At 38.7% G+C, this 122,733-nt stretch overlaps 1 protein-coding gene and 1 pseudogene across 1 annotated transcript; one reads left to right on the top strand and one right to left on the bottom strand.

Moving 5' to 3' along the window:
- The first annotated feature begins 66,926 nt into the window (after window positions 1-66,926).
- Window positions 66,927-69,238, top strand: LOC139743485 (uncharacterized). Its single transcript, XM_071653969.1, has 2 exons — window positions 66,927-67,288; window positions 68,572-69,238. The coding sequence occupies exons 1-2, from the start codon at window positions 67,002-67,004 to the stop codon at window positions 69,236-69,238; spliced, it is 954 nt and encodes a 317-aa protein (XP_071510070.1). The 5' UTR covers window positions 66,927-67,001.
- Window positions 69,239-77,379: 8,141 nt separating this feature from the next.
- Window positions 77,380-120,749, bottom strand: LOC139743486 (structural maintenance of chromosomes flexible hinge domain-containing protein 1-like; annotated as a pseudogene).
- Between the last annotated feature and the right edge of the window lie 1,984 nt (window positions 120,750-122,733).

Genomic DNA, 122,733 nt, shown 5'->3' on the forward strand with positions numbered 1-122,733 from the left:
TAAAGAGAATTGCTGCAGTCTGTAGGCCTATCGTTGTATTTTTATACTATGTGAAAATTATTTACCATAATACACGCATTTTCTTTTAATATTACAATGTTATTATATATAAGATCAACAGATTTATCATTATTTATTATAAGGCTTGTTTCTTATACTACTTACCTTTCCACATCAAACAAGATACATTGTTTAGCACTGTCAGAATTGTGATTGAAAAAAAAATTATGTGGTGTGGTTTACGTAGGTACATGTATACAAGTATTTATTATATATACATATATATATATATGTATATATATATATATATATATATATATATAAAGTAAAAGAATTAGTAGAAGAAAAACGCTGTGAAAAGATAAATCATAGATCTTGAAGATCTTAAAAACGGAGCATAGCTCTCAAATACTGAAAGGCAAGGTCACACTCTTCATCAGTTCAAGAGTGTGACCTTGCCTTTCAGTATTTGAGAGCTATGCTCCGTTTTTAATATCTTCAAGATCTATGATTTATTTTTTTACGGCGTTCTTCTTCTACTAATTCTTTTACTTATTATCATCAAGATGCCGAGCAGACAAATTTTCTTATTACATTTCTGTATATATATATATATATATATATATATATACATATATATATATATATATATATGTGTGTGTATATATATTGGCCTCTTGTTATTACTATTTCTATTTCTGTTCAAATGCATGCAAATTGGTTGCTATTTTGCTTTTATGTTTATGTCTCATCAAGCCCTTAAAAAGGCTGGTGAAACAGCCGAAAGCTTGGGGAATAAAGGCAAGACTGAACATCACTGCAACGTCTATACTGCAAGTTTTCCTTCCGTCACACACACACACACACACACATATGTATATATATATGTATATATATATATTATATATGTACGTAAAACTGTCTCGAAATTTCTCAAGTTTCCAGTTCTATTCTGAAGAATGGGAAAAGACACGCGAATACAAGCGGTGTTCAAAATTTACAACAAATACACATGTACACACATCTCTGTATGAACACTGTCAAACACTGTACAGTTTGTGATATGATGGTCACTGCATGTTATAGATTTTGCTTATGGGGATAGATTGACAAGAGTTTTCTCTTGACGGCATCGTCTTCCATACGGTTACAGCTCGTTATTCCGAAGGTTCGTTATTCCGAAGGCTCGTTATTCCGAAGGCTCTTCAGTCCGATGTTTCGTTATTCCGAAGGTTCGTTATTCCGAATTTCATTTTCGGATTAACAAAATCTTCGGAATAGCGAACCTTCTGAATAACGCTACAAAAATGTTCGGATTAACGAACCCTTTTTCATTTTCAGATTAACCAACCTCTAGGTATAGGGAATTTGTGTGTTTCGGATTAAGGAACCTTCGGAATAACGAACCTTCGGAATAAAGAACCTTCGGAATAATGAACAGCACCCTTCCATGTACAGCCAAGATTTCAACCTGCAGATGAGCCAAGACACCTTGTGTCATACGTGAGTATATAGCCTATAGGTAACATAAAAAGCTGTCATTTATTTGAAATTGTAACAGGACATTTCCATATAGAATAATGTAAACCTAAATATAGAATCATATAAAATGTCTTTCAGGGTGTCTTACTAAAAATTGTTTAAAACATTGTTGATTTCTCCGTACCGAAACTTTTATGGATCATCACATCGCCTCCAAGGTATACGTTGTTTATAACAAACGCTCAGTAAGATTTGTGTAATATGAACCATGACTCCATTCTGTCAATATATTTCGAGTTTTGCAGTCGAATTTCACTGTGGGGTGTTTGAGAGATGTACATCATGATAACTGCTAGGGAGTTGAATGTTCCAGCACGATCCTGTCGAATTTACTTGTATTATAGGTATACATCGGAGCTCTATTGTAGCTCGATCCACTAAACATGGGCAAGTCAGTTTGCATGCTATGCACAATGAAATCAGTGAAATTTCGGCCACTATAATTATACTGAACAAAACATACGATCCCATCGCTGACAAAAACCTGACAATTGATTATATAGCATTTTAACTAGAAGTTTCCATGAAGTATAATACAACATAAATATGTAATCAAGTCACTGCCAGGGGTTCTTACCAAAAACAATTCTGAGTAAAATATTTTTGATTCAATGATTCATCACATCGCGTTCGGTACGTGTTTACTTATTTTGTTTACACGCGCTAAGCAGAATAAAGCAGAATGAACCATTTTTTTTTTTTTGTCAAGCAGGTAAGTCATATTATTCATGGCGTGATTGACAGACTTTGCCACAATAGTTCCGTAACGGTGAATTAACACAAAATCTATAATCATCGTTTGATGATAAGAAACCAAGTGTTATCTTTATTATATTCCATGAATACTTCACGTATAAAACGTTGTGATACTATACGTACGATACCTGCCCGTAACATGGATCATTCACGTAAACAAATCCCCGCTCTTATTTTTTTTTTTCGGCAGTTGTAACGGGGAAGTGACTGTATGTGTATCAGACACAGCTATTTAAAAAAAAAAAGGTGATTTCATTCATGCAAACGTGTATTATTACTATTTTGTCGCATGATTTCGGACATGAATTTCATACAGTTCAGAAGCAGCAGTGAGATTGAAATATTAACATACCTATAGAGATGACCCTTGGTTGCTAAACATACCGATTTGGCAGTCCAAATCAAGGAACCAGCCAATAAATGGTATATATTTTCCTTCTCTACTTCAATTCAATGTATTAATTTCTTTATTTCCATCTTTGAAAAGATATGATTAAGAAAAAACTTTGAATTTCGGAAGCTCAAGTCCTACAGACCTACCGGTAATTGCAGTGTCGTTGATTTTCAATTGACAATTACAAATGTATGTCGCATAACTCACATTATTATCAAACATAACTCTCTAAAAAACAAAGATCGAGTGAAAATATTCACTCTCGAAGGAGTGAATACAAAAAAAAGAGTGAATTTAGAGTGAAATTGGAGTGAATTTCGAGTGAACATGTTCATTTTCACTCATTTTGGAGTGACCGCAGGGATCACTCGAAGATTTTGGACTTTGCCACAATAGTTCCGTAACAGTAAATTAACACAAAATCTATAATCATCGTTTGATGATAAGAAACCAAGTGTTGTCTTTATCATATTCTATAAATACTTCACGTATACGTTGTGATACCAAGGAGGTACTACGTACGATACCTGCCCGTAATATGGGTCATTCACGTAAACAAATATCTCGGCCTCGAATTATACGATTGGTAACAAAATCTATCATTGATTTGAAATTGTAACACGACATTTCCATAAAGAATAATTAATAAACCTAAATAAAATGTCTTTCAGGGGGTCTTACTAAAAATTATTTGATTAAAACATTGTTGATTCCTCCGTACCGAAACGTGTGTATGGTTCTATCACATCGCCTCCAACGTATACATTGTTTATTATACAAATGATGCACAGGATAGAGTGCGTTAGTGTAGGCGTAGTGCACTCGAGGGTATTTACAATTGTGAAACATGCACGAGGCGAAGCCGAGTGCATGTTGCACTACATTGTAAATACCCGAGAGTGAGCTACGCCTACACTAACGCCACGAAATAATCCTGTGCATCATTTGTTTTATAAAATGGGTCGAAAATTCGAAAACTAACATCATTTTTCAGTGTTTTTCACGTACCTTTGTGGGTCAAGACGTCCGAAGATGTTCGTCCCAAACTTTTACGCACGTCGCACTCGCGGAAGTCCCGCATATACAGTACAGTGTGTATAAGTATAATGGGGGGTTGGGTTTCCGGACACCCGCATGAAAACTTACTTATTTTACATAGAATATGCACCCTTTACCTTAAAGACTTGATATAGACTCCTCATATAGGCCTACTAGACAACATACTCTGAAAACGGCGTGAGAATTAACCTGCTAAATCGTTGGATTTGCTCTTCAAAGTGACTCCATGTACGCGTCCGGTCCCATAACGCTTGGTCTACTGTACTGTACAAAGTGTACGTATAGTACAGTATACGTACGTACGCCACATAATTATGTTATGCACAAGGGAAGACAGGCCGGCCGGCCGGCAGCCCGAACTAGAAGTTGTTTACAGGATTGACAGCGCGTACGCGTATGCATGCAATTCATCAAAGGAGCCGCCGCGCGCACAGACGATCGGCAATCTACCATAGGATTACAGGCAGTGCAGTTGTACTGAAGTAAAGGAAGGAGGTGTGTCTCATTTCAGCGCTTCCTATTGGCTACATTCTTGAACCCATTTTATAAAACAATATAACGCTCAGTAAGACTCAATAGGCGCTTTCACATCAGCCCGATGTTTCGAAATAGCGCGCTATTTTCTGACTTGGGAAATTAAAAAAATATCTCGAGCTTGGATTTTATCGGGCTGATGTGAAAACGCCTATTGTGAACCATATAACTCCATTCTGTCAATATCACCGGGGGAGCTCTATTGTAGCTCTATCCATGGCATGGGCAAGTCAGTTTGTATGCTATGCACAGTGAAATCAGTGAAATCTCGACCACTATAATTATACTGAACAAAACATACGATCCCATCGGTGACAAAAACCCGACAATTGATAGTATATATAGCATTCTAACTAGAAGTTTCCATGAAGTATATACAACATAAATATGTAATCAAGTCACTGCCAGGGGGTCTTACTTAAAATAATTCTGATTAAAATATTTTTGATTCAAATGATTCATCACATCGCGTTCGGTACGTGTTTACTTATTTTGTTTACACGCGCTAAGCAGAATAAAGCAGAATGAACCATTTGTCAAGCAGGTAAAAGTCATATTATTCATGACGCGATTGACAATACAGACTTTGCCACAATAGTTCCGTAACAGTAAATTAACACAACTATAATCATCGTTTGATGATAAGAAACCAAGTATTGTCTCTATTATATTCTATAAATACTTCACGTACAAAACGTTGTGATACCAAGGAAGTACTCCGTGATACCTGCCCGTAATATGGGTCATTCACGTAAACAAATCTCTGCTCGTTAGCTTTTTTTCGGCAGTTGTAACGGGAAGTGACTGTATGCGGTAAATTTTGATTAAAAAAACGATAATAAATGACCGGACGATAGATTGCCTGAATTTCACCCCAGCATTTTTTTTTTTTTGGGGGGGGGGGGGGGGGGGCAGTTACTTCACAATTAATTTCTATAAAAATGTAGAGTCTATACTAATGTATTTTGGCTCATTTGGAGGTTGAAATCTTGATGTAAACTTCTTTCGTTTCATGTGTGTGAAGCTGCAGCCTGCAATATAGGTGTAGCGTTTCAAATATTGGCGTCGTCTATCTGTTTGGATACTTTCTGTAATGTCTTGACAAAAAAAAAAAAAAAAAAAAAATCGGAAGTTACCAATCGAGTTTTTTTCCTACTTTTGGGAATTGTGAGGGTGGCTAGTCGCGATTATTCAATAGTGCCTCACATGCGCTGATCAAGCCTGTGTCAAGACAGTCATAAACATATCTCTGAGCTGGCGGTTTGAACATCAAAAATTCAATCGAAATCCATCTAGGATCTTTTTTCTGTGTGTGTGTAGTAGCTAGTACACGTGTGTCTGGTCTTCATGTTCGAATAGATGATAAAATCGTTGATGCCGGTGGTTCTCAAGTACAGACATACGTGAAATATCTACAGTCGGTGCCATAATCATTCAATTACATGTACTTTCTTCGGACTCACAAAGTTTAGTACCCAATGGCACAACCTTGGATACATAGCATTCAATGGATGGAGCTGTACATTACTAGACATTCGGATCATTTCCATAACCAGGTAGGTAGGGATACTGGTATCGGCGACCCAACACGTTCAATGGGGTTACGATACCCCGGTGTGTGTTCCACCGTACACCAAATGAAGCAAGTGGCTGGGCATTGGGTATTGTGTGTGTCTCTCTGGTGTGTGTAGGCCTGTACGGCGAGAGTTGGGAGAAGGGGAGAGAGATTCTGCCGAGAGTCCTTGGGGAGCTCGCAGAGTGATAGGGAAAGCCTAAAAATAGATGTGTTTCGGTCAAGGGGTCAGGAGGGCCTGTCGCTTGGTGGAATGGAAGGCGTGGAAGGTGGCTGGAGTTTGGCTCGCAAAACGCAGAGACAGTATCGTATTGCAATGGAAACGGCAGGTGGCGCTCTGTATGTAACGGTCATCCTGATAGATGTTGGAAAGATTTTGCCTTCTTGCAGCAAATTACTATGTACTAAATTCGTAATTTTCTCATCTATCTTACCCCGTAATGTGAAACGAACCATCGTGGATGTTGATACTATCCTTCCTCAACACAATTTCATCAAGTATTCTGCAAATACTAGCAAATAACATTCTGATACGCCACATAAACAGGAACAGGACCATTCCTTTAATGTACGAACAAGTAGAAGAAGAACCAAAACGATAACACCGATGATGAATCGGAGGAGAGCAACCCACTTTTTCTCCCCAAAACTGAATAACAGATGATGCTTCAATCCCAAAGGTAAATCTGTATCAGCCTTGATGAAGGTGTCCTCTGGTTGAGTAGTCCCACGATACATGGGTTCATTCCTTACAAAAATGAATAGTAGACGGAATGGAATCACCAAAGCCAAAAGGGTACTAAATATATTGATTACAACCTCGTAAAGTTTATATAATTCAAAATAAGTAGTATAGTGCATGGTGATGTTCAGGTTTACTGTCCAACAGCTGTAAAATGTATCACTCATTAAAACACTACTCGCACCATCAGAAAAACTTCCTGTCACATCTTTTACTCTCCCAACGCAAATATAGGACTCTTTCTTCGCGTAGAGATCATTATTTTCCTGCAGTGACTCGTTGGCAGATCGAGCTACAGGTCCAACATAACTGACGAGTGTCTGTAGACGCTGTTCATCTGAGGCATTGTAGTAACAGTGATTAACGGGAAGATCAACGTCAAGTTTCAGGTAACCAACGCTGTGACTCAGAGTCCACAAAAGGGCTTTTTACACTTGTGTTTCTTAACCCCGGACTTTCTCTGACACAGGACTATCGTTAGTCCCGTACCAATTTTTTTCAGCTTTTTACACTCGCCAATTAGTCCCGTACTATCTCTTGTCCGGGGCTAAGGAGAAAACTGACCTTTTTACACTCGTATTTCTTAGCCCCGGACTTTCCAAACCACATGAATATTCATAATTACGCTGTGTACTGTACACGTACACGCACGCACCGGCAGCACTTGATTACCTCGTTTCTGATTGGTCAGTGAGGGTCGGACTTCGTCTCCGTCGCTTAGCCCAGGATTATTTTTTCGTTCTGTTTACACTCACTTGCTTGGCACCGCAATTGCGGTGCTATTGCGGTGCTAACCCCTGCTATTTTGCAGGGCCAGATAGTACCGTACTATCGGTGGGGCTAGCCCACTTTGGCAAAAACGAGTGTAAACAGAAAGTGGGCTAAGGATAGTCCCGTACCAACGGTGGGGCTAAGGCCCCCCCCCCCCCCCCCCCCCCCCCCCTTAGCCCCACCGTTGGTCCGGGGCTAAGCAAAAATTTACAAGTGTAAAAAGCCCTAAAGAGAGTTGTACATAATCCAGTGGAAGAGATAACAGGCGTCGGCCCTTACCCTTCAAGGCCCAGACAAAGGTGCCTGGATCGTACTTGTCACCAGAATCTTGAAATAAGTTGGTCATGTTTTTCACGAAAATGCGAGCGTAAACGATGTCTACTCCCGACGCCATCGCCATCTGGAACTTACTTACGGCCTCTGGGGTGGCGCCTGTTTCACAATTTGTTGCCGTTGAGACATTGATTGGTCGTGACATAAAACTAATTCCAAGGCCTAGTAGGTTCTTTGAGGAGACGGATAGCGAAGAGGTGGTGTGCTGACTTGATTCTGCCACCTCGATTAGCAAAACAAGGACGATCCCCAATATGACTGCAGTGCGAAGACAGTTGTCTTCGGATTCATGACTTCGTTTTGAAGACATGTTTTATTAGTTACATGCACAGGATCTAATATCGGACGCTTTCACGAACTCTTTAGTCAAAAGATCTGCGGTCTAATGACTCCAGGTTACAACAAGGCAATCGATTGAAGAGCTGCTTTGATTGAGTTTATCCGTGGCACCAGCAACGCAGCAGTATACAAACCTACTGTGAAATGCAATGTAATGGGCATCGGACCAAATCAATGAATACTGCATGGGAGGTACCGTGATAGAGGTGATTAGAATACAGACAACACCCTCCGTTATCATGGCATATTTTTCCCTTTTGTTTGTGAGATCACGTGGTAACCTCGCTTTGTCCCGATTTTCAAAGAGCAGAAAACTATTGAAAAAGAAATAATCCTATCCACAACGCCGCACATACTCAAAAGAAATGTTGGAGATGTGAGTAAAAAATGATTCCATAACAATTGCAGGGAAAAGCGACAATAGAATCATGAACATGATATGGAAAAGGCACAAAGAGAGAAAAAAATGGCTGGCGGTTCCCACAATTATACATGTACAAGGCAATGCCTCATAGTCAACAAGCAGTATCTTTCATAACGTTTTACTGTGCTTTTCTCTTCCACAATCAGTACTGTTTTTTCTAAATAAAGTCTGAAATTATTTAAGTGCATCTTTCATCTGGCTAATTGAATGAAGAGTTTGAATTTAATTTGTTTTCTTGTAGTGACTGAGTATGAGTTTGTTGGTGCAGCACCAACGATATGTTATCAACAACAAAAACAAAAGAAAACAAAACACTGCTGCTTGAGTACTTTTTCATTTGATGACGGTGTTTCCGTCAGCTCCAAGACACTTTGACAAACTATCATGAGTGTAGACAATAGTCTTTCGAGAACGTCACACAGTGTTTATATCGTTTCATTAACGATTAACTTCATTCTTTCCGGTTATTAACATGAATAAGGACTGTTTCAGTTCGTCTTTTTGGAATTTATTGCTTTAGATATTGTCGAACACATTATAAGTCGACTGACATAATAGATTTACGCCTTTCTGTGGGGGCGCTGTGGCATAGTGGAAAAGACTCCCGACTCCAGATCGGAGGACCCGAGTTCGAATCCAGCCCAGTTTTACGTCCTTGGACAAGATGCTTTTACCCGCCATTTCCCTCTCGACCCAGGTGTGTAAATGGGTACCTGGCAACGATAGGGTAATAGTATAATGGCAGGGTCCTCTGGTAGACCAGTGATAACACTGAAGAGGCTACCCTGGGTAAATAAGACCTTATCATTATTATGTTGTTATTGTCAGGAACTTTGGACAATGTGTATACCGCTGTAGGGATTACTGTACCAACCGGCAATCAAAGCACACAAAAGGTTAATGTCCATCCTCTTGATCAGGGTTCTCCCTCCACATTTCCCTCATCCCACTGCACAATGCCATATCTAGGGTTAGGACACCATTAATCTAATTCTGCGCAAGGTATCGTTTGAATTGCAATGGCAAGTCAGCCGTACTCCTTAATATTGTAGTTCTTTTCTTTTTTTCTTTTTGTTTGCCTTATCTGAGCGTTTGTTTAGGATTTCATTCAAAATGCACAATAGGAATCATATAATCATAGCGATATCACATAGCATGAGAGCGATACAAACACTATCGTGCATTAGAAGTTCAACAATTCGTTTGATAATATTTGTTAATTTGTTTTTCTCACGTTCTTCTACATTTTATATGATATTGTATTTCTATTCTCATTCTAATGTCTCTCATTAACACATGATTTGAAGAGCTGCTCCTTTTATCATAAATGCATGGCCTCATTTCGTTTTGAAATAAGCTTATATTATTCTTTATTTATAGCTTATCATTTTCAACAAATGTAGAACGTTAATATATATTTGCTATTATACAACACCTCAGAATGATGTCGAATTGTGATTGGACAAGAACATGTCACATCACATTCAATAGAAAATACCTATCAAACTCATTGAGAGTGACAGCCATACAATAGGCCCCTGGCATGGGCCTATTGCACGGCTCGAAGGCACTATAGCACGGCTTCGCGGGGGGTTACTATTGCATGGCCGCTCACAGAGTTCTGTGGCCGGCTCACAGCAGCAAAGCGCCAGTAAACTACATTGTACGTGCTGGCCGGCTGCGCTGCGCTGCCGGTAAGTCTCACAGACCAGGCGCGGCGGAGTACTGCAACGTTAACGTGTACGCGCAGCTAATAGCTAGTTGCATGTATATGCTGTGTTTTTACTTTTGACTCTGATCTGCTACGTGGACCACAGTGATCCCAAAATCAAGCTTCATTTCAAGTTGAGAAAGCGTAATTTGATTATTTTTCTGTGTTTTTATACAAAATCATTTTCGGAAATAGACAAAGTCTAGACCTACTATACTACTAGATCTACCGACATTTCAGATCGGCCTAAACTCGATCTAACGTTAGCGTAGAATGGGTATAGACCCTGCGGAGTTTGTGATTCCTGTGACTGTGTGGTCGAATCATGACGAGTGTTTGAAAGCAGTACACAGGGTGGTTTACAATTCTCGGCCTAATTGTTACATTTATTTTTGGGCCTTCCTGAGTTGGCGGTCACTAATTTAGTACTGTGATTGTGGACAAGGTGTTGTATAAAACGAATAATTTATGATTTTGTTCGTGCATTGGGGCACGTAATATAGCACTCGGCGCGAGATTCGCCACTGGTCTATTCAACGCGGATAGACCAGCGGCTTATCTCGCGCCTCGTGCGATATTCGTGCCCTATGCACTCACAACTCATAAATTATTCGTATACTAGTGCATGGTATGTATGTTGTAACAGATTCCTTGCCTATATTATGTATATATATATATATATATATATATATACTGAAAGAAATTAGACTGAGGCGGACGTTGCTCTCGATCTTGAGTCTCCCTTTTATATGTCAAGCTTTCGGCCAGTCATCAGGCCTTCCTCAGGATCTACCAACAGAATAGTTATTATATGAATAACCTGATGTGTCATATTATATATAATGCAATTTCATATATTACCGATCTTCTTAATCATTTCCTTAATATACACAAATCAATCATTCAATTCTATTGAATGAATATTCAACTATTCTGTTGGTAGATCCTGAGGAAGGCCTGATGACTTGCCGAAAGCTTGACAAATAAAAGGGAGACTCAAGATCGAGAGCAAGGTCCGCCTCAGTCTAATTTCTTTCAGTATATGCAACCAACAATGAGGCACCGCGCACGTTTGGGACCCAGGGAACTATCTTTCGAACTATATATATACATATATGTAGTTATCTATTTTTTTATGTCCCTATACGTGCACTGGACTTATCGGGGACAGTCGCTGCCTGGTATTTTGTATATATTTTATCTCCTATGGCGACCAGGGATGACATGTCATAGCGCTTTGTGTCCTGTGGAAAAGGCGCTCTTTAAATATCTACTACAATATTGTATATATATATATATATATATATATATATATTAATGCTTGTTAAGTTTGCTTCAATCAAGGCATTAACAATGTCCCCTTTAACGTTGCAATTCGGGCACATATCATCATAACTTAAATTAACCCCATTTGAAATATTTGCTTCTTACTGGCAATACAACATACAGCAATATTAAATGGGTTTGTCAAATACCGGTAAGTGATTGACTAATCACAGTCACGTGATGGAGGCACATTGGTTCTTTTCGCCAATAGGCAGAACATTTTTGTAATGTTCTACCATGGGAAAACATTTTCACGTAACAAATGACAAGCGATTGAACGATCATATATTTCACGCAATCGATACGATAAATTCGCCTATTCCGTGCAATGTGAAAAAGCAGATTTGACCAACCCATATAACATAATAGATGATGACTTTTGTTATCAGGAACATGTACCAAACGTTCCAACCTCAGGGTGTGAAATGCTATTTCAGGAGGCTATAAGTCTCTCGACTCCGTCGCGGGACTTATAACCTCCCTGAATAGCATTTCAAACCCTTCTGGTGGAACATTCAGTATGTTCCTTCCTCCGCCAGTCATCATCTATATAATGTTAAATTAAATTCGCGTAATTTGTTTTCTTTCATGTACTAAAAATATTGTATCTGAATACACTTGCCAAATCACCTTGAAAATGAAACTTGTTCTCCCAATAAAAAGAATATGTAGTGGTTGACAAATTTTTCGAAAGTATCAAATTATACAACGCCCTGCTGCTTAAATCCATGATACATTTTTTTTTTTTTTTTTTTTGGGGGGGGGGCAACAATTTAGTTTGGAATACACAATTTATCTCAGCTTATATCACCTGGCCACGTACTCTCAACGACTCTTGGTGTTTTCAGTCTTGTGGGTTTGTCTTATTGCCCTTACCATCCACGATAGAATCTTTCTCTACCAAATTTAGGTTCAAGGGTCCGATTTAACGCAGAGTCAGAAACGTTTAAACTTTCCATCACAACCCAAAATAAAATCTCTGTTTTCTATCAATGCTGAGTTTCTCTGAGAACGCCAGGACAATAATAACTTCTTTTTTTTCAAAACTTGTAATAGATATGATCGTACGTACAGTGCCGATAACTCTCATCAAACATTGAATATTACATTCGGTTCTTTCTGATTTTGTATTCAAGTATGTCATAATATATGTGTCTTTCTGTATTTACCCATGCCACATAGCGATATAGGGATATAAACTGCTTTCAGGACATCGTTATTCGCAAAGGATCTCAACTCCATGATAGGATCCGGGCCCATGAGCTTGTGGTCTGGTTTCCAGACCCTTCACCAACTGTACTCCGTGGCGACGAAGTCGCCGTGTTTGCCGAAGGCAAAGGCAGGACAAAACTTCATTTAACTATACTAGTTTTCGACGTTGAGGGCGTCAATAACCTGAATAGCAAAATAGTACGGGCAGAGGGTCTGGAAGTCAGACTAATGAGCTTGCTTCCAGGGTCATCTGGTCATAGCGTGGAGTAGAGATCCCTCGGCAAAATAAGATCAATTCAAATCAATATCAATCCAATATGAACAGGGCCCCAAAGTAGAAAACTCCAAGTCTACTTTTATTCCTAGTAATATCAAATGACATTTTACTAGTTTTAGGCCAATTTACACAATACTGTCGTCAAATTTTGTCTGCGCTGCGATAGACGTTTGCAGACGTTCTCAGTGGTCTCAGCTCACGCTATGGAAGCGTTTATAAGTACTGATAATCGTACATTCGCGGACGAAAAGAGTATGACTTTAAGTACTATGACGCAAATCACTTTAACAAAGGTTTGTTTCTATCTGTAAGCTTCTAATTCACGGCACAATTTCGTCATTCAATTTTCGACGGTCCAGTTTATTAGGACTACATGATAGCGTTACAGAGCAAGTTTTGATTTCGTTTAAAGAATAGAAGTTCACATTTCCAATAATCATTTTTTGTACTTCTTTGTTTCTTCTCAGTTCAATTTTGTTAAAGTAGTAATGCAAACTCGTACAAAAGATTCAGTGGTTAATACTTTGAAATCATAGGATGGGTGGTAGATACCCAGTATTAATATGTGCATCTTCTTCAACATATTTTCTCTCCACCCGAGTGTAGTCATCCATCAATTGGACAGCTAGATTTTGGGCAGATTTATATCTGGGAGGGGTTGAACAACTGGCTGTACTTTGCTGGTGGAAAAGATTTGTTGAAAACATTTTTTTTTTTGATCAATAAAGTATTCAAATGATGGAATGCTTGCGACCAAGAACATAAAGCAGCTGTAGGGAAATTTGGAATTACACCACTTTCACGATTTTTTATTTGAATCCTCCTATTATTTTGCAGTTTCGGCGAAAAGAGAAGACAACAGTAAAATTGCATGGCCATTGCTTTACATAGATGAATTGTCGCTGATAATCATGGGAAAACCTACACTATAATCACACATACTTATTCACTCGCTCGCGCGAGCTCACACACACAACACACACACACAAACACCGACATGAAAGGTGTATGAATTATTTTATATAATATCATACACATATATGTAAACGTATATCTAAAAGTTATGTAGGCCTATACACACATATATACGTGTACATAAAGGCCTACATAATTCAAGCCGGTATAGATAGGAAGGTAATAGAATAATATAATGATTTATATATTTGCACTTTTAACACTCTTTAGAGTGGATTTAGCGCAATATAAACCCATATCATCATTGTCATAATTGTCATCATTATCATTATAATGTACATGTAGGGAATAAAGATGAAATCTGAGGCGAAATGATAAGTCTATAATTACGCTGGCAATTTTAATACTATATAACATCACGTTTATTGATGAAACTCTCCACGTGAGGAAGGATAAGAAAGACACGTCAATTTTATGTGGGTAAATAAGCAATAAAATAGGGTACTCATGACCCTTTGTCACAGAAAAGTATTAACTACATGTATAGGCGTAGGTATATCGGGCTGTAAGGAAAGTTACGATAAAGTTTAGCACTATCGTATTTCACTACGTTAATACAAAGATGTACTTAGGTAAACATGACACTCTTTTTTAGTTTCTTCAAAAATAGGATTTAAACAAAAGAGGACAGGAAAGTAAATGAAATCTTGACGCAACCATTTGTCACCAAAATGATGAGCAACATTATCTACATAATCATCACACCGTCACAGCAAGGAATGCTAAAATAGTGTTCAGCCAAACACGTCACATGATTTTATACAATCACCTATACAAAATATTCTTGGGCTGTCGCGTTAAACTTTTTTCACAGTTTTTTTACTGTGTTAAAGTCAATGGCAGCATCATAATAACCTTAATTTTCAGTTCCAGAGTTGTTCACTCTGGTAAAGGTATATGCTGTGAAACAGGTCCCGTGTCTCACAATTTAGGTAAATACATGGACTAATTATGATGTGAATAGTACGCGTTCAATTTCTAATAATTTCCAATTATCCTTCCAAACAGAATCGCTAAATGTAATATGTGCAATACCACAGATCCTGCAATTTAGTACACTAAACACTAAACATGGAAGTACCATGATAAAACTACCATTTAAGTAGTATATTGTATAAAACACATTCATACAAATATCCAAAAACTATTTAACTACATACATGGAAATGATTTTGATATTACCGCCAGTCACACAAAACGATTGTAATCAGACGCTATTTGAAGATGATGTATTAAGCTACATCTCAAACCTTGAATTTTTGCTTCCTATTCTGTACAAAGGATTAAAATCATGTGTATCTGAATTATGTATTCTGTATACACACTGATGTAAACGAGGATATGAGCCCCTTTTCAACTCGATCGTGAAATTGATCAAAAGACTGAATTTATATGTAAGGTATCACTGGCTGCTTATCTTGCCAAAAAAAAAAAAGAGAAAAAAAACTTGTACTGTAACTACAAAATCCAAACTGCAGTTCCAAAGTCTATGTATATACGGTTACACCGTTCAGAAAATTTCGTTTTCTATTCTATTTTAAAAAAAAAAAAACAGGATTATGTAAGATTAAAAAAAAAAACCATTTCTATATAGTACAGCACACAAAAAACAGCACGAACAAAATATTTCGCTTTTCCAAGCTAGTGAGTGCCACTTGATGCACTGTAACTAAACATTAAAACTGCAGATCTATGGTCTTTGTACATAGTGTTACGATGTTCAGAAATTAGCGTTTTCTATTCTATTTGAATACAGTAGAGGATTATATAAGATAAACAAAACAAAAACATTTCTATACGAGCACAGCACATTTCTGCAATTCATTTCAAGGAAAAAATCTTCTCAAACATCATGATATTATGTTTATCTGCTTCGTACAAGCACAGAAAGATCCAAGTTTCATCACCTATTATTTACAAATCTTAACGTAAATGAAACAGCAACTGCAAACCATATTTATATCTCATAAAGGCGTATGTGAGAATATGATGTTTTTCATTGTTCCTATGTCTAGACTATACTACTTTTAGTTGTGCTTGTACATACGATATCAAACACTCTTTGGGCCTACCCCTGATGACAGTTCTGAAACGCTGCAAAGTGTCGAAATTCAAGAGAAACTTCGTTGTACCTCTATTCTATCCCGATACTATAACACAGAATGGAATCTCTTGTGTTTACAAGAGCAATGACGTTTTGTTTGTTTGTTTCCTTCTGTTGCACTCCTTGTGTTGTCCTTACTGGAATGCATAGAAATAAACAATACACACAAAGTTCGTCCAAACTTGTCTGACATACAAATGGTACAGGATACATTATCGTATTGCAGAGCACACCATTCGAGTCAAAACAATAATTACATTTGTCTCTGTTTTTATACCACGGCGTACGAATTCATAGTTGTTTCACAGCGCTTTACATCACTCGTCTATATAGCGCTGCTTTATACTGCTATAACTACACGTATACGCATCCACGCTATATCTGTGTAGCTTCTCTTAAATTGTATACACACAAAAAATACAAATCTAAAACCAAAGACAACTTATCAAAATTAATACACCGTCAGATAAGCACGTATAGAATCCACCAAAGAGATAAAGGAAACAGGAAAAACACCTACCAGCACCCGTACCGCTGTGCGGGGATACTCGATCTGCTCCGTCGACATGGGGAGCTCAATGTATTCAGTGCCCCGAGTCAACGCCAGTGATGTCACAACTGCTGTACAGTCATTTCTTCTGTTACATATCACATTATTAATGGCAGTTATACATTCATTATATACACCGAAAAGTATAATATTCCCCTTTCTAGGATGATACAGAAAGAAAACAAAGAGTAAGACAACGATCGAAATGAATGTGCGTCCCCTCACAAAATGATAATGATTATTTCGCAGTTACAAAGGCTACATGCGAAACGAGTGAAACAACCATGACAAGGCAGCTTTTTTTTTTTAAGTGCAGTAATGGAAATAGGCATACATATAACCTGAAATTGAATGACATTTCATAATTTACTAAGATAAGCAGCAGTTATATATTTTTCGAGAAGATTGACTATGAGCACGAAACGTATCCTTCCCCTATAATTCCAGTCACGGCTCCCGGAAAAATTCCGAGAAAACGAAATTGTACAATAGATATTAGTTTGATGTGTTACGTAATAATGACAATGCTATCGACACAACTTAATAATATGAACACCTGTAATGCGCCGGTATCCATCATGAACAGATGCAGTCAGTCCGCAGCACGTATGCTAATGAGCCGATCCGGCAAGATTTATTCAGCACTCTCGTTGACGATCTTTGATTTCGAAAGGTGTCTCGTACGTGCGAGATTTTGCGAGACTTTGATAGGGCTATGGTTTTCACAGTGTAGCGACTTGTACATACATTTGTCAGGGCTACAAGTCACGGTAAATTGTTCTCCAGACTTTGATCTTTATTTTGATACTAGATTTGCGTACAACATCGGATCTTATCATGACTATATTATCAGTTGAATTTGCGTAAATTTTACCTGCTTTTCACGGAAGATTTTGTCGTCTAAAGTTCTTTTTTGGTTCCTGACCGGATCAAGAAACTGTTGTTTCTGATTTTGGCTTTTTCGTAGAGAGGAAACTTAGATGCTCATCATATATTGGAGTCAAGGAGACGCAAGCATGATTTATACTACTTTTTTCCGTTTTGAAATGTCTGTAAAATTCACTCTTAAGCCGGAAGTATGCTCCACACAAAGTGTACTGTGGCGCGAAAGCGCTCTCTCATTGGACAGTGCTTGCATTCAGCACTTGAACTACACGTGTGCCAAGAAACCGCAAGTGGCATGAAACCGTTAGTAGCAGCGTAATGACGTAATTTCCAAGCGCTGTATGCAAGCGCTGTCCAATGAGAGAGCTTACTCTTGAGATTACACGGTTTCAAGCTGATCAGCACTCTCCTCGATGTATATTTTACTGGTTCCTGACCGGATTAAGCAAGAAATTGTCAAGATATTTACATGGATACAAAGATTAGGAGATGGACTACCAAATAAAGCATTTTCATTGAGACGCAAGGTGAATTTGATATTTTTTTGACGTCTTGAACGTGTCCTGCACGAATTACTTTTTTCATCATTTTTCAAGCTCAAATTACGCGATGATATTTTTCATTTACAATAATTTGAGTAACATGTGACGATAGTTTACATATTTTCCTTGAATTTGATACCAAATTTGTGAACATAAGGTGTATTTTTGTTGCCGAAAGCCCAAGGACAAAATCCCCTTACGCAGCTCATTACGTATGTAAGCCTAGAGCGGGCTTGCATAGGAGTTGAATAAATACGAGCGAATTATCGGGTGCTGCGGACTGACTGGATGCTCATGGCGCAAGAGAGGCAGAAAGAAAATACCAGTGAAAAGAGGTATGAGAAAAGGAATAAGGAAATGTTTACAAAAAAGCTTGTCTAAATAACCAGGTCTTAAGTGAGCTCTTAAACTCACTTAGAGAGGACAGATTACGAATGTTTTGTGGGAGTCTGTTCCATAGGAATGGGCCAGCATACAGAGAAATGATCGATCACCCCAAGAATTATGAGTTTGTGGTACAGCAAGTAGAGATGAGTTTGAAGACCTAAGGCGCCTAGAAGGATTATAAGGGGTTATCAAGCTACAGTTGTAGTGAGGAGCAGTTCCATGCAGTGAATGAAAAACAAATAGCACTAACTTGAACATGATTCGATAATGAATGGGCAGCCAGTGTAGAGAGATAAGTAAGGGTGTTACATGTTCTCTCGTAGGTGACAATAAAACTAAACGGGCAGCATTATTTTGAAGCTTTTGAAGACGGTCTAGTTCTGAATTTGATGTGTTATACAGATAGAGCATTACAGAAATCCCTACTTGTCTGCAACTCATAGAAAATCATTATCAAAATGATATTGAAATTGTGATACTGTAAATGCAAGGGACACAAACTAATTTGAAATGGACCGTATCACGACAATACCCCCGCGGGCAATTCCCCCCCCCCCCCCCGCTAAATACTGGTCAGTGATAATGTTACAATAAAGATTAGGTTTATGTTTAGGGTTCGGAGTTTGGGTTAGGGTTAGATTCAGGATTAGGGTACGGTAAGGGTCAGGGGAGGGTTCGGGGTAATTGCCCAGGAGGTAATTGCCCTAGACCCGAAATGGACAACTAGTTTTCTACTTAAATATGATTTTTATGTGCGTTTTACATGAATTGAGACTGATCGTGTAATACTACAAGGGCATAGGGGTATCTGCATCATTAATCTAAATATTGCCAAAAAAAAAACATCTTTCATAATTCAAAAGACAAAGTTGACACAAAATGTGCTCAGATATGAACGTAAGGAATGATTAGAAGAAAGTAAATGTTCGAAGCTAAATAGCAATATCACAACAATCGAGAACTTTAATATTTCTATACGAAACATTTTGAATTCGCCTTTGTTCAATCTAGAAATATCCCTGCTCGTTTTCAATAGCAAACTTTTTTACATGCACCTGGTATTGTGATTGTACATTCCGCTCAACGACAGGATTTGACTTCGATATCGTTATTAATCGAGGAATGTCTCATGCCAACGGATAGGCTGTTCCCAGAGCGTTTGTTCAATGAACTGCCCGGCATCTATTTTTAATGCCTCGTGCGTATTCTGCCAGGTTTTGGGTCAAATAAAATTGCCAAAGGGATTGGTTGTTTCATGATTACAGTAACTGTTTGAATGCTTGATTGATTTACAACTCTAGCTGACTTTTGTTGTTGTTGTTGTGTTTTAAAGAAAGAAGAGAGAGAAAAAATGGTGCCTATACGACTAATAATTTAGCTGACTTTTGATATTTTCGAAAAAGTTTCAACGATTGAGAGAGAGAGAGAAAAAACCCCAGTAACACGGAAATATAAGGGCGTAACTACATTGTACATATCAATGGCATATTGATTCTTGGACTACAACAAACAGCTATCGGGAGCTTTACTTGTAATCGGATTGGCCATTGTCGGGCATCTTTCTTGACAAAGAAATGGTGTCTGCGCAGAACCCGATTCAGGCGTCTCCTCCTCCATCGCGGTTGGTTCAGTACCACTACGAGTAGGCCTACTATCGGCTTCCCGCAATTCCTTTGGCTTTAGTTTCTTCTCCAGAGATGCGACCTTTCTTTTCTCCATCGCCTTCTGCTTACACTTTTAATTCCCTTATGTATCCAAGTGCACGTGACAATTGTGCACCTATCTGCTCTACTACTGTGGGTTCTTGCAATTCAAGTTTCTTCCTCAGAGATGCAACCATTCTTTTCTCCATCGCCATCTCCTGACAATCTTGTTTCTTTTTTGACATTACGATAGATTGTACAAGCGGAGAAAGTCGGTTTATGACATAGACTATGACGAAGAATAATAAATCAGGAAAATGAATGATACCCTCAATCCGGTGCCAGGTCCAAATAGCATATGCCAGTAGCACGATCATACACATGAACTGCACTAAGGCTCGGAGTACTTCTCTATATGTTGGCCTGTATTCCTTCATTATTTCCTCGAAAAAAACTAATCTTACCCGGAGTTCACCATTTTCTTCTTTGAACTGGTCGCTTTTTTTAACATCTTCGCCACATTTTTCTGCAGCCTTGAACAAGTACAGTAGAAGGTCACGATATCTGTCACATAAGCTGCTATTAATATTGGCAGCGTAAAGTACGAACATACACACGGCGATAAACGGGTTACCGAGCTCATCATAATTGAGGAAGAGACCAAGAGCAATGTAAGCCAGCATTTGCAAGATGTTCACAGATATTACATACGCAAAGAATACAACAGTTTCTATCAGGACCCCAACAAATAGGAAGAAAATAAACTTTTTGGCTACTTTTTTCAAACTCCAACCACTCTCTTCGTCTTCTCTCTCTCCCTTTTCAGGGAATATATGTACACATATTCCCAGAGGAAGGACGACTGCAAGATACAATAAAGGGATTGTATAAAATGGAACAATCACTAACAGGTAAAGATACACGAAAAGTTTTATAGCCAATGAACGTTTTCCAAAAACTTCAGGTAGCTTATTGAGAGGGAGATATTCTTCTCCTACTCCCTTTACTTTTTTAACAGCACCTTGGACTTCCTTCGATGAACTAGTAACTATCGTGATACCCATCTTGTTGGTTTTCCAGCAATTGAAATCGAAAAAGCGCAAACAGTAGAACCGTATTTTCATTAGAAAATCAAAAAAAGCCCGTCCAGTATGATCTGGGAGGTAGCCATCTGCTTCGGTGATAACTATCGGTCCATAGCGTACTACACCACATGGCATGTCTTCTTCGCGTACCTGAAGTAATGACTCCACAGTTTTTCTTGCTTGTGAAGGCTTACTTGCACAGTAGCAGAGTAGCAGGACTGTTGATGAAGCAAGGAGTAAACCACTGAAGACCACTGGAATCCATGGGAAGTTAGAAGTCAGCTGCCAAACGCCACCAGTCATGGATACTGTATATACATACTTGTTATCGATTCCTCTAGTGTTGGTGAAAAGGAAGAGTAATGTTCGAAACCACAATACGAGTAAAAAGACGACGATACAGAGGATGCTTCGTAGGACAGAAGCCCATTTCTTCTCAGAATTACTGAAAAGCAGTATATACGTTAAACTCACAGGCACTTCTGAATCAACTGCGAGAAAGGGATCTGATGAGTTATAATCCCCACTCGACTGTCCAAAATGGCTCTTCTGGTGAAAGAAGAATAGCAGAGCTCGTGGAAAAAAGAGAGCGACGATGCAACTTATAGTGCTGATTATGAGCTCATAGCGTCCTCGTGTAATTACAAAAAGAGGACTAGGTGTGACACCAGTATTGTTCTGCTTTACTGTTAAGCAGCTGTAGAACGTATCTCTCCCTCCAAAATTTAGAAAGTCACGAAAGATATTTTTTCCGACATCCTCGCCGACTCTCCCGACACAAATATAGGAGTCTTTTTTCGAGTAGATTTTGGTAGATTTCTGCAATGATTCGTTGGCAGAACGAGCTACAGATTCAACATATCTGACGAGTATCTGCAGACGCTGTTCATCTGAAGTATTGTAGTAACAGTGCTCAAAGGGAAGATCAACGTCGAGATCCACAGGTTTATAGTCACCTCGTCTACAGCCACTTTGTCTATTTTCCAATTGGTCTACTGGCATATCGTCTATTACCGATTAGTCTAATACCCATTTGGTCTACAACTCGTTTTGTCCAGTACCCATATTGTCTAATAGTCACTTTGCCCACTACCCGTATTGTCTAATACCCAACTCGTCTAAGGAGCATTTCGTCTACAAAACAATTGATCTACTAGTCAAATCGTCTACACTCACAATGTCTATTTGCCATGTCGTCTAATATCTATTTTGTCTACTACTAGTTAGTCTACTCCCACCTCGTCTACAAGTCGTTTAGTCTACATTCACTTTGTCTAGTTATCATATCGTCCAACCCTTAGTTTGTCCATACCCAATATGGTCTATACCCATCTGGTCTACTCCCGACTCGTCTACTCCCAATTGGTCTACTCCCAACTGGTCTACTGCCAACTGGTCTACTCCCAATTGGTCTACTGCCAACTGGTCTACTCCTAATTGGTCTACTCCCAATTGGTCTACTCCCAACTGGTCTACTCCCAACTGGTCTACTAATAGGTCTACTCCCAATTGGTCTACTCCCAACTTGTCTACTCCCAATTGGTCTATACTCGTCTATACCCAATTGGTGTACTCCCAACTGATATAGTTTTACTCTCAACATTTACCCAAACTGATCATTTCCATCTGGTCATGCTAATAATGAATATACCACTTTGTCTAGTGTCCAGTCCGTCTCACTGTCATGAACTATTCATATTAAACCCTGCCCTTGATTAGCACAAAAATCAATATTAGACTATTCTAGTTGTTAATTATTCCGCACATGCTGAATATAAAGACATACTAATCAATATATAGTGAGACATGACTATCCAGTCTACATTCTGGCCGTAAAATAACTAAATAATGATAAACTAGCTCAGTTACAATCCTCCATCACAAACGAATTGTCAGTCATACGAAACAGAATTACATTTCGACCGACCACCCAGACCACCCGTACCTCCGTGCGCATGCATGCCAGTTTGCAGGCACAAACCCTTGTTGGTCGTAAAGGAGTCTGCGCCAAGACTACTATATGCACCACTTCAGCACTGTCCCATAGGCCCTGTGTTGTAGCTTCTCCCAACAAGGGTTTGTACAACCTTTGGGTCCTCATGTTTATAAGGCGGAGCTTCATTCTGAGAGGATTGTCATGGTAACCGTGATTGACATGTCCTATGGGGGCCTGTCTGCCTGACCCCCACTGAGATAAAGGTCAACCTGAGTAGAAAGCCAGATGGTGGTTTGAACTGTTATGTAACACCTCGGAATGTACTTTCTAGAGCAAGAAATGCTCCCTTCTGTTCTGTCTGCAATGAGTGACCACCTCCTTGCATGAGGAACCAAGGAACATATCCCTGCCATTCCCTTTCTGTTTATTCGTTTTCTTCTTTTCTCTCTTTTCAAGCTCTCACTAGATCTTTTTTCTTTCTGTCCGTCTGTCTACTCTTCATAATTACTGAATCATGTCAAGACCAATATGATTTTTCCCTCTATTTTCACCTTTCTCTCAATAAATCTCTTTATGAAAGAAATACTAAAACAGGCCTAAATCATTCTCTGTTTTTGTACATTGAAAATGCACTCCCCATTTGCATTAAAAGCTCAACAAGTTTGTAGGTGTTTTTTTTTCTATATCAGTCTACCTTACATGTATAGTTTTCTTGGCCTCTGGCGTACCACTTATACAATGTGTCATATAACTCCTTCTTTCATATTTCTATAATATTTCATGAAGGGCTATACATGCCTAAGTCTTAATCAACATTGTACCAAACTATAACGAGCCTAAACTTTATCTGTTTAAAGGGACTGTACAGTACTGGTTGAGGTAGGGATTCATGTTTTGAACATTCCTAAGTGAGATAATGAAAAGCCTCTTATGAAATATGAAAGAGCATGTAATTTTAAGAAGGATTCAACATTTATTTGATTAAAATTGGTTTTCAAATGGCTGAGATATCCCAAAAATTGCTAATAATAAAAGGCGACATGCCCCAACTTTATTAGTATCTCTTTGTTTCACCTTGTTTTTGGATATCTCAGCCATTTGAAAACCGATTTTCACCGAATAAACTTTTGATACCCCTTAGAACCGCATGCTCTTTGACATCTCATAGAGTGGTTTCTGAATATCTCACAAAACATTAAAAGCTAAATCTTCACCTCGACCAGAACTGTACACACCCTTTAAGAAAAAAGATAATAGCTATAAATAAGCTTTTACATTGTATGTGACATTTAATTGTGAATGCGAGTTTACTTATGCATGGTGCCTGCTTATCACGCATTTCATCAAATTTGCCTTCTTGGAAGTTTGATGATAAATCTACTAAGGCTTATTCATCTACAGTAATAAATTACTATACTTTATGATTGGTGACTTTTCCCTTCAGGCCTACGTAATTTCTTGCTCGTGCTATTGCTAATGTGTTGTACATGTACCAAAACAAAATCTCAACGAAATACTTGCCAATAGGCCCATAACGAGCTGAGATAAAAGATTAGCTAACCTGGATCAATCCATTCAAGTAAAAATCTGACACCAATGTCAAATTTATAATTGTCATGCATTCAAACTGTTTAGCTGAATTAATCAATAAATATAGGCGTTCATGTATCTTACAAATATTGTGGATAATATTATAGAGCTTAATAACAAAGTTATGAATTTTTGAAGTTTAAACTTGCTCTTTATCTAACTTTCCTCAAACGGTCACTGATATGTTTATTGTTCTAATAATGTTGCTGAATTCTCTCAATCCACATGTATTTCATTGTGAACTTGACTTTTACGATTTCATCAAAATATTTCTTGCGATTGTTTGATATTTCAATTAAACAGTGTTATAAAGCCATGACCACATAACTGTAGTATGTTGTAATTTTTTTAAGAGTAACAGAAAAGAGATTAGATATGTTTTGATGATATCATAAAAGTAATATGTACTGCGCAAGTTCACGTTGAAATCATGTGGACTGAGAGAATTCAGCAACATTATTAGAACATATCAGTGACAGTTTGAGCAAAATTAGAAAAAGAAAAAGTTATGAATTTTTGAAGTTTCTATAGCCAGGTCAAAATATCAAGGTCCCACACATACTGTAATGTGGGCTACATTGCCAAGGAATATACGCCTTTTTTTTAATTTTTTTTTTTTTTTTTACAGAGAATATTACAGTTTAAAGAACAATAGACTACCTACATTTCTTTCAAAAACAACAACAGAAGTTCATTGAAATGTAAACAAACAAGCAAAAACGTGTTGCTCAGAAAATAATGAGAATGTACCACAGAGGACTGGCAGCAACAATACATGCAATACAGATTAGAACTATCACTAAATGTGATTAATACCCCATGGACCTCAACCTGAGGGAGTTAGCTCAATACACAATGTTTTTGTATGCTTTTTATCAGAAATAAAAAGTTGCTACCATGGCAATGCATTATTTAACATTGACAAAGATGTGTTTTTCAATATGCATATCTGAAATCTATAATGGTTCCCCAAAATGTGCCAAATCTAAAGCTATAACAACATTCTCAAAACTGAGGAAAATAGCATAAGCAATAATGTTTTTGTATGATTGATTTTTATTCAAAAAGTTAATGATTTCTGTGGCAAATACTGTCTGTCCCTGACGAAAGAAGTGAATATTTTTTTTTAATGAAAAATGCCGTTACAATGGCAACACGGATTTGCCATACTCCAAAGAAAGAATTTAAGTATCAACATGCTATATAGTGGTCACATGTACCAAATATCAAGTCAAATGTTCAAAGACTGAGGGAGTAAGCTCTATTAATATATATATATCATACACAATATTTGTTTGCACCTTTTATAGAAAAAAGATGTTGCCATGGGAACGCATTGTTTAATATTGACGAAAGAAATACTTTGAGCAATTGAATTTGTATTGGTATTATGTGTCAAATCTCAAGTCAAATCCTACAAACTGCTGGGTTTAGCTAAATCAACTACCAATTTGTATGATGTTTAATTACACAAATGCTGCTTTCACGTCAATACATTGACCAGCAATGACAAGATATGAAGTTTGCATGTCTTCACTTTACAGTAGCAGCCAAATATGCGAAATTTCAATTCTAATGCTCAATAACTGAGGGAGTTAGATCAATCCATCACATAATTCTGTAATTGTAAGAAAATACTCATGTCATGGTAACAGACAGACTGAAAGCCACACACACACACACACACACACACACACAAATGTCTTGCTAAAATGACATAGTAGGCCCTATTAACATGTAAGTAAGAGTGATCATTATAGTCTCTCAAATTGCAAATCAAATGTTCAAAATATGGGCAGTTTGTTCAACAAAGTTTTGTATGTTTTTTTTTTTAAAATGAAAATGCTGCTACCATGGCAAACACTGTTAACAATGACAAAAGCTAAAATTCTACAATGGCGGCCACAATGTCATGTGCCAAATTTCAAGTCTTTTCTATCGAGGGAGATAGATCAGTTCATGTGATTTTGTATTTATCCATAAAAATATTGTTTAATGGAAAGAGGCATATTGAAAATTCTGTAGGTATCATATCTAAGTGTTGTGAAAAATAACATTACTATAGAGTGGTCATAATTCCCAAATTGCAACTAAAATGCTAAAATAAAACTGAGCAAAAAGTTTGATCCACAAAATTGTAAATGAGTCAAAAAATATGAATGATGTTGTAAATCATGGCAAAACATTGAACGACAGTGCCAAATATTACGTTGTTGCCAACATACTGCAGGCTCATTTCCAAAAAGCACTTAATTAGATTATTACATCTACGGCACAGTAGATTCAACTCATTTTGAGTGAACACATAACAACTAAGTATTAGCTCTTTCAGTGTTTTGCAATCAATAAAGATGGAAAACAATTGATCGCAACCGGCCTTTTTTACGATCAGTGGTGTAACTTTTGTACTCGGGGGGTCAAAATTTCAAACAAAATATTTTTTCATTATTCTGTTTGATTCCTGTTTGAAAGTATTCAAATTTTTGAAAAAATAACATTTCAGACCTTAAAGCTGAAGGGTTATTGGTGTAATTTAAGGAAAACCCTGGCACCTGAAGTAAATTTAAGCAAAACTTTGCTTTCATGAATTGCACCATATTGACAAAACTCTGAAGTCAAACTTCACCATGCAAAGTTTATATGGTTAACAACAATATATAGTTTGTGAATCAAAACTATTTGGGGGTTGAATATAAAGTGAATTTTTAAAAAAATACATGAGATTTATAAATTTTTGCTAAAAATACCAATTGACATGTAATTTCTAAGATTTTAACTATTTATTGGAGGGCAGGCCAGGTCAAACTCTTACTATAACAAGTCTTTAAGTAGGGCTACCTTCCTATGTAGGTTAAATGAAATTCCAATAATTTCTTAAAAACTTGGATTTTTCACACATGGATGTTTCGGAGGTGACAGTTAACATATTAGAATGTTTCGGAGGTGACATTAATATTAACACCCACTTTTTTTGAGAATAAGTGACAATAACACAAAGAAAAAGAAACATGGCATTCCATTTTCTACCTTAAATTGAAATGAGGGTGTAAGATCATTTTAGTAATGTTTCTTTGCTCTCAGAACATTTTATTCCACAACACCAGGGAAGAATAACTTTGTTTCGGAGGTGACATTCAATGTTAACATTGTGTTCAAGTATTCATATAGTATGTCCCCCCCCCCCCCCAAAAAAAAAAAAAAAAAAATTGCAATTAGACTTTTGCATTGATAGCACCCAATTAAATCAGCTAAATTCTACTTTATTTTAATTATAACATCTTAGCTCTATTTTGCAGAGAGCCCCAGTCAATTTGGTTAAGTGGTCTCAAAGAAATGTGGATTGTTATAAAGGATGTCAGGAGTCTGATTCTTCCAAGTTCAGCACTTGGATGCTCTTGGAACTGCATATTAATGTGTAAACACAATATACAGAACTTGGAGGGAAGGGATTCCTCACATGCTCTACAAAAATCCTCAATTCTCTTTGACCTCTGAAGCAAATTGAATGGGGTTTTCTGTAAGGTGTGGGCAATGAGTTATAGTTTCAATCCCTCAAATTGTATTTTAGAATGATTCACTATCTTTAAAGTTATCGTTGCGGAGGGTACCACTGTGATTATTTGGTGGGGACATACGGTATGAATAGGAAAAGCAAAAATTTGACTTTTGTACGTTTTTGTTTGCAAATAGTTTTATAACCTAGATTAATTCAAGGATGTTCATGAATTCTTCATCATCCTTGACAGCCACCATACAAATGTCATAATACTGGTGAAAGGTGTTTGGTTCATCTGGGATAAATTTTCTATTTACACCAGATTCATTTAAACTGTTGACATTAGTAAAATATATTTTACGTATCTTTCTGAATTGCTTGAAAATTACCTGCAAATCATGCATATTAATCACTTTTGAGAGTAAAAAGTATAAGATAAGTAAAACCATTTTATTGTTTTTGAGGTGACACAACACAGAGACAACCCAACTTCTCAGGTGTTAACTATTTAGTGAACATTCATGTCTTTCCACATGGCTTTAATTTTCAAATATAAGCTCTTTCTTTCAGTTCTTACTTGTTATTTTGTTTAATTATTCTCTTTCATTATAATGGATACCAGCTCATATTTTGTTTGAGATTGTAATTCATACTAATCTTTAACAGGTTTTTACAGTTTGGTTAAGACAACAGTTTGTGTTTCCCAGCTGAAGAGAGCAGCATAATGCTTTTCTGTGAACTTGAGGGGAAAATTTGTTTTTGTTCAGTAATTTCCTCCATCAACTTCACGGAAGGTCCCGGACACAAACTGGTCTCAAATAAACCTATAAGGGACCGAAACTGGAAAAGGACAAGTTCACCTCAATAGACATGAGGGCTGAGTAAATACAGCAATATTAGTAAAACACATCAGTGAGAGTTTGAGGAAAGTAAGGCAATCCGTTCCAGAGTTATGGATTTTTGAAGTTTCTGCTCAGTCAATGCTGAATGAGAAGACTTCTATACATGTAGCTTGTGATGTCACATGTGTACGAGGATATAGAGAAAGTATCAAGAAAATTCAACATACTGTATTTTCACTTTTCTTGCATAACAAAAGAACACATGACTTCTCTCTTTTAGAAGGCAGGATGAATAATATTGCCCTAAAATACATCAGTAGCAAGTTGAAGAAATGTGCACTTTTTTCAAAAAGTAAAATTTTGTGAAATTCATTATATTTTCCTTATATCGTTGTACACATGTGACATCATACACTGTCATAGTCGTCTCATCCAGCAGTGATTGCGAAGATACGTAAAAAACCCATAACTTTTGAATGGATTGTCCAATTTCCCCAAAACTTTCAATAATGTGTTCTACTAATGTTGTTGCATTCACTCAATCCACATGTATATGAAGGTGGACTTGTCCTTTAAGAAACCATTTTCTTTTCCTTGAAATTCCAGTACTTAAAGCCAAATTCTAAGATAAAACATAATAACAAAACAAGGTAAACACCTCATCAAAATTATATTGAGATAGAACTACAAATCTTGTTTTTGGATCTTTCCCTTTCCAGTCCTGGGGACTTGTTCCTCTGTTCACTTTAGTTGTCACATAACTTCAATAATCGTAAAAAAATACAACATTTGTCATAAACAGTTGGTTCAACTTGGAAAATGTAATAATTATTGTCATATTAAAAAAAAAATCACATAATTTTGTTTATGACTATACCACGTTGTACATGGAAAAACAACAACTAAGAATTCAAGAACAAGTTGTGCACCAGCTATAGGCATGTGGCCTTTTTGTGGAGTGTGATTATTTGATAATTTTTTTTTTTACATTTTTTTTTTTTGAGATTGTGGACTAGGGCATGCATGAACTGCCACATGTATCACTTTGGTATCGAGGGAATTCTGGTGAGCTATGTATACAAAAGTCACTTCTGTTGTGATGATTTTGTAGATATTAAATGTATTAGAAAATATTGATAGATAGTGAAAAGGAACTGAAGTCTTGCCTTTCACTATCATATAACAATATGGTGTTAACAAACAATGTCACCTCCGAAACACAAGAAATAGTAACCTACATGGAAAGCTGTGATTGGTAAATCTTCACAAATAATTTGCTTGTTGGAAATCAAGCTTCTAAGATGAAAGCATCTATATGTTTACTTAACTAAAGCAGGAGAATTGATATTGATTACAATGTTATATATACAACAGATGGGTGTATTTTGTGCATTCTCATTGTTAAAAAGAGTGAAAAAATGTAAATTTGCCCTAAAACGTGCTGTCTAGTAATACAAAAAAGAGTGAGAGTGTGTTAGTTGATTTCTCCACTTTGAGACTTATGTTACTAAAATAAATGAAACCATTGGTGTACATGATATGGTTTCTCTTCAACAGAAATGAGCAAAAAATCTTGTTAACAGTGTTTTGTCACCTCCGAAACAGTAATTCTTAGTTTTTATTAGATCTTTTATTAATCTCTAGAAAATTCTCACTTCCTGTTGCCATATTACTATTTTCATCCAAAAGAGATTCCTGTCAATTGGACAGAATCAAACAAAATTGCTTTGTCTTCGAGAAATTATCAAATATAATATGCTTGTTGTTTCGGAGGTGACAATTGTTTCGGAGGTGACAAGTGTTAACGGAAAATTGTAAATTGCTCCGAAATGAAAACAACAGGCTATATTTCTACTACCTTCCTTCAGAGATAATGTGAGGGGATATGTTACATTTTTGCAAATGTAATGTATAACTGATGTCAAGAATAAAAAAATCAAATACATAAATCTGTTGTCTCGGAGGTGACAGAAATGTTAACGGAAAAGTTACATAAATTTATAAATGCTCACCAAAAAATGATAAACTATTTGAATTAAATAATCTTTGGATCAAAGTTAAGTCAGATTGATTACTATTCTGTTTTGATGGAAATTAGCAAAGTTGAATTTCATAATTGTGAACAAGAGCTAACTCAAAAGAGGGGTTAATTGTTAACGGAAAATGTCACCTCCGAAACATAAAGTTTGGACAATTTCAGTCTTTAAAGAAGACAAAGCAGAACCTGGTAAACATAAAAGTTCTTAATGTTGGATACCTGTCTATCACAACAACAACAAAAATAATGAAAAGGAATAAACAATTTAATATGCTAGCTCTGACAAAAATACTATGTCAGAGTGAGTACACCAAAAGTGTTGGATTTCAAGCATGTAAGTGCCTGCCACATCTGAAAGAAAAAGAGAGGAAAGTTCACTTTAAGGTACCCAAGGTAGACACTATGGGTGGTAAGTTTATGAGAAAAAATAATGCATATCTGTCAGTGCCTAAGAAAGTTATACACCAATTAGTGCAAACACTGTGTTTTACACCACTGATTGTAAAAATGGCCAACCAGCAAATGATTTTAACTAGTATAGAATAGAGAATTGCAATCAATTGCAAGTTATGATCAACTGCAGCATCCAGGAGATTTTACATTGATATCTATCAGTATCACAAGTTTTAAAAGATGTATGGATACATTCACTTTGGAAATGTATTGTTTTATCAGACCAATAAATAGGGAGGAATTTACCAAGAGTGAATTTGAAACACTGTCGGAACTTACATAAGGAGAGAGATCAAACTAGGGAGAGAAGTTATACAGAAGACCATCTCTGACTCCACTTATTAAAAATTCCTCATAGAAGTAGAAAACCTCTTAGAAGTAAAATGTGTTTCTGGGACTGGTTCCTGCATAGGCACAAGAACTGTTCTTTGCTTTTCGGCATTGATTTTTCCAAAATTAAGGTTTCATTCAGAACCTACACATAATGATATTAAAGGGTATTAGTTTTAGATTGTCATATAGGCCTAGGTTGGTACATTTACAATGAACCTAGGTTTGTGTTTATTTAAGGGCCCATGAGTACACAGTATACCAGCGAGAAAAAGAAAAAATGTAGGTGTTAAAGGATGGTAGTTTTGGTTGAGATGGTGATTCAGCTTTTGACTTTTTGCAAGATAGAAACTACTCGACATACTATTATCAAACAGGAGTTAAAATTCTATTTGATGAAAGTCAGATTTGGAAATATCCAAAAACAAAGTAAAGCAAAATGGTCCATATACAAGAAAATTCCCACATTTCATTAGGACCACTTTGTTTTGGGATATCTCAACCATCTCAAATTTGATTTTCGTCAAACAAAATTTAATTCCTCTTAATAGAATAGTATGTAGGCCTATGCTTTTGATAGTCATATAAGGGGAATCTCATTAATTGTTACAAAAAGTTGAAACATGCCTTGAAATCTTGTTCAGAAAATAAATAATGCCCCCAAATATCTCATTACATTTTAGTCATTTCATGGTTTACACGTGAATGAATCCACATTATTATGTCTGCATATGTTACTCCATGGTTTACAGAAGAGCCAGATACTGTATAAGGGGGAAAGATGATTGTACTGACTACTGTACTGACTACTGTCACCTAATACACCCCTTGGAATTTGGTGCACTGGTATCCATGGAGGAAGGGTTGTCTGACCAGTGTTGTTTTTATTTCACCCATGGACTGGTGATATCTGCCTAATCTGTTTCCCTAATTATCCAGTTATTGGGTGTTGCCAGGCAAGTCCCAATAGATGGTGATGGACATTGGAAAGCAACTAATCACATGGGTAGAGGGTGGAGTTTGATTTTCACCGTGAGAAACTGTTTTTAGAAGTCTGTAGAAACCTTTGTTGGGAGAGGCTGCAGTGCAGTGGTGCGTGTATTAGTCTTAGCAAATGCAGACTCCTAATACGACCAACAAGGGTTTGTGCCTGCAAACTACATGCATGCAGCGATCTTGGCGGGATCCCGAATGAGGAATTATCGAGTAATTTGATTTTCATTGCGTTTGGTACACTAGTGAAGGTACTAACGATCCGCGCGATGTGGGCGTGTAGTTGGATGGATTGACACCGGATGCTCGCGTGTACTAGTAATGTGTTCTGTTTGTGTGTGTGTGTGTGTGTGTGTGTGTGTGTGTGCGTGTGTGTGTGTGTGCGTGTGTGTGTGTGTGTGTGTTTACGTTTACATGTATGTAGTGCTGGGATGTGGTTAAAGTAACTGTGAGAGAGATGCAGTAGGTTGTTTTCTATTTCACTGGGAAAAAAGAAACTGGATGAAGTAGACTTAAATAACAAAAAAAAAATATATAATAACTAGTAGTAGACCAGTTGGGAGTATAGTCTAGTTGGCAGTAGACTAGTTGGCAGTAGATGAGTTGGCAGTAGACGAGTTGGGTGTAGACCAGTTGGGTGTAGACTAGTTGGGAGTAGACGAGTTGGGAGTAGACCACTTGGGTGTAGACGAATTGGGAGTAGACCAATTGGGAGTAGACGAGTTGGGAGTAGACCAATTGGGTGTAGACCAGTTGGGAGTAGACCAGTTGGCAGTAGACCAGTTGGGAGTAGACTGACTGGTTATTAGACTAATTGACTATTAGACAATGAGTTGTAGACCAATTGGCTATTAGACAAAATGAGCTGTAGACTATTTTATTCATAGACCTTATGATTAATAGACGAAATGGTCAATAGACATAACGGGTCTTAGACGAAATGTGACTTAGACAAATTGGACATTAGATAAAATGGCTAGTAGACGAAATGACAATTAGACTAATTGGCATATAGACAAAATGGTTGATAGACGAGTTGGTAGTAGACGAAGTGGGTTTAGACAAGATGGCATTAGACTAGGTGGACAGTGGACAGGGTGGGTGTAGACGAGGTGCCAATTTACCGATCCACATGAGCAACGCCCCCACTCAGAGTCCATAAAGATTGCTGTACATAGTCTAGCGCCAAAGATAATAATAATTCGCCCTTACCCTCCAACGCCCAGACAAAGCTACCTGGATCGAACATGTCACCGGAATCTTCAAATATGTTTGGCATGTCTTCTCTTACGAAAAAGTCCTGTGGTACTCCTGTGGTAATTACCACAGGACGGTACCACAGGACAGTACCACAGGAAAGTACCACAGGACAGTACCACAGGACAGTACCACAGGAATTGTCCTGTGGTATTTTGGGACATACCACAGGATAGTACCACAGGAATTCCTGTGGTATTTTGGGACGTACCACAGGGCAGTACCACAGGGAAGTACCACAGGACCGGTACCACAGAACAGTACCACAGGACAGTACCACAGGAATTCCTGTGGTATTTTGGGACGTACCACAGGGCAGTACCACAGGAATTCCTGTGGTATTTTGGGACGTACCACAGGGCAGTACCACAGGACTAGTACCACAGAACAGTACCACAGGAACTGTCCTGTGGTATTTTGGGACAGTACCACAGGACAGTACCACAGGTCGATCATTACCACACAGCATTACCACGGGGCAGTACCACACAGCATTTCCATGGTACCACAGGAGAGTACCACACAGGACAGATCGAAAAAAAAAATCTGGTAGATTTTTAGCCACATTTCACGGAATATTCCTGATAGGTGAGTGATGGATTTCAGGACAAACATGGCCCTACTTAATAACCTGTCCTACTCCTAACATAATTATAACCACAAACGAGAGTCTAATGGCCAAGTGCCAATCTAGTCCTATAATAGATCTATATAGTCATATTCTATTCCTAGGTAGCCATCGACCCTATCAGTACATATATATATGGCCGTCTATCCGTAAAGCATTAAGGCATGGTTACTAACTCGATTATACTTTATTATCAAGATATGAAATTACACTTTCATAACAATATCTATGATATTGGGAATAACATAACATAATTAGACAATCTTTCATAAAGTTCAAAGTAACTTCCATCATTAATACTTTGATTTTTTAAGACATATATGTATTTTCTAAAATCTAGAGTGCTTTTTATGAATATTCATGAGCTATGTAAAAATTTGTACCACAGGAGTACCACAGGAGTACCACAGGAGTACCACAGAAGTCCTTATGAAATTTCTCATGCTTTACATCAGCACTTTCACTAAATAGGTAATACTGTAGGAGTATAGGACAGGATAAGTAATGGCAAATCAATTGTTATAATTCACAGCATAACTCATCTATCAATTAATTGAGGAATATTAATATGTGCTTTTTTGTTTGTATTTTTGTTATAAATTTCAGTTGATTCTGCCTTACAATTTTCCTGTGTGGTACTCCTGTGTGGTACTGCTGTTTGATATTCTCCTGATGTGATAGTCCTCTGGTATAAAATGTTAAGAAAAAAAAAAGAATATGCTGTAGCATTTTTCTGTGGTACTTACGAATTTAATTTGCTGTGTGGTACTTCTGTGTGGAATAGCACCATATTATGATTTTCCTGTGGGATTTTGGACAGTTCCTGTGGTACTCTCCTGTGGTATACATCGAAAATTACCACAGGAATTCCTGTCGTACTGTCCTGTGGTACGTTCCAAAATTCCACAGGACAATTCGTGTGGTACTGTCCTGTGGTACGTCCTAAAATACCACAGGACAAGTCATGTGGTACTGTCCTGTGGTACTATCCTGTGGTACTTTCCTGTGGTATTGTCCTGTGGTACTGCCCTGTGGTACTGTCCTGTGGTACGTCCCAAAATACCACAGGACAAGTCGTGTGGTACTGTCCTGTGGTACTATTCTGTGGTACTGTCCTGTGGTACGTCCCAAAATACCACAGGACAAGTCGTGTGGTACTGTCCTGTGGTACTATCCTGTGGTACTGTCCTGTGGTACTGCCCTGTAGTACGTCCCAAAATACCACAGGACAAGTCGTGTGGTACTGTCCTGTGGTACTGCCCTGTGGTACTGTCCTGTGGTACGTCCCAAAATACCACAGGACAAGTCGTGAGGTACTGTCCTGTGGTAATATCCTGTGGTACTGTCCTGTGGTACTGTCCTGTGGTATGTCCCAAAATACCACAGGACAATTCCTGTGGTACTGTCCTGTGGTATGTCCCAAAATACCACAGGACAATTCCTGTGGTACTGTCCTGTGGTATGTCCCAAAATACCACAGGACAAGTCGTGTGGTACTGTCCTGTGGTACTTTCCTGTGGTACTGCCCTGTGGTACTGTCCTGTGGTACGTCCCAAAATACCACAGGACAAGTCGTGAGGCACTGTCCTGTGGTAATATCATGTGGTACTGTCCTGTGGTACTGTCCTGTGGTATGTCCCAAAATACCACAGGACAGTTCCTGTGGTACTGTCCTGTGGTATGTCCCAAAATATCACAGGACAAGTCGTGTGGTACTGTCCTGTGGTACTTTCCTGTAGTACTGCCCTGTGGTGCTGTCCTGTGGTACGTCCCAAAATACCACAGGACGAGTCGTGTGGTACTCTCCTGTGGTACTATCCTTTGGTACTTTCCTGTGGTACTGTCCTGTGGTACTGCCCTGTGGTACTGTCCTGTGGTACGTCCCAAAATACCACAGGACAAGTCGTGTGGTACTGTCCTGTGGTACTATCCTGTGGTACTTTTCTGTGGTACTGTCCTGTGGTACTGTCCTGTGGTACTGCCCTGTGGTACTGTCCTGTGGTACATCCCAAAATACCACAGGACAAGTCGTGAGGTACTGTCCTGTGGTACTATCCTGTGGTACTGTCCTGTGGTACATCCCAAAATACCACAGGACAATTCCTGTGGTACTGTCCTGTGGTACTTTCCTGTGGTACTGTCCTGTGGTACTTTCCTGTGGTACTGTCCTGTGGAACTGCCCTGTGGTACTGTCCTGTGGTACGTCCTAAAATACCACAAAACAAGTCGTGTGGTACTGTCCTGTGGTACTATCCTGTGGAATTCCTGTTGTACTCTCCTGTGGTACGTCCCAAATGACAATTCATGTGGTACTGTCCTGTGGTACTGTTGTGTGGTATACGTCCCAAAATACCACAGGACAATTTGTGTGTATACTGTCTTGTGGTACTGTCCTGTGGAACTTTCCTGTGGTAATGTCCTGTGGTACTGCCCTGTGGTACATCCCAGAGTACCACACGAGCCTGTGACACAGTACCACACAGTTCCTGTGTTAACATATATTTGTGTGGTACATTGTGTGGTACCAACCAGTACCACAGGGAGTACCACATGAGCCTGTAAAACAGTACCACACAGTTCCTGTGGTAACATTTATTTATGTGGTACATTGTGTGGTACTGACAAGTACTACAGGGAGTACCCTACAAGCCTGTGGTACAGTACCACACAATTCCTGTGGTAACATTACAAGTGTGTGGTACATTGTGTGGTACCGACAAGTACCACAGGGAGTACCACAGGACTTTTTTGTTAGGGTTTGATGGAAATGTGAGTGTAGACGGTCGCTACTCCAGACTCAAGCACCATCTGGAACTTATTTACGGCCTTGGGGGTGGTGTCTATTTCGCAATTTGTTGCCGTTGAATCATTGTTCGGTGGTATGATGGAACCATTTCCAAGGCCTTGTGGGTTCTGTGAGTAGGAAGGTGGCGCAGAGGTGGTTGTGATGGAACTATTTCCAAGGCCTTGTGGGTTCTTCGAGTAGGAAGGTGGCGCAGAGGTAGTTGTAATTGAATTATTTCCATGGCCTTGTGGGTTCTCAGCGTGGATGGGTGGCGCGGAGGAGTTTGTGATGGGCAAGTGCAGCGATTCTCCCGTCTGTACGAGAAAAACCAGGACGATCCCCAAACTGGCTGCAGTGCGAAGACAGTAGTCTCGTTTGGAAAACATGGTGGATGTAGGCCCTATGCATACAGGACTGGCTTTGGATATTTTCTTGATTGTTCTTTGAAGTCAAAAGGTCGGAGGTCTTAAAATGTCAGTGTATCAAAAGAGGCAATTGACTGAAGAGCTGCGTTGACCGATGGAGTGTCCGTTTTTTTTCCGTAGTCGAATACAATTAGTAGGCCTATTGCAGTCCACTCAGTGGCTTGTGACTTCCAACAGTCAATTTTAAGCGTTCCTGCGCACCTTTTTATAGGTTTGTGAAACGCGCGAGCACACACACACACATGAGAAAGGTCCACCTCCTAGCACACACTGTACGCACTTTCTCTCTACGTAGATAATTCGATTCTCATTATCAGTCTCCCAGCAATGTTGGAGGGGTGAATAGGGAAAATCCCCTATTGGATTTCTTTGAAATGCAAAGTACATTTTTCCTTGTCTTTTTCTTTGAGCACGTTCTTCTTTAGTACCGCTAAGCCATTTCCTTTATCTTGATGCGTACACTCCAGTTCCATATCCTGTCAGAACCAATTGTCAAAATTTGCAAGAACTTCGATCAATTGACTTACCACGAATTCGTACTCTTGCCCATTACATAACCTCACGAAATCACATTCTCTTTCAATAAAATTGACAGAGGAGGAGAAGGTAGGTGGATAGGGAAAATCCCAAATTGGATTTCTTTGATTTCCTCTGCTGTGTATAACGTATATAAATGATATGAAAAATGTTTCTAATGTTTTATCATTTTTGTTGATTGCAGATGAGTCAAACGCATTTTTTTTTTGACAGTCAGATCTCCACATTTTGGTGTACACCATAAATTTAGAACTTCAAAAGCTGCCTTATTGGATAAGATCAAACAAATTGTCTTTCAACCTTCTCAAATCTAAGTGTGATTTTTAGTAATTATTCTTTGACTAGTCTTCCTAATGTATTTTAGTATTAGATGATACCGTTATAGGTGTATAGTTTCATCAACGAAGTTCTTAGGATTAACATTATTGATAAAAAACTGAAAGATTTTAAAGGTGCCTGATATGTATTATTATCATCTTAGTCAATTCATGTACAAAGTCAGCAACAATTTATTACCTCCGTCTTTTACTGGCAGGTTTGTGAAAAGCAACTCCTTCCACAGATATTCAACTCCTCATTTCAACGAATTCCATTTGCCTTTAACTAGGACTACTCAATCCACATTACTTATGTTGTATATACCAAAATCTTGGAATAGTCTTCCAGTAATAACTTAAAAGCGGGCTCTGGTTTGAATCGTTCTAAAATCAAGTTGAAGTTCCTAATCAGTTTCTTTTAAGACTGAGTGCAAACAGAGCAAAAGAAGAGTGTATTTTTACCATCTGTTTGGTTTTTTTTTTAATGCAGGTGTCCCTTAATTCGACTTGAGATTGTATTTTCCTCTCATCTCCCTAATATTACTGATTGTGAGAGTACGATAATGTGAGGACTGTGCTGAAGAAGTGCGTGCTATGCGTGTCAGCTCTGTTGTTGAATGTGGTTTACTGACAATATTTAGATTCTGTTATAAGAAATAATGAATCTCCAGGTACTTCTCAGAACTGGGGCCTGTCTTATAAAGACTTGTGATAGAAATCAATCACAAGTTTTGTGTGTGCTGCAATGCAAGTTGCGATTGATTTTGGGACTTGTGATCGATTTGAAGGCTTTATAAGACGGGGCCCAGTTATGGTATTTAAATTTGCAACATAAATCAAAATCTACCAAGAATAAGATATTTGCAATAATACATGAAAAGAAATGTTACTATTGCCATAACATATCTATGTAAAGAACGTGGCATACAAAATGACCAGGAGGGACTGCACATATTTTTTGAAATATGGTTCAATTCTAGGTTTCCCCGCCCAATTTCATCAGATTTGCATTCGAATTAATGAAAAGGAATGATACAGTTATAGTAATGTTCCCTATTCTGTAATTTACATCATTGTGTGTGCGTTTTATTTAGATACTGTATGTTATTTTGGTTGGGTTGACCTCTGATATTAGTAAGTGTGTGCGTGATTGGAGATGGATATGTGTGTAAGTGTATGTACAAATGGGTGAGTTAATGTGTGGTACACGCGTGCGTGTATTGTATAGTAATTTGAGGTATTTATAAATATCATATGAGCTCCCTTGTGGAGACCTAATTAGCTCCTTTGTGGAGACAATATGAGCTCCCCCGTGGAGACTTAATGAGCTCCTTTGTGGAGACGAACTATGAGCTCCCTCGTGGAGACGATATGAGATCCCTCGTGGAGACTTGGTACATACATACATACATATATATATTTAATAATATTGTTTATATTTCTCAAAGATTTATAATGTCTGTTTTATGTTAAGTGCTGTTTGGGGCAAATTATTTGTATAGGGCCCCATTTTTTTCTCTCTCTTCTTTCTTTCTATAAAACAACATCAACAAAGGAATTCAAAATCATGCCATTTCGGCCACTGCTCTGCTCCCACGATTCATTTTAATTCTTTGAGCATTCAATTTGGTTTCATGTCGTTCTTTTAAGATCTGATTTCATTCAATTTTAGAGAGAAATTAATTCAATTTAACCATTCAAAGTTGGAATCCAATTTCGCGCCAGCTATATAGACGTTCAATTTTGTCCCAGATACCAGTTTCAATTTCATTCATAGGAATACAACTTCTCACTTTGAAATACAAAATTCAATCTTTAATTTTTTTTTCTCTGTCATATATTGGATTACTGTATGCAATTACATTTTAATTTCAATGTTTCATCAATTCAGTTTAGTTTATAGATTTTATTGTCTGTATAATCTTGTCTTCCACCTTCAAATTACCCACTATGTAACATTAATGGACATGGCTATTTGTTACAAAATTTTGTCTACATTCAAATTTACATTTCGATTCCGTTCATACCTTCTCCGTGTCCATATCATAAGTTGCCACAATCGGCTCCGCTTTTGACATGTTTCACTCAAAGGTTTCGCCGGAGATATAGTCTTGCTATATGTTGTCAAAAGCTTCGTCCACAAATTCTGTCCGTATTCAAGATATTTATGTGTACTCTTCTCTAGCAGCGTCAAAGTAGTGTATGAATATAATGTATATGTATGTCTTTCAAAGAGGAGTTATACAAGCTTTGATATGCCCTATCCCAGCTAATTAAAAGGCAAAAGTCCTATTTCAAGATACATGAAGTTTGCATATAGGTAAATAACAACAAAGAATGTAAGAAACAACGAAAAGCACTGCCCATATGTCATAAAATGTTTGCCTTTCTAATAGCGACTATCGTGAATTTAAATTCCTTAATTTTCAAGGCGATGCTGATGGGAATTAGAATGCAATGCTCGTGCATTTTTAAATTTGAACGCCCTTTTTACATAAAGAATGTCATGAAATCGCATGCTGATGAAATCAAATTGAATGAAATAGTTACTTTTTTAATGTTGATCACGATGATCATTCGAATTCACTCGAACTTGAATGATCGCATTGCTGAATCGTATGCGAATCTGATGATATTGGGCGGGAAAGCCGATACAGATGTATTATAAAAAAGCACAATATTTCAGTCGAGGGAATATGTACCTTTCAATAAAGAATGTGAAGTTTGGCGAATTCTCTTTGTTTTATTTATATCGTAAACCTACAATTATGACATCAAAGACCGTATAGTAGTCGTCTTATCTATTCCGATGGCTACCCAGAATTTTGAACGGAATATCCGATTTTCCTCAAACTTTCATTGATGTGATCTACTAGTTTTGCTGCATCCACGCAATCAATTCAAATTCAAATTTAATTGTAATTTTATTTCACTTTTCGGAAAGACATAGGTATTTCAATTTCCTTGGAAATTGAGAAAAAGGTTGCATAAGCAAAAAAAGCAAAGGAAACTGAGAATAATATAATTGTGGAACCTTGCAGGAATAATACGTTGTCATGAGAACTGAAGTGATTAAGACGAAATCCACGAAGTGCACATTTCCTCGACTTGTCACTGACGTATGTTGAGGGTAATATTGTTCCCCCTGCCTTTTGAAGAAGGCAAGCAAGTGTTCTTCTACTATTTGAGAAAGTGAAAATATGTTGAATTTTCTTTATATTTTCTTTATATCGTCAGATCGTTGTTCACACGGCATGTGACAATTCAAGCTATAGTAGTCTTCTCATCAAGCATGACTATGCAGAAAATCTTAATGAAGAATTCATAGAGTTTGAACAGATTGTTCGATTTTCCTCAAACTCTCACTAATGTGTTTTACCAATCTTGCTATATTCACTTAATCCACATGTCTATGAAGGTGGACTTGTCCTCTAGCTAACACGTTTGAAGTTACAGGTTGCAATTTAGACCCTGAATACAAAGCCTACTATCAGCTATCTTTCAGAAGGTAAGTCACAGGCATGAATAATATCTAATGATAGCATGATCATGTAGTTGAAGGAAGTTTGGTAACAATCTAACATTATGAACGGGAAGTAACGATTGCTTTTCCTATTTATCAGGGATACAATCTACTCCGATATTCTATACAAAGGTATAGTTTGGTTTGAAAAGGGATTCAGATTTTCGCTTTTTGCGAGATAATTACAAATCACTTTTACGATATTAACAATCATAATTAATTAAACGTTTATTTGATTAAAATCGATTTTGACATTGCCACCTGTAATGAGGTTTGTTTCACTTTGATTTTGGATATATTGGCTATTTCAAAACAAATTTGATCAAATTTCATGAAATAAACTTTTAATTGTTTATAGAACTGTATGCTCTTTAATTTCTTATATAAGCGGTTTCTAATTATTTCACACACAAAAAAGTTAAAACCTGAATCTCCATTTCAACCAAAACTATTATACTATCCCTTTAATTCTCTTGCCGACTCGCAGAACAATTATTCTAAGAGCTTATGACAATTCATTGGCACTGGACAAAACAGAAACAATGTGACCCTGACTTAATCAGAGTCCTCTTGCATGAACGTTGATATTGAAATTAAAAGTCAGAAAATCAAACACATATACCACTAGGTATTCAATTCTGATTGGCTGATACGTGACTTTTCTTTGGTTATTTGACTTTTTGATTACATCTTTTTAAGCAACTGGGGCCAGGCCTGATAAGGTCAAGGAGTAAGTGTTGTTGGATGGGCAATGCAAAACCTAGCTCTTCGCAGTAAATATAGGTTACATACAACCTTCGGTTTACCATTCTCAATTTATTCATTCTACGTCAAGTTCATATTTGTTGCTCTGGGCACTTTTGTTTATCTTGCTGCGGGAACTCTAGGTTCTGATTATCTCCTTCATTGTACCAAGTCAGGACTGCTTGTCAAAACTGGCAAGCCACAGAACTTGCAACAAATTGGTACTCTTGCCATTACATAATCTTACGTAATCGTACCCCCTTTCACTATTCTAAAATTCGATAGAGAAGGAGGAGGAGGGGTGGGTCCAGCATTGAATGGGGGAGAATCCCAAACTGGGTTTTCTAGAAAAGCGGACGATTTTCATTTTTTTTTAAACGAGTACTGTCTTCCCTTGATGCTTGAATCGGGCGTTTTCGTTGTTGTTGTTATTTTTTTTTCTTCTGGTGAATGAGCTAAGAACGCAAAGTAGCAGCCTTTGCTAAAATAGATAATAACTTTGAACCGGCTAACAGGACTGCAGTTGTTTCCTATGACTTAATCGCAAATGTCTGTACCTCGTAAGTGTATTGCCTTCAATTAATTGTAACCATTCGTTTCGTTATGCCAATACGTCATCAAACGCATTAAGGACAAGTTCAAATTAATATATGATGTGGATTGGGTGAATGCAGCAATGTTAGTAGAACACATCAGTAAAAGTTTGAGGAAACTTGAGCAATCCTTTCAAAAGTTATTAATTTTTAAGTTTCCTTGCCGGCATCGCTGGATGAGAAGACCATTACAACTTGTGATGTCACATGCGTAGAACGATATAAAGAAAACACAGAAAATCAACTAATTTTTACTTCTCTTGCATAATATAAGAACATTTACCATTCTTTTTTTTTTTTAGAAGGCAGGGGAAATAACATCATATTGGTGGCAAGTTGGCGAACTGTGTACTTTTTTTTTTTAAAGGAGGAAAGATTGCTGAAATTTTCTTTATGTTTTCCTCATAATTATTGTACTAAGCATGCATGTGAGATCACAAACTATAGTATTCTTCTTATCCAGCAGTGACTGCGCAGAAATCATGAAAATTCATAGGTTTTTAACAGACTGTCCGATTTTCCTTAAACTTTCACTAATGTGTTCTGCTAATATTGTTGCATTCAATAAATCCACATTGTGCAGTTGACTCCTGTTATAACCACGCCCACGCGCATGACGGGACCGGCAGTTTTCTTTCGTTATATCGAAAGTTTAGCTAATAATTCTGGGGGTTAAGTTTTCAATTCTTTGGAAATGGAATGTCGTTATGTAACTCACGGTGTTTGCCATAACGCGAGTGCACTGTATATTAAGGTTAAATTTTCCTTTTACCAGATGCCTGTGTCACCGATCGAAGCTGTTGCGTGGATTATGTAACAAGAGAATATCAAACGCTTGCGTCATAGAGGCTGTATGCTTATATCATGACAATAATTTTGTAGCATAGTGTTGTGTTCGTTCATGCCGCGTCCCATACAAACGTGGGTGGTTGTCAGGGGCGGATCCAGGAATTCCACCCGGTGCACCCCCATATTTTTTTTTACTTTTCTTGTAAAGAAAAAAGAAAGAAAACAAGTTTGTTTGTTTGTTTGTTCATTTCAATCTGAGAAGATGGCTGGATAGCCCATAAAGCTAGTCTTCCATGGGGTCCAGTTGGATGTGAGGTGGGACCACTTCACCGGGTTAAAGATAGCCGACTGCCTTCCCTAATGTAGTCTAGCTTCTGGACTCTTTTTACTCGTAGCCGTGATTGTACGCGACAAGCCGTATGAGGGCGTGACACCCGAGGATTGCGATACCCGAGAAACAGGCGCGCAGTCTCTCGATTATCGCAATAAGAAAATTTGTGCCCTCTCTTGGTCGCACCAAGGAAAAGGGGACGGAGCCCAGACTATCCCTAATGGTACGTAAACTCCGAACGACCGAAGTTTGTGCATGCAATTGCGCAATGCCAGTCTCGGTGCTATCCATAAACGTGTGGGACAATGCTGCCACTGAGACACGTGTGTGTGTGTGTGCGTGTGTGCGTGTGTGTACGCATCATACACAAACATTGTCACCGCGAGCTGCGGTGATTGGAGGAGAGAGGCCAGAAGACGCGTGTGTGTGTGTGTGTGTGTACGCATCATACACAAATATTGTCACCGCGAGCTGCGGTGATTGGAGTAGAGGGAAGCCAGAAGCCGCGTGGCTGGCTCTTTTGGCCTCTCTTCATGCGCATGCGCACTGAGAGTGTGCGTCCATTCGGAAGCCTCCCGTGGCTCGCGCGGACAGCCATTTTGGGTTAGCACAGAGAGCTCTCTTGTATCCCACAGAACTTTCGCTGACCCATTGAGCCAGCGCTATTCTCATTCGGGGTCAATACATTTGATACAGAATGGGGGGGGGGGGGGGGGCAGCGTGTTGCGTTCGTCTCCGTGCCTCACAAACCACTCGCCACGACTGAGTGCCTTTAAACACCCTGCTCTTTGCGATGAATGAATGAAGCGGAATCTTCTACGTGCATGAGTTGTGACTCTGTCGTACACGGGACCTCCATTTTATGTCAAATCCAAAGGGCGAGCTCGTTCGATTGGCCACTGCTATCCAGATGGCTTATAAGAAGAAGTACTACAATACATGATGTAAATGGCACACGTCTTCTCAAATCCATTTATATTGAGAGCTTATCTTTCCTGACGATGTGATGATGGCGTATCATTACAGCTGCTTCCAAGAGTAATGATTATCATAAAAGAGACCACTCGGGCTCTGACACGTCGGAGGAAAGTTCATCGATTGCCTTGTATGACCTAAATTGTTTCACATTGCTCGGGTTTGTTGATAAAATTTCTGGACCATATATTTTCAGTCTTTTCCGATCCTCCCGGCGTGACAAAATTAATAACATTGATAACAACACAATGCCCGCCAAAAAGGGACCTAATATTGATAGCAATTCCATGCAGTCAAGCCATCAATCACTTGAAAATGATACACGTATAGTTGAAAAATAGAGGGGACCGCCATCATAAGCAGCTGATTGCTTTTGACAACATACCGGGAAAAGCAATGTATTGATGCTAAATATTCAGAATTTGCTCACGCTGTCCTGTTGCACTCACAAGAAGTGCTAAAGTGGATAAAGATTCATCTTTCAACGATTACTATAACGGAAATACGTTATTTACCATGTGTTGTATATAGTAGCAGGATAAAGTTGGAGTATAGAGATATCCCCTGAACAGGTACAACAACTTTACTATTATGTTTAAGTAAGTATTGGACAGGGCTCAGCTTTGTATGGCATACGGCTAAAATTTCCAAAGTAGCAGCCTTTGCTAAAAAAATAGATAATAACTTTGAACCGGATAACAGGAGTGCAGTTGTTTCCTATGACTTAATCGCAAATGTCTGTACCTCGTAAGTGTATTGCCTTCAATAAATTGTAACCATTCGTTTCGTTATACCAATACGTCATCAAAAGCATAAAGGACAAGTTCAAATTAATATATGATGTGGATTGAGTGAATGCAGCAATGTTAGCAGAACACATCAGTAAAAGTTTGAGGAAAGTTAAGCAATCCTTTCAAAAGTTATGAATTTTTAAGTTTCCTTGCCGGCATCGCTGGATGAGAAAACCATTACAACGATGTCACATGCGTAGGACGATATAAAGAAAACACATAAAATTAACTAATTTTTACTTCTCTTGCATGATATAAGAACATTTACCATTCTTTCTTTTTTTTAGAAGGCAGGGGAAATAACATCATATTGGTGGCAAGTTGGCGAACTGTGTACTTTTTTCTTCAAAAAAAAAGGAGGAAAGATTGGTGAAATTCTCTTTATGTTTTCCTCATAAAATTATTGTACTAAACATGTGAGATCACAAACTGTAGTATTCTTCTTATCCAGCAGTGACTGCGCAGAAATCATGAAAATTCATAGGTTTTTAACAGACTGTCCGATTTTCCTTAAACTTTCACTAATGTGTTCTGCTAAGGCCAAGTAAAAAAAGAAACCAGTTTCTCGTCCTCGCGCGCATCGATTTTGGCCGCCGCATCGATTTTTTTACTATTTACTATTTTCAAAATGGCGCTGAAAATACCAAGAAATTCATAATTCTCGTCCCAGCCCGCTCCCCGCCCGCATCGATTTTCAGTTGCCGCATCGACTTTTTTGATATTTACTATTTTTTCGGCCGCCGAAAAAAAAAATCGACAATTCACCTACCAATCGTGATGTCTCATTTCTAATTACGCCTTGCGTCCTCTACTTAGCTGTAGTACAGCTGTAGCTTCTGGTATGTATATAAACGCATGCATTTCACTGCGAGCTCGGCAAGAAGGAATGACCCACAAAGCAGTCGAACTGTAGTTGGATGGGCGCGGGCGCGGTCCTGGGCTAGCTGTGATGTACAGCGCACTCGGTACGTCGTGAGCGCGATAGCGGCAACATTTTTTGCGATCAATCGCTGATATTCCACGCATATTTCGCGCATTGTTCGTATTTTTCCCCGTTTCTCATATTTCAAGCGGATGAATTGCACTGTACAAATGCTTGTAAGGATTGTATCGAGTTTGTATACATTTTCATGTCATTGTGACTACAATTGTATGTGCATGTGTGTGCAGTGTCGGAAGGTACGGTGCCGGTGCAGTGGCCTTGCCGCACCGTATTGGCAAAGTGTGCGTGTCTGTAGCTGTCCAGGGTCGCCATCCCCTGGTCTGTCAGCTGTCTGCACGCACGCATGAACACATTCGAATGTGTAGAGGCCCGTACACTCTGCTCTGTAACGTTGCATCGCTGACGGCGATTTATTGTTCTATTTTGAAGAGAAAATGAATGCGCTTTTCCAGCAAATGTAGAATTATCGAATGGGTGTATCTACAAAATAAATAACTTTTCCACGGATTCTGGTTTGTCTCGTATTTCTGCGGGATACTTTTCTTTACGATGTAAATTCACGGACACGGCCGTGAGTCGTATCATCTGTAGTGTGGTATACAATCATTCGTCATCCAAATGATGAGTGATTTTCAAATGTCTTTTTAGAACATGAAGAAACATCTTTAAATGTTTAATACTATAATGACATATGAGTATCATTTTGACATCCATCTGCAATATTGTACAACAGTTTCCAGTTAAATGTGCTACAATTGTACTGTGAAGAAATGCAGATACATACCAGCTGTGTGGACACAAAAAGTCACAAACACCAATGATGAATAAAGCAGTTTTTTGAATATCATGGAATTTATTTCAGTCGTACATTCTTTGTTGAAAGACATGTTTTATACCTGTTTCTAAATAGCGCAATACATCAGAATTGCAAGTACACTGGTATCAGAAATGCCATAAACACTAAATACCAGTATTAAGATGGTCATTTTTCCTTGACATCTGTAGTGGAAAGAAAAAGCAAATGTATTTCTGCATGCATGAAGTTTCATTTCAAGTATGGTACATAATCTATTTGTTTGAAAATGCACAGAGTGCAGGCAAAACATACACTTGGGACCTGGGGGGCATTTCATGAAGGAACTTGTCGGATAAAATATCTGACAAGTCAATTATATCCGACAAGTTTTGAGAAATTCTTTAGTCTGATTGGCTGATTTCTCTGAACTTGTCGGATATAATTGACATGTCGGACATTTTATCCGACAAGTTCCTTCATGAAATGCCCCCCTGGGGGGCATTTCATGAAGCATTTTGTCTGACAAGTTGTCGGACAAATTGGGCTCTCAGCCAATCAGATGCAAGGATTTCAATATATAGCTTGTAACAGTTTGTCAGAAAAATATCCAACCAAAATGCTTCATGAAATGCCCCCCAGGGGGCGTTTCAAGAAGGAACCTGTCGGATAAAATGTCCGACAAGTCAATTATATCCGACAAGTTCAGAGAAATCAGCCAATCAGACTAAAGAATTTCTCAAAACTTGTCGGATAAAAGTGACTTGTCAGATATTTTATCCGACAAGGTCCTTCATGAAATGCCCCCCAGGGGGGCATTTCATGAAGCATTTTTGTCCGACAACTTGTCTGACAAATTTGCTCCCAGCCAATCAGATGCAAGGATTTCAGTAGCTTTTAACATTTTGTCAGATGAAATATCTGAAAAAACGCTTCATGAAATGCCCCCAGGTCTCTCATAACACAGCTACCAGAGTGATATTTCATTTCATAAATTGGATATAGAAAATAGTAAAGCCCTCTCTCGTTAGGTACCTTTCTCAGAATTACCGGTCGAGAAACACACTTTCATTTTGACAATCCTCGAAAAAATAGTAAGATATCAAATAGTAAGGACCTCCCTCATCGCCTTGCTAAAAAAACCCGGACGAGAAACTACTATCTTTTTTTACTTGGCCTAATATTGTTGCATTCAATAAATCCACATTGTGCAGTTGACTCCTGTTATAACCACGCCCACGCGCATGACGGGACCGGCAGTTTTCTTTCGTTATATCGAAAGTTTAGCTAATAATTCTGGGGGTTAAGTTTTCAATTCTTTGGAATGTCGTTATGTAACTGTGTTTGCCATAACGCGAGTGCACTGTACATTAAGGTGAACCTTTCCTTTCACCAGATGCCTCTGTCACCGATCGAAGCTGTTGCGTGGATTATTTAACAAGAGAATATGGGTCAGAATTTTGAACGATGTACAATTGAGCCAAAACAAGGCAAAATTTAAAAAGTAGGAAATCCTCCAAATCCTTCATTTCACCTGAAAGAGTATAACTCAAGCTTTAAAATGAACCCAATTATACTAGGATTTTCCCAGAGGAACAAGTTTTTATTCACCGCTGAAGTTTACCATTTCCAGAGCAGCGAACGTCCGTGAGAAATAGTACTGCACATACATTTGAATACCATTTAACATAGTTTCCAAAGATCTGATTCAGTTCAAAATCCTAACGAAATATCTTAAGGGACATGTGTACGTGATTGCAGAATATTAAGCTTGTACTTTCAACCTGTACGTAATGGTAGACAACTGATGATTTAACTAAATTCGTCATTTCTGTGGAAATATTGCTCTTCCGCTAAACACTTTCTTAACTTTACGCGCATTTTACAGAAACTCAGTATTTTGACCTCTTATTTCACTATCCCATACTTTAATCCTCACTCCCAAATAATAATATGCCTTTTTAAGATGTATCTCATCTGGGCAGTCTCTATAACCCAACAAACATAGCATAGTTTTCATCACGGAGGTTCGCATGTAGCTCACGGACGTTCGGAACAAACAAGATATTGAACAATGCAGCTCTCTTGAGTTGGAAACGCATTCTACTCACAACAAACAGCAATTTCATGTCGAGAAAAAACTCCTCTGCAAAATCCTGACTAGATATTACCAATTCTCAATTATATAAGCTTGTTTATCTTCTCATACTGAGGAATCAAAGAAAACAATTTTTCCATCTCTCGTAAATGAACGTACAAACGTACATGTAATCTCAGTGACGTAGTCCACCCTTGAGAACGAATATGTTTATCAAAATTTCATTATCATGAAGTAAATATTCAGGTCCTAATTTTGTTATATAAAGCCTACAATGCAAAATTTGCTTTTTATATAACGAACATGGTCACAGCTAAAATTATGACAAAGAATTAATATAGAAAAACAACAGAAATGTGCTCCGTAGAGAAATACGAAGTTTAGCTGGGGAGGGCAAACGAATACGTTAGGAAGAAATCCCTCTGTGTTTGCTCCTTGTGTTACACACTGTTACCGAGGAGAATTTGTGTTATTATATTACTCAGAAATGATAATAGGTTCGATACTGCGAAGTTTCGTCATAACAACACACAATAAGTCCATATAACTTGGATGGATGTTTGTGACTTCGATATTATACAATATGGTTTGTTATAACAAACCTTTTGTAGCGCGTCATTTCGGAGGCTCGTTATTCATACAGTTTGTCAGTACGAAAATTGATAGAGTTTGTATAATTATGAAGCTTTTTTATTCGATAAATGATAGGAATCTCCGAAGGTTAACCGAAAGGCTTTTTAATTGGAACATGAAAAATCATGTTCGCTTATCCAAATGTGGAGAAACAAGTTAACAACTAAAATCCTCCAATTTCAAAATTTCATAATAACCGTTTTCACCTAAACGAATATCAGGCCCATTCCACTTTTAGAAGAACGGACCTAAAAATAATGATCCTTAATATCTATTTTTCGAAGAACGTTTCTAATAACAAACCTCCTGAATTAACTACAAATTTTTGTTTTCATTTTGGAATAACAAACCTTTGGACATCGGAGTAACGAATCTTTGGAAGAGCGAACGTATCAAAGTGCAACCTTAAACCTATTCTTAATCATTACTTTTTTAACATGTGTTTTCAAAGTAAGCACAAAAGCACAAACAAATTGACAATCTCTCTGTCTCTTAAAAGTAAATTGAAAAAAAAATCGTGGAAAAAATTACAAATGAATATTGCTTTTCATTGATGAGTATAAAACAACACCATGTGATGATAAGCGGAGGATTTGTGTGTTTTCATCAGACAATAATTGTATACTGCATGGTTTTTGTTCGCTTGTGACGGCATTTCGATGAATAAAAAACATAAACAAACAAACAAAAACTTCTCCAGAGGAATTGGTATAACGGGAGTGCACTGGCAATTCTTTTCTCTGTGTGTTGGACCTCGATCCCTTCTCTGTTTCTCAGTCATTTTCATTCAACTACTTCCACGTCCTTTTGAAACTTTTCCGTTTCTTATTCAACACATGCTCATTACAGACTTCTTCCGTCATTATCCTGAATGTGATTGCGTAGCACTTTTCGGATTTGTTTTGGTTTGTTTTGTTTTGTTTTTGTTTTCTGTTTGGTCGCAGCATGTTCAGGCTATTGAGGGAATGAGAGAAAAATCGTCATAAAGAGAAAAATAAGAATGAATTAAGGCATTTAATATCATGACAATTACAGCGAACATCCGTTATGGAGACCAAAACTGGATGTGTTCTGTTTGAGACGGCAGCTACCATACTCAAAAGATAAACACTTAGAGCACCTGTCACTAAAAAGTGGCACTGATCCTCTTTCTCCTACTATGTAATCCATTGACTTATTCAACCAACGAACATCCGTGAAAAAAGACGTTTTCCGTTTGTTATTACAGGTAAATTGAGTGCTGAACGCTATTCACTTTCGGGTATGAGCGGCTCGGTGATTTGGTAATATTTTCAACTAACATTAATCTTATGTGCAGTGATATATTTGTAATTGTCAGAAATTTCCTTTCTCGGACAGAACGTCCGTGAGCGAAACTTTCAGAACCTGTAACAGTACAAATTGTCTCCAGAACTTCATTAGAAAGATATTTAAACGCACAGAAATTACAGATTACGCAAAATTCCACTTTCCTATAACTTTGTTTTAAGTGTTTAGCTGTTTTTGTATAATTAGAGGGAAAACAAGCGTAGAATTGTGAGTACATTTTCAATTGTTTGTTCATCATGATCACATAACGCCTTAAAAATTCTAAAACTACTGCTCTAAACTCATTGTTTACTTTGTAAAACTTTATTTGTCGCTATTCGAGCCAAAAGTTTTAAAGAATACAGGACACTTTCGGGACAAGTTATCCCTATTGAAGGGATTGCATACGTCACGGACGTTCTCTGGAATTATCACGGACGTTCGTTCTACTACTAGGGTCATGTTCCAGGACGGATAACTAATCGGCAGAGAGTACCTAGCCTTCCTAACTCTTTCAAAAATTTGAAAAGGTATTGTCAATGCAAATTATAAGAAATTTGACATCCTTACAACATATGTATTACTCAGAGGGGGATCAGGAGGTGAATTTTCAGAGAAAATATTAATTATTTGCTTGGTTTTTGGTGAATTGCATGGTCCAAAAACTGCGGACGAACCTCAGTCCGCTCCAAAAATGGCATGCAGCTCCTCGGCTAGAGAGCCAAATGTAAAATGAACCTTCGCCATCAAAGCAAGATGGTGTCCCACTCGAAAACGTTTAAATCATCACGGACGTTCTTTTTTTCTTGGAGGTTCGTCTAAAAATATAATTTCGGTTCCTATTTGACAAAGGATGGACAGAAACTCAAAACAAACATATTATCGTGTTGCTAGATCTTAGTTGATTACGACTCAGAACAATATTGCCAATAACGTTTCATGGGTTACGATCTTTATTAGAAAATAGCGGAAGCACGTCCGTGACGAAAACTGAGTATAATTTTGTATAAAAGAATATTACGTCCCATGTACAGCCAGCAGACGTAAAATTTTTGCAGGATATGTTCATTAGGGGGAACACCAAATTCTCGTATACATTACAGTTGGGACAACAAAGTAGAATTTGCAGCAGCGATAGAAATAAAAGCATCACGGACGTTTGTCTGTTCAGGACTTTGATATTTCAATTGTTCTCTGTAATTTTATACGTGCTCATAAAGTTTTTATAATTTTGTGGTACATACCCATGATATGTCAGATCCAGAACATGGTCAGATATTAGATGCCACGTACCATTAAAAATGCACATCATTAGTTTGAAAAACAAAAATTATTGTGAAAATAGCGTTTTTACCGTATTTTTACGCTTTAAATCCTTGTGAAATGAAAAATATCAGGCAAAAGTCAACCAAACCATATATTTCCTGAAAGGAAATTTACCAATCTTTGAGATGACATGAAAAAATCTGGTTTCTTAGATCATCCTTGCGTGTTCTAAGGGAAAGAATGTCATAAGGTACGAAAATTGGCAATTGTACATCGTTCAAAATTCTCACCCATATGCATGAGCGCTTGCGTCATAGAGGCTGTATGTTTATATCATAACAATAATTTTGTACAGCTTAGTGTTGTGTAAGTTCATGCCGCGTTCCATACAAACGTGGGTGGTTGTCAGGGTCGGATCCAGGAATTCCACCAGGTGCACCCCCATATTTTTTTCTACTTTTCTTGTACAGAAAAAAGAAAGAAAACAAGTTTGTTTGTTTGTTTGTTTGTTTGTTTGTTTGTTTGTTTGTTTGTTCATTTCAATCTGAGAAGATGGCTGGATAGCCCATAAAGCTGGTCTTCCATGGGGTCCACGTTGGATGTGAGGTGGGACCACTTCACCGGGTTAAACACCCTGCTCTTTGCGATGAATGAATGAAGCGGGATCTTCTACGTGCATGAGTTGTGACTCTCTTATACACGGGACCTCCATTTTATGTCCTATCCAAGGAGATAGCTCGTTCTATTGGCCACTGCTATCCAGATGGCATATAAGAAGAAGTACTACAATACATGATGTAAATGGCACACGTCTTCTCAAATCCATTTATATTGAGAGCTTATCTTTCCTGACAATGTGATGATGGCGTATCATTACAGCTGCTTCCAAGAGTAATGATTATCCATAAAAGAGACGACTCGGGCTCTGACACGTCGGAGGAAAGTTCACCGCTGATTGCATTGTACATGTAATAATGACCTAAATTGTTTCACATTGCCCGGGTTTGTTTATAAAATTTGACCACAGTTATATTTTCAATCTTCTCCGATCCTCCCGGCGTGACAAAATTAATAACACTGATAACAGCACAATGCCCGCCAAAAAGGGACCTAATATTGATAGCAATTCCATGCAGTCAAGCCATTAATCTCTTGAAAATGATACACGTATAGTTGAAAAATACAGGGGACCGCCATCATGAGCAGCTGCACTGCAAAAAGTCCGGCGCTAAATATGAAACACCGAGCTGGTGTTCAATTTCCGGTGCTCATTCATGGTGTTAGATTAACACCTCCGGGTGTCATTTCAAAACATAAAATTGTTTTTTTTTTAAAATACAGTGTATTAGTAGTTTCTTAGGGACTGAATTTCTTGTTATTTCTGAACAAGACGATGAAGAATTTTACGATAAAGTACTTGATTTTTGAAAAAAAAAAGTGTAAACACATTTACACCACAGTAAAACCAGTTGGTCTGGTCTCCTATTGAAGCTAGACGGGTGTTATACCATTGAAATTAACACCACCAACATCAAATCAACACCATGCGGTGTCATTAATGAATTAACTCTAGCGCAGTGTCAAAAATATCACCAGCCACAGTGTCAAATTAACACCACGAAGTGCCAGGTGAACACTTTTTAACACCGTCACAATACATTTTCTACACCTGTGGGTGTGGTCCTTTATTGAAGCTTGATCGGTGTTAGATTTAACACCCATGGTGTTTAATCTAACACCGATGTTTTTACAGTGTGATTGCTTTTGACAACAGACCGGGAAAAGTAATGTATCGATGCTAAGATATTCAGAATTTGCTCACGCTGTCCTGTTGCACTCACAAGAAGTGCTAAAGTGGATAAAGATTTATCTTTCAACGATTACTATAACGGAAATACGTTATTTACCATGTGTTGTATATACACACAGAGAAATTAGGGTTCTATTAGGGTTCTTATTTTCACCCTACGAGCAAATCTAACTACGTGGCACCTTATAGGGTTCGGGATGGATGTAGGGGTGCAAATCCGAACCCTAAAGGGAGCCAAGTCTTAAGGGTTCGAATTTGGAACCATTCCATAGTCTTTCCCGAAAGCTGACATGTGGGTGTTGAATGGTGTTTGCTTAAAATGCCACACTATTTTTGGATATTATCGTATATTTTTATTTGAAAATATAACTACACGTTGTTAAAGAGTAACAGTGTCATCAGTAATACTGTACTCAAAAAATTACTACTTGAATGAAACATTTGTTTTTTCTTCTCGCACCGGGATCAAGAATATCATTTCAATGACGTTATCATAGAGAGAAAGCAAACGAGTACAAGTACACGTATTATGCGTGCACGCGTGGACCGTTGAGCACTTGGTCAATGGCAAAGCTAAAATTGCATGCGCACGCCACGCCGTAGGTCGCGCGGTATACGTACGTGCATACTACTGAAGTTCCTCGTTTCGAATGGACAGACGACCGTGAGGTTGGGGTGATGAATTAATCTTTTTGATGAGCCAAACGTTGTGAGTAGATAATTGTACTGTAATTCCGTTGAAAATATTTCACAGTAATCGATGATGATATGTGTGAATTATGCTCATAGAGTGCTGAGTGGTGAAAACTGATGCGAAAGAGTTGTATCGAGGTACATGTGTACTAACATGTCAGAAGTGCGATCATACAACATGTACCTACAGTAAAGCATAGCGAATAAGTCAATGAAAGTGCACGGTAATACGGAAAGCCTCAACCAAGGTACTAACTACGACCAACAGCCCCATGATACGCATAGCGTAATTACGCTATGCGTATGGGGCTGCTGGACGCAGTTACCAAGGTATGTACGTAAATAGGTGACCGGATATAGTCGCATCATTTTCGTTAATGGGAATTATTACGTTTGAGCCGAGTTGAGGCTCAGTTGGATATTGGTTTCTGTGAAGTTGACAGAAAGAACGATGTATGCATGTATGATGTGCCTAATGAAGAAAAATAGTGTTCCTGGTTCATTTAGGAGAATTTAAGACATGTATGAAGATTGAAGTCAGAAAATTTAGGTTGGCCTTAACTCCTTGTTGTCTATCAATGAAACTAGAATGTGTGTTATAAATTAGCAATGCCATAGTCACAGAGCATAAGGAAATGATACACGATATGTGAATTTAGATAATATCCACTGGAGAAGTTGCATGTGCTAGACATGACGTAAAATAAGTCACACAAACAAGGTATGAAATGTAAACGGTAAATCACTTCAGAAGTACAACCACTTGATCCCATACTTTAGCAGGTAGATACATGTAGGCCTATTCCAATATTGATTGTATGTTGAACTTTTTTTTATTCAATTACAGGTTGAACCTTGCTGATCCATGCTGATGCATGGTGTTAGCTTGGTCTCATACTGGGCCAAAGGGACCTGTGTTTGATTGATTATTTATCATCGAGTTCACTATGCATCAAGTTCAATAATGGTCTTCAGGATGAGTGATGCAGGTCAACCTCGAGAGACTGGTGAGCCATATAGGATGCCAGAGCTGGAGATGGAAGATGTTCAGGATGTCAATCCTGGTTCCTCGTTGAGTCAGTGTGGAAGCCATGCCAGTTCTTCTGAGAGTGATGGCCTGAAGGGCATACTATTTGGCAGCTGAAGTAGCTGCTATAGAAACGCATCAAAAACTAGAGCTCGAGGAGTTTCGACTTATGCAGCGTAAGATGAGATTAGCTATGAGACCAAGCTGCAGGTTGCTGAAGCAGAGGAGCAGATATACCTTGACTACGAGAACAAGAAGTTGGGAGTCGGCTTTCCTGTGAAAGCAGAGGATGAAACCTTGCTGTACCCAACTGAATGCGCCAACCAACCAGTACACACGAGTACACCGATTTCCCTGACTAGAGAAGTAGCAAAAAAGTTATTTTCAAATTTTCTTTGACTTTTAGCAGATATAGTCCAAAAGCCAGTAAGATCATCAGCATCATGTAGTATCCCTGAACCAGGTTTGATGAAAGCCCATCAATTTTTCCGTAGATACATCCGTACAGACCGGGAGACAGACAGGCAACCTGAAAACATATGCCTCCGGCACCATTCAGGGTGGAGGCATAATAATGAGACTCCTATAATATGTCATGTATGTTTAAACCATATAAAATTTGAGACGGGTCACATTGAATCTCCCCCCTCCCCCCCCCCCCCCATTAGAATTGCTAAACACAACGGCTCTAGAAACATCTTTCCATTTTAATCCAGAAAGTAATCAACTCCCTGTTTTTAGCCGAGGGTGAGCATGAAGCCACTCCATGAAATGAAGATTAGCATTTTTTCTTTTGCAAAACATATGTGAAAATGTTTAATTTCATAGATAATGATAACTATTTATTCTGTCTTTTAAACTGTTGTCAGGTTATTCCCTTTCTTAGAATGCACTGGCCTTGAATATTTACAAGAATACTCTAAAGAAGTATATAATAGAAAAATACAAGAGAACGAACTTAAGAGAACTTGACTTCTATTCACTTTTATCTTCTTTTTTTTTGGGGGGGGGGGGGAGGGTGGATTATGGATGAAAATATGAATCTGCTAATGGATATAAAATACTCAAAGTATGCTTTCCATTATATTTCATACTATACAACATGGGGTTAGTTTGTATTCATATTTTAGATATTTCTTCACCATCGATAGCCTCAGTGCTTCAACAACACCTGCACACTTTGAATTGATTGTTTAAGTAGAGAACAAAAAAAAAAGTCGCCTGATGTTTTTTGTAGTAGACAGCCACACAATGTATGTCAATTTTGGGCAATCTCTGGCAATGCAATGTCATAAGTGGAGTAGCTTTGTGACACTTGACAAAAGCATGATTTTCTCACAAACCCTTTATGTATAATATAAGGATTGAAAAATAGAGTTTGTTCCAAAACCTGAGAAAACTCAACACATCATATCTACTTTTTTGCATATAAAAGAACACTGGACTTCACTCTTTAAGAAGGCAGAAACTATTATCATTGCCCTTACGTCAGTGACTTGTCGAGGAAATGTGCATGTTTTTCCTAAGAGAAAAGAAATGTGAAATTCTCTTAAGGTTTTCCTTGAATTGTTCTACGCATGCGACTGCACAAATGATTTAAAGATTATTAACTTTTGAATTGAATGTCCGCTTTTCATTTTTTTTACTGATGTGTTCTTATCGTATAAGCCAGTTCGGGGTACCAGTTTGAGCATGTGCGAAAAAAAGGTTATTTGTACCGAGAGACAGGTTGTTTTTCTAATTTCACTGAGATAAGCATCTGTAATGCTAGGATTATTCATGGAATCCTTATAAATGGTGCCTGCCAGTACATCCACTTGACAGCAAGCCTGGCATTTGGCAATGTTAACACACAAAAAAAGTTTGTTAACATATTCAAAACAGCACTTGATAAAATAGATGATTCCCTAAGTGTTGATTGACGAACCATACTAGTCACTTCATCTGCACTGGTTAGGTTCATTCTTTCTTTGAATATGAGTTCCATAAATGGCTATGGTGGGCAAGCTGCTGCATTATGTCACTTTGAGTTGAGTGAAGTGCCTAACCAACTGAGAAAAATGAAAAGTCATTTGTACCTTTGTGCACATGAGCTATCTCCGGACTGGCTTATTGCAGCGCATTCACTCAATCAACATGTAGGTCTATATGAAGGTGGACTTGCCCTCTAACTCTGATTATAATTTTAAGCTTTCTTTAAGTAGGTTGTATAAAGTGCTGATATATTTGTGTAAGGTTTGGTGAAAATTAAGTGTTAAAATGATTGGAAGAGTTGTGAGACTGTATACATCAACACTTGAGGTACAGTGGAAACTCGATATAACGAGATGGTCGGGACCGAGTCATTTTCCTCGTTATAGCCGATATCTCGTTATATCAGTAGGCATAAAAGAAGGCATAACATAAAGACATTAATTTGCACATGTGGGACTACCCATCATATTGCAATCAATACTGATAACTTGATATTGTGTGTGAGGGAATTACTCACCTTTATGGGTAAGAAGATGTTTTTCGCCCAGGAAATCCAATATCAAGAATGTGTTTCTTATTAATTGTAGACGTTTGAATTTGTAAATTTATATAGCTTGCGATTGTATCAAGAACGTCTGTGGATTGGTATGTGGTTATCGTATGGGTATGTGTTGTGTGGAAAGCTTGATGGTCTGCACAATGGTGTGTGTGTATGTGACACATTCTGTATGTACATTATGACTGCGTGTGTGTGAAGATGGGGAATTCCCTACGTAGAAGGCCAATCACAGCATCAGATTGCCTCACGTCTGCTAAACGTCACGATGATGTCAATGTATATGGCCGTCCCATCACATTTTCTGCATGTATCAGTGTGCGCGCACACACACACATTTACACGTACAACATGCAGTGCTAGCTGGAAAATGATTATGTGTGTACAAGACAGTTTTTGGCGCGTCAAGCTTTACAATCTCGGAAGATGATAGCACAGGCGAAGTAAAGCTTTACCGAAGGCATTTTGCTTTACCTCGCTATAACAGGTTTGATTGACTATGTTTTTCTTTGTTTGGAAGTCTCAAAATTTATCTCGTTATAGCAGTTATTTCGTTATAGCCGATCTCGCTATAAGAGTAGCATTTTACATAGACTTGTGTGGAAGGAAATTTGGGACCGGGAAAATTTCCTCGTTTTAACCGATATCTCGTTATAGCAGTGTTCGTTATACCGAGTTTCCCCTGGTTTCTCATGCATGATCATAAATCTGTAAAATATTAATGGCAATAGTAATAATGATAATAATGATGATAATAATAATAATAGTAATAATAATATATTTTGCTCCTGATCATTATGCTTGTGATGGTGCCAATGCCAATACCTGCTTTATGAATGTGAAAAATCGACTGCTCTTTACAATATTTTGAATGTTGGGGCTAAACTGCATACATTGTGTAATTATATTTATGGTGTACTGAGTACAATGTGCTTCTTGTTTCCATCGCTTGAAAAAAAAAACCACAATGTATCAAAAAATTTGTTTTTAAACTTGTCTCACAAGACATATTCCTTCCTCTTTATGTCCAGTTTGTAATACCACTGATTGGTTAACCTTATTTTCCCTTTCTGAGTTACCATTTTCTGTGGAATTGTTAATGTTAATTTGATGCAATGAAAAGTGTTTTCAGATGTGCTATTCTGCCCAAGATTTATAACTGGGACATATCTTTAGCTGTGTGCATAAAAAAGTAACCAAATTTAGATGTGCATTCTTCATTTTTTTATTCTTTTTTCACCTTTCTTATCATTGGTGTAATTATATATGAAAAACAAAATGTGAAGTATACTAATTGTATAATGGGGCACATTTGCAAGCTCTCAATCTTGAACTTGGATGGAATATGTCAGTACAAGTAGTGAGTTTCAAATATATATGACAGAACTTTGCCATACCCTTCATTGTTTTGGCAATAACTTGTGTACCAGAAATCAGAGTTGACATATCGCTGTTAATGTCTAAGAGCGTCATAAAGGTGCTTTTGATTACCGTAAGATGTACCGGTAAATTCAAGGTGCATATCTATGATCCATTCTAGAAGTAGAAGGACAATGTGAAAGATATTTGTCACATAGTTTACTATTACTCTGCGCAAGCTTCAGGGATTTTTTGAATAAAAAGAATTAGTGCTTTTTGTCAATGTGGTAACTTCCTTTAAAAGAAGAAAAGGTAATCATGTGATGGAAAGAACGAATATTATTTTTCTTATTCAATGCACTGACCAAATTTCATACATTTTTTATTTACATTGCCCTTTTTATGACAAAATATGCATCTCGTATTAGAATTTGTAGAAATACAATGTATATTTCATGTTCACTTTAAAGTAAACCATGAAAAAGAAAATCGCTGTTAACTTGTCCCTCTTCCATGAGACATATATTAAAATGTTAATAATCTATATGTAAGTATGCACTGTATTCATCATGTTTATGTTCTATTTGTTGTTGAATTGAAGTCTCTGACTTCAGTTTTCGAAAGATTGTGGATTTAATTGACTGAGAAACTGTGTGTAAATCTACTGTATGCATGCTATTTTGCTTCATGTCTGGAGTGTTACCTTAGTTAATTGTGAAGTCAGTGAAGGCATCCAGTAGACCTTAGGTAATTGTTTGTGAAGTTAGTGAAGGCATCCAATATATAATTTTTTTGGTTTTAACAAAAAGGTTATAATTTTCACCATATGGGGTGCAGAAAGGTAACCCTATATAGAGACGTGTGCAAATTGTATTGCATCCTATATTGCGGTGACTTTATCACCCCATAGGGTGCAAAATTACAACAATAACAATATGAACCATAATGGGTGCAGGTATGAGGTGCAGAAGAGGAACCCTGTATAGAGGTCTATATTTGCACCTTTTTGGGTGTTGAATATAGGGTGCTAAATAAGAACCCCCAAAAATAGAACCCTAAATGGAGCCGCTGGTGTTACAACGATATGAACCAGAAAGGGTGCAAATTTGCACCTGAATTTTGTTCACCCTATGGGGTGCAGAAAGGGAACCCAATGGAGGGGTGCAAATATGCACCCCCAAAAATAGAACCCTAAATGGAGCCGCTGGTGTTACAACGATATGAACCCTATTGGGTGCAGAAAGGGAACCCAATGGAGGGGTGCAAATATGCACCATATATGGTGTTAAATATAGGGTGCTAAATAAGCACCCCCAAAAATAGAACCCTAAATGGAGCCGCTGGTGTTACAACGATATGCACCCTCTAGGGTGCAAATTAGAACCGTAATTTCTCTGTGTGTAGCAGCAGGATGATGTTGGAGTATAGAGATATCCCCTGAACAGGTACAACAACTTTACTATTATGTTTAAGTAAGTATTGGACAGGGCTCAGCTTTGTATGGCATACGGCTAAAATTTCCAAAGTTTATGGTTGTGAGCCCCTGTGCTTCAAATGCTTTGAATACAGAGTTTAAAGTGAAACGTGACATTACAAGTCAGAACTACATTTCCTGTCAAACAGTCATTTCTTTGTCTTTTTCTTTTCTTTTCTTTTTTTTGTCTTCTTTTTCCGACATCAGGCTCAATATGAAAAGTTCCTCCCGGTTCCCGCTTGGGCCAGTTAAATCATCACATTTTGTTTTTGGGTGGCGGGGAAAAAAAGACCTGTAAAAATTTGCAATGATTAAAAAAAAAACCCAATGCAATAAAACATGATTAAGTGGATGGATAAATACCATGCCCGTTGTTGCTTTTGGCTTACTTTTCTTCATTTTTTCTCGACTTTTTAAGACCATCAATACATTAGTTTTCTAAACTGCTGTTAAAGACAAGCAAATGCTCATGATGGTAGTCAGCCGTATTTTTCGACTATCATTCCCCAACACAATAATGAATTGATTACGGTACAGCTACCAATATCGTATCGTAAGTAATAAATCAAATTCGTTTATTATTTCCTTAGATCATATTGTATCCTAAATTCAGTCGTGTATCCCATGTCGATGGTATGATATTGAAGTATCACCTTACGTGCAATTTCTGTGTATTCAAATGATTCAGAAATAAAACAAACAAACCAAGTATAATGTAGAAAGTTTTCATCAGTTTGGGCGATCATACAATAGGAGATTCAGGCTTCTACCAACCTTTAGTGATTTGCTGGCTAGCTTTCACTTAACACTAAAGGTTGGTATAAGCCTGAATCTCCTATTGTGAAGCAAACAATACTCTGGCTTTTCCATCACAAACTTCCATGAAAATCCTATTTTTTTCTTCAACTTTATTTTTCGAGGAACTGACCCAGCACATTTTTCCCTTTCTTACCCTTTATTTTCCCCTTTACCCAGCTTTTGTTCCGCGACTGAGTACAAATATTGTATATAGTACTAAAGAAGTGTAGGGCCTACTGTACAATCAATGACTACAGAAAAGGCGTCCCTTCATTCATTGCTAGGGTGCATTTTGCCGATTGTGTGAGTTCGATCTCTTACCCATTACATAACCTTACGCAATCATACCCACTTTCACTCAAATCTGTAAGGGGGGGGGGGGTTGGAGGGAGCAGCTAGGGAAAATCCCGAATTTGATTTGGAATGCAGAGAAATCTTATTTCTGGTCTTAAGTTTTTCCGCCAAATTTCATCAGATTTGCATTCGATTTAACAATGCTATCATTCGAATTCGAGCGAATTTGAATGACCATCGAAATCAACATTTTTATAGATAGCTAGTTCATTGAAGCTCCCATCGGCGTTCTATTTCATTATTTTCTTCTCTCATGAACACGCAAACATTGCGTTCAAATAAATATTGCACGCGACATGCATTCAAATGGGCATCAGCACCGCCGCGATGAACGTTGATGAATTCAAATTCATGAAAAGGCAATCATGCTCAGCATTTGTGCCGTGCTTTTCGTTAATACTGCCTTTTATGTTCTGTGTAGTATCTCGTTTCATTCTGTTTGGACAAATAATGCGAACTTAATCTGTTAATGTGTGGTATTTTTGACTTGTTCTGAAATTGTTCATTCCTCCGACAAACAATCGTTAAGCGACAACTTTCATAATGAATGCATTAACATGCAAGAACTTTCATACGCATACATGTATGCGCGTATACATTCAGTTTTGTGCGACTTAAGGCTACTCGAGGGTGAGATTACGGATAATATCTTGACTTTGGACAAAAACAGTGGTAGCTGAAGCAGTTGACAACAAGCAAGATTTATATAACTGTCGCTGCACTCTTAACCCCCCTCCCCCAACAGCAACAACCAAAAAAAAAAAACACACACACAAAAAAAACCAGGTATAACGGCTAGGTCGAGCCGTATAATGACGAAAGGAGGAGGGGAAAAAAGATACCAAGAGGATAACATGGATAATACGGACCTGAACGTGTAAAACGTAGACCATTTCGTAAGTGTTTTATCGATATTGTTGATAATCAATGAAGTAAAACTGTAAGAAAGAAAAGAATGAAAAGAAATACATGAAATATGATTGATATCATTCCAGATTAAATGAAACTTTCAAATAAAGATGATATCGTCTAATAAAACTATTTAACTATAATATACAAAGAAAAAATGGGAATTTGTAAATCACATAACAGAGCTAGTTTATCGTGATTGAGGTATAAAAATGGAACGAAACCAAGTTTTCTACTCATTATGTGTCTCCCCCCCCCCCCATTTGGTAGACAACTTTTACTGTAAATCGGATTTTTCTCCGATCTTTTATTTTTCTAGGAATTGAGAGAACACACTTTCCCTCCTTGCCTATTTGTCTAATATTCTTACACATCACAGTGAGTTCTTTGGGTTTACTTAATCATGCATTCAAACTGTTCTGTTGACTGTTCTGAGAACCCTGCGATCTAGGTTTTTTTCCCCCTTTATTTACTAACAGCTATTCGTCAGGTCGCTTAGTGAAACCCCGGAAGTGACACCAAAAAACTCCCTGGTGAGACCGTTACACTGCGGATAAAAGCACCAAACTTGGGGTGATGACCCCTCAGCACCTACTCATTGAAATTAGAGTAGGAGCCATCTGGAAAAATTTTCATGTTCATGGCATGAATGCTGCTAAATTTCATTTTTTTTTTAATCGCGTGCATGAATTTTCGCAAATTTCGCGAGGAGCTATCGCGAAGCACAATGCACGCGATTCTTAAACAATGCATTGAATACCGGTTGCAATTCGTGAAAGTTTCATGCAGCGAAAAAGACTGACGACGCCAATGTGCGAAAGTTTCATGTTGCGAATATAACACTGCATGTATTAATCTGAGGGAGTATGGTATCAAAAAAGAGGTTCACGTTTGTTGTATTTTTTTTTCATGGACCTGGAGAACATGAACCCAATCTTGAATTTGGTGATGGAAAAGTATTTGAAACCTGGAGGTTGTGGTTGAATTATTTACCGATTTATGAAGAGAAAATGTTGAAGTGTCACAATGTGATGTAGGTCAATGAGATAAGTTACGTATATTAGAGGGGTTTAGGAACTATTTCTAATGTTAAGGGGGAGGGGGAAATCGCTGTTATGGCCCTTAAATACCCCCCCCCCCCCCCTCGTCAGCGGTCCCGGACAGCAACCCAAGCCCCCCAAGCCCCCCCCCCCCCCCCCCCCGGGTTTAATTGCAATGCTCCTATCATTTTCGCCATTTCCTTTTGAAGAGTCAAAAGTATGTGTGTTTGTGCGTGGAAATGGCTATCGCCAGGAGGGGGTTGAGCCGACCCTCCCCCACCCCGTTCCGCGGCCCTTAGCTGTTTGTGCAGCCTGCCGAGGGGCTACTGTTGAAAACGTTCTGAAAATAATTCCATCTACCAGTAAAATTGCCCAAACTTAAGTTTCTCTCTCTCTCTTTTCCTTCTCCCATCGTATGACTAAAATTTAGTTTTCATGGCAGGCCATGAAAACTGCACAAGTATAATCAGCGCTTTATACTCCCTTGGACTGAACCATTGACTGTTGCCATTTTCTAAAGTCAAACAAATTAAAGATAACCACATGCAACAAATAATTGCCAAAGTAAAAAAAAAAACAACAACAAATACACCATAGGCCAACCATTGCAAAAATAATACCAGCCACATACATGTACATATCGACATTGCACAACACACACCACAATACATATGTAGATATTATACACACAACTCACAGACACACACTTAAAGGCAATGACTAGTAACTGATCAGTGGGAATCAGTGGGAATGCTGAGGGATAATTGTTCCAATACTTGTGGGATTCATTTAAGAGTACATTATATATCTATTCTTGTGTGAAAATTATTTGCTTCAGAATGGTCTCATATTCAAGTAATGTGCAGCTTAATGTTTCCAGGTAAGCGTCCCTGGTCAGTGACGGGTCATTAATCTGCACATTATTTGAATATGAGACCGTTCTGAAGCAAATAATTTTCACACAACAGTAGATATATAATGTACTCTTAAATGAATCCCACAAGGATTGGAACAATCATCCCTCAGCATTCCCACTGATCGGTTACTAGCCATCCCCTTTAAACACTCTCAACTTGGCTGAGAGTAAATTCTCATCAAACCTCCAGAACAAGTTCGAGTACAAAGGTCAAAATGAGACCCAACATGATCTCCCTTCATTTTCCTCTATATTTCCATTCCACCTCTCTCTCTCGATGGAGAGAGAGATCTCCGAGTTGATCTCTGTACCTCAGTACAATGTGTACGCCAATATAATCACAGTGTAAGCTTCCTGTCTGTATATTGTATACGTGGCTACACCAAGTTGAATGCTAAAACGAAGTGCAACTAACAGCGTAGAACAGGATAGCCTCTATCAGGCCTGTTGTACATGACTACAGTGATTTTACTTATTCATTTGTTTTTTCGCGCTTGAAAATAATTACGATCGATGTCGGCGGCAGCTGTTAACCAACCAGGACAGGGTCGTCTGTATTTCATCTGCGTCCCTCGGAGCGGTTCGACGTCCCTGCTGAAATGTCTCAGCTTCTTCGAGGACAGCGACGTCTGGTTCGAGCCGTTCGTCATATGCCGCGTCGTGAGGAGGCAGTTCGCGCGGAACACGGGGCGAGCCCTTCCCACGGAGTGGGACGAGGAGCACGCGGTCGATTTCGACAGGGCTGCGGCATTCATGCAAGCATCGAATAAACTGCCCACGAGTGAGGGAAAGAAATTTGCGTGAGTTCATGGCATAAAGCAAATAAGCTCGACCTTCGCGATGTCCAAGAGGTCCGGGGCCACCAGAAGTAGATATCAGGAAGGTCACCATGCAATAGATAGGCCTTAAATATATGTATGTAGATTATGTATACAAACATAAGTATATACTAGTAGGCATATGAAGTAGCAATAATAATATCACAATAGAGGAATGCATTAAATGCCAATTGCCTTGATTTTAATTTAGCACTTTCATCCCTGACGAAGAGGGAGCCCCCCGAAAATTCGGATTTTTAATTAAAATCAAAGGCAATTGGCATTTAATGCAATCCTCTATTGTGACATTAATTGCTATTTCTAGTGTACTGCCAATAGTTTCCGCGCCGTCATAGTTGCTCGACTACCTCTATACGAGTCTGCATTGTCAAATTCAGTCTACTTTACAGCCAAAATTGGCCATTTTCTCACCGCCAAGTTTCGACGCCAAATTTTATCGATCTGGATACACTAGTAGGTAAACTATAACAATGATTTCGGGTAGTCGTAAGGCGTGAATTAATGAATGTCTGATTTAGTTGGAAAAAGAAAAGAAAAATAAGACATTATGTCTACGAGCCCTTCGATTTCACATGTTTGATTCATATCCGCGCGAGCCTGACCTGTGTCCAGGTCGTAGATTTACAGCGGAAGAGGACGCGCTAGAATAAACCTCAGAATCGGAAGTAATTTCTCACAGGATTACAAAACGCCGTGCCTCTGTAATAAGTCATTTCGTAGTTCTACTTTGCGCATGAGGAGAAAAGGGTCATTCGTACCAATTCAAATTGGGAAATTTCAAAATTTTATGTACAAAGTATTATTATGGCAAATTGTGAGGGTATGACATGCTCACTTTGCCGTTGGCATATTCATTTTGACCGTTTAAGAACTGTTTCCTGAAAAATTAGAGAAATTTCAAAATGTCATAACGTCCTTATTTTCTCACCCGATTTCGATCAAAATTTTACCTTTGGTCTCGTAATATTTTACTCTTTCTTATCAGACTAACTAATATTTGGACTGGATTTCCCCTTTAACGGGTTAAGCCACTGATGCATGTCGAGCTCGTGAACTTTTTTTTGCTGTTGTTGTTGCTTTTTTGCTTTGTGGATCGTATAGCTCGTAGGTTCTCATTTAGTTTCTGTCAAACTCGTGTACCTTATTCAAAAACTAATGTCTAACTCGTGGACTGTATGACTTTAGACTCATGGGTGTCTAGCTCATGACGTGCACGCTGTTTGTTTCTTTGTTTGTTCTTTTAGGTTTTCTGAGGTGAAGCAGGCAATTGATAACTCCAAGCGACAAATCGTCATCGTCAAGGACATGGCGACTTCCTTCTCTAATCGACTGGAATATCTGCCCAGCCCAGCCGCAGGCTTCAAGTTTGTCTTCATGATCAGGGACCCATATCACGCCATCTCTTCCTACCGCAAGGCGTCCGTCGCCGCGTTCAGAAAACTGGGACACTACCATGGCAACGACAGCAACTACGACGTGTCCGTCGATGACCCCTACTACGGCAGCCAGCGCACCTGCTACGAGAAACTACGCGAGGTTTGGCTTCACGTTTGCAAAGAACTAGACCCGAGCCCCTTGGTGATTGATACGGAAGACTTCCTGGCAGATCCGAAGGGGTTCCTGCAGAAGATCTGCCAAGTTGGAGGACTACCGTACGACGACGGCCTCCTGCACTGGGACGCTTCCCCTGACGTCACTATGACGTGGAAAGAGCCTGGAGGAATTCCCGGAATGATGACCAACAGTCTGTCCGACTTTCATCTTAATGCCGCCACCAGTTCCCACATCCACCCTAGGAAGGTGAGGAAGCCCAGACCAGACCGGGCCAGCTTGACCGAGGATGTTCTTCGCGTTGTTGACCGAGGCATGCCCTTTTATGAAGAGCTTTATAAGCATCGATTCATCCCCTAACTTCTACCAAGCTATGGTCATAATCTGAAAATTCAATTATCTTTCGCCAGAGCGTGATAACGTTTTGAGCACTGATACGCAGACCAAAAACTACAAACTGCAACTCCAGATCGCGTTCAATTGGACTTATGCGTTTCTACATGGTAAACAATATGAAGGTTGTGTGTTTTTTTTTACAGCCTGCGGCATTTTATCGACGAATTATATTTTTAATAATCATAATAAATAATTCATAAAGACCGTCGATCCCAAAGACGTCGTTACAACAGGACTGCGCTGTACCGCAGGTTGCCGTCTCCGTTGCACTTGTGCAGGCGACTCCCGCTAAAACGAAGTCGTCGGGACCTGCCGTTTTCTTTGACTACTTTATATCGAAAATTTCGTTACAGCCGAACAGTTGGTTATTGTTGTAGGACTTGAATTTTTACTTCGTTGTCACGAGAAATTCATTATAAACGTGTTCGCTAAAACGGGAACGATTTGCATAAACTTGTCTGTTTTGGTGTCTTGCTCGTGTCATATACTGTAATCTTACCTTGTCAGTCAGTATCGTAGAGGTCTTTAGAACATAGATCCATTATATTATAAGCACTGTCTTTTCAGTGGGTCCCTTCTTTTATTTTCGTACATTACGTATTTGTCGCTTTGGTGATTTATTACAATATTTTTGCTATTACAATGTTTCAATATGATTGTGTACTCATAGAAATATATAAAAATATGATTCCTGAAATCTACCGATTCTTCACCCTTAGTACTACATGCTGTTAACTCTCGTACTTCAAACATTCTGTACAACACTACTATTTTTTACTCTACCCTCCGTATTTCCATTCATTTCCACAATACCCCCTCCCCGTCATCCTCTTTACTTTGTGTTAAAACAACAGAAATTAAAAAGAAAAAAATGGGGCTGGGGTTCGGCGCCCCCCCCCCCCTTTAATTTAGTAAAGGCACAGACGACGTGTTGGACGGTGAGTAAAATCGACAAGAATCGCGTATTCATCATGCTGGAGATAGTATGATTAACCATTGTAAGACATTTTTCTTCAACAAACTCGATAAAATGATCTAAAAGTAGAATTGACGCTGTTGTTTTACTCATGGCTATAAGTTTGGGGGTTTTTTTTTGTGTGTGTTGTTGTTGTTGTTGTTGTTGTGATATTTTTCGCTTCTCCCTTTATTCCCTGCAAGAATGTTGTACAATCTGCATGTCTCTCAGAATTTCTCGTTTCAAAATGTTGAATAGGTCTATACAGTATGAAACTTTTACATTTTCTGTCAGCATAATTGTATAATCTGGGTGCCAAAGTCAGATTTTGGGCCTAACCTTTTACCGTCTGCCCGCGATTTTTTTTTTTTTTTTTTTTTTTTTTTTAATGGTTTTACTCTATGTCGAGGAAATACACTTGTATATTGGAATTTCAGATTTTGCTAGCCATTTTGGCGGCCATTTTGAATATCTTAAAACCCTCAAGGATGCAAGAGTTGCATCATCCAGATTCGGATCCAGCGCTCTCGAAATAGGGTATAGACATAAAAAAGAGAGGAAAAAAATCGGGCAGACGGTAAAACAAGGTTCAGCCTCTGGCAGCCAGACTAAAAGATATTCTCACAGTTTGACAATACTGCAAAATGTGGATTTCACGTGTTCATACCTCCTAGTTGCACCAACGGAAATAAATACAATAAAATTGCATAGTAGGCCTACATTTGTATATCATATATCATAAATGCAAAGCTCGTCCAACACACAATGAAACACACACACACACACACACACACACACACACACACACACACACACACACACACACACACACACACTACAAAGCAACGATGAGCACAAGGCAAACCAAACTTCACAAAATTTACCAGCCATGCTGGACATGGCACTTCCAACACTAGGACTGGGACAATGTACTGCACAAGACACACAAGGATCTCTGGGCTTCAAATTGGCTCTTGATTGAATGAAAGTACAGATGTATGTACAAGTACCATCAACACAAGTCAACGTAACACAAAAAAACCTCCCTTTTCATTTTTTTTACAATGGTCATCAAGTCCTTGACGCAGCCTTCTTCAGCATTAACAATTACATTCTATACAAATATGAACACTTAAATCCAGTTCATCATGTTTGTCAAGAGGTTCATTCCAAACTCGATTCAATTTAGTACTGACGTCATCGCTAGCCTGTACATAAGACATAAAGAAAAAAACAACATACAAACAAATTGCAGATAACAAAAGAGAAAAAACGCTGGGGAAAATGTTACGATTACATACAATGTTGATGGTGATGTCAAATCCCCCCCCCCCCCTTAATCTGTAAGGTCGATTCTATCATACGACTCCGGTCGCAAAACATTCATTTACACAATCTTTCAGTTAACTCTAAAAGTCGCCATCGGCAACTTAATCTGTAAACATTAACCACGATTTGTGATTGCAGTCACCGATTGGTTGAATTGAATGTTACTTGCGTTTGCAAAAATCAGAGCAAAAGGCAAAACAGAGATTTCATTCCGATATTTTGGACATTTACTGCTAAGGCCATTGCTCATTGACATTTATAATTAACAAATACAACAACAAAATCCCAACACTTTAAGCTGCATAGTCATATGAGTTTACCAGGTAAATACTAGTGTTTTGGCATTGAGCAGAAAATAGTGCTATTTAAAAGAAAAATCGGATGAAAGTGAGCGTTATACCACACAAGCAAGAAGCAGTGAAAAAAATGGAAAATCGGTAATGAAAGGTTGTACCATCCAAGACTTTGATTGCAAAACGAGTTTACTCCATTTTTGTTGATTTGAGAAATTTGACATTAAAGCTCTTTAAAAAGCAAGGTTAATAATTAGCAACTATGGAATATCTTATAACTTAATTCCTTGTTATGCAACAAGACACATATATCATAAGTTGGTTTTACTTTGCTCTAACTGATGATGAACTTGAGACATTTTCAAAAATGGCAATTAGCCCATTTTGCGACCTTAGTTTTCCATATTGATTATGAACTCAACTTTTTAGTGGAGTGCAGTATTCAATTGCATGGCCTATCTATGATCAACGCTATCAATCCCGATTGTGACAACATAATTTCCAAAACATATGCCATGAACAGCGTTTCTTGGTCAGTGTATACATAATCATCACTATCACAGAAGTTTACTTTTTGTATTTTTTCTCATTCACTTCACCATAACTAAGATTGAAATTATTGTCATCCCAACATTCCCCGCACATGACAAATTCAGTTTCCGTCAGCAAAGGATTCAAGTTGAATTTAACACACCAAGACACAAATGCCGCTGACAGGTGCAGTCCAGAGTGACTGTGCTGCAACCCCGCCACACCCCTGCCCTGCCCCACCCTAACCCCCCGCCCTAAGTGTAGTGTAGTCACATTGGAAGAGGGCGTGTCCCACAGTTTGGGGGCTACTGAGCCTACCTCCAACATACCACTTCCTACCAGGAGATCAGAAGACAACATATAGCTGCGATTCGATCAAAACTGGTCAATGGGACATTGGGTTCTTTTAAACAGAGATTTCTGAATCGCTTTACTCTGGCAGAAGTAATAAGTGACATCTGTTTGATGATTCAACTGAACTATTTAACACACACACACATTCAAACAAACAAACAAACTCAAAACAAATCTACTTAAATCTTTGGTCATCAATAATTGATATACATAATTTTTTTCCTCCCTTTAACCCTAAAAAGACTGGGCTATTTTGGTAGCTCGAAAGACTGGGGGGGGGCCTAAAGGGCCCCCCCCTTAAGATCTCGGCCGTGGATCGCGCGATTGCCGCGGAAATTTGCACAATGGTAGTGTGCGATGTAATCTACAAGATGGTATATTCAAATTTTCCGAAATAGCCTTTTTTTATTTTATTTTGATTAATTATGCTAATTTATGCAAGAAATTAGACTCTTTGATCTAAATCAGTAAATAAAGCTCCAAAAGTGCTCATTTTTGGTGTAATTATTCTTTGTGGCATTCTTTGTGGCATTCTTAGCAAATGTACTTGAAAAAAAATCAGTATCAAAATTACATTCTTATTTATTTTATTGTTCAATGAATTTCTTATGTATTTCTTGGTTTTTTCGACCTTTTGTTTTTGTTTTTTTTTTTAAATTTGTGGCAGACACTTTTTGAAGCATGATATTCCTAAAACAAATTAATTTTAGCCATTGAGAGTAAAAATAAGCATATTTATATGAACCATGTGAAAAACGCAATTTGCATTGACTTTGTACACAAAATCACATTTTTGAGCCATTTTCCGCCTCACGTGCATGTACAAAAAGTTATGTAACTTCAGAACTGTACCTCCGGGCGTCACAAATTTGGTGTCAAAACGTGCGGGAAACTCGAAAGAAAAAAGTCATAGAGCATCGTGGCGAGAGCATTGCGTGTTGCAGAGTAATCGCGTGAAATGTCAAGCCCCCCCCCCCCCCCCAGTCTTTTTAGGGTTAACGTAAGCATACTTTCATGAGATGAGACATTTGGTGCTTTGTCTGGGGTTGTCTGTAAGGTAGGCCCCTACTGATACTAGCCTATCAGGGAGAATGAAGGTGAAAGACAATGCAAAACTTTACTGGCCAAAAAAAAAAAAGAATTGTAAAAAAATGTCATACTGTGTATGTCAGTAGAACATTACCATGAGAAATATACTGCATCCTACACAATGGAAGCTAATAAACACCACTCATACAACATTATATGACATCGCATTATATTGCAACGTATACTGTAATATCACAACCTCTAAATCATCGTCACCTTTTTCTTTTATTCAACTTCTCCTGTATCCATCATTTATAATTATCATTTTGATGATGATTAAGGATGATCGATTTTGCAGTATACTGTCTTTACCTCTATTATCATTATTATTATTATTATTATTATTATTATTATTATTATTATTATCATTATTATTACTATTATATCATTATTATTATTATTATTATCATCATCATTATTACTATTATCATTATTATTATCATTATTACCATCATTATTTTCAATATCATTATCATCATTATATTCCAGTCACCATTATAATATCATTATTGGTATTATTACCGTCATAATCAAGCATCTTTATCAAGAGCTCATTATCATGGATACCATTTCAACAGCAATAATTCATTTCTCAAAAGACAAGCTGATAAGCTCAAGATGGGGAAGCTACTTCTGATATCTGTCAACATTGTTTTCAGAAACAGACCATGTTTGCTTAACCCCAGGAAAAAGGGGGGGGGGGAGGGGGAAGGGGGGGGGTTAATGGCAGTGCTTACATCAAATCCAAAGACCACCTGTAGCAAGCTAATGTGCCAAAGTTTTAATGGAAAGACTGAAACCTCAAAGTGTATTCTCTTTGTACAGCAGCACGGGTGATGCCCACTCTCATCAAGAGAAAACACATCATGCCTGCTATAACAGACCTCCCAACTGTTCTTACTGGGGAAAAAAAAAGGGATGATCTGGCTCAAAAGTAGGAAAGAAAAGGGTTATTCTCATCAGAGTTTGTAGTGAAATTATCAGGAAAAACAGGAAATGCCTATTGAAACAAAAGTTGGGAATGGACAAAATTCAGATTCTTTCCTCCAAATTCAGAATGGTTGGGAGGCCTGCTGTAATGTCACACTCGAGGATGCCAACAATGATCAAGGATCTGCTTCAGATTGCAGATGCCCGCATTCCTTTCCTTACCTCTTAAATTGGAATTGTATCATTGACTTGTTCTAATTGATTTCAATGCATTCACTCAAGTATTTTGAAAATAGTGACTTAGTACTTCGCATTTATTCACTAGTTTGGTCAAATGTATATGTACTTTGTATTGTCAATTTATGTATCAATTGTCACTGAATATTCATGAAGAATTGAAATCACAATGAATCAAAATGGAAAGTCACATTTCTTGCATAATTTGTTCAATGTGTGCGTGGCGGGAACAAACAGTGAGCAAGCCAATATCAATACTGAATTTTACATATTGCCTTTTCATGTATAGATTGGCACATATAAACTACAAAAATGAAAAAAAAATGAAAAAAGTTAAGGACAGAAGTATAAATTTTGACATTCATGAATCCTCATTTGCTTTCTCTAACACACTAATAAGTGTACAAAGTTTCAACTGTATAACAAATTAGAAATATACACAACTGTACAAATACCACTGGCCTTTTCAAACACATTCCCAAAACTCGCTGCGCCTTGCTTTATGTAGACTCCCAACCAGGAGAGGATCAGGCTCATACTATGAAAAAAAAAATACAACAACAGAGAATTGATGACGTTCGTGCCATCTTGCAGCTATCATACATTCATAGTTCAATTCCCATAAATTAGGGTAACGGGTACTGTACTACAATGGACTTTCTTCTTCACATAACCATCCAATGTGCCACTTTTGAGTTCAACTTCTTTTTTTAATTAAGAACTCTTTTGCTCGAGTCAACTTTTATGAACATATCATCAGATGAGGGCCAGAAGGGGGCTATCATGTACTATGATTTGAGCATAAATAAAAGCAAACCAATCGATATTCATGAACTAAAAAATTTATCAAATCAAATGTGGGTAAAAGCATTGTTACAAATATAGGATCAAATAGCATCTTTGTGGTTCTAATGTCTAACATTTCAGTAAAAAAAAAGGAAACAATTTAAAATTGATATGATACTGAAGAGGAGGTCGAGCTCTACAATATGATACTCATAAGTGATAACTCAGTATCCCTATACAAAAGCGATAAAGCCCTTCTAGCTCTCAGCTGAGGATATGCTATTTGCCTCGCGTTATGAAATCCTTGAGAACTCTGGCCTCTGTGCTGGCGGAAAACTGAATGGGTTAATCCAAGGATACATAACAATTCAACATTAAAAATCTGTTTACTTGGATTAGTTTCCCCCTTAAAAAAAAAATAATAAAAAAAATAAAACAAAAATGGAAATAAAATGGAACTTCTTCACTTACTTGTGACTGCTCTGTTTCAAATCGTTTCTTTTCACATTTAGAAATTATTTACACTGCAGTATAAAATTCTTCAGTACGAACTTCAATTCATGGACTTGTCAACAATCAAGTCTAACCGACTGTCAGCTGGCCTAGCAAAGTTCTCATCAATATGTACACAGATGAACTTAATTACTGCATACAGCTCATTGCAAGTTTAAAAAAAAAGGAAAAGAAAGAGCATTAATGCCTAGAAATTCTACTTGGAAAGTATCCAAATCAGCATTTATGTACATTAAAAACATGAATTATCCTTTAACCCCTTCAGTGTAAATGAGTCAAAAGTGCACAAAATTTCACACACGAACCTATAGACAGGTATTATGATGTGGCACCTAGAGGATTAAAGGAACTATGGCAGTTTTCAAAGAAACACATCATTGTCACATAAAAACGAACAATACATCAAACAGAGCTACCGTACTCTACGATTCTATTCCCTGCTTTTACTTTTCTCGCAGCAACTGGAATATATGTACCCTTTAATGTTCATCAGAAATAGAAGAAGAAGAGGGATAGAGTGAGGGAGATACAGTGAGAGGGAGAGAGAGAGAGAAAAAAAAAAGAATGAGTCAGGAAGAGAGCCATATGTGAAAAAAACAAAAGAATGACTTGTGGCAAATTGATGGTTAACAAAGGCAACAGATGGACATTGGAAGCCAATTGAAAAGGACCAACTACATGGCTCCCTTAAACTTCATGAGTTTAGCCCTTTAAGCCCCTCGCAACCAAATAACACCCCCACCAAGCCATTGTGAAAAGCAATGTTTATTCTACGTACGTCATTGAGCAAATCGACAAATGGGTGCAAGCCATGGAACGCACATTATACGCAGTAGACGCAGCCGAATGGACGTTAAAAGCGATCCTCCTTCACCCCTCAAGTCTTTCAATAACAGTACACCTTACGAGAATGAAAACAGAACTGTTTAACGGAGGGAACCTCTATTTCAGTCAGAACTTGCTGGATGACACGGAGTACTTGCACTCTATAGCAATCAACTGAGCACTGCTTCTGTTCCTGATCAACTTTCTGTCCCTCTTCTTATTATCCCTTTTTTCCACAAGCATCATGTTGGACCCCCCCCCCCCCTTCTCTTATTGCATTAACGTATTGTCTCATGGGTTGCCAAAGGGTCAAGCTTATAGCTTATTCTTGGCGACCGTTCTGTATATGGTAATTCATGACACATGTCTTGTAATTATGTCACAGATGTGTGCGTGATGAAAATTGTCTACTTTCAGCCGCACTGCAAAATATGTTAATGGCAGTGAAATTGGGAACGTCATGCCAGGTACCAATGATGGTACCAAGATGCACGTGTACAATGGTAGAATATGAAATATCAAGATTTGAGAATTTAACATGCACATTCACAGCATAACACAAATCATTACACTTCTATGAATGGAGCTAAAAAGATACCAACAAGATGCACAGACGCTACAGGGAAAAGAAAAAAGGGTGTATGTTGCAGTGTTTTCCCTCACCATACCCATGCACAAACCAAATGTCTCAGCTATTGCAAAGCTTGATTTGCACTTTCAATAATTTCACACTCCCTCGGGAATAGTTATCGACCAACAGTTTGCCCTTATCAAAGAATCTCCCCGTATGTTTGCAGACATACATACATGAGCTTTTGTGTTGGTAGTGAATGTGAGTGTACAAAGCTTGATAAAATAGCACAGTGTATGATATGTAAAAATTAATAATAAAAAAAATAAAAATGTCTATGAGAGTGCAGTGTGTACCTTGTAAGTATACGCATGCAAAGGGATTGCAAACATGCATTCCATGAAAGTTTGGACCTTTTTAACCAACGAAGAAAAACGTGAGTGCAGTTTTTTCTTGCAAATTGGCAAAAGAATAATTATGGTGAGGAGTGACAGATTATTAATTTGTCTGCTTTTTTGGCACAACATGCACATAAATCTCCCAGTCATTCATGTCAATGCAAGGGAATTGCAAACATGCTGTAGGCTTGGAAGAAGTGAGAAAGTTATGCAACAGATCACCAAACACTCGTACCATCGATGTCATTAGCGTCATCATATAAAAGTGGAAATTGAGCAAAGAAAATGGGATCCATTGGGATTCAAACCAGAGACCTCCGGATTGCTAGCCCGGTGCTCTACTGACTGAGCTATAGAAAGCCCTAGTTCAGTGTTTGTCCCAGAAACCCTAAATTCTCAATGCTCGAATGGTCAGAAGCTATAGCGGTGTGTAAGTGTGGCACACACGTACACACTTGAACCTGGCATAAACCCGAAGGATAATTCAACTTAGGGATAAATGCGAGGGATCACCAAAGTGATGCAGCTTTTGGAGTATGTACAATTGTAACAAACGCAAACACAAAAAATGACCAGAAATGACCGCGCTCATCATATAAAAGTCTTACACACGGAAGAAACTGTTTGCTTCACCAGAGTTTGCACATGGTTCAGACATGAAAACAATATAATGTACCACTGTGAGATTCAATGGACACACTCTCAGATAAACACGAGTGCGCTATTGTCCAGGCGGCCGCACTTACACATGGAAGAAACTTGAATCAGGCGACATTCCTGGTCACACGCACTTTTGATGAAAACAGAAGTCAGACTCACAAATCATTACTGTATTCTGGATGCATTACATCATTCAACCCATTTTATCAAGGTGATCGCTTACAATAGTTTCACTCCACACAGGAAAATATTTTCACTAGGATGATTAACGCACATGTGAACTTCACGGTTTCCGACGCTTCGACCGCGGACTCTCACCCACTGATGCCGAGGCTGACCGACGTGACGTCCCTCGCTGCATTGTGGTTGTGCGTTCGCGACTAGTGTCATTGTTCCTGTGACTTCCGGAATGATTTGGTTGCGAAGCGGCTACATCCTTTTCCGCCAGTTCTGATGAAAAGGAAATATATAATATATCAATATATCTCCAGTATTAAATATAATGAAGCTGTCAGACATTCTTAAGTTTGTATCAATGTCAGTCAATTTTTGGAACTAGAGCGGCTTGTCAAAAGACACACACATACACACACACACAATACAATGTAATATGACTGACACACAATCAAACTAACAACCACACAGATACACGTATATACATACAGTTGACTCCCATTACAACGAAGTCTCGAGTCCTCTTTTGTTATATCGAAATTTTGTTATAACCGAACTAATAGACAATAAAAATACCTAGATTGGATAACGTTGTGGCAATTATTTGTACCTCGCTGTAACCGGAATTTCGCTATAACCGTGTTTGTTATAACGGAAGTGCACTGTACACCTGTACATACATACATGCATGTACATACATGCAAACATACATACACATTCCATTTGAAAGGGGGAGGGCACTTCATAAAGCCTTTTCTCAGATATTTTTTCGAACAAACTGCTGCAAGCTATTAAAATCATAGCATCTGATCGACTGAGAGTAAATTTGTCAGAAAAAAAAAACAAACAAACAAAGGATCCGACCCAAACACTTTATGAAATTAAACTTTCTTGGACAAACTGTTTGCTAAAATAAACGCTACTCAGAAACCCTTGCATCTGATCGGCTGACAGGAAATTTGTCAGAAAAAAAAGGTATTTAACCCAAACACCTGAACATGAAATTTCCCGGGCTCGTGGGAAGACTCACTCAGTTTCTGGTTGACGAGGGTGAGTTGCTCCTCTGCTTCCTGACACTCCCTCTGTTTGCTCATCATGTCGTCAGAGCGGAGCGCCGCCGCCTGACAGCTCAGCTCCGTCTGCGCGTTCTCCCTGGTGACCACTGCCTTGGTCAGCTCCTGGAGTAGCTCTGGGCGGGGGCAAAGCGTCACACGGTGCACGACAATGAGATCACATGATGTGAGGCATGACATGAACCAAATGAATACTAGTACAGTGAAACCCGTCTATAGCAGCCACCCAAAAGAAACTAAAAGAGTGGCCATAATAGACAGGTGGATGCTATTGACCGATTCGGGTTCGTTGAGGGCAGCAGACATTTTGTGGCACTGGGCGCAGCCATTAGCTCAAATTGCGGTGTCCCAGCCGACCCCCCCTGCTCTCCCCCACCCCCCAGGTAACATGATTATCGCGCACTTGTATCAAAGGTTCCCGCACTAAGCAAGCATTCGCGCATTCAGTACGAGACGCTTATTGGCTAAAGCAACCATGCATCAGTTTTTCATTCCATGCGTGTGAGAGGGGGGGTCGGCTGGGACACCGCAGTAATGGCGCTGCCCATGCCGATAATACACAAAGCGCGTCACAGAATCGGTCAAAAGACAGGTTATCCAACTTTGTGTGCATTGCCTACATGTTGTTTATGTATGTGTATACGTATGCACACGTGTGTTTCATGCATTGAACACTGAATGCCAGTGTTTATGAAATTGTTGCACAGTAAAGCATGTGTACAGTCGTGAAGAAAGCTGAACACTAGCCCATGACCGAATGAGTGATGAATGTAGCGGTGGCAATCACTAAATGTTGCCCATGAATGACTAGCACGGCTACTAAGCAGAAAAATGTGCTGAATTATTGGCTCAGCTAAAGCTCCATCGGGTCTGTGGCCGGTTAAAATCTACCGCGGGAAACAAAATTTGTGGCCGCTGGCCGCGCTAGACAGGTGGCTGCTATACACAGGGTCTTTACCAGGGCTTTTCTCACGGGGGGATTTTTCAGTGGCCACTAATAGACAGGTGGTCGCTATAGACAGGTTTGACCGTACACAGGTGTGAGAGTGTCAGTAGAAATTGTGTATATAAGCTACATGCAAAATTGCCTTAAAAGCAGTGCTTACCATTGGGAGCAATGATTTAAAAAATACTGTATAACGAGGAATGTTTGCTTGCATTTTATTTCTCGCCAATTTCGCGAGAGTCAAGATTCACACATTTAAAATGCACTCGAAAGTTTTTGTCTACACTGTATGAATTGAATGTTGGAGGCAATTGACGAAATTTCATGCCGCATACAAGGCCGTCCGCTCCAATTCGCAAAAATTTCATGCCGAGAACAGATGATGTTTTACAGTATTGGTATACATGTTTGAAAGCGTCAGTAGAAATCATGTGCATATGCTACATGCGAAATTGCTTTAAGGGCAGTTTTTACCATTGGGAGCAGCGATTTTAAAGATATTCAAATTACCACTGTGACATTTAATTTTCATACATATATACAAAATATATTTGTGTATCTTTCTCATTTACACAGGATGAAACGAGAGCTTTTTCTTCTCACCTATCTGCCTTTCAAACTTAAAGAGCTCAGCCGGGGGTGGTGCTCCGAATATGAACCCATGGAGGTTGGGCGGGCAAAAGTTTTGCGTCCCACCAAACTTGCCGTTGCTGCGGATGCGGTGACCATCACGAGTGAGCAGGGTTGGGCAGCGCATGTGCTGAACAATCTGCCATTTAAGAAGAGAAACAAAGAATTTATGATTGACATCACATACGTCTGAATGAATGTCAGAAGCTTCATCTCCAAACTTCACCTGAAGCTGATCAATCAAACTCTGAACTTACATAGAAGATGAGACGATGGAATCCATGCCACTATTCCTTACTACAAACAAGTTTCTCCTCTTAAAACACAATAGGGAGCTTTACATTTGTGACAAAGACAATTGAGATGATTGCACTGGACATTCCCCTCTCTTCCTGCACTGTGTTGAATAGTAGAATAATAGGCCTCAACCTATGAAAAGTAAAATTGCACCCCCATATGATCGGCGCATCAATTGGCTCTCTGCATCGTGAATTGAGCGGACACAAAAATGGCCCAGAACGCTAGTGAAAACTCTGACGATGCGAGATATACATGGATCGATTTTGATAAGCCATTTTGCGCATGCTCAGAACAACTTTTTTTTTTCCTCTGAATGTTTGCATCTCGAAAAATCTAAAGCTCCGTAATATCATTACTACAACTCTGCCAAAGCTACAATACTAGAAGAATAAAAGAAATATGTAGACGTACAGCTGTACATGTTTGTGTGTGTGTGTGTGTGGATGAGCAAGAGGTACACAGTAGGGGTTCCATCTAATGTTTCGCTTTACCTAGTCAGCACTGTGAAGGTATAAATTAGACCCTATATAAATGTATAAAGGTATAAATGTAGACCCTATTGTTGGTTTGTGCGTTTTTGTGAGTGTGTGTGTCTGTGTGTATGTGTGTATGTGTGTATGTGTGTATGTGTGTATGTGTGTCTGTGTGTCTGTGTGAATATATGAATGTACTGCAATGCCACCACATCCTACATTCTAAATTTGATTCACCATTATTTTGGTACTGATGACCAACTGTATAACACCTTGGGCACATTTTTTTCTATCATACACCACCAAATTAGAATGCAGCTATCCGACTGGTCAGTTGCCCATCACGTGACATTTAGTTAAAAGTTCCATTGCACGCTGTAACTATCAGCCATGGAATTCTGTTTGAGCATAACTGGATAGCGCATGGCTGACGTTATCGTTTTCCATAGACTCCAGTGTTAAACTCATGATTGACCCCTAAGTCTTTGTTCCATCACACGGCTCTGATGTCACAATAAATAAACATTTGCCGCACGCACTCAACAATTACAACCACTCTTAATACAAGCACATACTTTTGTCACTCATCTTTGTCAACAACTTCAACCGATCGGCTTTGCACTCGGTGAAAGATGAGGTGCACTATTCAACTCAGATTCTCTCCATTAAATAGAGCACCTCTATCTTTCACCTCTTGCAAAATCTTGTACCATCGCACTCATGACCGTTCGCTATTTGTATACCGAACACCTTACCAGCTGTCTGTACGCTGTGGCATCGTCCAACGTGTCAAGGATGACGGTGTCCTGGGTCAGTAGGCCGAAGGCTGCCAGGAAAAAGTAAGGATACAAAGTAAGGAGTGTTGGGGACGAACGCTGTATTACTGTATACGCTATATATTTCGCGGGGGTTTTATTTTCGCGAATTTCGCGAGTCGGGAGCTATTCGCGAAATTAACAACACGCGAAAATATTACCTTCCAAAATGAATCCCTTGCCTTGATGATACGAACATTTCAGTACTAGTATACCATGTCACGGCTTACCGAACAGACCATACTGGCTATAAGCTTGTTTACGCACGTCCACGTCTACTTACGAATACTGTAGAGAGCCAATCCATTATCGCAAGGGGACCACTCGTCAGAAATCTAGCGCGATGGACTTAACCACTTCAAAAATGTTGAATTCTAACTTACTAGTTCGCAGAGTTTGGCAAGTCTTTTTCATGCAGTGTATAACTAGTATCATTCTTATTTGCTAGTAAGTTGAAAATTCACACTTTCTTTGCCACTTCATATTTTCTCTGGTCCCCCAATCGCGAATTTAACCACTCGCGAAAATGTGTGACAGCGGCAATTCGCGAAAATTTACGTACGTGAAAATTATAGCGTATACAGTATTAGCTAGCTCCCTTCTAGTAAGTATGGAAACTTCTATGCTGCTATTTGCCACAAAAGTTGTCTACATAACTCAGACACATACAACTCATTTGACCACATGCTTCAATTGTGAAATGCCTAACATTTGCAAAATTCAAATCAATCATAAGAATACCTATTATGACAATGAGGGTATGTGATGAAAATATCCATTATGGTAATCATATTACAACACCAACAACAACTACTACTACTACCACTACTTAAAACAAGAATGATGTTTATTATAATAACACTATAAATAACAATACTGCCTAAAAAGATATAAAGGTAACTAGAAATGTCGCTTTGGCGACTGGTATGCCTCCGCCATAATGCATGATTTTCCCAATAGGTCTAGATAGTACATGTGGACAATGTGTAATTACATTTTCACAAAATTGGCAAAATATTGAAATAACAAATTTGTCACAAATGTGTTGAATGTTCACCTTCCTTGACCTGTAGGTTAATTGGATGAATAGGAGAGCATGTATCTAGGGATTTAAGGACTTTAACTTGACTTTGACCCATTCATATATTTAGGCATTGAGTAATTTTCAAGGTACAGGTGTGGAGAATTGGTGTGAATTTCTGAATTGAATAGTAAATTGTTACCATTTTCATCTGGCCCTTGACCCTAAAATTCGTAAGATAATCACTTTCAGGTAGAACATGCATAATATGTACTAAGTTTCAAGATAACTTGAGCCACTTCCGAGATATGGAGGAAAAAGTTAGTTCAGCACTTTCACTTGATCTTTGACCCTTTGACCTTTGAGGCAAAAAAAGAAAAGAAAAACTTTCCAGAGAATTTCTAATAGGTTACACATGCATACACCAAGTGTAAAAAAAAAAAAATAACCCTGCTGGCATTGCATAAATATGAGGGAAATAGTAAAATTTTGAAGTGTTGCACTTGACCTTTGACCACATGACCCAAACTTTCACCAGAGAATCTTAATTGGGTAATACATCTATACACTAAGTTTCAAGAAAATATCTTCAGGCATTCAATAGATATGGTGGAAATAGTGAAATTTTATGTATTTGACCCTGACCTTTTGACCTTTGACCTCATGACCCAAACTTTCACCAGAGAATTTTAATTGGGTAATACATGTATACACTAAGTTTCAAGAAAATATCTTCAGGCATTCAATAGATATGGTGGAAATAGTGAAATTTTATGTATTTGACCTTGACCTTTTGACCTTTGACCTTGAGCATGTGCACCCAAAAGTTGATAGGCACAACTTCACCCCCTAATACACATACATGCCAAGTTTCAGTAGGATACCTCAACAGGTTTTGATAGTTACCTTGTCCACAAAATTCATTACGGACGGACGGAAGGACGGACGGACGGAAGGACGGACGGACGGACGGACGGACGGACGGACGGACGGACAACCCGAAAACATAATGCCTCCGGCACCACTTCGTGGCGGAGGCATAACAACATAAAGAATAAGAGAAAATTGATTTTTATATAGAAGTGTAAAATACTCAGAATCAGAATCAGGGTTGATATTTTAGCCTGCTTTTATATTCGTGATAATGAAACCTTGTGAAATATTCAGCATATATTATACAGTAATTCACTGTTATTAGGAAATCATAGAATGACATAAAAGTGGCTTATGGGGGCTCCTCCCCCCCCCCTTTTTTGTAAAATTATCATGCTAATCTAGAACCTACAATGTAGATCTTTCAAGATTAAATTTTCATCACACAAGCAATTATGTACATAACATTGGTCTTTAATCACACAGACCCTGAAAGCATGATATTGTTTTCAAAAAAAAAAAAAACATGCAAAAGCAAAAGGAATATATTGAAACCAATCTTGGAACCTATTAGGGGCAAAAAACAAACAAACAAACAAACAAAACATCACAAGAAACTACAAGGCGACAAAATGTCTAAACAAGCACATATCTACCTATCTTGCAATTCTCATGATGGGCTTTGAACTTGAGGAGATGTCTGATGAAAGTGGGATTTCCCTTTGGTCTAAAGTTGGTCTTCAAGGCTGATATTCTCCGGTGAGGGAGGGGCCTGGCAGGTATGGAGGGGAGAGGAGAGAGGAGAGAAAACTACAAACTTTCACTGATGACACACACCTAAACACTTACATATTTCATACATTATATCTGCAAGTCCCAGGAGTGATTTTAGAGTACAGGTCAAGAATTTCTCTTTCAAGATGTAGGACTCTGTAGGTGAAAAATCATTAAAACATCATCAAAACATCATCACAGCATTGTCCTTACTATGTGCAAACCAAAAATTAACAAGTTTTCAAAACTACGTGTTTATTGACAGAAAATAATGTTTAGCATACTGTAAAAAATAAAATATTGGCGGCATGAAATTTTCGAGAATTGGAGCCGACAGCCTTTATATGCGGCATGAAATTTTCATGAATTGACACTGGCATTCAATGCATAGTGTAGACAAGAATTTTCGCCTGCATTTTAATTTCGCGAATCCTAGCGCTCGTGAAATTCGCGAAATTAAAATGCATGCGAACATTCCTCGTTTTACATTACTCATTTTTGTAGCACACCATTTCTTACTATTTATCTCCGACAGTAAGTGAAACCTACAGCCAGCAAAGGCTATGTTTTCTATCTGTCTGTCTGTTTGTCTGTCTGTTTGTCTGTCTGTCTGTCTGTCCGTGTACACAATAACTCAAGAATGGATGAAAAATTTTTACGAACAAGAAACACTTTAATTTGGGGGTAATGAGGTCAAAATCACTCTGTCAACTGCAGCTTTTGGCCCATCAGATGGTAACGGTGGTGGCGGCCAGAAACTCACCGGTCCCAGTCGGGCACGTCCCTCTTGAAGATGGAGTCGATAGGCAGGACCTGCTGGCGGTTCCGGCTGTTGGCTAGCACCTCCTTGGACTTGGCCATGGTGGTGGTGAGGACGCAATCCAAGTCTGTAGACATGTTCCAGGATATAACGCGTGCCTCATTCTCATCCTCCACCTCGGCTAGGTGACCCACCTGTGGGAGGAACACACACACACACACACACACAAAGGTCCTTGCGTTAAAGAAACCAAACTATAAATGTGGGTTGTAGAATTTTGTCGAATTCTTTTGAAGAATTCTGTTGACTCTTTCAACCCCTCTTGGGGTATCAAAGTTCAAACAAACATAGAATATAAAAAACAGTATGACAGACTTGTGAATACAAACCTTGTAGATTATACATGACACAAAGATATAAAAGATAATACAGTGTATGAGAGTACAAACATGAGTAAAACACGGATTAGTGAAAGTAGCAATATTTGTAGAACACAAAACACTGAAGGTTTGAGGAAAAAAGGACTAGCAATTCAAAAGTTATGAACTTTTAGAATATCAGTGCCACCAATGGTGGATAAGAAAACTGCTACAGCTCATGACGTCATTTTGGATAACAAAATAAAGAAAATATACAGATTATTCCATCCATTGACTTGTTACTGACATATGTTAACCCATTTTAACTTGGCTATTTGAGACCAAGTTTTTACTAAGGGGGGGGGGGGGGGGGAATCGCGTGATCGCCACATAATTTTGCCTGAACATAGAGCCGGATGTAAACTACAAGATTACATGTTCAAACAATAGAGAAATGTTGATTCTATATTTTTTAATAGATCAATTATGCAAATCATATTTTCACCTATGACTCCATCAAAAAGACTGAAGGATTGCTTAACTTTTGTGTCAGAGTTCCTCAAGACACATCGATCAATTTTCTAGTAAAAAAATGGCGAAATCAAAATCAGTTTCTTTTGTATTTTGTTGATTTATTAATTTCTTATGTATTTAATTGTTTATTAGATCTTTTGTTTTCTTTTTTTTTTGCCAAAATTTGTTGCATCCACTTTTTCAAGCTTATCTACATTAGAATTGACTAATTTCAATGGTTAAAAGTTGAAATAATCTAATTTATATCAATTAAACCATTAAAAAAATTGCATTGGATTTGCACACGAAATCATGAATTTGAGCGGTTTTCGGGTTGACATGCTTATGCAAAACATTGTGTAACTTCAGAACGGTGTACCCGGACGTCGCAAATTTGGTCTCAAAATATGCAGGAGACTTCAACGAAAAAAGTCATGAAATGATGCGGCAAAATCTTTATGCGTTGCGGAATCGTGGCGCGAAATGTCGAGAGTGGGTCAATTCGACCCAACCCCCACTTAAAATAGGGTTAAGGGTAATTACTCCCCCTGCTTTCTGAAGTAAAGTGCAATTTCATAGTAATAGCAAAATGAATACATGTTTAAATGTAGCAATTTACAAACACATCAGCAGAGTCTGAGGAAAATGGAACAATCCCTTTAAAGGTTTAGAATCTTTAAAAGTTTGGTGGCACTGTAGTTGGATTAGAGGACTTCTGCCGTTTGTGATGTCACACATGGACAACAATATCAAGAAAATAAAGACAAAATTCAACATTACTTTCATTTTTTCCAGCGTTAATGACAGAGCACTTGACTTACCACTTTCTCAAATCAGTAGGAGTATCATTACCTTTTACATATTGTCACTGGGTGAACAAGACCTCGTATCTACAAAATGTCAAATGTTCAGGAGAGCCAAAAAACATGGCAGCCACAGCACTATAGCCAATGGAATGGCCTTTCCTTTGACATGCCGTGGTGGCTTCATCTTTGGAGTAAGACAGTTGGGATTTGGTCAGGACATCACTTAACCCATTATCTGACCATTAATCAATAAAAGTCATTTTCACCAAAATTTCAGATACATGGTCTTGTCACCCCAGCGACGATATGTTAGTAACAAGTCTAGGGACAGTGTCATTTTTATTTTAAAAAACTAACATGGTTTCATCCTTGTTGCCACATTCCCTACTTAACCCAGTTTATGCAGAATAATTAATTATAATATGCATTCCTCCAGTCAACACATGTCTGCAAAAAGCTAGAATGGATCTAACCTTGCCAAGGATCTCCTTATCGTGCGTCTCAATGGGGGGAATTCCACAAGTCCTCCTCGGTTTGTTCTTCAGCTGCTCGATCTTCTCCTTCAGTGTCGACGTCGTCGCGGCAATTCCATCCCTCTGTAGAATGGTGAACACGTACAATGACAGCAATCAGGTTATGAAAAATGCCTCACTTTGAAGGATTTCATGATGAAAGAAAATACAACTCAAGCCCCACTGAACCTAGAATGACTTCTTCAGGAAATACTAGTATACATTTTCACTGAGATAGTCGTCTTTTTCACAGGTTAAAATTTATGAAGGAAATCAAACATGTTCAACAAAGAAGTTTCAGGGCATTTTATAGGAATAGCAGGAATAGACAGGTTACTCCACTTCCATCTAACTCACCTACTCTTCTTGATCTTTCTAAAAGATGTTTTAGCAACAAATTTAGAAACTTGATGTTACAAATATACGCACAGCAAATTTACGAGATTGATAACAAACATGGTCCTCACCGTGGCCATTTGACCAGCTTTGACTCCAGCCTGCTTCAGCTCTTGTCGAATCTTTGTCTCTCGCTTCGCTCCCTCCTCCACAGAATCTGTCGTGGGAGAGCAGATATTTCACAACAAATATTTCTTTAAAAGTGCTGGAACAGAACAAATCATATCTCACTGGGATGCAACAGCTCATGATGTACTCACTAGGGAGCTTTATACTTTCGCGGCGAGGATGTTCACAGGAAAAAAATAATGCCTCCGGCACCACTTCGTGGCGGAGGCATAAAAACCTGTTCTGGTTTTTCAGACGACCTCGCATCATCTGAATTTTCATGGTCTGCTTCCGGGCCATTTTTGTGTCCGCTCAAATTCATGACGCAAAGAGTTTCTTGATGCAGTGTTCGTGAGGGGGCCATATTTTACTTTGTAAAGGTTGTGTTAACCCTATTCTAACTGGGCTATTTGAGACCAAGTTTTGACTGGGGGAGGGGGTCAATTTGAAAAAGCATGTGAACATTTTTGCATGCCACATGTTCCATAGTTAAAGGGTGTGTACAGTTCTGGTTCAGGTGAGGCTTAAGCTTTTAACGTTTTGCAAGATATTCAGAAACCACTCTATGAGATATCAAAGAGCATGCAATTCTAAGGGGTATCGAAAGTTTATTTGATGAAAATTAGTTATGAAATGGCTGAGATGTCCAAAAACAAGTTTAAACAAAGAGATCCTAATAAAAGGCGTGGCCTGTCGCCTTTTATTATTATCACTTTTTTGGATATATCAGCCATTTGAAAACCAATTTTCATCAAATGAATGTTGAATCCTTCTTAAGATTACATGCTCTTTCATATTTTGTTAAAGGTTTCTTATTAACTCACTTAGGAATGTTCAAAACATGAATCCCCACTGAACCAGAGCCGGTACTGTACAGTCCCTTTAATGTCCTGATTTCACAGAATTAAACACCTGCGAAATCCATCTTACCCAGCAAAGCGCAAAAAAAAAAATCACTCGCACGAAAATAACCACTTTTACAGTAAATCAATGACTCAAAGCACAAATGTTCTTTTTGTTTTTACTCTCCAACTTATGAAACACTACCAATGAAGAATAATAATCATATAAAAAATAATGAAATACGGCACAAAACCATAGAAATGTAGTTCCTGGATCTTGACAGGTTAGAAGTAAAACAACAGTTGTTTGTCTTCTTCCTGGAAGTCAGTACAATATTAGGAGGGGACAAGAAGACGTGATACAGCTTCTGTACTTAAGTTTTGAATAATTTCTCTGGTTCTTACCTCTAAACATCTCCAGCAGTTGTTGTTTCCCTTCAAACATGTCCTTGTATGACTTGATGGTCTTGTTCAGGGAGTCCCTCTCCTTTGATAGGTGGGCCATTTTCTGTTGCTTCTTCACATCTAACACGAATCCAAACACAAAATGTCATTTGCTGATGGGCTACAGGATTATCTAGAGACATCTGAAAGCTGGCAAAGGAGTGCATCCCAAAACAAATTCATTTGCCTTTGGCTATCATATAATTACCTCTGCCGAGGGAGGAGGTTATGTTTCCATCGGCGTTGGTTTGTTTGTTTGTCTGTGCAGAATAACTCAAAAAATAGGAGACAGATTTCAATATAACTTACAGGAAAGGTTGAGAATGACACAAGAGATGATGAAATTTTGGTAGTGATTCGGCAATTTTTGTGGATTTTATGAAGGATTTTCGATATTTTGGCAGGTAGGGTCAATAAACTTGTGTGTTCAAGCTGCACATTTTTGAGGTTTTCATACGCGCACTAAAGTCCGTGCTCTAGTTTCTGCAAAGGTGAGGCGCGCTGCACAGCTTGAAGTTGATGACGTATCAAAAGGCTTCTACATGTATATTAGGAAATATAACAATTTTCAGTGTATGCATACATATCATGGGTGGAAATCACTGCTCTCTATGGAAGAACAAGATCATATAGCTGCTTGGCGGAGGTCTGCGCTCTCAGAGTGCTTCTCCAGTTTGTTAGTATTAACTCTTTGTGAGCCAGAATGTACACGTAAACTCCCTGTGTGCAGCATGACTCTAAGATCGCAAGGCATCCGCAATTTTGAAAAACACTGCTTAAAGGGATCGTATAGTTTTGGTTGAGACCTAATTTCAGGTTTCTAACATTTTTTGGTGAGATATTGAGAAACCTTTTATGAAATATGAAAAAGCATGTAATTCTATGAGGAATTCAATGTTTATTTGATGAAAATTGGTTTTGAAATGGCTGAGATATCCAAAAAAGAGCAATTCTAATAAAGTGTGGGACCCACACTTTATCACAATCGCTTTGTTTTACTTTGTTTTTTGGATGTTTCTGTCATTCCAAACCCGATTTTCATCAAACAAACTTTGAATTCCTCTTAAAATGGTATGCTCTATACTACATCATAAGTGTTTTCTTGCTATCTCGCAAAAAGTTAAAAGCCCAATTCTCATCTCCACCAATACTGTACTATCCCTTTAAGTTTGATTTTACCCAATCCATAATAATAATAACAATAACAACAATCATCATGTACAATGTATTATTATCATCATCATCATCATCATCATCAAATGGACCAGATTAAGAGCATATACACACTATAAACATTACAAACATAACACAAAAGCTAGAGTAAAAAAATTGTACTGTACCGTACTGTACATGTAGCACAAAACGATAGAGGTAAGGATGGTGACAACATGTCGGCCATGGCACACAAAAGTTACAATATACAAATAATGACTGCTATGAGGGGCACAGTTAAAATTATGGGCCCAAGGTGATGTGAAAACCGTAACTATGCCCGAAGCGAAGCTGAGGGCATGGTTACGGTTTTCACATCACCGAGGGCCTACATAATTTTAACTGTACCCCGAATATCAAGCAGTCATTATTTGTTTTATATACCGAAAATATAGATTCCGAAATATAGATACCGAAAATATAGATTCTAGTCTCTTTTACAGCACTCGTAATCAATGCTGATCGACAGCGCGGCGGTCGTATCATTGGTGCGTACAGTGATATGTACAGTGTACGTTATGTGTACTATGGGGTTGCGATTGTCTCCAAACCAGTCCGCTAGTCTCTTTTACAGCACGCTGATTGAATGCGCGGCGGTCGTATCATTGGTGCGTACATAATATGAGCGATCTACGTGTACGGGGTCGCGACTGTCTCTAAAACCTATTTACTAACTGTGCCCGGGCCCCGGTCACAGTAACTCAAAAAATAGGCACAGTTATTTTCATGACTCCCCTTTTAACCAATCAGATGAGAGGATTCTAGAAATGAATTATATAACATTTATTACTGCCCGTACGCATGTGAACCCACACATGTTACCCCAAGGAACAGTGATGAAATACATACAATTTACAGACTTAGTGTACACAGACTTAAATTCAAATATTGTACCATAGACATAGTATCGTACATAACATACAAAAACTGCAAATCATATGGATTAAAATGCAGACCAATGGGATCCGCAGTTATGATTCTGAACGGACAAACATGGTAATGGAGTAATGCATTAACACCAACTTGAACATCGTGGCCAAATTGCATAAGAACATGAAGGGGGGGCACAATGCAGGGCTATTGACTTTCAGTGCTGCTAAGGGTCCAAACGGTCCTCCTGCTATGGGTTGAAAAGAGTTTCTTACCATTGTAGAAGAGGAAAGGGAGGATGTAGGGGTCCACTGTCACCCCCTTGCAGTTGAGGACAAAGTGAAGCGTGTACTCGTTGCCATCTCGACCCGGAGTTTTCTCTTGTAGCGAGACGTTCTGTACAGTAGCATAGCAAAGACGAGGGGGGGGGGGGAAGAGGAGAGAAGAATATGAGAATACACAGAGCAAGAGACACACATACAGAAAAACGGAAATACACAAATCACATGTGGAAAGCTCTTCACTATCGCACTACATTATTCTATGTTTACACCATTTAGTCAGGCAAAGTACTGCGAAACACAAAATTTTCATGGCATGAAATTTTCGCAAATGGGAGCCAACGGCCTCATTCGCAGCATGAAATTTTCACGAATTGCCTCTAACATTCAATGCATATAGTGTGGACAAGATCTTTAGCTTGCATTTTAATTTCACGAAACTCGGCTCTCGCGAAATTAGCGATATTGAAATGCACGCGAACATTCCTCATTTTACAGTACACGATATGCTTCTTGATGTGATATCAGCAGGAATATGTTATATCGTTCAATACTAATCACAAAGTCGGAGTCTCTAATCTTCCCGGGACATAACATGATTACCACCTTGCTAATTATTTAAAAGGGAAAACATTTAATAGACAACATTGCAAAACTTGGGAGAAAAAAATCAAACAACATCTTTGGCTAAAATAAATATGATAATGCAATGATAGCTTAGCAGCTCTGAAGCAATTGCTCAACAATTTTGTTTCCCTTTTTAATCTTTTTCCCTTCTTCCTCCCCTCACCTCAACATGCGCACATCCCTTGTTAAAGCTGAATTGCATTGCGTGCTTGTTGCCGTGGAGACAAGGAACCTCTGTGCCATTGCTGCCGCCTATCAGGTGAACTTCCAGGGAGCCTGACACGTCCTGGCCTGTCACGTTTCCGTATGCATCCTGGATGGTTGGGGGTAGGGAGAAGGGGGAAGGGGGCCACAAATGGAAGCAATAATTCCCTAGATAATCACTGCCAGTCAGTACATGGGTATATATATAATTTCCATGAAGATACCTCAAACCACATTTGTGAGGTATGGAGAAACTAGATATATCGCTACGGCGACTGATATGCCTCCGCCATAATGCATGGTTCTCCTAATAGGTCTATAGTACAATGTCTTGACAATGTGTGATGACAGTTTCACACAATAGGCAAAATATTAAAATGACAGGTTTGCCACAAATGGGCTGAATGTTCACTTTCCTAGAACTAGGTTCAATTGGATGAATGATTAAAATGTTGGAGTGCAGGTATTTGGGGAACTGATGATTTTTACTTGACTTTTGACCCTTTTATAAGTTTATGCATTGAGTAATTTTCAAGGTATTGAGAAAAAGCATAATTTCAGTATCAAATGGGAAAATAGCATTATCTAAACCTGGCCTTTGACCTTTGACCTCACAGTTCCAAAGAGAATCACTGTTAGGTTGAACATGCATAAATACGTAAGTTTCATGATGATACCTTGAGTTACTTTTGAGATATGGAGGAAAAAGTGCAATTCAGCACTTTCACTTGACCTTTGATCTTTTGGCAAGGAACTTCCCACAGAATATATATTGGGTAATACATGCATACATCAAGTTAAAAAAAAACAAAAAAACCTTCAGGCATTGCATAAATATAAGGAAAGTAGTGATATTTTGAGGAGTTGACCTTGACCTTTGACCCCTGACCTTTAAACCATGACCCCCAACTTCCCTAGATAATCACTGCCCATTGGAACAAGCATATATACTAAGTTCTATGAAGATACCTTGAACCATTTGCGAGATATGGAGAAAAACATGAATTTTCAACCTTTTTTTTCTCACAAAATAACCTGTGACCTTTGACCTTTGACCCCCGTGACCCTAAAATCCAAACAAAGTATTATCCCCCAGGATATACCCTCATACCAAGTTTGATGTAAAACCACCACACGGTTCTTGAGATATCGACAAAAACAAAATGGGACGGACGGACGGACGGACGGACGGACGACCCGAAAACATTATGCCTCCAGCCACTTCGTTGGCGGAGGCATAAAAAAGTGATATTGTGACATTTTCATGTGACCTTTGACCTTTAACCTCATGACCCGAAACTCTCTCTGGAGAATCTTCTTAGTACATGTATACACTACATTTCAAGAAAATACTTTCCGGCATTGCATAGATATGGGGGAATAGTGAAATTTTGAGCATTTGACCTTCATCTTTTGACCTTTGACCTTGAACATGTGCATCCAAAACTTGATAGGCACAACTTTGCCCACTCATACATGTACATGCCAAGTTTCATTAGGATAACTCAAACATTTTTTTAGTTACTGTGTCAACAAAATTGATTACATACAGAAGGACCAACGGACGGACAGCCCAAAAACATAATGAGGCATAAAAAGTGCTAGTATTCCTTGGATTTGATGTGTTACCCAATAGCATGGCATCTAGACTCTACTACTTGTAGTCACTCTGAAACGCTAGTGGGCTGGCCTGGAATACTGCGTGCGAGGCAAATTTTTGTTCTCATTTTCCCCAATACTTTTCACATTTTCGAGATCGAGAGCCCTTGAGCAAAATTCACAAAACTATGTTGTAAAATCACCGCAACAATGCCAGCGTATGCAGTATACTTACGACGAGGTGGAAGTTGAGGGAGTGAACAAGCGTCCTGCTATGGGAGCCCGGCGTGTTGGTGACTGTCAGCGTCTTGGGCACCGTCTCCGGAACCAGCTTGGCAGGAGACCCAGGCTGGACTTTGAAAAACATCTGCCAAGAGAAAGGGTGGAGGTTCTTCATTCATTAAAGGGATGATACAGTATTGGTGGAGATGAGAATTGGGCTTTAACCCTAACTAGGCCGGGCTATTTAGGGAGATCATAGAGCCGGGGGGGGGGGGGGGCCTCCCAGGCCCCCTCTCCAGATCTCGGCCGCTGACCGTGCGATCGCGACGAAAATTGGCACACACATTGCCTATGATGTAATCTAAAGTACTACAAAGTTAAATTTAAAAAAGAATTATCATTTATGCTATATTATGCTAATTTATGCATAATGATGCATGAAATCAGGCAATTTGGTATAAATCACTAAATAAAGCTCAAAATGGACACATCTTTTGTGTAAATATTCTTTTTAGTGTCCTGAGCAAATATAAGAGAAAAAATTGTGCCATCAGAAAAAATTTCTGAAGTATTTTATTGTTTTTTGAATTTCTTATGTATTTCCTTGTTTTTTTCACTTTATGTTTTTCATTGTTTTTTCGATGAAACTTGTCCGCGACATTGTTACGAACAAGAAAATATGTTATTAATTGATTTTAATCAATAAAACCCCAAAATAATCATACTTTTATGAAATTTGCCTGTAAGCACAGTTTGCATTGAAATTGTACACGAATTTACGTTTTTGAGCAATTTTTGGTCTGACATGCACGTACATATTTATGCGCAACTTCGGAACCGCGCACCCGGGCGTCGCAAATTTGGTGTCAACATCGTGCGAAAGGCCCCCCCCCCCCCCGTAGTTCGGGTTAAACTTTTTGTGAGATACAAGAAAGCACTTATGAAATGGTACAGACCATGATTATTTAAGAGGAATTCAACGTTTATTTGATGAAAATCGGGTTTGGAATGAATGGAACATCCAGAAACAAAGTAAAACAAAGCAATCGTAATAAAAGGTAGGTCCTACACTTTATCAAAATTGCTCTGTTTTGGACATCTCAGCCATGTCAAAACCAATTTTCATCAAATAAGCGTTGAAATCCTCATGAATTACATGCTCTTTCATATTTCATAAGAAGTTTCTCATTATCTCACCAAAAAATGTTAGAAACATTAAATTAGGTCTCGACCAAAACTACACGATCCCTTTAAGCCACCAATGCCAAGGAATTAAATATGTGCAGTTTGATGCAGTGTATTGTAGTACAAATTGGGACTTTCTAGGTTATGTCAGTAAATCCTTTTAATGTTCACATCAGAAAAAAAAGGAAGTATATGAAGAGTTTCAGTGTCAACTGGAATGAAGGATCAGGCAGGAACTTTTCTACAGACTTAGTTTATTGAAGGAAAATGATTGTCTATCAGAACACGGTAAAACTTTTACAGATCATCACTGCAAATTGCAAATAATTCTAAAGATGCAGAAAATAGTGTATTGTGAGTCAGGTGTTATTCATGAATTGAACAACACACAAGATATCAACTCTGGTCTTGATATGAATGCAACTTGTATGCATAAATTCCTCCCTTCGTGACTATACTCCACCATTCCGATTTTAAAGGGTGAGTACAGTTCTGGTTCAGGTGAGGATTTCACGTCTAACGTTTTGCAAGATATTCAGAAACCGCTCTATGAGATGTCAAAGACCATGCAATTCTAAGGGGTACCAAAAGTTTATTTGATGAAAATCGGTTTTGAAATTGTTGAGATATCCAAAAACAAGGTGAAACAAAGAGATCCTAATAAAAGGCGTGGCCTGTCGCTTTTTATTATCATCACTTTTTTGGATATCTCAGCCATTTGTAAACCAATTTTCATCAAATAAATGTTGAATCCTTCTTAAAATTACACGCTCTTTCATATTTCATAAGAGGTTTCTCCTTATCTCACTTACGAATGTTATAAACCTGAATCCCCACCTCAACCAGTACTGTACTGTCCCTTTAACCACTGGCCAAACTATCAGGAAGTCCCTATCTGCAAAGAATTAGACTTGCTAGATAAACAGCGTATACAATAATAAACTCTTCAAGTGAATCATATTTCATCACTGCTTCACAGGACCTATGGTGGGATCGAGGCAAGCACTTACACTTGATGAGTTCTTGGTGGAACTGGCTACAGAGGCCTGAAAGACAATCCAGTAGTCACCAGCTTCCTGAGGTAGTGGTCTTTGTCTGAAATACAATGAAAACAGAGCAAAAACACTTTAAAAAGGAAACAAAACAAGAAAACCTCCCAAACAACAACAAATATCACTGAAAGTAATCAATACCCCCGCCTAAACATACCTTACTGGTACGCTACCGTGAATATTAAGCAGCACTTTACATACACTGTAAAGGGCAGAGATTTGGCTCAGTCAGTAGCTCATCTGCCTCCAGATTCAAAGGACCTGGATTCAATACCCGAGTCTGGACTGAGCAATGTTGTGTGTAATCATACCGTCCTCTCTAGCAAGAGACAAAACACTCTGTCCCTCAGATAGGAAGTGCTTGACCCGGAGATGTGGTCACGCTTCACATCCAACTGGACCCATGGAAGACAAGCTAGGGCAACTGAATATGGGATAGCCAGCCATCTTCTCAGATGGAAAAATGAAACAAACAAATAATGAGACGAATATTGCTACACAGCCAAAGATGTCCGATATCTCTCCAGTGTATGGATTCCTTTCAAACAGGGATCTGCTGAGATAATTGTTTCATTTCATTGTTATCATTAGATAACAAGAGCTGTTTTGGACAAATCAATAATTTACTACAGACATTACAATGCAGATTTTTTTCTTAAAAATATGCAGACATTTCCTAAACCATACTAGTAGTTGATTCCGCCAAATTGGCTTTCATAATATATCATCTAATATACTATCTTTTGATGGTTTATTCCCCACCAGCTGGTCCATTCATTCTCAAAAGTTAAATGTACATGGTCCCGGTGGTTTAGTCGAATGCATACGCGGGAGCACGGCACAAGCTTCGTATATAGAGACCTACGCTATCGACTCCTCTTTAGCACTTACGCTTTCACCCATTCCCCCGAGTTTGAAGAAGTCCGATCCACTGTAGTCAGTTGTCCGATCACAGTTCGGCTCATGATTCGGCTGAGGGGGATGACAGCTTTAGCAAACTTCTTTTGTGACGAGATACTAAGAAGCACATATGCACGCACCCTGGCATTACTACAGACTGCGTGATGCGCAGAGAAGACAACAAAGGCAACGTTAACTAGCAACACCTACACGCTTTACTCTTGACAACAGCTCACTTTCGGCAATCTTTGTATCAAAGCTAACGGTGATCAGCAGTATCACCAACAGCGCCCCCGCACCCACCGGGACTATGCGCATTTAAATGTGCATGAGGAAACCATCAGTGTACTCTGGCATTCGGACAGAATCCAATCTCCTTCTTTTGCGGGTACTGTTAAAGTGGACATTTCTGGGCAAACAATCTTTCATGCTCAACCTGGTAAGAATAATTCTACATGTTTATCATTCAAGACAAAAACTAGAAATGTCGCTATGGCATGACTGATAAGCCTCCACCATATCGCATGGCTGTCCCGATAAGTCTAGCGTGAGGCATATAACAGGAAAATACATACAAGAAGCAAAAAATTTTGCATGCTCCTAATTTCACTCTAGTTTTATGTCACTCGAAATGCACAAAAATTTCCACTTTTATCATACTTTGGTGGCCATCGCACAACCAGGGCTTGACCAGCGACTCACCGAAAGTATACGTGCCCTTCTTCGTCCCGGCTGTAGGACTCGTCAGCTTTGCTGGTGGAGGCGCCGGTCGGAGGCGAGCCATCCGGGCTGGTGGTTTTGTTCCCTTTCCAGAGTCGCATGGCAACCTGGCTGGGTGGGACGCTGGTCATGGTACTCCCATCCTCAGCCATTATGTGCACGTCGAAGTCTGTGACAAGACAAAAAAAAACACAAAAAAAAACACGGAAGGAGAAAGAAATAACAATTGCTTACGTTACCGGAACAAAGGAGATGAAGTACAGACAATTCAGGTTACAGTGCACTCCCATTATAACGAACACTGTTACAATGAAATTCCAGTTACAACACAGTGAAAATTCAGGCCGCAAAATCATCCACTCTTACGTATTTTTATTGTGTTAATTTTTTTTCTCGGTTATAACGAAATTTCAATACATCCTAAGAAAACTTCGTTATAACGGGTGTCCACTGTATATCCAAACGCAGGAAGTTTGGAAAATATTACATTTTACATTAATCACATATTTCAATCTTTTCTCCGCAATTGTCACTTATTTTCACACACATACATGTACATGCCTGCATGCACGCACATCATACACAATACAATGACTCAGTACAATTTAAATATTTCCACTAGTGTTATGAATCTACACTGTATATCAGTGTACTTCCCTCGCATTTCTATGTATCTACATTATACATGTGTCATGTATGTATATTATGCAATATAATCTTGACTCAGTACAGTTTAATATTTTACATAATTACACTAGTGTTAAGAATCTAAATTGTTGTACATCCCTTGTATTTCTACATCATACCTGCATCTTCTACGCACACTCTATGAATGTACCAATGTGTGCCATGTTTGCATGCAAACAAAGCAAATTTCTAGAAATGGACGATAAAATCAAATTGAACTGAATTGAATAAGTTTATTCTCAGAAATCCAGCAAAGAAAGACTAATTAAAACGCAATAATGTTTCGAGGGTGCTGAATCCAAAACCAAATGACGCAACTCTTGCATCCCTCAGGGTTTTTGAGATATTCCAGATTTTCAGTGGCCAGTTTGTCAGCCATCTTGAATATCCAAGAACCCTCAAGGATGCGACAGTTGCATCATCCAGATCGAGATTCAGCCCCTGGCACCCAAACTATATTATCACCCCAGCAATACAAGGAACCCATTTTGACATGTGGGTCAAGACAAACATGGTGTGTCCAAGGTCATATACAAGGTCATATACAAGAGGCAATATTTAAACTGGGCCCTTCTGTTTAGCCCATTAAAGACTAATCCTAGATATGCTCAGGCAGGTGGGTATAGGATGTACATTCTGTGGCAAAATTTGCTCTTTCTCAATGGGTTAAAATTAAGAGTCTTATCCACGAGTAAGGAAGTAGCAATGTTACAGTCTTTCATTATAGCTTGGGTTGAAACCAAGGCCCCGTTTCATAAAAACTCACTATCAATAACAAGTTACAGGGAGTCAAAAGGGGCCCTTTTGACTCCCTTTTACTCCCTTGGCTCGCCACTATTGGATAAGCAGTTTTCAGCAGCTTTTTTTGCTACCAACAATAAGTTACGGTAGCTGTTACAAGCTACTGAAATCCTTGCATCTCACTGGCTGAGAGCAAATTTGTCATAGAAATGTTGGCAGTTGTTACTGATAACAAGTTTTATGAAATGAGACCCAGGTGCGTGCATAAACACTCAAGCCAGGCGAGGCTGTTTAGAACCAGTTTCCATCAACATGAATGGCTATAACTTCACATTTTGGTACTCCATTGGACAAAATCACAATGAACGCCCCTTTTAAAACTCATTCCACAACAAAATCTTGACCATCTTACCCGGAAACAAATCTCCAACCGTGTAGGATCCTCTCTCCTTGAAGTCCACCTGGACCTTCTGGGGCTGGTTGGGGGTCTGGTGAGAGCTTGAGGGTTAGGGGCGGACTCACCACAAAGCTTCGTCCCATGGACATCTTGGCATTCAGCTTGTACATCCCACTGCGATGGAGACATGGAGAACGGAAGGCAGTCTGTTTAACTCTTAGAGTGCCATGGAGTAAAATACCCAGTGTGTCTAGTTATTCTAAGACAGCAACAGATGGGGGCTTGTGAAAACCATTCTGGCTTTTCTTACAGTCACATTATCTTTTATGGAAGAGTTCTAATAGTAGAAATGCAATAAAGTGATAATTGTAGAGAAAACTGCAAGCTTTGCTGCGACGTGGATTTCATGACAAAGCCATGGATGGCTATGAACCTTTCAATGTACTGTGGCATACAGCGATTCATCAATCAGGCTGTGCACAGTTGCACGTTTGACCAAACAAGTCGTTGACTGAGTCAGGCATGTGAAGGTGGCTGTAACATGACAAAATCTGATAAAAGATAAAAGGTAAAGAGAAGACTGCGAAGGCTGGGGAATGAAAGACTCCCACTTTCAACAAGACATAAATTATTCCCTAACACCACCCCCTCACATCCTCACACAGGTCCTTGGAAGCAATGGCAAAGAGAAAACCTCTATAGCACATACACTTCAAAAAAGAAATGTAACCCAAATATACATGTGGATTGAGTGACTGTAGCTACGTTACAAGAACAAATCCGTGAAGTTTCAATAAAATCAGACAATCCGCTCAGAAGCTATAATGGATTTTTACAGTTTTCGGTGGTGAAATAAAATAAACTCAAAGTCAAACTCCCTCAATCCAAGCACATATCTTTTAGGTTGCACTCTTCTTCAAAACCAACTCACACAGGTCCATGGAAGCATAGTCTGCCAAAGTCCACCTCGCCATTCTTGTCAGGCTTTGCGGAGAGAGACCGTGTCCCAATGATCTGAAAGGGGAGGAAAACAAATGCTACATTAACTTGTGTATTGACCACACCATTTCCTTGCCATTAGAAAGACTTTTCCAATAAGAAGTGTGGTTGAAGCATAGTAACAGTAAATATTGTTTGCCCCTGATGATAGTCTGTGTCCTAGAAGATTATCTTGCACCGTACATTTTGGCAGCAGAAGTGCATAAGTTAATATCATAGAGCATGTAAAACAAATATTGACTGCTTCGAGGGACATGGTTAGTATTTGTACAGAGGAGATTTCTCAACAGTGCTATGCCCGAAGTCGAAGTCAAGGGCAATAGCACTGTTAAGAAATCAAATGGGGAAATAGTTTTAACCATGACCCGAAAGTTTATTTGATGAAAATTGGTTTTGAAATGGCTGTAATATCCAAAAAACAAAGAGGTCCTAATGAAAGGTGGGACCTACCTTTTATTAAAACCACTTTGTTTCACTTCATTTTTATTTTATATATATATCTCAGCCATTTCAAAACTGAGTTTCATGAAAAAAAAAACTTTGAATTCCTCTTACAATTGAATGCTCTTTCACATTTTATTAGTGCTTTCTTATTATCTCGCAAAAACTTAAAATCTGAATTCCCCCATCTATACAAAAACTATACCATCCCTTCAAAGAGAAAGAAGTTTCATCCACATTGGAGAGAAATAGGCAATCATGAAGTTTCAAAAGCTTTCACAGGGCAGAAATATCAATGATACACACACATGAAATTGGCTAAATTTTTTATAGCATTACCCTTGTAACTTGCTGGGTCGTACAAAAGTAACATACAAATAATCTTTTGGGTCTATCATTTAGCAGCTACAAATCCATAATACCCCTCAGTCGTCATTGTTATTAAAAGTTATGGCAACTCTACAATAAATTGATGCAACAGCCACTTTTGAGTCCTTTAGATTTGTAAATAAAAAGGGACATTTAGTGGATAATCACTGCTGCCATGGAACAGGTATGTGTGTCCATTTTGACAAGTCATTGAAAATTCTCTTTCAACTATTGGCTAGATGGATGGATGATGACCCAGCTCAATGATGAGGGTAACTATGGCAACGGATGTACTCTACTGAGGAGTGACAGACAGGCGGAGGACCCAACGTACCTTGATGGCCTTGGCGCCCTTTTCAGCCTGGAAGGTGATCGTGTGGTTCACGTCGTGGGCCACGTTGCCAGCGTTGTCGTACACCCTGAACCCCAACGCTCGACTGATCTGGCTCCCGCTGTATGCAACCAAGGTCTGTTTAGCATGAAAGGACAAAGAGTGTTCAGGTTTGAGAAACATGTTAGTATGTTCTTCATTCTTTTCTTTTGTGTTTTCTGATCTATTGAACATAGCCACAAAGGAAGAAATTAGCCTAATGCTTGTAAGCAAGCGGCAATGGGATTGATAGCTTAAAGGTTATTTATCCCTTTTGTAAATGTCACAAAATTTTGCATGGTTAAAGAACAATATCCCCCAAATCACATATGAAATCTTACAGCAATACACCTCAAGAGTATTTTAAAAAGAAATGAAAAATCAACAAAGATTTGTGGGCCCAGTGCATGTTCTATTCACATCTTCAGTCTGATCGAGATCTTGCGTTGTTCAAATGCACATAAAGTTGACTGTGGAAAGGGAATGTATGTACTGCTTGACTGCTTTTGCGCAGGCGGATTACCAACCTGTCTGTTCTTTGTCAACAAGCCAAAAGAATCTCATTTGGGAGAATCAAAGGTTCTCAGAGAATTGCTGCAGGAATGGGTTAATATCTATTCTTCCCTACCCAATGGGATCTTACCTTCCATTACCTTCACCAAAGAAGGAGGTTACGTATTCATGGGCATTGGTTTGTGTGTTTGTTGGATGGTTGGTTGGTTTGTCTGTGTGCAAATTAACTCAAAAAGTTGTGGACGGATATGGATGAAACTTGGAGGAAAAGTTGATGACAAAAGGAAGACATGATTCAATTTTGGTAGTGATCCAGAAATTGTTATAGATTTTAGAAGTTTTTTTAAAATCTTTTTGCAGATAAGTTCATTGAATTGGAGAGTTCAAGCTATGTGTATATGGTTTGCATGCATGCTCTAGTAACCCTTTCTTTGCCAATCAGTCAAATGTGCATAACTCTTACACACAAATCTATGAGCAGATAATATCATGTGGCAAGCAGGGGATCAATTACAAGTGCACGCTCTGCTCTGGCAAGGTGCCATGTAGCTGGAAGCTGATGAAGTATACAAAAGGCTTCTTCATTGGAAAATTGGATGATTTTCAGCATGTGTATAAGGGTGGAAATTAGCTGCTTGGCAGAGGTCTGGGCTCTCAGAGTGCTTTCCTAGATTGTAGTCACTTTCTAGTCTTCCAAAATTGTTTTTTTTTTTTGCAACTGTTAAGGAAAATAATAACAGTGGTATCTTCCAACCCGAATATTTTGTTCGGTCATCACACGTTTTACCTCATCTGGGCTCCATCCGATGACCGCTAGTTTGGACGGGCGTCCTGAGAGAAGCTGCAAGTGGACGTGGTCGGTGAAGCTCTTGTACGAGACGGTGATCTCGCGGGGACCCAGCGTGGTCCCCTCGAACTTGATGTTGCGCAGGAGGAAACCGACGTTGGGCAGCAGCACCTTCTGGAGTGCCTTGGTGTCCAAGTCCTGGGCAGTCACTGTCAGGTTACTTAGGGAGCCATGGGGGAGCTATTATAGGATGAAGTTTGCACACATTTAAAAGGTCATATCATCATTTTTGCAAATGTCACTAAATTTTGCATGGTACAAGAAGTATGTCTACCAATATCATGTATGAAATCTTACAATAAGACATTTGTTTGTTTCTTTTTTTTCTGAAGAAATGAAAAACTAACCACATATCACTCAAAAGTACACTCCCCATTTGTACGGAGAAAAGTGGTTGGAATTTTTTCGGGGCGAAAAAAATTCAGTGGCAATCTGTAGTTTTTATTCTCCCTTCAGAATAAACAGGTTTTGGTATTTGGAGGAAAGGTCTGAATTATCTACCTCAGTCTACAATATACCGGATTATGAAGAAAATTAGATTTTCAGATTTGCTAATGGGACACAAATTTTAAAGGTACAACAGTTCTCAGAAGGGCAAAAAATGTATCTTTGACCATTTGGAATTTGCCTGCTCTTGTAAGAAACTTGTCTAGCTGATGCAATATGACAGGGTAATGAGTTGTTTTGGAGTTATTTTGAGATAACAGGTGTAAAATGATTTAGAACAGAGTATCCGTTTTTTTATTTCTGAAGAGCCCTCCCCGTTCAGAAGTGGGTAGGTAGAACATTATGCAATGATTAATCGTGCCCTAGCAAGTGCGTTTCCCAACAAGCTGCATGTGATTCACTCGCACACAGAAGATTGATGGATACTTCCATTGAATATACAACAGCAAGTAGCAACTATGTGATCTTAAATAGCAATACTGTTGATGTATCTTTCTGACTAACATTTTGCATTTTCTTTATTACCTAGTACATGACCGCTCAGCATTATTTCACACATTTATTATTGTCGCTGGGGTGACGAAACCATGTATCTCAAATTTTGATGAAAATCACTTTTTTTTAAAAATCAATCATCATATGATAAGTTAAGTGATGTCCAGTGTAATATCAGCTGTTTTGCCCCAAAATGAAGCCACCAAGATATGTCCGAGGAAAGGCAAACCCATTTGTTATAGATCTTTCGCTCCCACAATGATGAAAAGAACAAGAAAAACAAAAATATCTGATTGATTTTATTCTGAAAAAAAAAGAAAGATTTCATCACTTTCTAAATTATTTTTGTAAGACACTTGCTTATATCTGCATGTTTTTTCGTGTTTCCTTACAATACGTTTTTGTTTTATCTTGAGTCTTTCTATATGATGCAGGGTGCATGTCGGTATTTTGAATGACATTTCAGTGTGTAGTACCCGAATGTGAAGAGTGACCCGAGTGTGTGTGCTCAAAATAAACCTCATGTGAGAAAAAGCCTGCGGCAAGTTTGTGTCTTCATTCACACACATTATTTAGTAGCCGATTATTGCATGAGATAATGCTATTGTGTGATGTGTACAGGGCCAAGTTATTGTAGGATTACAATAGCAGCTATGGGTATGCACACAAACTTGATCGCGCCATGCTTTCTTTTGGAGACATTCTAACATACCCTCAGAATTGGTACGGAAACAACAGCGATAAGTACGTAATTACCAAAAAAAAATTAAAAATTTCGTCATTTGATTGCAGAACATAGCATTGTCTGTAAGACTGAGTTATTCAGTGGCTCATATTGAATTGCTCATTGCCACATTGCTTAGTCCCATACATGACCATACATTGTATGTGTTGGTATAGGCAAGCAATCAATTCCCTGAATTAGAAGGACAATAATTTCCTTGTGCTGGCGTATAGGCTTCACCCTGAATTTACCGCTTTATTTCTATTAAAAATAGTTCCCCCTTATTACCGGCAAATACAGTTAAACATTGCTACAAAATACTGATTTTTAAATTTTAGTGATACTGAAATTTCCGAAAACATACACTACCTTTTTCATGCTATTTCCGTGAGCATCTGTGACATGTACTGTGATGTTGTCCTCCATGGTCTCACTTAGTCGCAATTTCTTGCTACCTTCGTACACACACTTGATCTGAGTTGGTTCTCCTGGAACTGGTCTAATGGAAAGGATAAGAAAAAAACAACCAAAATGCAGCTTCAAAAAAGGGTGACGGACTATAACTTGGTACTTTGAAGTAACTTGGAAAAAAGCCTGTGTAATGTAACCACTCTGTCATTAATCACTTTAATGGGATGGTACAGTATTTGTGGAGATGAGAATTTGGCTTTTAACTTTTTGCGAGATACCAAGAAAACACTTATGATATAGTACAGAGCATACCATTATAAGAGGAATTCAAAGTTTATTTGATGAAAATCAGATTTGGAATGACTGAAACATCCAAAAACAAAGTAAAACAAAGCGATCGTAATAAAGTGTGGGTCCCACACTTTATTAGAATCACACTTTTTTGGATATCTCAGCGATTTTAAAACCAATTTTCAACAAATTAAAGTTGAATTCCTCATAGAATTACGTGCTATTTCATTTTTCAGAAGAAGTTTCTCATTATCTCACCAAAAAATGTTAGAAACCTGAAATTAGGTCTCAACCAAAACTATACGATCCCTTTAAATGCTGCTGAATTACACCTGGACACATGCAAAGTTAGGAATCTATTTTGATGTCTGAAGATCAGGTTGGATGGCAAGACATGGGTGACTTGATTGAATCAACTTCCCCTCTCTGCCCACCAGGGTACATAAACAGCACTCATTAGGGCTCAGTCACACAGCCCAAATTCGCGTAAACGCACGAATCACGCATGAAATTTGGTTGTGCATGCTTGTCCGTCAAGAATTTTTGCTGATAGAGATACATGATGAAAATCACTGCTGAATTGCACGAGAACTACGGAAAGATCACGCAAAAATCACTAACAAACTACGCACTTTCAGCGCATAGGCCTGCATAGGCCCCAAATAGGGCGAATACGTGGTTGTGCACGACGACTGAGGTCCATGGAAAACCATGCATAATCTGCGCATTATCACTAATGAACTGCATATGAATCGCGCATGATTCGTGTATGAACACAATAGCAGCAACATTTTCGCCAACAATCACTGATATTCCAAGTATATTTCGTGCATTGTCCGCGTAAGAACTACCCAAAAATTACGTAAAGCAGCGCAATAATGTGTAAACTCTTACGCGAAGCCAAGTTTTGAGCTGCTCAAAATTTGGAATTGCGTAAAGCGCCAATCCGGCACACATCAGCGGACAACTACGAAGGTTCCGCGTCAGACAAACTCATGAAATGCACAAATCGCGCATGTATCACGTAAGGCTCAAATTTCTTGCGTGATTCATGCGTTTACGCGACTTTTGGGCTGTGTGACTGGGCCTTTAGCGAATATGTGCATCAAATCATATGATCTTTGGTAACGGTTGACCCCAGTCATGATTCTTTGACTGTGGGAACTCAGAAGTACATAGAGATCACGTGAGAAAGCAGTACATAATTCATCATGGTGATTCAAGATTATATCCAAGCCATGCCGAGACGCATCCAGGCCAAACTTCCAACTCCAATGCATTACCATGATACCAGATCCTTAATACTGTATACAGCATATATCTAGCAAGTCTAAATTTTCGCGCAATCAGGACTTCGCGACGATTTCGCGAGTGGTTAAATTCGCGATTGTGGAGTACTATGCTGAACGGAGAAATGTAAACTTGTGTGTCACATTCATGTCGGGATAAGAGTCATTATTTTCGCGTGTCTCTAATTTCATGAATAGCACCTGACTCACAAAATTCACGAAAATAAAAACCTCGCGAAATATTTGGCGTTTACAGTACTGCACGCGGCATATATTTTGCGCGTCTAATTTTTCGCCCATCAGGACTTCCCAACAATTTTGTGAGTGGTTAAATTCACGATAGTACAGTAACGAGCATAAAAACATTGCACATGCACATCACATTCAAGATGAGATTAGAGCTAATAATTTTGCATGTTGTTAAATTTGCATAAAGCACTGAGGCGCAAAGTATAGGAGAATAAAAATTTCCTGAAATACATGCCGTATACACCAATATCATAAGATGTAATTCACTCTGAAGACTGAAAGATCCCAAGAACAATCCGATTAGTCTAAACAGTAATGGGAGATTGGGGGGGGGTGGGGTGGGGTGGGGTGGGGAGAATGAGGGAACGTACTTGATGTAGAAGGAGAACTCAAGTTCCGAGCCATCTTTGAGACTGAGCTGGCAGAACTTGGGGTCGCCCACAGAGTCTGGCACCTTGATGGGGGGCAGTCTGCCGTCCATCAGGTCGGTTGGGTCAAAGGTCAAGAGCCAGTTGAACTTGAACTTGGAGGCCAGTTCCCTGGTGATGGGTAGGTGGGTACCGCCCTCGTCAAATAAGGCAAAGACTGGATGAGACAAAGGGGAAAGGGGAAAGAGGGGGTGGGGGAATAGAGCACGGGCACAATGGTTACAGGGAAAACATTATACATATAATGAATGTTTATGAGTGCAATGGACAAAATATTTCATGAGGTGAAGGATGAACATTTCATCTTTCACCGAATGAAATATTCTGTCCAGAGCTGCCAACCTTTGGAAGCACAAATCCGGACTCAGCAGCTCCAAAATCCGTATTTTTCCACCAGAATCCGTAATTTCTCCATCTCCCTCTTTTTGCTATTTTGAATTAAACTTGTCGACATAATGGGGCCTACAGGCTCTAAACAAAACATTACGACACATGCCGAAGTATCGAGCTGGACACCAGCACGATAAAGAATCCAATCTACGCAATGTTCAGTGTTGATTGATTGCTTTCTTGCAATGCATGTGTACAAGTGCATGTATGTACCTCCAGAAACTTGCTAGGCTGGTTATGGAAGCTTCCACTATCTAGCAGGGGAGGGGGAATGCTTTCATCTTCTCAAGAAAGCTTCTGTGTGAGCGAATGCAAAACTCTCTTCGGTGTTTCCAACTATTGTTTACTATAAAACATAATCATGCGTTGTTTTCAGGATTTTTCATTTTACTGGATTTTAAACATCAGTATTTTCCGAAGTATTCCAATTTCTTTTACCCTGACTGGAATCGGAAACTCTGCTATAGTTACATTCGATACGAAAAAGTCATTACGTCTTTCACGAGGAAAAAACATACAAAACAAACAAACAAACAACACCTACGAACGAATGTTGATAGCCAAAACTTTAAAAAGTAATAAGCAGTTATGATGAGCGTGAACTGAAATTAATTGTCATGATTTTGCTGTCTAACCAGGTGATGACTGCATCTCATTGGACCTAGTCGTAGTGAATTTGTCTGGGCATACGAGACCTTTTAAGTTTTTCCGTGATTGCATTTTTAATTGACTGATTAATCATCCTTTTTTTATTGTTCAGGGAACATAAGATATTCGATTAAGTACACTATAATCGACTGTTTGATGTTTCCTACTATGCGGCAAAAGAAAGGATATAGAATCACGATATCTTTGCAATGATTCCTTTAATTCAACTAATGAGCTGGTTCTTCGATTGATATTTCCAGGATATGTACACGCTGTTTATTCCAGTGCGCGCATTCTTTCATCTGGCATGCACCTGGGTGTGGCACCTGTTTTTGTGGAAATTTCCACAAGGGGAGAGGCCGGGTGGGTGTCAAGTTTCTTCGCGCCGAAGAGACTGCATGTATTCAGTATTTCACAATCTCTTCGCTCTAATTTATTGTCATTCGTGCTTTCCCCTTATTCTTTGCTGATATTGAACATTTAGATTTAACTTTATGAAGGTTGGTAGATTGTGGATCTTTTTGTTGTGAGGTGTATGTAATTTCTTTTATCATTCTTTGGAGGGGAAAGAAGAATAAGAGGGAAAGTGAAATAAAACGAACGGCACGTACGCTCAGCATTCACAGTAAGACGTCTTTTTGTACCAGCATAGTTTTCATCATCACCATCAGACATCACTCAGATCATTTTAGCCTTTTCCTATTAACATTAAGAAACACGCATAGTCCCTCGAGATAAACACCGAGGAAAATAAATAAGTATAACAAATACAAAGTATCAACACCTCCCAACAACACAAATATTTAGAAAAGACAACACACGTCGCTTCGATTCGAAAAAGTGTTGCACGAAAGCGGAGAAATCGCCGTTACGAAAATAACAGTGCAAGACACTTGAAAGAATTACACTTGTACGTTTAAATATTTCAAAGAATAAAGGGAACGGATAAAGTGATATAAAATGGAAGAAATCGTACCAAACGAGGTGTGAGAAACAACAGAAATAGAACGATAAGTTTTGTATTAAGATTAGGCCCTAGCAAAAGTTTGCAGCACCGAAAGCTATGCGAAAATCAAATTTAATACACATGACATAGTCTAGGAAATTCGGTATTACGACGAGATCCTTGAGATCGTCAATAAACGATACAAAACAAGGGAAATTAATTCACTTTGACCTGAAAATAGTTTGCTATAAGTATTCTGTTATATGAGATCTCCTTTTATAGGCCTAGAAATACATCGAGTTTCCACGATACTCGGGAAAGAAAGTTCGAACGCTTTTCACCTGCACATACTGTGACAGTGCACATCATCAGTACACAAACAGAAACTCACCTCTTCCTTGCAGAAAAATGATGCAATAACGTTACAAAAAACACACACAACACTCTAAAAATCATTTCGTACTTGGGAGGCAAGGGAAAAACGGAAGAAGTAGAGAAAAAGAAGCAGACATTGCACAACGGAGCACTTCTACCCCGACTCAAACGAAATATAGGGTACTGTCTATAGTGGCAGCTGGCTACAGTGTGAAGCTAAGCTACTACTCACGCTCCGGTCCCCAGCCGGCCGGCCACACATGGGGATCCCACGGCGATCGATGGAAACATCTAGGGTCCGTAGGCGACAGGGATTCACATGCGCGAAGTTCGTTCAGTGTACACAGTACGCAAGCAGTGAATTGCGTGTGCGCACACTTTTCTACAATGAAAGCTACGAACACACACACGTCGAGTACACAGACACCGACACACACAAATGCGGGCAACCAGGCAACGCGGGCCGGCTGGAGAATGAAACATGTACAGTGTGTAGTCTGCTAGTATATTGCAATTGCTGCATAGGCGATAGGGCATTATCGGAATTTCCAAAAACCGTAATTTTTAGGCAACATTCCGTACTCCCGTAATCGTGATCATTTCCCGTAACAATTACGGGAAATCCGTAATAGTTGGCAGCTCTGTCTGTCCATTGCACGAATGAAAAACATTTATTATTTGTTTTATTTAACGCCTAAAATAGATCTTTGTCATTTGATGTTTTTATCATCTTAGAAAGAAGAGAAAATCTGAGATCCAGAGAGTACTCACTGAGCGCTTTACACTAGGACGCTGTCGCAGGCACACACTGCAAACACAAGCGTTTTACACGCGTAGTGTGCCAGGCTCTCGGCGAACGTGGAATGGAGCAAATCGTATGGATCCAAAATTGCACGGCAAATGGAACCACAATTGCACGGATGATGACGTTATAGTGAAATGGGCAGAATGATCAATGTCAAACAACCAATCAGATGATAAGGATCTCTTCAGGCGTTATAAAAAGTTCTCATATGCCTGCAGAACTCTTGATATTTGCCCTAAAATGTACTTATATGCATAATAAATGTGCTGATTAACGCTGTAATAGCATAATGTTCCAAATGGTTACAGCGAAAACATACCTCTTATCTGCCTACAAAACTATTGATACCTGCTCTACATTGTACTCATATGCACACAAAATGTGTTGATTAATGCTGTCATAACATAATTTTGTTAGGTTAATGATGAAAATGTGAAATATTAGCCAGACAGACTCGACGGAAGTATTGCAATCTTAGCGCATACCCGATCCTAATTGCCACACTTTTCTGTAATCAATTATTGATAATCGACAAATCGGGCCACACAGAATCCACCTATCTTCAGTGCTGTAGTCAATTGCATGTATTGATTGCTTGGGCCCGATCGATCATCACATAATGATCTACTTATCCACTACTGAATAAGGAGGGCGTTTCAGGAATGAAAGTCGTACGAATGACCAAAATCATTTAATCTTTTGATCTTATAATACTCCACAACGACTCATTATCTCAGCAAACTGCATCAGCCAGCCTGGTTTCTTGGTAGAGCCTTTCGATGTATTGCAAGCAAATTTGAAATGGTGGAAGATACATTTTGAGCCATTCCCGGAACTCTGTTTGGCTCTAACATCAGCCCTTTGATGTCTTTAGTGCACCATGTGAGTGACTTAAAACTTTGACACAAATCTCTGACAATACCTGAACAAAAGACATTAGGGCCATTACTATTAACAAAAATAAGAGAGAAAATTTGTGACATCAAAACTTGCGATGTTTTACTCTGCGCACCCTCCTTACGCCACAAAGTTGTGATGTTAGCTCTGACGAAAAAAGAATGTCATGAAACTTCAGAAGAACTGCACATGCCCAGTTTACTCATTCTACACACTCTCGAGGACAGTACATTGTAGATGTGGATATCACACGGGTGCGTTTGCCACCTTTCCTGCGAAGTTTTGCTGAAAGGTAGAAGCTCTGCAGTCAGACTTGCAAAGTTTCATACCAAGTTTCTGGTGGAACTTGTTGCAGGTGCTCAGCAAGTTTCCCCTTACTTCCTGGCCCGAATTCACGAAGGTGGTACAATCTTGTCCATGCTTTAAACCATGGACAAAGACCATGGTGCGCCAAGTGTCGCATGGAATATTTCGTTATGAAATCAGTCATTTCGTCAACGAAATGACTATTTTGTAATGAAATGACAACATTTCATCGACGAAACTAGATGACTGATTTCGTAACGAAATATTCCATGCGACACTTGGCACCCCATGGTCTCTGTCCATGGTTTAAACCATGGACAAGATTGTACCACCTTCATGAATTTGGGCCCATGAGTTTCCTAACTTTTTGAGTTTTCAAGCCAAATTAGATTAGAGTTTCTTCTATCAATATCTGTCTGCGCTCTCAGAGTGTTTTTCTAGTGATATGAAACTGCTATCATTCTGATTATCTGACTCCCATTCTTGAGGGTAACGTGCATGTAGCTTGGGGGCACCACATCAATCATGACACTAAAGGTGCTCCTACCAGACATGACAATCGACACACTCACCAATATTGGAAGTCTGCTCGCCTGCCGTCCACTCAATCTCCTCCTGCGGTTTCATCTTGACCAGTCCCTTCTTGGAGTCCTTGAGCCAGGGTTGCTGGGGGTAGAAAATGTTGATGTTGCACGGACTCGTACTCGGCTTCACCGTGATAACCTTCTCAACGGGACTCACACCACGGAAGTGCTGCAACAACAGAAAAATAATAATGATCTGGTGCACTTACATACACCATATACATAGCGAGTTTAATTTTTTTTGTGTGTGTGAATGAGGACTTCTAACGATTTTGTGAGTTGTTGAATTCACGGTCATAAAGTACAGTAATAGAAGGAGAAATGTATGCGGGAACATCGCATTCATGTCAGGATCGCAGTTAATATCTTTGTGTGCTGTTAGATATACGAAGAGCACCCAACTCGTGGAATTCATGAAAGCAAAACCCCCACAAAATAATCTGATGTTAATGGGGGAAAAAAGTCTTATCTGACTGTCATTTGCAGGCTTTTGCGATCACAATTAAAACTGAGAAACAGAATTGAAGATGTTAACACAAGGCAAAGTCCATGGCATTACTGGCATTCTCTGTGTTAAACTCGCCCATATGCTTTCCTACGTTCCATGACATTTGCTCCTCAGACAACTGCTCCCATGAAATATCTGCGCACAAAGCCAAACATAAATTCTAGGCACAAACATAAACTGAACCATAATCCTAGTCCTCACATCAAACTAAACCACCCTATCAAAATTCCTTGGAGAAAATAAGATCGGAGCAACTGTCGCAGGAGCAAAGAAGTCCTGTCATCGCTTTCCTATGCTCTAGAAGCTGGCTGCCAACTCACAGGAAGCTCCACTTTTGCAGTGATTTTCTGTGACTTCTTGGCGATGTTCTTGATGTAGATTGGCTTTCCCATCAGGGTAGCCTTACCGGAGTTGCTTAAGTCGCCAGAGTACGTCGGTAGACCGGCGGTGCCAATGAACTAGAGAATGGGGTCAAAAGAGAGAGATGCCGATTATCACCAACCTTTTCATCCTTTCAATAGATTGCTCTTTCTTGGAGTTCGAAAAGCAAAAAAAAGAAAGAAAGTAACTATATCCAGATACAACACTAAATGATAAAATCAAGTGCAATATATACAATGTAGAGTAAGATCCTACAAACAAAAAAGTAATAATTTCACAAAGAACTGGCCACAAAGTAAAGAGATCTAAGGGTTTTTAAATGTTAACATGTTTTTTTTCAGAGCAGTGATATTGGTCACAGTCACATATAAAAATTAGATTTGATGATGATGTTGTCGGCACCCTCATGATCTCACTTTAAGTGTTTTTATGTGATGACATCAATAATAATAGCTTACATCGATTGCAGTGAGCCACTACAGGCCTATAACAACATAGCAGTCAGTGATATCTTTGAAAACTATCAGGCCCCGAGGCAACATTTCCACAGAAATTATCATACTGTCCTTGTGAAATTGGCGATACTGAAGTTTACTGCATATCACATACTGGATATGATTAGGTGGAAGCAGTTAATTTCATTTTGTTTGTACAAATTTGAGACTGAGACATCAGCTTTTGGGTCTTCTAAAATGTGTTGTGAATTTCACAGACCAGTAATATAAATACAGCTATTTGATAATTTGGCAACTTGAAATAGACAAAGGTATTTGACTACTGTAAAAGTGGACATATTTGCATGAATGATTTTTCGTGTTTGGCCCAATAAGATGAGTTTCTTGTGTTTTCAATTTCACGGAATCAAGACATTAACTACTGGAACATATACTTGTAGCAAGCAAAAATATTTGTGTGCCTTTATTTTGAAACTTTCGCACATTTTGAGCAAACCAGAAACTTGCACGAAATGTGCGAAAATTTCAACAGCACAAAAATTTCCACGTTTACGGTAAATTACAGCTTCACTGAGAGTCAAGTTTTTACTCTTTTAAATGAAATACTAGCAATGAATGATAGAAATTATTTTAAAAAAGATACAGAAGGTTACATAAAAGTGCATAAATCCTCCCTCAAACCTGAGCCACTAACAATGACTTTTGATTGCACATAACAGGGGCGGATCCAGGAATTCCGTAAAGAGAGGGCGCCTTAAAAAGATTAAAAGGGGGTGCACGCACCCCTCCCCCATTTTTTTCTTTTTATTTCTTTTGTTTTAACAAAAAAATAAAGGGGGTTGCACCTTGTATCCCTTTGGATCCCCTTGGATCCGCCACTGCATAAACATGCGAGTTATTAACAAGTGCGATCCCGGTAATTGACTGACAAATTGCCCTTTACTGCTGTATACAAGCACCAGTCATCTGGTGTTCTAGTAGAAGCCATGATAACAAATAATGGGAATGCATACTCCAGTTGGACTCTGATCGAGTATGCATGCCCATGATTTCTTTTGTCATGGCTACTGCTAAAGCACTGATCAATTTAGTGCTTGTTTACGTCGATGTAGGGCAATTTGTCGATCAGTCGCAATAAAAGCAACTCGACGCGAGGAGCGTGAAAGTCTTCAAACCTTGCAGTGGACGATGAGCTTTGAGTGCATAGAGATGTTGCCAGCTCTGTCCCTGATTTCCACCGACACCGGGAGGGCCTTCCCGTTCTCCACACAAAGGTCACCCCTGTCAAAGGTCGGCACAATGATCTCATGGGGCTCTCCTGTGAAGAGAAAGGCGCAGCTCACACGTGTCACGATCTCCAGGCTACACTGAACAATATCTGCCCTAACAAAGCTATAGTACAATCCATGTACGCTGAAGTCTTCTTCTTCTTCTTCCTCTTCTTCCATGCAAATACATACCGCCAAGGCATTTTTTTTTTTTGTACTTGTGCTTGTCCAGTGCACACATCAAAAATGCTAGGAAAAAACTCACTACAAATTCAATGATCTGCTAAAAAAGAGAGAAGAGGCTTGAACAAAGCCTAACTTATTGCATCCCCTGCTTGAAAATTCTCCAGGGAGGTGCTTTGAACCATACATGATGGCAGGGAGTGCACAATGTGGTATCAGCTTTTCCTTGTGTCTCACAGTTACTGTAAAAGTGGATATTTTTGCATGAGTAATTCTTTGCACTAGGCCAGGTAAGATGAGTTTTAATTGTGGGTTTTTAATTCCAAGGAAACCAAGACACGAACTACTGGAACACATAGCAAGCAAAAATGTAACATGCTTTGATTTTCACACTGGTTTCTGGTTCTGCAAAATGTGCAAAAATTTCAACACTACAAAAATTCCTACTTTGGCAGAATACAATCAATTTCTCAAAATATTTACCTGAACTCATTCATCTCTAAATTTTCCTCAGACTTGCTGAGCTCACACACAAGTAAAGTTGAAGCATAATTTCTCAGTCATGACTTGTGAAAATTAACTTCTCACTTAATGCATCGGAAAATAGTACCAGAGCAAATATGACAGGTGAACAATCCCAAAGTATGCACATTTTCATGAGAATTGAGAAACTTCTCAAGTGTATGTAGGTAGTTCTATGGGAAATTTTACCAGGAACTTCTCTAGAAGTTCGCTGTCAGACTGCCGGAACTACCAGAAGCAAATACCAGGTAGTGAAACTCTGCATAGCTTCTCTTAGTAGGACTGGTGCTTATGATATCTTATCCATCATGAAATGTATCATATTTGAATTTGAGATGAATTCACCATAAGAGAGGGTCCCTGCAACCTCCCTCGCCTCCCCTCCCCAAACACTCACCGGGCAGTAGTCGGATCTTGAGCTGCTGGGTGGGTTTCATCAGTCCCGGAACGGTCACCTGCAGTGTGAAATTCTTGCCCTGCGAGGTCCCAATGTCCCCCGACGCTTTCACCCCTTTCACCAGCAGTGTCGTCCCCCTAGCCTCCACTCCCTCGTAAGTCAGCTCAAGGCCGCTATGAGGAAGAAATGTGCAAAGGATCATTCACCTTGGGAAATTCAGCGACTTCATTACAAACTACGGATGCATCAAATTTTTATATACTGCATACGCCGTATATTTCGTGAGTCTAAATTTTCGCGAATTGGGAATTCCCGACAATTTCGCGAGTGGTTAAATTCATGATCAAGGAGTCTTGTACTGAACAGAGAAGTGTACACACGTACGTCACATTCACATTGCAATCAGAGTCAATATTTTTGCATGTCTTTAATTTTGCGAATAGCACATGACTCGCAAAATTCGTGAAAATAAAAACCTTGTGAAATATTCGGCATATACAGTACACTATTAAAAGCACACATTGTAAAAGGTAATAGTGTGCAGCCCGAGTGTACTTGTGTGGATGTTCCTTACATGGGAACCAACAGTAAGAAGATGCTTCATGGTACACTGTAAATCTATTCCTTGCTGGAATTTAAGAACTCCAGCTCTGCACACTTACCTGGCCTGCAGCTCGGGCCTGAGGTTGGGCGTGGGCTTGGTTGGGTTGTTGAACTCATCCTGGAGCTGAAGGGGGATGGAGAATGGTATGTCCACCCGAAAGGGGGACTCCAACATCCCAAAGCTGAACTTGCTTGGCGGCGCCTCTGCATCATAGCACAATGGGCAGAAGAATATAGAGATAACGTCATCACAGAGAGATATGGAGAGAGAGAGAGAGAGAGAGAGTTTTAGGAAAAAGATATGACACGATTGACAAGGTGAAAGGATATGGAGATTATGAAGCAGATTAGAAGGATAAAGAGATTATGAAGGATATCAAAAGAACGATAAGGAGACAGAAAGATAAAAGACAAGTTATTTAGATTGAGAGTGGAAAGAGATAAAAAGGTAACAAAAGAGATTAAAGAGAGAGATAAGACAAACTGACAAAAAGAAATGAAGAGATATGTAAGAGAAATAAACAGCAATAAAATGTTCAGTGTTTTACCATCACAGGGCTGAACTGTGTTCTTATAACCTTTACATGTCAATTATCAAGGACTTTTCTTCAGATTTCTGTAACTTATTTCCAAGCTGGAACATTATTCACATAAACATTTATCTCACATTGTCAATAATTGTAATACCAGACTATACACTGATTCCATTTGCCACCATCTCTACCCAAAATCTTTGACACATGACCTGTATTATAATTTGAAGGCTCTTTTCTCAGCATAAAAAATGCACTCTTTTGGTTAGGCAGTACTGATAATCTTCAGTTTCATGTCAAAACTGCAATTTTTTCACTATCATGACATAACAAAGGAAGCTGTGGCATCTAAATTTAGAGATAGCTACATGTACCAGTAATAAGCCAAGCGCTTCTTAACATATAACCACAATAACTGATTTGCAACTGATTGACAGATTGCCCTGTATCGATGTAAATAAGCACTTAATTAATTAGTGTTGTAGCAGCCATGACAAAAGTGGGCATACATACTCAAGCAGGATTTGAACCTACAACCTCCTGATCACTAGACAGGTGTATCATCCACTAGACCACTGAGCTACCACCAGACAGCCAGGTATGGCTCTAATCCTATAGCACGCAGCGGGTACTGCGTAATTATTCAAATTGATGAAGTTCTTGCGTAGAGTTGTTTCTATTGTCTTATTTACGTCAATGCAGGGCAATTTGTCAATCAGTTGCACTACAAAAACAACTCGATGCAAGAATTTCAACTATTTAAATAATCACTAGTTTATCTATGGATTACTGTGATCTCTTCATTTTACATCTCACATTGTGCAATCAACACTCCAGGGAAACTTTCTATCTTAGCTACAAGGCATGACCTACACAGATCATCAGGGGGGCATTTCATCAAGCATTTTGTCTGAGATTTTTTTCCTACGTATTTGCTTTCAGCCAGTTACAAGCAAAAGTTTCAGTACCGTAAAATACAGTGTAGTTTGTCAGAAAAAAAAAAATATCAGACTAAACGCTAGATGAAATGCCCTCCTGATGAATTATGATGAAATCACCACAGATGACACAGGACCCTCTATGTCCTTGTTACAACCCTCCAAGACAGTCTACCCAAAGCTGGCACCAAGGAAAGTAAACAAGGCAAGTGCCAAATTGTGTCTTGCCCATTCGCCTACAAGAAATTAATATTTTCTAACTCCCAGAAGTTCATAGACCCGCTTATGACCTTTGACCTTGTGGTGACTTTTAATTCCCCAAGGGACATTCAACATCTAAGTTTGGTCACAAACGGACGAAGGGATTAAAAGTTATGAGCCACAATCGAAATGCGCCCTAAAAACTTAACATTGGGCCCTATAAGTTCATTGACCTCTGCCTGTGACCTTTGACATTGAGGTGCCCTTCATGTTTAGTAAAATGTGTAACTTTGTATAACCACTCTTCCTTCCAAGTTTGATTGAAATTGAAAGCCTAAGTAGAGAGTTACTCAAGTTTTTGTAGCGTTATGGACAGACGATGGACCGACGGACTGACGACGGACGGATGACGGACGGACAGACGCCGCAGGCGATCCCTTAGTCTCCCCACACCTCCAGTGGGCTCGACAAAAAAAAAAAACCATAACAACTTCTGACAAGGCTTTCATGAGTGGACGTAAGATGTTGAGAGATGCACGTGGGTGAGGAATCATACCTGTGACGGTGAAGTTGATCTTGTGATAGGGGAGGAGACGCCCCCAAATTCTGTGGTTCCTTCCTCGTTGAGCACGACCTGAAGTTTGAGGGTGTGGGGGCCAAGGTCCCTCACGATGTCTAGGGGAAAGGGTGAAAGAAATCACATTTCTCAGTTACTCCTTCAAAACGTTGTTAATGACTAATTAGGCTTACTGAAATTTAATTCCAAAGCATCGTATCATCGATCAAAATCATCCTTTGGAAGTCAAATTTCAATGAGTCACCCTGCCACTGAAATCTGGGGAAGAGGACATCATTCATTAGGTCTGTTTCACACAGATTTATCTCAACATTGATACATTTCCGACTGCTTGTAACTTTCAATCAAACGCAAATTTGGATTTCTGAAATCAGCTTTGTGATTGACCTGATTGACGATCGATCTTTGGGCTAAATAATATTTCAATAAAATTATAATTTGTTTGTGCAAAAAATAAAAAACAAAACCAACAAAAAGTAGCCAGACATGGATTTTACCTTACATGTACATTCTGAAAGAGCCGACTGCAAGCTTTAAAATGATGTATAACTCAGTACAAGTGGACTTTCCTGACCTAATCTACACAGTAGAAAGAAAGTACACACTCTGTAGAAAAGTTTACTGAGAAAAGAGGCTCTGAAATTCAGGGTCTGTTCAAGTGCCTAATCTCGCATCAAACTGTGCTCTGTGCAGTGAAACTGACAACTAGGAATGTCGCTACGGCAACTGGTATGCCTCCTCCATTATGCATGGTTCTCCTAATAGGCCTTGAGTACGTCTTTGACAATGGGAGATGACAATTTAACATGACTGGCTAAAAATTTAAATGACATGTTTGCCACAAATGTGTTGAGTGTTCACTTTCCTTGAATTGGGCTTCATTTTGATGGATGGCTATACTGTTTGAGAGAGCTTGTCAAAATAGGGCGAAACATCCAGTGACATTTGAACATTTTTCCTTGATCCACGGCCAGTCTTACCCTACAGAATCACAGTGCAATTAATGCATTGTGATGCATATAAATGTATCCAGCTTTATTAAGTGTATGCATTGAGAAATCGTCAAGGTACAGATGCAGAAGATTCACCAAAATTTCATGCTGGGAAAAAGGTTGTCATCTCCATTTCACAAAAATGTCATGCCATGAATATTTCTGGTTTTACAGTAAATATGCAATTGAAAAAAGAGCCGGAAGGATGCAATCATGTTCTAAGATTTGAGCATTAATAAAAGCGAAGCAATCAATTTTCATGAAATACTAGAAATGTCGCTATGGCGACTGGTATGCCTCCGCCATAATGCATGATTCTCCTAATAGGTCTAGATAGTACATGTGGACAATGTGTGGCTTACATTTTCACAAAATTGGCAAAATATTAAAATGACAAGTTTGTCACAAATGTGTTGAATGTTCACCTTCCTTGACCTAGGTTTAATTGGATGAATAGGAGAGCATGTATTTGGGATTTAAGGATTTTAACTTGACTTTGACCCATTCATATGTTTATGCATTGAGTAATTTTCAAGGTATGGAGAAAAAGTGCAAGTTCTGTCTTGAATAGTAAATTGTTACCATTTTCATCTGGCCTTTGACGCTAGATTTCATAAGATAATCACTGTCAGGCAGAACATGCATAAATATGTAGTACGTTTCAAGCTAACTTGAGCCACTTCCAAGATATGGAGGAAAAATTAAGTTGAGCACTTTCACTTGATCTTTGACCTTTTGACCTTTGAGGCAAAAACAAAAGAAAAAAAAAACTATCCAGAGAATCTCTATTAGGTTATACATGCATACACCAAGTGTAAAAAAAAAAAATAATCCTGCTGGCATTGCATAAACATGAGGGAAATAGTAAAATTTTGAAGTGTTGCCCTTGACCTTTGACCCCATGAACCCTAAATTCTCTAGACAATCACTGCCAGTCAGTACATGTATAGATACTATGTTCCATGAAGATACCTTGAACAATTTCCAAAGTACAGAGAAAAAAAATGAAGTTTTAATATTTTTCTTGACCTTTTGACCTTTGACCTTTGACCTCACGACCCAAACTTTCACCAGAGAATCTTAATTTGGT

The sequence above is a fragment of the Diadema antillarum genome, unplaced genomic scaffold (assembly GCF_040938485.1).
Source record: "Diadema antillarum isolate AM-2024a unplaced genomic scaffold, OU_Dant_1.0 seq00001086_RagTag, whole genome shotgun sequence".
In the NCBI taxonomy this organism is placed as follows: domain Eukaryota; kingdom Metazoa; phylum Echinodermata; class Echinoidea; order Diadematoida; family Diadematidae; genus Diadema; species Diadema antillarum.

What these genes read in the sequence shown, in the direction of transcription:
- LOC139743485 (XM_071653969.1), top strand. Translation starts at nt 67,002, where the DNA reads ATGTCGGCGGCAGCTGTTAACCAACCAGGACAGGGTCGTCTGTATTTC. An exon ending in AGTGAGGGAAAGAAATTTGC is followed by an intron (nt 67,289 to 68,571) that starts GTGAGTTCATGG and finishes TTGTTCTTTTAG; the next exon opens with GTTTTCTGAGGTGAAGCAGG.